Source organism: Tenrec ecaudatus, chromosome 16 (genome assembly GCF_050624435.1).
Source record: "Tenrec ecaudatus isolate mTenEca1 chromosome 16, mTenEca1.hap1, whole genome shotgun sequence".
Lineage (NCBI taxonomy): Eukaryota > Metazoa > Chordata > Mammalia > Afrosoricida > Tenrecidae > Tenrec > Tenrec ecaudatus.
In genome coordinates this window covers 105,551,023-105,693,324 of record NC_134545.1, presented here as the reverse complement: position 1 = coordinate 105,693,324, position 142,302 = coordinate 105,551,023, and the positions used below count along the sequence as shown (strand labels likewise).

Genomic DNA, 142,302 nt, shown 5'->3' with positions numbered 1-142,302 from the left:
CCACCCCCTTTCCTTTCTTCCCGACCTTCCCTTCTGACCTCCTTGTCTCTACCCCTCCCCTCTCCCCCGGTCCCCATCAGAGTCTTCCCAAGTATTTTCCTTGGTGTGAAAACCAATTTTTTTCTTCCTTTATAATAATGGTGTCATGAAATATTTACCTTTTCTTTTTAAAAAACATTTTATTGGGGGCGTGTACAACTCATCACAATCCATGGTATCAAGCACATTTGTACATTTGTTGCCATCATCATTCTCAAAGCATTTTATTTCTATTTGAGCTCTTGGTATCAGATCCTCATTTCCCCCTCCTTCCCCATCCCTCCCTCTCTCACGAACCCTTGATAATTTATAGATTATTATTATTTTGTCATGTCTTACACTGTCCGACCTTTATGAGACTAACTTTGCTGACCACACTGTCCTCCAAGTTTGAAGACGGTAACTCTTGACGGGAGTGGAAACTTGTCTTTCTCCCGAGGAGCAGCTGGTGGTTTCGAACTGCCAACCTTGCAGTTAGCAGCCCAACTCATAACCACCATGCCACCAGGGCTCCATCCTAGGTTGGAAGGCCCTCAGAGAAAACTGGCCACAACCATGGATGTGAGCCTCCCAACCGTCCAAAAGTGGTGCAGGACCGGGCAGTGTCTCATTGTGCTGTGCACGGAGCTGCCTGGAAGCGATGCTCACTCATGACCAGGAAGAACCCCATTGTTTCTGAAGCTCATTGACATCCAGTGTCACATACCCCCTCACAGCTGTGGCCTCGGGCGGGCGCTTTGCCTTGAAATCACCCCCATTTTACAGATCTCCAGTGCCTTCGAGTCAGTCGACTCTGACTCCTAGCAAGTCACTAGCACAGATTAGAACTTCTTCAGGGTTCTGGGCCTGTACAGTGTGGGAGTGAGCAGCTGGACCCCCCTCTCACAGAGCAGCTGATGTGCTTGAACCACCGACCCTGTGTGGTTAGCAGCCCAGTGCTAACCCTCAACACCAACAGAGTGCCTTGTGCTGGGCTCAGGGGGTAAATGGTTCAGCCACAGTTAGACTGCTGTCCCAGACTCAATGGGGTGTCCCCTGTGGAGCACTACTGCGGTGAGATGCCACGCACGAGGTCCCAATTCATAGCGACCACTTTCTACAGCAGGGAGCACTGCCCTGGGCCACGCTACCCTCAGTCTTGCTGTCTGAGTCCCTGATGGATCTTCCTGCTGCTTTCTGGGGACTGAGAAGGGAGGGGAGTCAGCAGGGGCCTATACTCCAGCCAGCTCGAAGATGGCATCCAGAGGTGCCCATCTTGCTGCTCTTCAGCAAGGTTTGTATCCGCTCTGGACGATTCTGAACCAAGCAAGTTTGCCGCTCCTAGTAAAAACACGTGTAATTACAGTGTGCAATCGTGTAAGAATCCCTGGAAGCTCTCCCGGCAGCCCCCTCCTCCAGAGGAAAGGTGGGGACTTCCCCCGAGGCAAACAGCACTCTTCTTCGCCCAACTCCCTGGTAATTAGGTCGCATTAAGGACGCAGTGTCCGTAAAATTGGATGATTTCAGAATAATGAAACTTTAAGCAGCCCCAAAGCCGAACTTTAACAATTAAAGATTTTCAGAGGATGATGCGGGTTGATTTCCTTCCAGGTTAAACTGAGTCGAATGCCATGGAAGGGTTGGGTTTGGGGCCGGAAGGAAGGCTGGGATCCCCCTTCTTGATCCGCTCTGTGTTGTGGGTAGGGCCCATGATGGGTTCCAGCTCCCAGAGAGGGAAGGGGCCAGGAGGACCGAGGTCTGGGTCCTCACATGTTTACAGGCCGTTGGACAATGCCAGTTGTCATGGGTCACGGGCTGAAACCGTCCCTGAGGGGCCCAGGAGACTTGCTCTCATCCATAAATTCCGGGGGGAGATGGGCTGTCTGCTTCCAGCAAGAATGACTGTCTCTGAAACCCCATAGAGGGTGGCTAGGAGTTGGACTAGACTTGATGGCGGTGGGTTTTATTAGCCCAGAGGTTGGTGGTTTGAACTCATCCAGCTGTGCTGCAGAAGAAAGGCCGGGTGATCGGCAGGTCTCTGGGACCGAGTTGCAGCCACGCTCTGTAACACGGGGAGTAGGCCTGAGTCTGAATGGGGTTTGGGTTTGGATTAGGGTTATGCCCTCTGGGGTCCCTTCTCAGGGTCCCTGGCTCTCTGGGAGTAGGTCATCCAAGGATGCCTGAGACTTGGAGAGGGAAGGAGAATTCTCTCTCTTCCTCCTGGATCAGCAGCATCCCTCATTTGTAAGGGCCTTTCCATATCCTGTTCCATGGGCACCTCCACCGGGAAGCCTTCCGAGAATTCCTCTCCCCCAGGAGCTGGTGTGTGACACTGGACTGACACAGGGCCTCTCAGTTAGCTGTGTGCCTGCCTGCGCCCTCTGAAGCCCAGGGAAGGGGTGTCCCTAAACTAGTGTCACCCAGGGAAGTAATTCATGGTGTCACGTGTCAGAGGAAAGCAGCCTCTAACAACCGAAGGGTCCGTAGGTGCAATTGTACGGCGATAACATGTAAAGATTATAGGAAAGTCATAGAAGATAAGAGAGAGCGTAAAAGAAAGGAGTCAGACACATTTTATGGTAGCAGGTTCACCTTAGCCCCTCTTGATGGCCCAAGTGGAGGTGGGAGAGGGGAGAGCGTCCTCACTAACTTGGGATATTTATAGGTAGCCATAAGACATGCACATTCAGTAGTTACATACGTCACAAGGTGGGTGGTAACTACAGTAAGGTCCCTGAGCTCGCAGGTTCGGAAACTTAACACCTGCATTGAGGGAAGGTGTGAGGGGAGCTGGGTGACACGGCGGAGGAGATAACAAAAAGGTGTCTGCTTCTATGGGGAGATTACATCACTTTAAGGCAGCACAGCTGTTAGGGGAGGATCTGTGGGAGCGATATTTAAAGCAGGATCATGTACTTGAACTTTAACTTACTCAAGAGGTGGTTTTCCTGCCCTGGAATACTAGCTTTCCAGATTCCCCCTGTGATAAGTTCAAGACGATAGTCTTCGCCACACTTCCCTCAGTGTCAGTTTCCCACAGTCAAGCCCGCCTCCACCCACCAAGCAGGGTCCAGAACCAAGACTCGAAGCCCTGCCCCCACCCGGCAGAGACCTGCCCACCAGCACCTTGGCCCTTCCCCTGCAATGCCACCGTGGACCCTGAGACCATGCTGGTGTCCCCCTATGATTGTGTGAGGTGGCCCACTCTGGGTCCCCCAGTCCCCTTACTGACACTGCTGTCTCAGAAGGAGCCCTTCACTTTGCCCGCCTCCCCTCCCCTCCCACCCCCCACCCCCGCCAACCGCCTCCTCTCAGTGTCTGCCATGGAGGACAGGCCTGCCAGCCACTTGCTCAGCAGTTCTCAACCTGTGGGTCATGACCCTTTGGGGGTCCAATGAGACTTTTTAAGGGGTTGCCCGATTCATAACAGTAGCAAAATGACAGTGATGAAGTAGCAACAAAAATAATCTTATGACTGGGGGTCACCACAGCATGAGGAGCTGTATTAAAGGGTCACGGCATGAGGAAGGCGGAGAAGCACTGGCCTTGCGAATGGACCCGAATGTGGACGTGTGTCACAGCCTGCACACCCCGGAGTGCTTCTTCTCTCTCACCTGAGATTCTGTGTAGGAGGAGTTCTCTACCACCCCCAGTCCCTGGGGCTTCCCAAACCACCCCTCCTATCCCTGTCCCCTGCTTGCCATGAGACCAGATGAACGGAATAGTGCCCAGCTGGAGAAAAGCATCATGTCTGGTGGAGTGGAGGGACAGCGAGAAAGAGGAAGGCCCTGGAGGAGATGGATGGACACCGTGGCTGCATCGATGGGCCCGGGAAGCGGGACAATGGTGAGATGGCACAGCACCTCACAGTGTTTTGTTCATTGTGCACGGAGTCACAGACAACTGAGCGTGTTGATCAAAGATTCCATAGGTGAATCCTGATCAAAAGGGGGGGAATGGTGCAGAATAGAATGGCAAAGCACCGTGGACGCAAGGCTTCCTGGAGCCATGGAAGCTGGGAGAGCCCCTGCAGCTATTGCCCTAAAATAACCTCTAAACTTGAAATTACACGTATCGCCCGAAGTCACCATAAAAGTCAACAACAGTTTAGTTTACTCAGTAACAAAAATACCTGCCTTGAGCACTGTGCTCTTTTAGGGACTATCTACTAGTGACTGGTACATAGCAGTCTTCTAAGATGCCACAGGCCTCTCCCAGTCCAGAGGAAGGAAGTTCAGACAGGCAAAAGCTACATGGGAACAATTAGTCCGGTGGAGGACTTGGGCCACACAAACCTGTCTCCACAGTCCTGAGACCACACGAACGAGCTGGTGCCACCTGCTCTGACAAGAAGCACCTGTGGACATCCTAGACGGAGCGGCTCATCGAGGACACCAGGTTTACTAGCCGGACAGAGACCCGTGGGGACGTCCCAGATGATGACCTTTACCCCTCAGGCCTGAACCGAACGCACCTCCGTGTCAGAGCCATCGGTGCTTCACGATCCAAAGGGCAGCATGTGCCCAAGGGCACAGGGAACAAGGAGAGGCAGGAAGCAAACGCACAGAGGCGGGTGAGCAGGGATCTGTTGGGGGCGTGGCAGGCAACGGCTGAGTGGAATCTGAATGTGTGTACAGATTGCTGAATATACATCTGAACTGCTCTGCCAACGTGCACCTAATTCACAATAAAAGTCAAAAAAAGACCAGCTACAATGGGATCAAGTTGACAAGAGCAACTCCAAAGGGGAGCTCAGAAGTGAGTTTGTGTTTAATTTGTGAATGAGGAAGAATGAGCCAGAAAAAGAGCATGAAAATGTTGCCCAACTGCAAGAAAAGCATCCAGGGACGGCACTGGACTCGGTGATCCGGTGTCTGCCCTTCTGTGAATATTCTCTGCCACAATAAAAAGTAAAGTTCTTTTTAAAAACATCCTGCCCATTAAAAGGCCCTGCCTAGGAAGGTTGGCATGGTTGGTCGAAGCTGGGACGGACTCCTGCTCTCTGGGGGCGGGGGGATGGGAGGGGGGAGGAGCCTGCTCAAGGAGACCATCTGGGACCAGGATGGGTCACGTCGAAGGAGCCCAGTCCAACTGTGGGCCTGCAGTCACGCCCGGGGACAGCCATCTGCATGCATGCTCGCAGCTACCAGCTTGGTATCGAGAAACAAACAGGGCGATTCTTTTTATCTGCGTAGCGATGATCCGGCATTCGATGACAAAACCTCACGAAATGACCTGTTCTGGAACCGGCCTCTGCAAGTCTGAGCTCGGGGTGATGCCAAGTTGGGGCTGGGACTGGTGGCTTCAGACGGGGCTTCCAGGCGCCTTGTCCAGCCTTGTAGTCCTTGGTTTGCCCAATTGGCTCATTCCTCTGTCTGCTTGCCTCTGTCAACCCATTTTTTAAAAATTTTAATTCTTATTTATAGACTGACCTTAATAAACTCCACTCAAGTAGTGCAGGTTTGTCACTGTCACGGATGAAAACATTATTAATGGCGGGCCGGCTCACCGGGTGACGCCTGCCCTTTCCAGTCCTCCGCAGCTGACCGCGTGCAGACTCAGCTGCAGGAGGCGGGTCGATGAGGTCGGGGTCAGCTGCCGTGCCATCAGTAACACCCTTTGCTGTCACTGCCGCCAGCCGGCTACTCCCCCAGGTGGAGGGGCAGGGAGGGGCTGGCGTTTCAGAGCCCCCCTGGAACCCACAGCAGTGGTCTTGGCCTGCTTATGTGAAAGAAAACAAAAAGACGGGGGACAGAAAACACAGAGGGACCCCCCGTATGGGCCAGGGGATGGGACTGGACTTGGCAGATGTGTGGGAAGGCACTGGGGTGTCCTTCACCTAACCCAACCAATGACCTTGAAATTAGCCAACTCCTGAAGAAGGATTCCAAGTCTGGTTCCTGGGGTCCCAGTCTGGGTTGACCCTCCTGGGGTCCATGCAAATGTACCCATTCTCCTTCCTTTGTACCCCAGAAGGAAAACTATGAATAGTCATGAGCAGAAACTAATGAGCCCAGCCTAGGATATGTTGATCCTGAGGCCGGCGGATCCATTTTTCATAACTTTGAATATTTCGTGGAGGAAGGGGTCACTCAGATGCAGGCGTGCTCAGGATCGACTGGGCAGAAGTGATGTCTGTTTTTTCACCGTGACATAAATAAAACGAAGGGCGTGCTCCTTAGAGGCCAGGATGGCAAGGCTTCGTCTCCCCTGCTTTGGGCAGGTTGTCAGGGGAGGCCAGGCCCTGGAGAAGGACATCATGTTTGGTCAAAAAGGAAGGGCCCGCCGGAGATGGATGGACACGGTGGCTGCAACCATGGGCTCAAACATAGCCATTGTGAGCATGGTGCAGAGTTTGCTTCTGCTGTGCACCTGACGACAAGTGAGGTGGGGAGCGGCCCAGGGCCCATGAACATCGGAATGTGGCCCAGGTCCAGGTTCCTTTGTCACTGTTAGGTGCCTTCGAGTCAGTTCCAGCAGCTCACAGTGACCACTGCCTGGTCCTCCCAGTTGTTCCCAGTATAAGCCCGCGTGGCGGCCACTGCCTCAATCCTTCTTGCTGAGGGCCTTTCTCCTTTTCCTTGGCCCTCTGCTGTACCGAGAAGGATGGCCTTCTCCAGGACGGGCCCTCCTTGATCGCGTGTGCAAAGTATGTCAGGCAGTGTCTCGCCAGCCTCGGTTCTGGGAGCATTCTGGCTGTCCTTCTGCCTAGGTGGCTTGAGACAACCGTAGGGTCCTCTTCCCAGATGAGCAGTGTATAATTTCATTGGCAGGCATGCCCTGGCGTCGTGGTTCCCCTTGTTAACCAAGATGATGGACATCCTAGAGATGCTGCCTTGGCGGGGTAGAAAAACACCGGGCCAGATGGTAAATCAATGCCGGCCCCTTGGCGGCAACAGCAGGCATTTCTGCCTTAAATCCTCGGTACATTTTTAACCCACCAAGTCCCCACCCCCCTGCCCCGCATCCCCCCACCCCATCCCCACCCCGGCTAGGAAATAGGCTGTGGGTTACTCTTGGCTGATGCAAGACTCACCAGCTTGAAATAGACACCTTGATTCCAAGCACTTAAAATAACGTGGGCGGTGATGCGACCAAATCTCTCGAGTATCGTGTATGTTTATAGCAGGAAGGGCCGGCCGTTCTGGGTGACACCTTCTGGCCACCAGCGGCACCCACAGCTTCACAGAGCGCAGGGCCACTTGGCGTGAGGCGCGTCTGCCCTCGACGTGTCCGCCACCCCCCCCCCAGCATGGGCAGTAAATCATGGGGCGTCCCCACGAACGTCTTCAGTTGTCGCAGGATGGTAATTTTGACAGCCAAATAGGCCACAAAACTGCATATGCTATGGGGTGACGCGCCATTTTAACTTCATTCCGGAGCGCGACTTTGCAGACATTGTTACCTGCGGGAGCAGGCAATAAACCAAGGGTGCCCGGGAATGTGTCACCGAGAGAACCTCCCTAAATTACGCCGGGAGGCGCAGATTAATCCATTTAATATATTCTGGGCCTGAGTGAGGTGCCTGCACCAGAACGGTGGCTCCTTCAGCAATATCATTCATGGCAATGAACTACAGCCGCACTGACAGCCTGGAAAAATGCCCCCACTTTTCAAACTGTACAAATGGTGGTTGGACACAGTAACTCAAAAGTGGACACTTCATTTCAAGTTTAGAGCTAGTGGCCCAGCCACAAACTATTACTCCATCTTCTTTATTTGTGGGCCAGGGTTTTGTACTCTTTAAGAATCAAATAAATACTGGTGTAATGGTTAGCAACTGCCAGTTCAACGAAAAATACTGCTAAATTCACCAATAAGTCTTTTTCCACACACACAAATTTATGCCCCGAGAACAGAGCCCATTCGCGCCACAGGGCCCGGGTAGTTTTTTAATGTAGAGGGAGACTGGCTTTAGTGATAAGAGTTTAAACCTGAAGTCCTTTTTCCTTTCTTCTGTCCCATACATCTAGCGCCCGGACGGAGAGAGGCAAAGGCTGGATTTGTGTAAGTGGCGGGGCCACGAAGCAGGGCCGTTTGCTGTGGGGCTGTGGGAGCCAGGTTGGACTCCTTCGTGCCTCGACTTGTCTCTGGAACGTTAATGGATGCCCCGGGTCTGCCATTGGTCCAGGCTGGGCACTCCCTGTTTACCCACAATGAGCCAAGCCGTAGCCACCGTGAACCCACTGTCGGTCTTGTCTCTGTCAATGAGGGTGTCTCCCATTCGCAGAGTGGTTTTATTTTTTAATTTAAAACCCCTCCAAACAGCTCTATTGTGATATAGCTCATCTACCATACAAGTCACCCATTTGAAGCGGACAGTTCACTGATTTTTTAGCCTATTCACAGTGACATGTGACTGTCATCGTAATCAATTTTTATCACCGAGAAAGAAATCCTATTCCATTAGCACTCCCACCCCTCCCCCTGCCACCAAAGGAAAATATATTTTGATTATTCATAACCCTTGGCAAAATAAACAAGGGTTTCTTACTGATATCGAGGATTCAGCCCGCCTTACAATAGGGTGCTGACTCAGAGGGAAGGCGACAGGCCCTGGTCCCTCTGCTTTGGCTCCTGCTGCCCCGAGATGACACACATGCAGGCCAGCACCCCAGCAGCCACCTTGTGACTCTGAGGACAGCCTGGGGCTGTAAGTCCGAGCTAAGAGCCACAGTGGAAGGACAGGCTGCCAGTGTGACACGTGCCTAAATGAAGAGCGAAAACACACAAAGAAATAAGTGGACAACCGACCTATCCAAGTAAATGAACATTTCTTTCAATATTCCATATGCAATATTAAAACACTGGATATTAAAATTTTTGAAATTAAATTGTATTATCAAATATTGTTATTTAAATAATATCTGTATTTAAATCACTCCCTTAGTTAAATAAAGACACTAACACCAATTGAAAGCTCAGGTCACAAATTTTTCTGGGGGTGGGCTATAAGTATGCCCAGGCTATTGGAGACATGTATAGTAAATTTAAAAAAAATTTTGTCTGAAATTCAAACTTGACCACCTTGCATGTGAGCAACTGGCAGTCCTGGTTGAGAACTGGTCTCTGTGTCTGTAGATTTATCACACGAGCTCTGAGCGGTTCACGTTTGGGCTTATTTCACATGAGAGAAAAGAAGCTTCTAATTTATTTAAACCAGATTAAATAATCCCAACCCTCTACCACCAGCAGTCAAATGAGATTCCTCACGGATAAAGTTTTCCTTAGCGGATCAGGAAGGAGCCCCGGTGGGTTTCTCCAACCCAGAGAAAGACGTGGCAGTCGGTCTCCGTAAAACCTACAGTCTTGGCACATTGAGGGATGGCTGTGGGTGAGCTGAAACAAGACGTGTAGGAATCTTTGCCTGCAAAACAGATGATCCACTCTGTACGCCATGACCCAATTCATAGACCTGAGTTTAAAAATGGAGTGTCTTGCAGCCTTGGAAAGGCGACGAACAGTGACATCACCGGGGGAGCCCAGGAGGTACAGATCACACAGGTGACATCAAACTCACTGTGGGGTGTGTGCACCGTGTGTGGTTCTTACTCGGTTTCGCTCCTTGGTCTCTCGATTCTAACACTGCCCAGAACGCATAGGCAAAAGCCAGGTTCCAGGTGGGTTTGTCTCTGAACAACTTGTGCAGAGACTGTTGAATGGAAACCTAAACACTGATCTTTAAATTCTCACCAAAGGCACAATTTAAACAAACAAACAGAGTTTACTAAGGATGGGGGCGTTGCGATGCTAGTGAGACTTGCTCAGGGTTATTTTTCAGGACTTGTCACTAAGTCTTGTCAAGTCTGCTAATAAATGCCCAAAGGGCATACCATTCTCCCATAAGCTTCAACCCAAAGCATGCTGCTTAGCAATGCAGGCAGCCATCCAGCTCCCCAAATTAGGTACTCAGAGCCACCCCACTTCAGTCAGGCTCAGCCCTAAAGTACTCCAAGCCACTTCCGTGGTTCAGCAAGCCCAACTTCCCAATTAAGTACCCAGAGGCACTTCACTCCACAAGCCAGCCTGCTGCACAAAAAGAGTCCAGTCAGTATCCCCCCACTTTCTTTCCAGACCTGTGCAGGGAGAGGTCCTGTGGTGGGAGGTGGAGCCATTGGCTACAAACGCCACAGTAAATAATTCACTGCCCCTGCCTAGAGTTTTCAGCAGAAATTGATCATTTACCATTTTTTTAAATAAAAGTATCCACGTCATTAGTTACAATAACAAAAATCTTTCACAAGCCTAGAATACATGCATCAATATCCAAACAAGACTCGGTAGTTTTTGATAATATAGATAAATAAATCATTTTATTTGGGGCTCTTACAGCTCTTGTAACAATCAATTGTACCAAGCGCATCAGTACATATGTTGCCTTCATCATTTTCAAAATATTTCCTTTCCGTTTGAGCCCTTGGTATCAGCTCCTCTTTTTCCCTCCCTCCCCCACCTTCACGGACCCTTGATAAATTATAAAGTATTATTATTTTCATATCTTACACTGACCACTGTCTCCCTTCAAGTCCACGTTGTTCGTTCACCCAAGGAGGGGGGCGAATTATATGTCATTGGAGTCGGTTCCCCGTTTCCCCCTACCCTCGTGGTATCGCTACTCCCATACTAGCTAGGTTTTGCCCTCACTAGTGTACTTTTTGAATCTTCTACTGAGCTCTGGTCCGAGCCATCATTGCGACCCCATCAAAATGGGCTTCAACTCACGCGGCTTCGGCTGCCAGTGCTATCAGCACCCACTGCTGTCGTCGTGCCGCCTTGGTGGTGTGTGTAGCGGCTCATGTTGTCACTGTCCTGGTGCTTAGGCACAACATTATGGCGATTGGGGCAAGATATGACAAAATAATAACATAAATTATCAAGGGTTCATGAGGGAGAGGAGAGTGAGGAGGGAGGGGAAAATGAGGAGCTGATGCCAGGGGCTTAAGTGGAGAGGAAATGTTTTGAGAATGATGAGGACGATGAATGTGCAAATGTGCTTTATGCAATTGATGTAGGTATGGATTGTGATAAGAGTTGTATGAGCCCCTAATAAAATGATTTTAAAAAACCAACTCCCGTAAGTGTGACTCTCCCCCTCCCCATCTCCTGTCCTTGCTTCTATAATTCTTACCCTCCCCTCTCCGGGTTCCCAAACTGCCCTGCCCTCCTCAAAGTCCTCAGAGTCTTATCTTTTGTTGTAAAATCCAAGTTTCTTTTTTTTCTTTTGCGACAGTATCATACAATATTTATCTTTCTAAGACTGACTACGTGTTCGAAGCACAGTGCTCTCTAGCCTTGTCCATGTCTTGCGGTGTTGAAGAGAGTTGCCACCGTCTTTTATGGATGCCTACTCTTTTGTAGTGTGAATATGCCAGAGTTTGTTCATCCGTGCCTCTACAGGTTGGCCTGGCTCCCTTGCACTGTCATTCCCAGGTGACCCAGGAGGAAGAAGACCCAGGCCAGAGAGAGACAGGGACCTGGGGAGGGGTGTTGATTTTGAACGAGGCCCTGAGGCAGGACAAGGTGTTTAGAAGAAGAAACCAGGAGCTGGTGATCCAGGTTGGAGAGAGAGCGAGGCAGCATCTAGCTGAGTTGACAGGTGCGCTCAGGTGGCCAGTTGGCAAAAGGGCTCAAATCCCTTGGGTGATGCTCAGTGGTGACAGGGATAGGAGCTAGGGTGGCCCCAGACAAGATGCTAGTGGCACTGTGGGCTAGGTGTTGGGCTGTCCACTGCAAGGTCAGAGTTTCAAATCCACCGGGAGAAAGATGAAGCTGCCGGCCCCCGTAGTGATGAAGAGTCTCGGAAACCCTGTCCGATGGAATTGACTCCATGCAGTGGGTTTGGGAGACTCCGGCACGGTCCCTACTCTGCTCCTCTTGGGGAGAAGGTCAGGACCAGGGAGCCTTCTGGCCCCCACAGGGTGGACAGAACACTGGAGCCAGGAGGCAAGCTTCCCCGGGCAGGAGAGGTGGTTGGCTGCCATGGTGTGTCTTGCCCCACCCCCACCCCCGGTATTTCCAGGTCCCCCGCCATGGCCACCCACTGCCTGCTCTGCAGAAACACTGCACCCGAGCCTCGAGTCAGAGCCCAGCTTCCTCGGCTCGAATGACTCCGAGCTGCAGATGCTCGCTGAGACATCATGCTCGGTCCCTCGGGCATCTGGGGGACTTCGAGAAGACCCGGCTGGAAGGTTCCTCCGCACACTGTACTCCACACACCGTCTAACTGATTGAGGGCAAAGGGCTGCCGGAGACCCCACCCCATAGGGTGGTGGCCACAGCTCTGCTGGAGCCCACTCCCTGGGGCCCCTGGCCCACCGGCGTCAGCAGTGACACTCCCTGTTCTGTGAGGGCCCTCCACACCACCTTGCCGCTCACTGTTTGGGGCATCCCGGCAGCCATCAGACCCCCAACGCCAGAGCACCATGCTGTGCCGTGCCACTCTGTGGGAATGAGGTGGGGCTCCGGGAGCCAGATAACCTTCAGGGGCAGCCCCTGGGGAGGGCTACCGGGCACAGGGAGGATCCACTTCCAGCCTTGTCTCTCTTTTCTTTCTCCTGGGATTCTGGCCAGAAGCCATCCCGGCAGCCCACAGCAGGGCAGGGGGGTAGTGGGGAGTACTTCTCCCGGTAAAGCGTGAAGCTGCCGGGACAGAGCTGGCTTGGGGTGCAGTCTCTTACCTTCGTCAGCGCAGCAGAGCCTGTGGACCCCAGTGAGAGTGGGGTCAGGGCTGCTGGGAAAGGCCCCCTGGAGAGATAGCCCTTGTCCTGGGCATTTGAGGACCTCAAGGACTGGTGGGTGGGCCCCTGATGGATGACGAAGGCACAGAAGACACACAGCACACAGCCTGCTCATTGGAGACACCATGCAGTCACACTCTACCCCGTCCTCCTTTCCGGGTTCCCTCACCCCAAACTCACCGACGATGTGCCGCTTCTGACTCACAGCGACCTTACAGGACAGGGTAGAAGCGCCCCTGTGGGTTTCAGAGGCTGTCGCTCTTTCAGGGAGCAGAGAGCCTCATCTTCTGGTGGCCAGCGGCTCTGGTGGATCCAAACTGCTGACCTAGCGGTTAGCAGCCCAACTGGGAAGGCTCTATGCCATCAGGGCTCTCGCATAGATGCAGCTCCCTGCCCGCCTCCTGGCGGGGGCATTACCCTTCGTGGACTCTGAAGTAAGCTGCGATTCCACCTTGAGGCACAATGAGGCTCGTATAAGACAGATGGCTGGGCTGCGGGCGCCTACGCTAATTCCCCAGCCAGTGGACCAGGAAATGACCCGCCATTTGCAGGGCAGATTCTCCCCGTCTTGCACACTGTCCCTCTGCCGAGGCGTCGGAGCAGGCGGCTGGCAGATCTGCTTCCCCGAAGGCCGCGGTCAGCGCTGATGGTAGGGGTCCTGGCACCCTCCCTTTGGTTCAGCCCCTATTGGGGATGGGGCCCAGGGGCTGTGAGGCTGCGGGAACAGAACAGCTCTGAACTCCTGGGATGGCGGTGAGGGCGCGATGCTGCCTGGTCTCCAGATACCGTGCCCTGTCAGGGGCCATGCCCGACTGCCTCTTTGACTCCCATCAACTCCTTTTTATGCAAACCTTGTCACCTCAAACCCTGGGACCTGGACCTTAGGGCCCTTTGTTTGGACTGTGCCCTTCCCAGGACTCAAAGTGGGAAAGCTGTCCCTCCCCAGAAGACACAGAGCTGTGGATCCTGGAGGAGGGAGCTCCAGGGGTGAATTTCATGTGTGTGTGTGTGTGTGTGTGTGTGTGTGTATGTGTGTGTGTGGGCGTGCACACGCGTGCTTGTGTGCATGCTGTGTGGGCACGATGATGTGCATGTATCTGCCCATGCATGGGAGATGTCTGTCATTGATGGCGCTGCGCTTCCCTGAGAAGCTTGTCTGCACTGTTGCCTGGGGGCCCCAACATGGCCCCTGGGCTACGCCAGGCCCTTGTCCTGAAGTGGGAAGCAAGCCCCTATGAAGGGATCTGTTTACATAGTCATGCCTCCCCGCCACGCCTTCCAAATGCAGGACGGCAGCTGGATTTGGAATCTGTTTTAAAATTATGAATCTGTTTTAAAATTTGTAAGTCTGGTCTGTAGTTGTACTTAGCATAAGGAATAATAATTAGCCCAGGCAAAGAAGGAATTAAGTTTACACGTGGGGTGTGTATACTGTTTAGTAGAAAGCTGTACGCTGGCTCACCCCTGGGCCATTCTTGTGCCTGATTTTCCCCACCTGGTCTGAGAGAGGCCCCTTTTGGCAACATTTTCCAAAGACTCCGTGCCTTTTCCCGAGGGCGCAGCCTAATCCACGGCCACGTCTGCCATTCTCTCCTGAGTGTCACCTGTGTCACCGCCTCCGCGCCCTCTTTCCTTCGAACCACCAGTGACCGGACTCTCCTTTGTAAGTGGTTCTGCATGGGACTCGAATGGTGCTCCAGCACCATTCCCAAGACTCAGATGTCCTGCCAATTGGGCACAACTTCACTGTGCAATCGATTTACCTGGAGTTTGCATTGCTTTGTTGGAAGGCCCGACAATTAGTGACAGTAATAGGGTGAGCCAAGGGAGACACTGGAGTTGGGCCAGAGGGGACTTTTGCACGGGCAGTTCTGTGTGCACTGTCAGCTCTGTCGCGGACACGCCATTCGGGTGACTCTGGCTTCAGCCAGGAGGCCGATGGCGAGAGGACGAGCAGGGCGTGTGGTGGTTCTCCGTAGGTAACCAGACCCTCCTCTCTGTAACGAGATGCAGTGGAGGCCACGTCCTTCCCCGATGCCATCTCGGCTGGTTCTTCCTCCCCCTCGGAGGGGACATGGGCCTCTGAAAAGAACCCTGTCAAGTCTACGTCGGGAGCTCTTAGCCAGGATAAGTTCAGCTCCAACTGGGACCTCCTTCAAGTGGGTTTTGCCTGGCAATCTTCTCATCCCTCAGTCATAGTCGAGGATTCCGTCTAAGACGACCCCCCCCCCCAATTTCCTCAGCACTCTAGGATGGGATGGAAAATATGTTGGGAAACCCATCTCATTGAACACCACGGTCTCAAGCAATAAATGTAATGAATAAAATGTGAGTGATCACTATTGCCAGGTATCATGGTAAACACTTCACAAATCTGACCTCACTAAAAGGAAACAGACGAATGACCTAGGAAGCAAAGCTATGGATAGAGGAATACGCATTGGGTGTCTGTATGTAAATACATTAATCCATATAAATAGAGGTATTGGCCGATGTGCATATATTTATATGGCAATACACTGAGCTAGTGGACGGGCTTTGGGCCTCTGCTCATACCCTCTCTCAATACAAGAACAATTTGTCCTAACAAATTAGCAATCTGAGATGCTCATGCTCCTGACACAATCACGGAAGACAAAATGGGTGCATAAGCAAATGTGGTGAAGAAGGCAGATGGTGCCTGGCTATTAAAAGATATAGCATCTAGGGTCTTAAAGACTTGAAGTAAAACAAGTGGCCATCCAACAGAGAAGCAGAAAGTCCACGTGGATGAAGCACACCAGCCTGTGAGATCATGAAATGTCATAGGGACCAGGTAACAGGCATCGGAAGACCCTTATAATCAAACAAACAAAACCATATGGTTAAGAACAAGGGAGATCAGAGCCCATCTAGACAATGGAGCATCCCCCACAGAGGGGTCACAGGGAAGGGATGAGTCCACAAGGGTGCAGTGAAACACTGATGAAACACACAACACTCCTCTTGTTCCTCGAGGCTTCCTCACCCCCCACCACCATGACCCCAGTCCTGCCTCTCACTTCGGACTGGACCAGAACATGTGCACAGGTGTAGATAAGCAATAAGAGCTCATGACACATGCAACCCAGGATCAGGAATGGGAAGAGAGATACCAGAGAGGAAGGGTGAAGGGAGTGGGAGGGGGAGGCGGGGAAGAAGGGGTAACCAATCACAATGATCTGCATGCAACCACACACAGCCCTACAGGGGAAAGGACAAAGGAAACCATGGGGGAAGGGAGACAGTGGTCGGTGTGAGATATGAAAATCGTAATAATTTATAATCTATCAAGGGGTCATGAGGGTGGTGGGGGAGGGAGGGGGGAAAAGAGGAGCTGATCCCAAGGGCTCAATAGAAAGTAACTGTCTAGAAAAGAATGATGGCAACATATGTATAAATATGTCTTATACAATTAATGTATGAATTGTAATAAGCATTGTAAGAACCCTTAATAAAATGAAAAGAAAAATAACGATCAGTAGTTGTTCAGATAAGAAAAACAGTCATGTGAATCAGCAAATTATATATGCCTACTTAAGCATTTCATTGTAACCTAAATAAACATTCATTTTCTAAAAAAAAAAATCTGACCTTATGTAATGCTCACGACATTTTTAGGGTTACCCCATTTTGCATTGGAGAGAATAAAGATCTGGGAAGGTCATAACTGTGTCTCCCACACAGAGAGAAGCGTAAAGCGTGAGCTCCGATTTGGATCCAGACAGGGTAACTCTAGATCTCACACTTGTAACTAAGAGCCCCCTTGGATGCTAATTTGATGATTCTCTCTCAAAGAGCAAACTCGCTGCTATCAAGTCGATTCTGAGTTATAGCGACCCTCTAGGACAGGGCAGAACTCCCCTGTGGGTTTCTGAGATAGTAATCTCTTTACAGAGTAGAAAGCCTCATTATTTTCCCAAGGAGTGGCTGGTGGTCTTGAACTGCTGATCTTGTGGTTAACAGTCCAGTGTGTAACCGCTACTCCACTAGGCCTCCCAACGATTCCCTGTGGCTTTGAATGGTGACAAGGAACAGAACTGAGACTTTGGAAGAGTTGCATAGCCAGGATCACCTAGCCACCCCCACCCCCACTCCCCCACCCCCCACCCCCACCCCCACCCAACGGCACTTACTCCGGTGAAAGGGAAGGCCAAGGAGCCCAAACAAGGTGTCCAGTACAGCCTCCCGAATCACTCTTGCTGTCTACCTTTGAGTCAATTTGGATACCTAGTGACTTTGTGGGACAGAACAGAACTGCCCCGTGGGGTTTCCCAGGCTGTAGCTTTATGGCCGCGATGGCCATGTCTTTTGTCCCATGGAATGGTTGGCGGGTCCCCCCACTGACTTACCGTTAGCAGCTGAGTGCTTAATCAAGGCGCCCCCAGGGCTCCATCCCAAACCGAGAGCAAAATGCAGTTAGTAGGAGTCTCGGAAGCCTTACCAAATATCCTTCCGGTTGCCTCAGAAAACCTATTGAGAACATTCTATGCAGAAGTCAAGAAAGTGGATTTTCAGAAAGGCCGCCCCAGAAAGGCCGCTCAAAGATGCCCGTCCCCCGCCCGCCCCCCCATCTACTAGCTCCTTTACAGCCACTGGAAAGTCACTTTTGGGGGGGCTCATTATCCCTCCAGAGCTTGTGCTGCTCATTTGCATATGAAAGAGGAAGTCCACAAAAGCCCTTTCTGATTTCCTAACACAGGGGTTCAAATCAGGGGCCATTATCACCCTATGGGAAGGCGGGAGTGGCATATGGATCCTTCTGGAGAAGGAGGTGAGCACCTTTTAAGAGAATTGTTTTAGTGCGTGCAGGAAATTAATCAGAGGGACGGGCTTTGTGGAGCGGGGAGCAAATCTAATCTGTCCTTTGTTCAAATTTGCCTGGCTCCAATTCTTAGCAATTGTAGACAACATGCTCTTTTGTTCGTGAGACACTTGTTACATGCATAATTAGAGACTGGCGGGGCTGTGTTTAAAGAAAAACTGGTTTCCACTGTAATGTGTGATCTTGATAACAGTATTTTCATCAAAGGTAGCAATTACATTCATTAAGCTGGGACTGGCGCAGCGGCAGGGAAATTAAGTGGAAAGTGAAAAAGCTCCCCTCCCCCCTTCTTTAGCTTTTTTTTTTATCTCCTTCGCTTTACAAGTCGGATTGCACCATGGTGAGCTGCTCCCGGGGACACATAGTGGGTATAAAAAAGTAAGTCCTCCTTAACCTTTCTGCAGACATCCTCGGGACAGGGCGGCCACTGGCGATGCACTTTTCAAATGAAAGGGCTTTATTCTGCATTCATTTCCTATGCCCATTTAAACGAGCTCAACATGACTAGGGTCTTTAAAGGATGCAGGGCTCTTTAGGGTTAATCCACTGTTCTTTTCACACACAAAGTGATAGTTGTGTGCTTTCAAACACACACACACACACACACACACACATACACAACAACAGACATTAATCAACCAGTTTAGGAGAGAAACAAAGCCAGTTGCTTATTTTTAATTAGCCCTTTATTTATTTAGGCTTCTTCAGAATTTAACTCTGAGGATGTTATCAGTGAAACCCACACATGGAAAAGAGTTGAAGAAGGGGAAAAAAAAGCCCCATAGGTTTTTGAACCTCAGTGCATCACTGTGAGAAAATGTTCTAGTACAGTGTGTGTGTGTGTGTGTGTGTGTGTGTGTGTGTGTGTCCGGGACACAGAGCAGAGCTGTCCCAGACAGTGCTCCAGCCCGCGCTCCTCCCGGGAGCAGGTTGCCAGACCTTCCTGGACTCTGCCTCCCATCCAACCAGACCCATTGCCGTTGAGGGGACCGTGCCTCATTCACTGTTCGTGGCAAACCCATCTAGGGTTTCTGAGGCCGTAAATCTTCTTATTTTTAAGAAGGTTACTTGTAGAATTAGTTGTTTGGGGTTCCCCCGCCCCACAAACCGATTCATTAGGAGCTGAAACAGACGTCGCATCGTCCCATGGGATGGTCACATCAAGCAGTCTCAGACAACTGCCACCACAATCAGGGTCAACACAGTCTCTTCTTTCTTGAGCTCCATGACATCAGCTCCCGTTTGCTCCCCACCTTCCTGCCCCTCCACCCCACGATACCTGCCAGAAACCCCGAGTCAGCTTGCTGCCGCCATGGCAGCAGTTCTCAACCTGTGGGTCACGACCCCTTCGCCTGGGGTCGCCTAAGACTATCAGAAAACACCTATTTCCGATGGTCTTAGGAACGGAGTCTCCAGGCGGGTCCGCCCACGTGCAGCTACGTACCCGGCGGGAAGACTGTGACCTTTGCTACACCATGCTTCCAGACACCATCTCACTATTTGTCATTCAAAAGAACGATTTCACAATATAGAATTACATCTTGTTTTTGTGATGACTCACTGTGCTTTCATGATGTTCAACCTGTAACCACGAAAATGCATCCTTCACATTATGATTCATCGCAGTAGCAAAATGATAGTGATGAGGTAGCAACGAAAACAATGTTATGGTTGGGGCTCACCACCGCACGAGGTGCTGTCTGAAAGGGTCCGGCCTCAGGAAGGCCGAGCAGCACTGCTCTAGGGGGTCACCAACCGTGGGTCTCATGAGGCCATCATCTTTAAGGGAAGCAGATTGTCTCATCTGTCATCATCCAAACCCCAACCCACTGCCAGAGAGCCGCTTCCGACGCATAGCAACCCCAGAGGACAGCAAAGCACTGTGTCCCAGGGCTCCGGAGGCTGGTGTCTGCCGGGGGAGCCAGCCTTGTTTCTCCAGCTGGTGGGTGTGAATGGTTAGCTGCCCAGTGCACAGCCCACACCTCTTGAGTCTAGTTTAACGATCTAAGCCCACAACAGTCACGTCAGTTTCATCGTACACAACCACAAAGGACACTATGGAAGTGCCCCGTAGGGTTGGCTGCAAACTTGATGAAAAGTAGCTCTGGTGAGGTGGAGGGTTGAGGGTTGGACTGTTAACCCAAGAGTTGGCAGTTCAACCCCACCAACAGCTCCTTTGTCGGCATGTACATTCCGGGGACCCCTACAGAGTAGTTACACTCTGCCCTGTAGGGTGGCTAGGAGTCAGCATGGAATAGTTGACAGTGGGGTTTGTTTTTTAGGGGGAGGTTGTTCATCTTTATGAAAGTAGCCTTCTACATCTTTCTCCTGGGAAGGAGCTGGTGAGTTAGAACTGCCAGGCTTCCAAGCGCTTAACCACTGTGCCACCAGGGGTTCTAGAGTGTCTATAGCTATGTACTGTACATGCTGTGTGTGTGTGAATGCTCCTAAGAAGAGGGGTTGGGGTGAGACTTTGTCTCACCTACTTTAGACAAATTATCAGGAGGGACCAGTCCCTGGAGAAGGACATCATTCCGCAAAGAGGCTCAGCCACAAAGAGGAAGACCCGCAGTCAGATGGCTCACCGTCGGGGCTGCAGCAGGGAGGACAGCCCGGTGGGCGGCGCCTCCTTCCGTTGTACATCAGGACGCAGTGAGTCGGCGTCAGTGCCACAGCTAAGGACAGCTCACACCAACGGGCTTCCAAAAGTTGGCGGGAGATTCCGTTATCTTTTAATTCCATTCTTTCCGTGGGCTTTTTGAAGCTCCCATGCAACTCCAGTTGTGCTCCACGGGGCTTCAATGGCTGAGTCTTGTGGACACGAACTGCCAGGCCATTCTCCGGGTAGCCCCGATAATCTTTATCCTTTCAGCTCCTAGCTGCGTGCGCCTCATTGTCAGCACCTCTGGGCTCGTGTGTGTGTGTGTGTGTGTGTGTGTGTGCGCCCACAAGGCAAACGATGACAAGTCCTGCTTTCGAGATGCCCTTGCCGTGCCCAAAGGGCTCAGTGACTCCAATTCCATTCAACAGAGCGCAGTGACAGCCAGCCAGACATTCAGACATTCCTGGACAGGAGCGGATGGAGACACGCCACCTCCGATCAGCACACTCCTGTCTGCCTATGTTTGACCTGAAAAGCTCCGTGAGACAATGAGACCCGCCCTGGAAAATCGATTGGTAGGGGGCGCGTTTCTCGTGATTGGACTCGCACAAGCTCTGCAGCAAGAATCGTTATCTGCAGATTGATTGACCCAAATGGCATGTGGATCAGCTGGAGGGGGGACGCCAAATGCTTGCCCAGGCACTGAGCTTCATGGCTGCGCAGCTGGCAGCAGCCATGGCCTGGAGGGCAGGCCCCTCACCAAGTGCACTGGCCATTTTACCCTTGGCTAAGGGGGGTAGCTCTCACTTAAGAGGGGGGGTTGGAACAGTTGGATTGATTCCGTGAACCAAGAATACTACACTAACTAGTTCCCGAGCGAGGGAGAAAGACCAGGCTTTCTCCGTCTATGAAGAGTTAGTCTCAGAAACTCAAAGGGCTGTCCCACCCTGGCCTATAGGACACAATGAGTTGGCATTCACTCAGTGGTAGCAGGTTTCAGGACTGCTGCAAAAAAAAGTACACTCGGGCCACTTCCTGAAGGTGCTGGGACTTCCAGAGGAACACGCCAATCAACCTTCGGAGAGGGTTCCTTAGAAGCAAGAGCAGCCATGCCTTTGGCATACTCACCCTCCATGTGTCCTTGGAAACAAATGGTGGCTGGAGAAGGGGTGAGCCGAGGGTCGGTGAGAACGAGGAACACCTGAGCTGGGCAGAACGGACTCGGCAGCCACACCGTGGATTCTAACATCCGCCCTCAGGCTGCACAGAGCAGTCGGCCTTGCACGGGGTGTGTGCCCGGTCTCTGGGGTGGAGCCCACTTGATAGCTCCCAGCAGTGTGAGAACCAGCTTCCGCACAGAAACCTGCATCAAGGTTTCTCCCCAGCTTTTGGTAGCCCCAGGCATCCTCGGAGGAGCCCTGGCAACAGAAATGGATTCGGAGTTGGGCTGCTAAGGGCCCAAAGTCAGCAGTTCCAACCCACCAGTTGCTCCCTGGAAGAAAGCTGAGGCTGCCCACTCTGTAAAGATTTACAGTCTCGGAAGCCCACAGGGGCAGTTCTACTCTGTCCTAGAAGGTCGCTACGAGTTGGAATTCACTTAATGGCAGTGAGGCGTTCTCTGCTTGTTGCTGCGGTGTGCCTATCCTCATTCATACGGTCAGCTTCCCTCCGTGTTTAGGTCTCTTCTCTTTTGTAAGGCACCTGTGTTAGTCTGGGTACTTTAGAGAAACAAATCCACAGAAACTCATGTATAAGAGAGTTTTATATAAAGGTTAAGTGCGCATCAAGAAAACATCCCAACCCAGTGCTGCCCAAGCCCACAAGTCCAATATTAACCCATTAACTCATAGGTCCAACACCAATCCACAAAGTCCCCCTCCATCTCACAAAACAGACACAATGATGCCGACTGCAGGAGGAAAGCCGAGTCAGTGAATGTGTAAGCATCTCAGCGCTGGCAGGGGTCTCCACGCGGCTGCTCCAGCATCCAGGGCTGCATCTGGGTAGGTCCATGTGGCTTCTCCTCAGGGATGTCTTGCAGGAAGTGAGCCTTGCCAGCTGAAGCAAGGAACTGGCTAAGGCAGCAACACCCTAGTCCGACCATCAGAAAGCAAGAGACCTGAGAACTAGAAAGGTGAGTCTCACCGAGCCATTTATCCCTCCGCCCTTCAATTAACCTCACGTGTGTTTATCAGCCAGGTTGGCACAATAAACTAACTAGCTCAGCACCCCTCAGAGTGGATCAGGACACACCCTGCTCTAGTATGACCTCTCACTAACTGGTAGGATCTTCAAAGATGACTTCTGAGTAAGGTCATGGTCAGAGGATTAGGGCTTCAGAATGTCTTCTGGTGGAAACACGATTCAACCTGTAGCCAACCCTGAGCGCCAAGCCAGGCAGCCTGGCATGAGGTCCTACGAGGTTAGAAGAATTGGAGTTCATCAAGGGACTCGGCAGCTGCAGGTTTATCCTGATGGGTAATGTATTTCGTTTAGTGACACGTCCAGGTGGACACTAGTACTGTCACCATCATTTCCATTTTGCAGTGAATAAAACAAAACTTGAGAGAGGCCAAGGTTCTTGCCTTGAATAGGAGCAGCTATTCAAACTCCAGGTGTCTGATATTGAAGCCCAGGCTCTTACTACCAGATCACGGGAGCAAAAGCCCTCCCTTTGCGGAGGCCTGGATTCCCTCCGTGTGGATCAGAGATCGCAGACGAACTTGTCTGACCGTCTACGCCTGTAAGGTTTTTCAGTGGCCCGTTCAGACTCTTGTTTGAGAAGCTAGTTGGACTTCTATGAAGCCCCCAGAACAGAGAAGATGATGGAGCCACAGACAGCTGAAGGCCCCAGGAGGTGACCGCAAGGACAAGGTGCTAAGGATGGGTTACAGACCACCAACGCAGGCAAGCAAGGACCTGACCTACTTTGAGTTTTCAGTGGTGACACACTTACTGAGCCCCGCTGTTTGGGGATATTTTCCCAAGAACCACTCCCCCCCCCCCCCCAATTATCCTCCAGCAAAGCCCTCTTTACTTCTAGATGGCAGGTCCCCTGGCAGCTCTTCAGTTCCATATGACAGCGTCCTGGTCACCTGTGGACATTTGACCGGTGCAGTTTAGTACTTAAGATCTAACGTCTTTTCATGTTCTGAGTCAAGTCCATGAGGGAGTTGCTCCCCCTGAACTCCAGCACTGGCCGGGCCTGCCCCGGGCTCCAGCAGCCTGCAGCAGGGGTGCGGGGAGGGAGGGGCCAGAGTGTGTGCTTCACATAGCTCCCCTCTGCTTGGCCCTTTCCTTCCGGCCTGGGCTGGTGGTGCTTTAGGGGATGGGGAGAGGAGGAGGGAGAGTCTGGCGGGTGCCCCTCTTTGCCTTTATTGTTCCAACAGGAGGGTTGGCAATAGCAGCCTAGCCATCGAGGAGACTGGGGTACTGGGGAGGCTCTTATAGGAGGGGCCCCTTTTGGACACCTCTGCCCTCAGCATACGTGGTTTCAGTAACCCCATGCAGCACGATTGGGCATGTGGGCACACGCAGGGCCCATCTTGTTTGGCCTTTGGGACCGGGTCTTGTTTTCAAACTCGGAGACAGTATGAACATAGCCAGAGGCATTGTTTATTTAAGGGTGATGTTATCACCCCCCAGATCAGTGGGGATTGGTATGCAAGTTAGTCTCGCCACACCTACAATGTGAGGTCAGAAGCAATTCCTGTAGCATCACCCTTTTTATTAGTTGATGATTGATAAATTGGTGATTGATGGAAGCAATGCGATCATAGAGAGTCCTCAATGGTACTCCAGCTTTGGCCCACAAGCATCGGGGGCTGCCTGGTCAACCTTCAAAGGTGTCACTTACAGGGAAACACTGCTTGGCCTGGGGTGGGACTGGGGGGGGGGGTCTCGACCATAGAAAACAGGCTGGAATCCCCCTCCAGCCTTAGGGAGGGAGCCCACAAAGTAAGGTGACCAAGTGGCATCGAACCAGGGGCCTCCAAAAGACGGAAGAGTGTTGCATAAATTCAGAAGGATGTAAGAGGGAGGGGTCTCATGAGAAAAACCAGCCAGCCAGCCAGTCAGCGAGCGAACCACAAGAGCACCTTCTTCTGGTGGCCATGGGCAAAGAAACCTGAGGAGTCCCCTTCACGAGAAGTCTCTGGAATATTCTGGCCCCGGTGTGGTAATGCCGCAATTTGTCCCACGAGTGGGAGATGCAGCAGGGTTTACTTGGACTCCAGTTCTCCCTAATCTGCACGATTAGTGCGAAATGAAGAGAATGTCCTGGCAGTTTTTAGTCTTCTGGAAATTGCCCTAGGAATTGCGATTGAGTCAAAATTTTAAACCAAAAAAGAAAGATGGAATGCGGTGGACCCGTGTAGAAGCTGAGGGCCCACTAAGGGTCTCTTGGGGGACGAGGGCCACACCCGAGAGTGACACATCTCACAAGACTAAGGCAGCTCATGATAGCGCCCATATGTCTGACATATTAAAACAAACAAACAGAAGACCAGCCACCTTGCCTCTCAATGTTGGTGCAGTTCAGTCAGAGTAGACCCCAAGAGCTCTTGGGCCTTGGACAAGGATAAGGGCTGGGTCAGAATGCCCTTCTTTGGGAAACACACTTCGAACCAGCGTAGCTGCAACCCATCAGCAAATCCTCAGTTCTTTGTCTGCTTGGAAAAATCAATTGGGTTGGCAAGATGGAGTATTCATGTGCAAAGGAACGACATACGTTAGACTGCTACAGGCCTCTGTTACATGACAGCGCAACGTGAAGCAAGGCCCAAAGAGGGGTCCGCCCAGCTGAGTCTACCCCTTCCAGCTTCCCCCATAGTTGAAAGGTACAGAGCAGTGGTTCTCAGCCTTCCTAGTGCCGCGACCCTTTCATACAGTTCCTTACGTTGTGGTGACCCCTCCAACCATAACATTATTTTCACTGCTACTTCATCACTGTCATTTTGCTACTGTTAGGAATCGGGCGGCCCCTGTGAAAGGGTCGTTTGACCCTCAAAGGGCCTGCGACCCACAGGTTGAGAACTGCTGGTATGGAGTCTGGCACATTGTTCACAAGAGCCCTGGCGTTCTTTGGCATCTGTTTGTCTCTCTACAAGGAAACATGATCAGATTTTAAACCATCTAAGGGGGCTTCCTGGGGAGCTCTGGGGGCGTAGCGCTGACATGCTGGGTGGCTAACCCTTCATGGAAATGGGCTCAGGGCCCCAGACCCCACGATTCTGGCTGGACGACCAGGCCTCAGGGGATTGGGGGCCAGAAGTCACAGGAAAGGGCTGCCCCATCCTTCCTAAGGACTTACTCTGTCTCAACACCAGTCCTAGGAATCCTAGATCTCTTTTGCCTCACCTCCTGCATCCCTGGACATCAGTGTCCTGCCTGGGGGCTTGGAAACGGAATGGCATACCCAGTGGCGAGGCCATTCTGGCAATGATCTTCCACATTTGAGGACTCCCTCCAAGTGACCCGTATGTAGCACAGAAGAGTCTATGAGCCAAGGTGACAGGGAACAGGAGCAGTACCATGACTACATCTGAACCCACATTTCCATTTGTCAAAAGCTGGCCACGGAAAGGAGGTGAAAGAAGCTACTAGGAAACAGGGACTTTGAAGAGGGGGGTCCAGCATCACAGGAGCTGGGAAGGATCCGCTTGGCTGTAACAGACCACCGACCGAAGCCTGGTACAACGAAGACTGAGGAGCGGGTTCGGGGTGGGGGAGGGGGAACGGGCTCTGTAGACAAGGTCACCACTGTCCCTTCTTTCTGAGCTGTCAAACAGCAACACCAAGTGGGCGGCCACACAGCTCTTGCGAGGGGCTGTTGTTTCTGAAGGATGGGACGAGGGTCAGTGGAGGACAGAGCCGCAGGGAGGGACAAGAACGAGTGAGCGAGCGAGGGATCGGCGGCTGGCCTCGCCTTCCTGAGGGCCTTTCCTGCTGTTTGTGGGACAGCCGGGCTCCGTGACCGGAAGTTCTCAGGAAACTACCTCGGCAGAGGCTGGCAAACTTTGCCAACAGGGCCAGAGAGTGACTGTCGGTGGGCCCAAACAGAGGATCTCAGGTGCCTATCGATGTAAGCCTTTAAACGTATACATGGAGGCTTAGGTCTTGGCTGTGAAATGCTCAAACCAAACAGAGGGTGGGCTGAATTTTTAACGGGATTTAAACCTGGCACCTGGTGGTGCTTCTATCGAAATGCAAGTGCTATGAATGGTTCCTTTTTCCCCTCGAAAGAAAGGTTTTCACCTTCAAGGGAATCTTCCACGGGAACCCCCTTGGGTCCAGCCCCATAACATCAGCTCACGCCAGCAAGCGCCTGTGTGCCTGCTTTCCTCGTGCAGCCCGGGCACGGCTCGCCTTTCCTGTGCTGTTGCTTTGTTTGTTTTTTGAGTGTTCCCTTAGAAACCCTCCCAACCCCACAGCCTTCCAGTACATTCTAACGCACGGGCTTCTGGGACTGACCATCTTTAAGGCAGGAGGCAACCTCAGCGTTCTCTCTTGAGTGGCCGATGGGTTTGAACCATTGACCTCATGGTTAGCAGCCTAATGCTTAACCCATAGCGCCACACCAGAAAGCGTCTACACCAAGACCTGCCTCTGTCCACCTGAACATACGACTCCTTAGAGTTGCATTGGAGATTTACACCGACAACGACCAATCTGGACGGGACCATTACCAAACACCCTGTAGGCACTACCAAGATGTCCTCATGCTTTCTGGTCATTCTTCCCACCCCAATGTGGCTCGCTTTCTTATAAAAAGTGTGTGTGTGTGTGTGTGTGTGTGTGTGTGCGTGTGCGCTCAGATCAGGCGTCAGGCGTGGCACACTGCATGTCCCAGGTGAAATTCTCAGGAGATGGGATTACTTGGGCATTCCCTTCCCACCTTCCAATACGCCTCCCACTCCTTTAACTGCAACTTCCTTATTGCCCTGCCTCAGGCTTTCTCCTGAGACACGTACGTCCATCCGCGCTGCACCTGTTAGCTCTGTTCTCAGCTAGCTCCTCTGTCTGAAGACCTGGAAGGCATCCCGGGAGAATAAATGGTAATAAAGGGTTATCTGGTGGCCATCAAAAGTGAGGTGCCAGCTAAGTCTACATGGAAGAAGGACACCAGCCCGTGTGAACCAAGGACTGGGAATAAGATACTCCAAATCTAAATGAGGGAATGGCATCAGGATTTAAATTGTGACACCTGGTTTGCAGAGGCGGCTATGGGCGACAGTGGAAGCCCAAAACCCATGAGCAGGGTCCACACATGGATTAAGCCTCTGGTGAATCCCTCTGAGCATCGGTGAGGGTTTTGAACAGCCCTGTTACGAGAGCACTGTACGTTCGATTATGGCAAACAGGTCAAAATGCGTGATCTTATCGCTTTATCTCCCTTCTGATCCATTTTAAAGCGGTTTACATTTTAAAAATGAAGGACAATAGACACGGATTAAGCCCCTGAAGACTCCCCTCTGGCCACAGGCTAGGGATGTGCATTGCCTTGCTAACCTGCAGAACGCAGTGCAAAGTGGATTGTCACAGATGCCGTTAAAATTTAGTACCTTATCATTAGCTCTTCCTTGTGACCTATTTAAATTTGTTCTAGTATTTAATATTTTCTGCTCTACTTTCTATTGAGGTTTTGTGTTACTTTGGTACTGTTTTTAAAAAAATGTTTTTTCGGTATATGAAACCCAGGATAGGCCAATCTAGAGACAGCAATGGGTTAATGGTTTCTTAGGGTACGGCAGGGGAGGTTGGGGGTAATGGGGAGCTAATAACGATGAGAGCAAGAATGAATGCTCTAAAATCTATTGTGGTTATGATTATACAGCTTCTCTTGAAGTGACTGAACTATTGAATTGTGCATTATGTGAATTGGATGCCAATAAAACTGTTGGGAATAAAAATACGGGTAGAAAAACAAAAAGTATGTGTGTTTATGGTCAAATTTTTATATTACAAAAAATAAAACCTGCCTAAAAAGGGGGGTGCTGGGTGATGGCTTTTCACTGCAAGACTCCTGAGTTGAGTAAGCTTTGAAAAGCCAGCAGAGCGGACATGGATCTGCATTAGCGAGATTCCTGAGGTGGAATCCGACGCCTCTCGCTCCTGAAGAAGAAGGGTATCTAACTTGCGCTCCCCTCTCAGTCTCCTCACCTGTGGAGCGGGGTAACATGAGTGACGTGTGTGAGAGCACAGCAGTTCCGCTGTCATTCTACTGAGTTTAGAGCAATGCTTCTGCACAGGGTTGACACGTGGATGCCCAGTGTCACCTGGGTAAGGTGAAGCCGCAGGACCCAGAACGTGCTAAGGGGCTTGGTGACATGTGGAACTGCCCCAGCTAGGGCAGCCCCGAGGGCCCCTTCTCTCCAAACTCACTGCCAGCCAGCTGATGTTGAGCCGTAACCGCCTTACAGAACAGAGCAGAACTGCCTTCGCGGGTTTCCAAGACTGAAAACTCTATGGGAGTAGAAAGCCTCGCCTTTCTCCCGGAGCAGCTGGTGGTTCAGCTCTTATTCCACACCACCCCCAGGGCGAGCGGGAACAGAGGAGACAGGCACTCAAGAAAGGCATGCCTGGAGCGAAGCTGGTCCCACTCCCCTGGCTGCTCGCTCAAGGCCCGTGGCACCTCAGACTCCGTGCAGACCGAGGGGAGCAGGATGTGCAATCTGGGTATCTGAGGTCGCAGAGGGAAGAACCGGGCGCACATTCAGCTGAGGCGTCCCACGCTTTAGCCATCAGGGCTACTGTTCGTTGGAAGTGCAATAATATACAATTTCCCAAAGTAATATTGTCCAAGACGGTTACGCACACCACTCGGAAAATACACCATGTTCCAACACATACAGATGTGCTCCAGGGAGACAGCCTCTCTGTCGAACAGCTGTTGGCCTTGCTACTTGAATACAAAGCGGCTGGTCAACATGCTCTTTAGCACTGAGAATGTCCACTCGGCTGCACCCACGTGAGGCCAGTTGTGGCACAGCCAGGCGTCCGTTTCACGTCTCTGCCTTGCAGGAGGATGACATCATTTTCCTACTTCTCTGTAAGGGGAACAGCAATTTTGTTCCAGCAGAGTCACAGAAAGCTCGGGTTAATTTAGCACTTTATTTTTGCTTTTTCCATAGTATATTGATTTTTGCAACACTAAATCCAGTGTAGTAGATACCAATGAAACACAACCTTCACTTTATGAAAGATCAGCAGATATACATCAGGGAGGCTAGAACTGGAGCGCTTACCAACCGACATCGTAATCATAAAACCCAAGACCCGCCCGGGAAGGATGCCCAAGGGTCTGGGTTTTTGGCAGGTGATTCATGCCATGTATTAATCATGACACTTCTAAAATGCTGATTCTTTATCAGACGAGTCTAAAACCACAACAGAGGAGGCCTCAATCAGGACAAGCAGGAGACTCGACCTTTACTGACGACCTTTGCTGACGTCACCGAGGAGGAGCACGGGCATGGAGTGGGCAGCGGCCGTATCTGAATTCTGGTCTTTGCCCCAGGTGGGTGGATCTTGGAGATGCACTGAAGCAAGAAGAGGTGGTTTGGATGGTTCCCTTTGGCCTCCCTGGATTTTAATGGCACTGTGATTGGGAAACTTTCGGCATGTCATACACTCCCCTCTCGTATGCTGGGACTTGGCATTTGGGTGGGACTCACTCTGCTCACATGAACACAGTCAAGGGGTCACTTTGGTGGGTGTGTAGCTTCCTGTGTCCCGAGCCTCCACGAGAGCACCTCCCTCAAATAAGCCCACGGTAAGGACAGGCTTCAGTTGAGCGGCTATGTCCTCACCAGCCACACACACGAAAGAGATGGTTTTAAAGACCCGAAGGATCATGGTTATGTGCAAAAAAAAAAAAAATGACCATGAAGGAACTGTAGGCAAAGCCCACCCCTGTTCTTTGACAAGAAGGTGAAACATCACACTTCACTAACAAGTCTGCCGAACACACCCGAGCTATAATGCACAGTCTCATTTCGGCAAAATAAGGAAAGTTTTCACATCCTTTGCAAATGTGCAGAAAACACACACAAAATGAGCACTCTTCCATGTGGCCCCAAGTCAGTACGAAGTAGAGACGGCCGGATGTCAGCCGGACGGCGCTCACACACGCTCACGGTCCCACACGAGGGGCTACAGTTTTTACGAGCGCGGGCTTCTGCCCGTCACCTGTCGTCCTACCTTTCACATCATCCAGACTGAAGACAGTCCTCTCCTTAGGCAGTGGTCTACACACCCCGCCCACCCAAGCCCCACTCCCCCTGCACAAACAAAAAATCCGGGTCCCCTCTCTCTCTGTTTTCAAAGACTGAACGACTTGCTGTCCAACTGGGAAGCCCAGTCTACTTTCTGCCTTGGGCTTCTAGGTCTAACTTTGTCTTTATTTCTTCCCAGTAGTCTAATGTCATCCTCATCTCGGCCTATTTACTCCATTTTGAAGCTAGCTGTTCTTGCCTTGTAGAAAAGAAGTCAGTCCGTACACACAAGAGGGCAACGCAAAACTTCTTGTCAAATGCCTGGGGTTCTTAGGGTACTTTGCCTCTAGCTTCCTTCCCACCAAGCAGGAGTGGTTATTTTAAGCAACCATGTGAGCCTGGAAATGTCTTTCCACCTTTTAGACCCAGCCTTTCTTTTCAGGAAACAAGAAACTGCTGCCAACCCAGAGGCCCAGCTCTCCGCTCCGAGGCTTGAGGTTCTGAAGACAATGGCGCTGCTGGTCCGCTCCCTGCCGAGCCTGACCTCTCTGGCCGCTGGATGCCAAGACAATAGATTTATTCCTGCCTTGCAGAACTGGTGTTTTTAGTTTTTAGACTGGACCTGCTTTTCCAAACCTCGTTTCTGACCCACTCCTCAGTAGGGCAGGGCATTCCCCTCTGGAGAACCACTGAATCAGAAGGTCAATGCAGAATTACAACTTACTATAAAGTTCAATAACTAATTTTCAAGAATGCGTATTCCATTTAAATATAGAAAGACATGATCCTGTTGAAAATGGTGCTGACGAGTGCGTGGACATTGCAAGTACTATGGCCCAGTCGGGCTGGCTTCATCCTGAGCAAGGAGCGCTGAGACCCGTTGTGACGGTGACCCGTGGACACGGTTACAAAATGGAACTTTGACACGGATCAGTTGCCAGTCACAAGCCACATGGTTTTCCTTTATGAAAAGTGGCTTTCTTCAATGATACCTTTTCCCCTCCCTAACTGTTCTTGGAGACTTAGAACCGGGTGTTTTGTTTTTTTCTAAATGAATTTTTGTCAGCTGTCTGGAAGAGACTCTTAGAAAAGACTCAGTGAAAATGACCTCTCATGGCAAACATGTCTTTCTGACGGGCCCCACGGAATGCAATCCTCACAGGTGTGTCAAAGAGCCGTTTCTAATCCTAGCAGTGTCTGTGAGCGCCCCAGTGCTGGTGGCCGCAGGCACTGCCGAACTTGGAGAGAAGCGCACTAGAGAACCCAGGCTGCTGCTCTGGGCTCCCACGACAACGCGGTGTCGTGTGCCTAAGAGACGAGAGACGGTGAGGGGGGCCGATCCATGGACCGCCACAAAGGTGGGCAGGGTTACGTCAATGCTAAGGAGGTGGCACTCCCAACCAGGCCTCGGCTCCCTGGCAGCAGGGAGGCGCCCAGTCCCGGGACGTCAGTATTCCGCATCGATGCGCTTGGCGATGGTGCTCAGCTGGATGTTGGAAGCCCCTTCGTATATTGTACCTTAACAAAAAGAAGTGGAAGAGACAGTGAGGAGCAGATCTGTCCAGAAGCGCCTGTACCAGGGACAGCCGTGTCAAGACTATCGCTGGGTTTGTTATTAACGTATTACTAAGCACAGCATTCGTTATCCCGAGCATGCCACTGTCCCACAAAGTAAATAAGAACGTGCTAATGAGAGTTTGTTGGGGAACCCTGGTGGCAGAGTGCGTTACTTGCAAAGTCAGCCGTTCGAAACCACCAGCCGCTCCAAGGAAGAAAGAGGCAGCTTTCTACTCCCATAAAGAGTCAACAGTCTCAGACACACACAGGGGCAGTTCTCTCCTGTCCTGGGTCGGAATAGAGGTGATGGCGGAGAGTTTGTGTGTAAATGAGAATTTGCGCCCCGTGGCTCCTCGGGAGAGCTAAGGCGTTCTGCCCCCTTATTCACCACCTTGGAAGCCTATGCAGGGTCCCTGTAAGTGTGCCTGTTGGCGTGCTCTATGGTGGCGGGCTGGATGTCGCTGGATGCTGGGCCCCTGGCACTTCAAGTAGCAGCAGGGTCCCCCGCTGGTGAACACGTGTCGGCGGCGCACCCAGGCTAAGACAGCCTAGGAAGCAGGAATGGGCAGTCCACTGCTGCCGGGTTAGCCTCTGAAAGTCGTATCAACAGCAGCACAACACTGTCTGGTACGGTACCAGAAATGGGCCCCCAAGGTTGGAAGGCACGTAAATTACGACAAAGTAGAGTCAGCCTTCACAGAGCGGATGGGGCAGTTTGGGGGACTCTAGTTTGCTGATGGGGCTCAACGCACAGTGAGAAGAGAGCTGTCAGCATCCAGTAAGAATCGGAATGTAGAAGGAAGCATGAATCTAGGAACGCTGTAAGTCCTTAACAAGGAAATGGAATGCAAAGCGATCGCTAGCCCAGCCATGGGTTCACTTCGTGATCCGTCTGCAAGTACCGCGCTGTCTTAGACAGGGTAACCGCTATCCACCGACAAACGGGGCCACTTACTACGGCGAGGGTGGTGGTTACACAATGTCATGTCAACTTGATAAAGACGTGTAGGGGTGGAGTCTAGCCTGTCCATCAGGACACAACCTGATGATGCCTCCTGATGGGCGTGGCCTTCTCAGGAGGATTCTGGGAACTCCCTCTCTCTGTGCCTTCATCTTCCTGCTGACCAAGGTTTGAGGAAACTTGCTGAGACCTGCTAGGAGTCCCTCCCTCTGCCTCACTTTCCTGCTGTTGAGACACTCGGAGAGCTTGAGGAGCCACATGGAGCCCTGTATCAGTGCTGAGATGCCTCCATCACCCCTGGATCCACAAGACCTGGCACCCACAGCCCTGTAATCCTCCTGCATTTTGAATCATTGCATGTGCCGTGTGAGTCTGAAGGAGGATTTGTGGACTAGTATTGGACTTGTAGACTAATATCGGAATTATGGATCTTGACTGGACGGGGATGTTTTCTTAATATACACTTACTCTTTAATCTAAAGCTCTTTCTTGTGTATGTGTGTGTGTGTGTGTGTGTGTGTGTGTGTGTGTGTGTGTGTCCTTGGATTTGCTTCTCGAGTCAATCCAGTCTAACACAACTATTATTCTAATTTACGCACAAACCACAAGAGCCAATGATAAAAGAAATGGGAGAACTCTACCAACTTCCTAAACTGGAAATCGATCAAACATGTAATTAAGATGAATCACTAATTATTAGCAATTGGAATGTGAAAGTTACATCCAAAGAGGAAGGATGCTTAGTTGGAAAATATGGCCTTGGTGACAGAACGGATGCTGGAGAATGCCTGACAGAATCTTGCACGTCCAGCCACTTCTTCACTGCAAACAGTTTGGGGTTTTCAGCAACGTTAGTGGTGACTGTACACATGGACCTCACCCAGTGAAGTACGCAGGCATCAAACTGACCACCCCTGTCTAAAGAGACAAGAGAGAGGCTTAGTATCATCAGCCAAAAGGCCAGAGACCGAAGGTGCAACAGACCATCAATTCTCAGATATGCAAGTTCAGACTGAAGTTACAGGAAGTTACAAGTCCAGAAGAGCCAACTCTGACTTTGAGAGTACCCCACCTGACTCTGAATTCCCAGGATCTCTCCAGAACAGATTTGACAGGGCGCACACCAATGACGGAAACCGGATGAGTTGAGAGGGCAGCGAGGGCAGGATATATTGAGAAAGCAAAGGTCGTCGAAAAGACGAGGAAGACGGAAGAAAGGGTATGTGCTGGACAGGGTTCTCTAGAGAGACAAACCAGATTGCTAGTAATTATATATAAATATATTTATAAAGATAGATATATAATACAAGAAATGAACCATTAAATTATATACAGATAGATAATACAAGAAATTAACAGTTAAATTATAAAGAAGTGAGACACTAGCAGTCCTTTAAGGCTTGAGGCCGCCAGTTGCCAGTCCCCTTCTGTAGAGAGAGCTGGGCTATATATACCCAGGCAGCAAACAGCAAGGCAGGTCCCCAACTGCCATCAACTGTCGGTCCCCAGCTCCAGAGATGAACATTCTAATCGTGTGGGCTTAAAGGGACCTCAACTTACAGCGACACAGTCCACAGGCTAGGCATCCCACAGGTAGTGTACCCCTTTAAACTGAGGCACAGAACAAGCAAGGCAAGGTTCACCGAGCCATTTATCCCTCTGCCCTTCAGTTAATCCTACTTGTGTTTATCGTCCAGGCTGGCACAATACACTATCGCAGGGCGGATGTCAGAAGAGACTCCGAGACTTGAGCACAGAGTTGCAAGAGCAAATGGAAGCAATGATGAAGGGAAGATGCTGAACAGGAAGTTCCACAGGGCAGCAGCTCGAGAAGACAAAGCGTTGAAAGGAAATATGCAAAGGTCTGGAGTTCCAAAGCCAAGAATGCAGGAGCGAGCTCAGCATGCCCATGCTGAGACCGGAGGAAAAACGTCAGCTTCCAAGTGCGATCTTGAAGGCGTCGTGGGCGAAACACTGAAGCCGCAAGGCGCATCAAAGCTGATGGAGGCCCAGAGTCACACACCCACCCATCTCAAGAGGTGGCATAAGAGCGAGGACCATGGTCCCAAAGGGAAGACTCAAAGCTACACAGAAAGCATTAGCGAAAATCAAGGCTCCAGGAATGGATGGATTCTCAACAGAATGCTTGAACCCACTGGTGCAGCTCTGGAAAGACTCACTCAGCTATGCCGGGAAATCCGGAGACAGCGTCCTGGCCAACTGACTGGAAGGGATCCATATTTGTGCCCATTCCAAAGAAAGGTGACCTAAAGACCTGTGGAAATTACTGGACAATATCATGAATGACACACACAAGTACATTTCTGCTGAAGGTAATTCAACCACATCAGAGAGCTGCCAGAAACTCAACCTCGACTCAGAAGAGGGCGTGGAACAATGGCTACGACTGCTGATGCCAAATGGATCTTGACTGAGAGCACAGAATCCTAGAACGATGTTTCCTGGTGTTTTGTTGGCCACGCAAAGGCATTCAACGGTGTCGAATCCTTACAAACCATGGATGACGTCGCCAAGAATGAGAATTCCAGAACAGTGTGCTCACGTGGAACAGGTACATGGACCAAGAGGCAGTCATTTGCACGGAACAAGGGATCACGAGGCAGGTGTGTGAACAGAACAGGGGAGTGAATACTGCATGCTTTAAACTCAGGAAAGGTGGATGTCTGACTGTGGCCTTTCACCGGACTTACTCAATCTGTGTGCCAGGCAAACAATCCTAGAAGCGCGACTCTATGAAGACGACTGCGGCATCAGGCTTGGAGGAAGGCTCATCAATAAACAACCTTCAATGTGCACAAGATTCCATCTTGCTTGCCAAAAGCAAAGAGGACTTGACGCACTTACTGATGAAGATGAAAGAATACAGTCTTCACAATGGATCGTAACTCAATGTCAAGAAGACAAACATCCTCACAACAGGACCAATGGATGCCATCATCAAAGAAGAAAACACTTAAGGTGGCATTTCATTTTACTTGGGCCCACAATGAAAAAGAGCTCAAGGAAGCCGTGGGCAAATAGTTGAAATTCAGTAACTGAATCGCACCGGGAGCATGTGCCGCACCAGACTGTGTACAGTCACCGAGCAAGGCGACTCAGCACGTGCACTTAGCCACGCGCAGAAACCGGTTCAGCAGCATCGGTTACCCGAGGCTTCGGCTCGGTTTTGCCTACAGGATAACCCATTGCCATTTGGCTCCTAGATTTCCAGAAGAGCTAAGGGTTCGGTTCCAGAACTATCAACACCGTTGTTTAGGAACTGATTACGGCCCAGCGAGGCTGCTCTGGCTTGAGGGTGGCGTTTCTGGCAGTGGGGACAAAGACTCGGCTTTCTGCTCCCATCAGGCCGGACAGTCTGGGAACCCACAGGGGCAGTTCTGCCCTGTCCTCCAGGGCCGCTCCGAGTCAGCACCGATTCCGTGGCAGTGTGTTTGGTTTGGTTTGGTTCTGTCCTCCAGGCGAGCCCTGGAACACTCGGGCTGTATGGGGCACCTTGATTCTGAATTCAGAACCCCGCTCCAGGACTAAGCCACAGCGCCCATCAAAAAGAGAAGCTCTGAGTGGGAATTAGAAAACGCAGGTAGTTGGTTTTATAGTAAAGGGCATATGGGGGCATTCAAACAGATGTTTGCAGAACTATAAACCCACATTTTTGAAGGAAGAATATGTGTGTGTGTGTGTGTGTGTGTGTGTGTGTGTGTGGAGCCTAGCCATTAGAAGAGAGCCAATACACATGTATTCAAAAGGTTAAGTTGCTTTTGCCTAGGTAGCCACAAAATAAAAGCCAAGAAGGTAACAGCCCGACTGACAGGGGTACAGACAACAATAACATAAAACAGAATGTGGGCGTGGGTTGGGGGTGGTGGTGAATCTATTTACCTATCTTGGCATCTCGGAAGTATTTTTCCACAGGGTAGTCTTTGGTGTAGCCGACTCCGCCCATCCATTCGATACATTTACTGGTGGTTAACCCGGCCACCTACCAAAAAGAAGCGCAGAGTCCATGGGAGAAGCCACGGCAGGAGCAGCTGTGAGATGTTTTTAGAGGCGGATTGACTGGCACTAGGAAGCCTTGTCTACTGTGTCCCATTCCCCTGACCCCGTTTTTAAAATATTCCATTAGTTCACAAAAGCCCTATGTTTTCAAGGTATATTGTTCAGCCTCATACGCCTGCTGACAAATTATCGTTTACTCAACAAATATTGACCAGATGCCTTCTTCTGCCCACAGGGTGTATAATGGTGGGCAGTGGGGGGGGGGCGGGGGTGTCTCTTGGCCCCGGTGGCCATTCGGAGACCCAGGCATTAAGCCAACAGTCACCAAGGTGACACAGGACACAGGGCAGAGAGAGTAGCTTGCCAGGGCAGCTGGCAGGACTTAGATGGGGAGAATTTGAATATCATGAGCCTCATTGTCTTCATATCATTTCCCACCCCGCCTTGAAGTCTTGGGTTTGATGCCAATTTCAAGCTGAAGTGCATGGTTTGGGGTTACATTGTTCCCCTCCAGTCCCCCCCTCCCCCCCCCCCTACCAAATTGTGAGTTTTAAATCCCAGCTTCTCTGCCTGGGGTTGGGATCGCATAGCCGTCTTCTCCATGTTAACAGAGGGTGGGTCTTGAGTCCAAACTCTCGATACAAAAGAGATTAAACGGGCAGGAGAGAGAAGCAGACCCGGGGAAGGTGGACAGCAGGCACCTGGCGATCTCCAAAGCCCCCGGAAAGGAGCTGCCGAGAGCTGCCGCACGCACAGGGAAAGCCTTCCCCTGGAGCGGGTACCCTCCGGCCCGCTTGTTAAAGACATCCCCTCCTTCCTTCACCCCCGCCCGCCCCCCCCCCCCCATCCCCGGTGGTCTTGTTGCAGCAGCCATGGAGGATGGAGACACTCACCCTGGGTTAACGCCGGCTACTCGACTTCACCTGGGCTACTGGCCCCCCACTTAAGACCCTGGGAAAACACCTGACACACAGAGCCAGAGCCACGCCCTACGACCGCTTTACCCTTGGTGAGAGAATCACCCGAGGAGCTGGGAAGTTCATGGGAATTTAACTTGGACGGCAAACTCTCAACCAACTCCCAATAACAATTCCACATCTGAAAAACAATCAGGCCCGTATTATGGATTTTTCATCGTTACCTCTGATGCATAGTACTTGGCCATAGATGCTTCTTTTATGAATGGCCTTCCAGCTTCTACAAGTCTGGCCGAGTTGTAGGTCAGCAACCTGGCAGCTTCCAGCTGGGTGGCCACATGAGCCACTTGGTGTTGGAGACCCTGTAATATTCGGGCCCAAGTGAGACCTGGGATTTCTGAAGAGCCAACCTCAAGAGTCCGGCTGGCCTGGCTATAGAACACAGAAACCTGCATGCTCTGAAATCTGCAATTGAACATGAAAGGTGACGCTACAGGCACCGTGAGAGCCTCTTTCCGTAGAACATTTCCAAAGTTCGTGCAATTCTTCACACTAGTCAAGATGGAAATAATTAATCAGCACCGTTGGGTTTTAAATTTGGCTGTTGTATTTAACCGTTATTCCCCAGCCCTTTTCCATGACCAGCACTGAACTTCAGCTAAACTTCAGCATGTCTGCTCTTCACTGACTTGAGCTGAGACAAACAGTGATGCTGCAGGGGGCTGGGAGGGACCCAGAGCTATCAGCTACAAAGTAATGAAGGAATATTTCACGCACTGATTTTTTCCCCCTTCAAGTGATATTATTAAAGTGGTTCTACTGCAATATCATGAACAGGAACCAATGCCTTTGAGATTATAGACAACAGAAGAATAACTTTTTAAAAGAGCACTCTATAGACCTGACTACCACCTTGAAATGTGAACGAGGTGAGAAGGCATCTGCTAAACATCAGTCCATGGAGCAATGAGAACGCAAACCCTGACTGTTGTCTTTTGTAACACTTTCTTGGAAATATAAGGCATAGCTGGCAGCTCTTTAAGTGGGAATGCGGCCATGGGATTTACACGTAGAAACGTGAATGGGTTCAGGTGTTTGCAGCTCATCTTCTCAGCAACAAAAGTGCATTGTGCGATGGTTTCTGCATGCACAGGGACGCCGGGGGCAGCCCTCGAGCTGTAGAACCAATCTCACGGCCTTTTCTGAGGCGTTCTCCGTCCCTTAACCCGGACTCACTGCTCCCTACGGCCCCTAGCTCGGCGGTTCTCAACAGGTGGGTCGCAACCCCTTTGTGGGCCAAATGAACCTTTCACAGGGGTCGCCTAAGACTATCGGAAAACATATTTCTGATGATGGTCATAGGAACCGAGACACCACCCCTCTATCTGTCTCCAGGCAGGTCCACCCACATGCAGATTCACCCACATATGAGTACCCAGCGTGAAGACTGTGACCCAGGCTACACCATGCTTCAAGATAAAATTTCATTTATTTGTCATTAGAAATAAATACTTCACAATATATAATTACATACTGTTTTTATGATGAATCACTATGTTTTCTTATGTTCAACTTGTAACAATGAAAATGCATTCTGCCTATCAGATATTTACATGATGGTTCATCACAGTAGCAAAATGACAGCTATGAAGTAGCAACGACAATAATTCTGTGGTTGGGGGTCCCCACCACATGAGGCGCTGTATGACAGGGTCGCAGCCTTAGGAAGGTTGAGAACCACTGTCCTTCCTCATCTGTGGTTCATGTCACTGTCAACTTGAGCCTGCACAGTTCAAAAAACAAGCACAATCCTCAAGGGACACCTTCAACCACACAAAACACAACTATAGGCAAACTGTTGCTTTGTGTTTAAAAACTCCAGGGAATATTGTTGCCTTAAGGCTAAAGATGATCTCAGGGCAACTCTTTCTGGGGCACCTCCAGCTTTCATAGTTCCACAAAGTGTAGCCTCCATGAGACTCTGAAATTTCTGAATGTTCCCCTCTGGATCGGCACTCCGCTACACACTGGTTCTGTGGTGGCCGGTCCTCTGGGCTGACAGCACAGGAGGCCGCTGCCCAGGAGGCAGTTAGCCACCATTCCATTGCCTCCTTCCCTCCCTCACCCGTTGTCCTGGGTGGACAGAGACCCGGATGACTACCGGAAAACTTTCAGGACCCTAGGCACTAAGCACCAAAGCACGAGGTAGACCACATGCCCAGAGCATGCCTGTGGGTCAACTGTTTTGTTCATATATTACCAAGAACCAACAAAAGAACAAATTAAAATTTAAAACAGAATACGTTATTTTTCAAAAAAGGAACTATTTCTCATGCTTGACAACCTGAAAATGTGTGGTGCACCTACTAAGGCAGGGAGGTGTCTCACTGGACAATACGTCAGCGTTCCCTGAGCTCATGATTCACAGCCCACAGGGGGAGGGGGGGGAGGATGGAAGTAATTGCAACATTGTGAGAGAAAAGTTAACAGGAGGAGCCTTATTAAGGCAATGACTGCTCAATGGTCTCTAAAAAAAGGGGGATAAACCGGAGAAAAAGTGTTTGCAACCCAACAGCATGTTTCCTGCGGACAAAGGGCTACGTCACACACACGCTGTAGGTTAGGAAACGTAACCATAAGCTTAGAATCCATCAGCCACTACCAAGTTTATGTGTCAAGCAAGTATTTGTCCCTGTGTGACTTGGTTTTTCACTTGATGACATCTTTTGAGGAAAAGAAATTTCGTAGTCACATTCACCCATCTTATCCTCTTTTAAGATTTTTTTTTGCATTTTAGGTACAAAGTTTTCCATGAGGCCCTAAAGTTTTGCTTCTTGCGGTACGTCTTTGACACGCCTGAAATCTATGTTCTGTGTCTGTCAGAAGGTAGAGAGCCACTTCCATTATTTCCACCAACCTGCAGGGTCACCGCTATCTGATCCCAGCTCCCTCTTCCCGCCCCTGTTCCTATTCCTGAGCACAGTCACTGTTCAGCGCTTGCTTTCTGCTTGCTCTGTGGGAGGCTGATGAATGGTGGCATGTGCAGTCAGCTCAATTTAACCCATGGGTGCCGCACACTTGTTGACCACAGTGACAGGCAGCAAGGCGACTGTGGCTCGGTCCCCCTCAAGCACTCTCGCCGTGGATCCCGTTTCCCCAAGGGCACTGTCTACACGGGCAGAGCCTGGCAGGAGCACACGCTCGCTGCTCGCTGAGTCGATGGGTGGAGCAGAGGCGGAGGACCAGAGACGAGACACAGATGACCAAGCGCCAGCCACCAAGCCACCACGCAGACGAAAACCATCCACTTTAGTAAAGACTTTGCCTAAATGTGTCAAGGTGATAGTGCTGCTTTTTTAAAGATCAAAGTTTAAAAAGTCTAAAAGTTACTCAGTACATGAAGCCCCAAGACCCAATGCACTGTCATCGAGTTGGGCGTCACGATGAGTCAGAGCCTGTCCAGGAGGAGATGGCCTCACCTTTCTTCTACGGAGCGGCTGGGGGATTTGAACCCCTGACCTTGCCCACAGCTAAGAATGTCTAACATGAAACTTTTCAGTGCACCTGGCCACCTCCTGTCCAGATGAGGAAGTGCCACTGAGACAGGAAGCCCCCGAGCGCCAGGCATCTTCCGAGTCGCGGCTGCTGCAGCAGGCTGGGGCTGCGTAATGGGAAGGAAACTCGCCACTCTGGCACCTCTCTAGCTACATGACCCGGTCTCAGCTTCCTGTGTGTGCAGCGGGCTGCAGCCCCAGGTGTGGTGGTGCTGGCCCAGCCACCAGGCGCAGTCCTTCTGGGCCTGGACCTGACTGGGCCTGCCCCTGGCCTTGCACCTTTCTGCTGGAGCGTGCCCGCGGGCGCCTCTCCAGGACACCTCGCCCTGCGACAGCGAAGCAGCGCAGTGTGATCGGAAACTGCTGCTCGAGGGAGGTCTCATTTCAGGCACCTAGTCTGGAATTTTAGGTGGTGTGCCGGAAGCATGGCCGCTGGACACCCCGACGCCAGTATTTCCCAAGATGCTCTCTGAGGGCATCTCATTTGCATGCGGTGTGGCGCCAGAGGGCGTCCTCTGAGGATTGCCACAGGGCCCTGGCCTGAAGCAAGGGTCACGACAGACGTTCCTCCTCACTGCGGGTGGTGAGAGCCGTCAATAGCCATGCGGTGAGCTGCTAACCCCAGGTCAGCTGTTCGAACCCACCAGCCATGCCCTGGGCGAGAGAGGAGGCTACCTGCTACCCCAAACCCTGAAGGGGACTTCGAGTGTGCACAGGGTCACTAGGCATCGGAAGTGACTCAGCGGCACTTGAGTTGTCTTGTTATTTTGCTTTTAGTTTAGTTTTAAAACAAACAAACAAACAGAGTGAGACTCTGTCTCACGTACTTTGGACATGTTATCAGAAGTGACCAGCCCCTGGAAAAGGGCATCGTGCTTGGTAGAGTAGAGGGGCCGTGAAAAAGTAGGTCCCTCCGGCTGACTAAGAGGCTGCAGCAGTGACCACTGGCTGGGACGGCGCAGGACCAGGCTGTGTCCCTCTGTTGGACAGAGGGTCGCCGGGAGCTGGAAGGGCGGCACCACACAAGAACCCGCGTTTGACCCAGACCCCGGGGCTCAGAAACCAGTAAAGAAAGGGCTCTCCTCTCTTCAGGTCATCCTGACTCCCACCCCAGCTGTCCTCGGGAACCATTTGGGTTTTCCTTGCGAAGGTCGGGGTGTTCACAAGTTCGGTTCCTGAGACCTCTTCCCTACCCCTCCTCTCACTGGCTCTACGGGTCGCTCTCCTCTGACCGGGAGTTGGGGAGCAGGACGCACCTGAAAATCAAATATCCTCCTGCCAAACTGCACCCGCTCTTTCATATACGGAACAGTGTAGTCAAAACATCCCTGAGCCAGTCCCAGCATCTGTGAGAAAAAACAGAAAAGAGGAGCCATCAGGAGCACGAAGGGTGGTACTTTGTGCTTTGATTACTCGAGCGGTGAGTGGTAACCCCCTTTTCTGGCAAATGGATTTGTTGAGCAGGAGAGACGTTGGGGGACTGAGAGGGTGAGGTGTGGGTTACGACGCCCTTCCCCCTCTGCGATGTACACCCAAGCCCCAAGCGACCAGGAGACGGGACTCCCCTCTACTCCATGCTTGCGCAGAGGGAAGGCTCCTGGGGTGGGGAGCTCGGGGAGCCTGGCCACTTTCTGGAAGCTTCTCCCTTTAAGCACTGGCTCTCCAGGCAAGAGGTGAGCCACAAAAGTTTAGCTCAGAAACTAGCTTCCAAGACAGTCGAGTTACCCCCTCCAGCCCTTGCACAGTCAAATGTGGAAGGTCACTGCTTAACCTTCTCGTTTCCTGCCCGTTTTGCATATGACCAGGATTAATAAGACCGGCAGTGAAAGGGCATCAGAACATAAAAGAGCGCTTCCCAGAATCGTCTGGGGGACTTCATAAAAACCATCAGCGCCTGCAGCTGAAGGACGGCCCCAGAACTGAGGGGTGGGGCGCGGGGCCCGAGCACCAGCATCTTGACACCTCCCTAGGTCACAGAGCTGTGCTGACAGGCAGCATCTCAGGCATCGCGTGGGGATATTCCTTCACTAGCCCGAAGCATGCGGCCGGACGTGGCAACAATTTCAGCCGAACTGTCTGACTGCTGCCCAATCTCAGATGGGTGAGTCATGCGTTGAGATCCTTTCTAAAACTTCACCATTATGCAGCTGTTAAATCACTATCCAATTATGCCAAACTGTCAGCTTTAGAGAAAGGAGGGGGAAAGTCAATAATCAAAGCTTGGGGGGGGGGAGGAAGGAAATGCCCCCCAACTTATCAATATTTCATTATGACAGTCATTCACATTTTCCCTGAGTCTTTATTTTGAGAGGCACCCTAGTGGCAGAGTGGTTTACATGTTGGGCTGCTCACGGCAAGGCCAGCAGATCGGAACCACCAGCCACTCCATGGGAGAGAGATGAGGCTCTCTGCTCCCATAAAGAGGCGCCGTCTCAGGGAACCCACAGAGGCAGCTCCATGGGGTCACGGTGAGTCGGAAGCAACTCAATGGCAGAGAGTTAGAGCGTTTTAGCTTCGAGGCTTTGAATTTTCTAGAGAACAGAATGCCATGTCAAAACCAAAGGGGACAAAAAACTCAAAGCAAAATCACACGCAATCGCAAAGGGATTATGACTATGAGATGCCGCCATCACACCCTTCCAATATCACACGCGGTAGTGACGCCAAGATTGGCTGTCCCCAGCCAGTCACCTCAGTAGAATGCCCGCAGTACAGACACTGAGATACCATGTTTTCTGACTGCGGGGCTCCCGGAGGGATGCTCCAGCACATTCTTCCACAAGGGCGCTTCCTAAAGTGTGTGGGGCGATGGGATTCAAAGTCGATGGGATTTTCCCACCAACTTTTCCAAGCCCGCTCGTGGATGTGCCTTCTTCTATCAACCCGGGCGTAAGTGCCTGACCTTAACGTTTAGTTTGGTTATGCGATAACGGCAGAGCGCTCTGCCGGGACATGTGTACCAGTCCTGTGTTGGGGACAATCCGATTAAAAACGACGTGGTGAAGCCTCGCTGGACAAAGGTGAAGGCCGGAGCAGACACGGCAGTGCTCTCGAATGACATGGTGTGGAGGCGCATGGCAACGCTGGCCTGGGTAGGGACGAAGGAGGCCAACATGCAGATGCGTTCATTCACCAGCTAACGGTCCCGACAGCTAATGCACGGAGCCCCTGCCCAGGTCTTCACGTGGGACACGGCCTCATGTGCAGCAAGCACAGCGGCTCCCTGTAGAAGGACAGAGCCCAGGGATGGGAGTGGCCTTGCTGCGGACAGAGAGCACGGTACAGTCGACGATGGCGGACGGTGTCAGGGCAAAACAGAACAGCTTCTATGTGAGCTCCCTTTTAAACCCATTGTAAAGTTGTTTCCGTCTTTACCATTTCCTGCTTCCTTGTCTCTCGAGGTTTTTCTGCTTTATCTAGTCGTTGTTGCTTTGGTCGTTTGCGTCTTGTTTGAGTTTCCCCTGTGGTTTTCTGTCTATGAAACACAGGACAGCTACATGTATAGAAAGCAACCAGGTCATCAACCGCCCAGGGCGCGGCAGGGGCGGAAGGGGGAGTGGGGAGCTGGCAACAACGGGCCCGCGAAGAACATGTTCTGAAAGAGATGGGGTGGTGACTGCACAACCCTTCTTAAGACGATTAAGTTGTAAATAGAAACGATCTTATTCACTTCTGAATCTAGAAGGTAACTGGCACCCCTTAATATCAAAGTGGAATACACATTATAAAGGGCAAATTTAGTTACAAAAACTGAAACTTAAAAAAACCCCTGAAATTAAATGATACCCACTTATCTATTTAATTCCCACTATTTTATTTAGTGGACCACATGGAATCAGCCTGGTTTTCATTCGCAAAACACGAAGTAACAGATATTTCATGATCTCTGGATTAGAGGCCCTTACTGCATGGAATATACACTATTTCTTCTTAATTTAAAACTCTTCTCAGGACGAATTTCATGCTTGGAAAAGTTGACGTTTGAAGGAGTGATACACTGGGTTTTATAACACGTCTTAGAAGTTCAATCCCGGTCCTGCATTAATGCTTTAACGTTCTCAGAGCAGAAAAATGTTATTGCGAAGCCACTGTTTGGTTCTCCGGACACGTGAAACTGACCCCATGGACTTGGGAAGAGATTACTAAGGGAAGCTAGTCGGTCACATTCCGTAAGGAGAGAGCGCCACCTTGTGCCCAGAGCGCGCACAGAGCTCGGCGCACTGCTTTTTTCCTGGGCTGTTTTAATGGGTTCCTTCCAGCTGTGCCCTCGGACTCACCTGTGCAGCGATCCCCACTCTGCCCTCATTGAGGCTCCCTATGGCGTACTTGTAGCCGTGGCCGACCTGTCCCAAGACACTGGTTTCTGGAACCTGAAAGGGGACAGGCGCAGTTAGTCCTCAACTTACCGTATACACTCAACTGTAAGCCGGGTTTTTTCAGCCCACTGTTTATGCTGAAAGAGCCCCCCAGTTTTTTTGTGGTAAAATTAGGTGCCTTGGCTTATACGCGAGTATATACGGTATTAATTCACGTTGGTGATACATTCTTAAAAGTACATCGGCTTCCAAAGTCGGGGGAGCATGGAATGGCAAGATAACGGACCACGCACAACTGTTCATGGTATGTTTAAACCAGTTAACTATCTAAGTGAATTATATGTCAATGCAACTTAAATTCTGTTACGTTAAAAAGACATTTCCCAAAAACCAAAACCAAAGATGATTATAGTATAAAATAGTTTTAAACAAACCCCTCCCAATCTTAGGACTTACAGAAAATATGTAAATACTTGCAAGGGGAGTAAATCTTCAGTTGAGATGGCTCACCCCCGTGTGTGTGTGTGAGTGTGTGAGTGTGTGTGTGAGTGTGTGTGTGAGTGAGTGTGTGTGTGAGTGTGTGTGTGAGAGTGTGTGTGTGTGTGTGTGAGTGTGAGTGTGTGAGTGTGTGTGTGTGAGTGTGTGTGTGTGTGTGAGTGTGTGTGTGAGTGTGTGTGTGTGAGTGTGTGTGTACAAGCACACATGCATGAGGAAAGGACTGAAGAAAGACTCTACAGAGCTTATTCATTATTTCAAAATACTGAGCCCCGGTCTGTTCATTAAATGCACTTAGCTCTGTAGCACGGGGAGCCTGGAGGGCCAGAGGCAGAGTGGGGTGAGGAGAGGATGCAGGCAACAAAGGCAGTCGGGGTGAGGAGACCCCACCCGATCCACTCCCACGCCCATGCCCATGCCCATGAGCCAGCACGTAGACCCATCCCTCCTATTGAGAGCAGACTTTCCCAGAGTGGGCCAGATGACCCCTGGGGGGCGATGGATGGATAGAGAGTGGGGAGGGTGGACTCAATGGCCCCCAATGAGAACACTTGACCCTGGATGATGGAATAGTGCACACAAGCTTCCCATTGCCAGGGGCTCTGGGGGTGCAGGCATAAGCAGAGTAATTCTGTTCCTGAAAAGGTCAAGTTTCATACCCTGGGACCCAGAGTTTCATGAGTGACCCACGAGCACTCCGGCCTTTCCGCCTAGTAAGAGACGTGCCTTTACCCAGTGGGGTGCAGCCCCTTTTCCCCACTCTTGCTGGACAACATTGCCACCTTGTGGCTTCTGGTGGACCGACGCCTCCCTTTCTCCTGGGGACCCCGTTGTGGTCACAAGCGGGGCTTATAAAGTCTAAAGGGGGATTACTTCTGGGCACCTGCTGAGCAGAGCTGCCCACCTTTGAGAAGACTGGATTTAGTCATAACCCACGAACCATATCCCCAGATCCAAATGCGTCCCATAGCGACCCTACAGGGCAGAGTAGAGCTTCCCAGGGCTGTCATCTTACAGAATGCCATGCCCGCCTCCCATGGAGCAGCAGGTGGGTCTGAACCGCCGACCTTTTACTTATCAGTTGAGTTCTTAATCCCTGTGCCCTATGGCACTGCTCAGGAATCCCACATAATTATCTCTGTGTATCTTTGAAGCCACTTGGTGTCCGGCCAGGCAGAGCTGGTTCACACCAGTCTTTCATGGACACGCTAAGACAGACGCTCACCTTCACATTCTCAAACGTTAACGGGCAAGTGGAGGAGGCACGGATTCCCATCTTGTTTTCGGGTCTCCCGATGTGCAAGCCTTCAGTGTCCCGGTCTACCAAGAAGCAGGTGATGCCTTTGTAGCCCTGAAAGGCAGGTTTACACTGCAATGACCACACGGGTTTCCACCCACCCTGCCCTCCACAGAGCTCAAAGCCAAACCAAACCAAAACACAGATGTCCGCAACAAGTCGGGGCGACCCAGAAGCGCAGTGTGCACATCGGAGACGAGTGACCAGTGGGGTCAGCGTCCCAAGTTGACCCCTGGACCGTGTCTTCTGCTTCTTCAGAAGTCAGCAGCAGAGAGTGGGGTGCTTCAAGTGCCCAAAGATACCATATTTTATGGCCCTGAGATGTCCCTGCCGGACTCTTACTTTCATTAAATATGCGAAAGCTCTAACAATGAAACACTGTGAGAGAAGACCGTGTCTTTGACATTTTCTATGATGTTTTCCAGCTGAGTAGAAAGAATTAGTCTTAAAAATGAAAAGTACAAAAAAGTTTCGGGGGGACTTGGGGTGGGGGGGTAAGGAAGTGGTGTTAACAAACACAGGGACAAGGTAACAACATGGGACCCAAAATGTAGAGAGGGGGTAGTGGCAGGCCTGGTGGGGAATGATCAAGGGTAAGGTTGCGTAGAGAAGAGGTATACTCTAGCCCAGGTGGTGCTGGGGATGGAGGTGGGTCCCATCTCCCCAGGCTTGCCACTCCTGCCTCATCCCCTTCCCACCACACCCCAGGCTCTGTGGAGTGCAGGTCGCCTTCTCCATCCAGGACCACCAGCAGAGCGGGGTCTCCCTGCCCAACCCTGTCCCCCAACCCATCCCTTTCCAACAACAACCAGCTCTAACGGACTCTGGTCTTGGGAGGCCAGGCTTCCCAGCGACTGAAGACTACTCTAAAGAGAAAAAAAGAAATTGAATAATAAAATCAGGAGTCAAAAAAAAAAAAAAAAGAGTACTTATGGCCTTCATTTTGGTAAGAGAGAGACCTGTAAAATTTCCCGTATCACACTGCCCTGGCGCTGATGCCACCTCACAGCGACCCTGTAGGACAGGGCAGACCCACCCTGTGGGTTCCGGGACGGTCACCCTCTAGGGGAGGAGAAAGCTTCGTCTTTCTCCCTCGAGGGGCTGGTGGTTTCAAACTGCTGTCCCTGTAGACTGCAGCCCATGTGTAACCACGATGCCGCCAGGGCTCCTGAGCCCACATATTTAGGAGTTGACTAATAAATGGTCTTCCACGCCATTAGTAATTGCACCAACACTATTTTAGAAGATTAATAAATAAGAGGGCAAAGAGATGCCAGTTTTTGTCTCCCAGGTTCCGTCCTGGAGTGAGCGAAGAACGTAAGAACGCAGCCTAAGAAGGACATGGCAGGAGACGGAGAGAGGAGAGAGAGGAAGGGGAGCGGGGCGGAGGCAACTTACAAGGGCAGGGTCAACATTGGCCATCACCAGGAAGAGACCCGCGTACTCGGCATTGCTGATCCACATCTTGGACCCGTTGATGACATAATAGTCTCCCTTCTTGTTGGCTTGGGTCTTCAAAGCAAACGAGTCACTGCCTGCTCCGGCCTCCGACAGGCAGAAGCTCCCCACCTGCGCATTGGAGGAGGTTGATAGCCTTTAAGCCCCGTCCAGCACACGGTCACCTGGGCCCAATGCGCTTTGGGAATCACACCTTCAGGGACATCTAAGAGCCTGTGCGCGCCTGCACGGGCAGCACCGAGTCCTCACCGTGCGCCCTCCTGTTTGTCTACGAGGACGGAATGCACCCTTGGACTCAGTTTACGCCATGCGAACAGGATGGCCTGGGGGCAAAGCCCTCAACAGGGGCACTGGAAAGTGCCCCTGTGACAAAGAGGAGGTCGGGGTTTAGTCTCTGCATTTCCAGACGGTAAATTGGGGGGGGGGGCGTCTCCAGTTGTAAGGCTGGGTGAAGCCCTGCTTGGTCAGCCAGCAGCGCTGCCATGGTCTGAGGGTCAGGGTCACCTCTGCCTCTCCTCGTAGAGGGCGTCAGGCCCACTCGAGCCACGCGTCCTGCTCACCTTTTCTGAAACCAGCTGGGGCAAGTAGGTGGCCTTCTGGGCTTCCGTCCCGTGCTTTTTGATCAGCGTGTTGATGATGGTGTTCTGGATGTCACACAGGACCGCCACCGACGCGTCCACTTTGGCCAGTTCCTCTATCACCAGGATGGACGAGAAAAACGACGCGCCCGTCCCTCCGTATTTTGTGTCAACTTCAATACCCATCAGCTAGGAGGGAACCCAGCCCACAGTTGTTACCAGTTATTTTGGCAGGGAGAAACTTCTTGAAAGAACAAGTTAAAAAACAAACCAGAGCCAAGCCCCGTCTGGCTCTGGAACTTCCACCTCCAGTTTTCACTTTGGGAAGGGCCGTTTGCGGGGTCATAAGGCACAAGAGCGGAGACTGTCTGTCTGAGGAGGGTCAAACGGCGTGCTGGGAACTATCATTGTTTCCTTTGGGATCTGAGTCTGGAACACAATGCTGCCAGGATAGCCAGGCAGGCTCCCGCTGTGACGAAACGTCTGATGTAATATAAACAGAGCCTCAGACCTTGCTTGCTACAAACTGCCAGCTGTCTGCTTAGAGACCGGAGACTATGCACGGGTCCTTCTTCACTGTGGCTGCTTGACGGCTCTCTAGGAGACACGGGAAGCTGAAGACAGTGACCTGCCCCTGGGGGGCCTATCCATCTCACTGGGCCGAACTTTCCCGGTCAGGCCCTTGCACCTTGGTACTTTCCAGCAGAGTCCTAATGGAACCGACCATTCCTTCTGAGTGAATGCGCCAGATGGTGACCAGTCAGGTTTGGCGGCTGGAGTCACACGAGACGAGGCATAGTTGCCCGGCCAACATGACCAAACCCTGGCCAAGGCTTTCCCACAATCCTGTGCCAGTCAGATGTTCTCTGACTACTTGCAAGTCAGGAGCAGGAAGCTGTGGCCGCCACCACCATCAGCTCCCATTTCACGCAAGCAATCAGAAAGAGAGTGTGGGCCCGTGTCTTCCTTGCCTCAAAGCTGCTCACAGATAGACAGACACACACACAGGGACCCTCCTTCCGCTGGGGCCTGGCGGTCACTTACATGTGGAAGGCAAGTCTAGCTCTTGGGGGGGTAGGCGGGTGCATAAGAGGGGTGGGAGGTACCGACTCAAATGCGAGGGAAGGAGAGATGGCGTTCTGTGAGGGCCTGGTGTGCCCCAAAAAGGAGACGCTAAATTCTCATCAGCCCCTGGGACCTTCTTGCTCCGCACAGTCATACTGTCTTCCTCAATGGGAAGTGCTATCTTTGTGCGAGCCACTAGGCAGGTGACGATGGAACTGGGAACAGAGGGAGTCAGGTGAGGCGGAGAGTACCTGGCCCAGCACTGCACAGCCAGACTCCCAGGGGAGGCTCAGTGTAGGCAAGAGCGGTTCAGGGAGCTGGGGAGCCCCTAGGGCACAGGCAGCGCCACGCCCTGTAGACAGCCCTGGTTACCACATGGAGGAGAGCGGTTTTCAAGTTGTCTACCTCGAGGTCACTGGGAGAAGCCTCGAGACTGCAAGGAGCGAAGGCGAAGTCTGGCTGCAGAGTGGACCCACTGATTCTGTTTTACATCCAGTCTGGGCCCTCAGTGGTTCCAGGTGCCCCGAGTTTCACAGCTACAAGGCATTTGGAAAGCGATCACTGTTACAGCTGCCATGGTGCCAGCTCTGGCTGGCAACGACCCTATGGGACAGGGCAGAACTGCCCGTGAGTTTCCAAGGCGGTGTGACGCTCTACAACAGTGGTTCTCAACCTGGGGGTCGAACGGCCCTTTCACAGGGGTCACCCGATTCATCACAGTAGCAAAATGACAGTGATGAAGTCACAACGAAAATCATTTTATGGTTGAGGGGGTCACCACCACATGAGGAGCTGTATTAAAGGGTCGCGGCATTAGCAAGCATAGAAAGCCTCATCCTTCTCCCGAGGAGCTGGCTGGTGATTTTGAACTGCTGACCTTGCGGTCAGCAGCCTCCCTGCTAACCACTACACCACCAGGGCTCCTTCCTGTGGGGTGGCTGTGAGTCAGAAATGATGCGATGCCATGGGTTTTGTTTGAGCCCCAGTCTGATGCTCCCGCAGCCCCTGGAGTCACTGTTGTCCTCCGCTGTCAGCGATACCACTATTGTTCGTGGTACCCAAAAAGTCCCTGTCTTTCCCTCGCCGAGCAGACCTGGTCCTCTTGCAGAGGACGGTAGACGGGGTTCGAGGCGAGGGCTCCAAGCAGCCAGGGTCTCTGTGCCGTCTGTCTGTTATCACTAGGAGCCTTCCGCTCAGCTCTCACTCACGGCAACCCCCAGTCCAACAGGACCAAGCACTGCCCGGTGGGTCCTGCGCCAGCCTCACCATGGGTGCAGCTGGGGGCCCACTGCAGCCATGGTGTCTCGCATGGCTCTGCTCCTCTTTCACTGCTGTTCCCAAGCCTAGCTAGCCCATGCCACGCCGATATGCCTTTCCAAGACCGAATTCAAAGGTAGCAGTCCTCCTTCAGGCCGCGTGAGTCACTGGCCAGCTTTGGCACAATGCCAGGTGAGCGGGGCGGGGCAACATCATTGCTGCTCGGACACTTTACAGAGAGAGGCCCCTTGCCGGGCAGCCCGTCGCACCTCCTGACTGCATCCCCCCAGGCACTGACCGTGCATCCCCTTTACAACTCTGATCCTTCCCTGGTTCTCCATGCTCCAGCGGGGAGGTTTTGTTTAGCTGAATGTTGGGGTGTCAGCGTACGGAGGGCTATGGCCTGCAGTGCTGTCCTGAGTGCTCAGAGGAGGGAAACAGACCTCACGGCAGAGCGGAGACTCGCGTGGTTCACAAAAGCTCTCTCGTTAGCTCAGCGGGGCAGGTTCCCTCTAAGCGGCCTGATGGCCGGGGCTTCCATCAGTGGGCACTTTGACTTCGGGAGCTTGAAACCTGGTACCCTGGCTAACGCAGACCTCAGTTATCATCGCTGCTGTTAAGAGGGCCATCCATACCCATAGGCACTCGGGTACAATATCTGCTGCCCTGTGCAGACTTATGAAGGGGTCTTGGCACCATGTTGTGTACTGTATGTAGCATGTTGAGCATGTACTGTGGCATGCTGAACATGTACTGTAGTATGTTAAGCATGTATTGGAGCATGTTGAGTGTGTATTATAGTATGTATTATAGTATGTATTATAGCATGTAATGAATGTAGCATTGTTCTTCAGAGAACAACTAGTCTATAAAAGAAATCCTTCTCTCCTACTTAAACATTTACTTACAAAACAGTATTTCTAATTAAAAAATTAATAATCATTATGTATCTCAATCTAAAAAAAAGAGATACTTTTGACAAGGAAATCCTGAGTTCAAAATGCCTTCCTCAGAATCCCTAATATTAAAACGTTACGCACATTTTGCCACTGGAATGTCCTTACAGAAGTGGGAGGTGGGAAGAGTTATGAAACACATACCCCTTGTTGAAAGAGTCCTTGTATCACTGACTTATCCATTGTTGAATTTTCATCCATTGTGGAAACCAAAGGAGCGATCTGCTGCTGGGCAAATTTTGTGACTGGAAAAGAAAGAAACGCTGCCGAGTGTCTGGGTTCAAGTGGCAGGGCCCCGGGAGAAAGGCGACAGCACCCCCAATCCTTCGCTGACAGGGCTGCACACCTCGACACACACGCATGTCATTCCGAGCCAAGTCGACCCTCTTCACTCTTTGTTCTAAACACAGAGAGAGACCGTTCTCCGCCCGACCCTGTGCAAGCCCTTGATGACATTAAAAATAAATAAATAACCGGCCATGGCGCCAACACTAGAGGAAGGACACAACGGGAAACCAAGACCCGACTCCTTCCCGCCAAAGGCAACTCGTTTTTCATGATCACAGGTATTTTGTCTAGAAAACAGGGAGACTGTACACGTCCCGCTCTATTACACACACATAGACAGTGTTTGTCTTTTTTCACACAAGCTGAGACATTCAAGTGCCCCCCCGCCCCCAGGCCCAGGAGACGCCGGTGACCTCTGCTCCTCCCGGCTGAGGGACGTGGTCAGACAGAACAGGGCCCCTCAAGCTGGACACTGCCGACACTGGGCTGTCCTGTGCATTGAGGCTGTCCGCTGGTCACCCTGATCTGGGTTGTGACAGCCAAACGATGTGTCTAGAAGTTGCCAAATATCTCCTAGAGCAAATGGCCCTCGCCACCCCGCCACCCCCAACTCCCAGTTGAGAACCACATTCTAAACCTTCCCAGCTTTGCTCTCTGGACTTGCTTTGGGGCCATCCGGAAGCCAGTCTGATGAAAGGAAAGGACGCGTGCAAGTGCCGGCACATTCCGGCCAGCCCGCTACCCGGTGCTGCGCGTGGCCCAGGAGGCAGCTGGCCCTGGCTGAAAATCCAGAGCACCTGGGCTTGCTCACCTTGGAGCGGCTTTTGCGTCTGAGGAGCAAGAGCTGTTTCCTCTGCTGACCATGTCTGTCCTGTCCTTGTCCTCTCTTCCGACTCAAGGTGCGGCTTAAACACCACGTGCTCTGTAAAGCCTAGGCGCGCCTCCCCAGCCCCAGTCCCCACCATCTCTGGATTTCCAGCAAAGTCAAGGCCCGCTCTTCTTGGCTCCCCAAAGCCTGACATAGGGCCTCCATCACCGTACTTTGAAACCATTTCCTTTACTTGACTGCCTCTCCCACTAGCCTTGCGTTCGCAAAGGCAGTGAGTTTTTATCTTGCCCGACGGTAAAGTCAGCCCTCCGTCCCTGTGAGACTGGGCCTGGAATCCGAGGAGAGCAAAGACAGTGGATTGAAGGTGGGAGGCTCAATTCTGAGATGGCCCCTGAGATTCCCAGTCCCTAGTGTACACACACCTTGTCCCCTTCCTTGAGTCAAACACGGAGCTATCCTGAGGGTCTTCCAGATCTGCTTAAGGACCCCAGCAGCTGGCGGGTAGAGCTGTTACCCGCCGTGGGCTTGTTTACCATCTCCTACTGGCAAACGGCCTGGGACGTGGGAGAGGAACTGGGTGGATGGGCGATTTCTTCACCACTGGCTTTGAAGATGGAGGGGCCAGGTGCCAAGGAGCGGAGTGAGGACGGGCCCGGGCTGGCAGCCACCAAGGCGGTGGGGACCTCCGTCCTCCAACAGCGGGGAGTCGAGGACCCAACTCTAACTTCTGAAGCTCTGAGCGAGAACCCCATCACACGCGCCTGGACCTCGGACTCGCGAATAGATGGGCGTTGCATTAAGCCACCAAGTCTGTGGCAATTTGTGACGCCACAACAGAAGGCAAATGCGCTTACCAATCCACATGCGCCAAGGCAATCCATCTGCTATCAAGCTGCCAATCTTGGTAACCAACAATAACAAGACAAAGCCACGGATGCCCAGCGATTCTGACCCACGGGGCCTTGGCAGGGCAGAGTGGAGCTGTCCCACAGGGACTCCAAGGCTGTAAATCTTTATGAAAGCAGACTGCCTCATCTTTCGCCCACGGGGTTCCTGGGGGAGAGGGGCTTGAGCAGCCCACCTTCCGGTTAGTGGCCAGGCCCCAGCCACTGAGCCCCCAGAGCTCCGCAGACTGGTGAAGTGGGACTGTCTGGTGCGGCTTTGCTCTCCACGGGCTTGAGCACTCACAGCCAGGGACCGGGTGGGGAGGTGCAGATAGGGTGCAGAGAGTTGGACGCGGGGACTGGGGGTTCTCCGATGCCATGGTCAGTACATGTGAGCTAGCTCAGAGGCAGGTACGGGGAACCCCTCAGCTATCCAGAGAGACTGTGTGAGATCCCTGCCAGAAAGAGCAGACGAGAGGCGTGTAGCTCCCAGACCAAGAGACAGAGCACAGGAGCAGGCCGAAATGACAGACAGGCCTCCATGTTTTCTGATCCTGCTTTAGGAAAACCTGATAACTTCCCGCATAAACCCCCTGGCATGGTTATGTAATTGCATGTCAACTTGAAGATGTACAAAAGCATAGGGGTGGTATCCCACCTGTCAATCAGGTCCTAGTCTGATGGCACCTCCTTGGGTTGAGGGGGAGGTGGCCTCTTGCAAGGGCGGCTCTGGGAGCCTCTCCCTCTGTGCCATGGGCCCTGAAGCTGCTGGAGCCCTGCCATGATTGCACTGACCTTGGATCCGCGTGACTCTGCACCCACCGGTGTTCTGCATCATTGCACGTGGCTGTGTGAGTCTGAAGAAGGCCTTAGGAACTAGTATTGGACTTAGGGACTTCAGCTGGACTGTGTTGGGATGATTTCTTGATTAACAATGACTTCTTGATACGGAACTATTTCTTACCCATATACGAGGGTCACAGATTTGTTTCTCTCCTCGACCCAGAATAACACTCCCGCCACCCCACCCCCACCCCCACCCCACTAGCTGCGAGTCTGTGTGGCAACACGACAGATCATGGGAGCCAGCAGAGAGGTAGCGTGCTGTGGGAGGCGAGGCTGTGTCAGGACAGGGAAAGGGAGCTTGGAGGGAGGAGCCCATCTGCCCTCTGCCTCAGAGGCCTCACCCCTGGGCCACTGGGGGCTAGATTCTCCTATCCCTGGTGCAGCTGAGTGGGGTCAGGCTCGGCTGCCCCGTCATGTCTTTACCACCTGCACCAGCCCCGCCCACACCCCTACACATACACATACATAAAACACACGCTGTGTGGAGCTTCAGGGGCACACAGCTTCTTCTTATTCCGGTTTCCTAGTCAGTCACGGCCACTTCCTGGATAGAGGCAACATTTACAGTCTCTCTGAAGCATTAGCTCGCTACTCTAAAAAACAAGGTGGGGACGGAGGACCTCCATGCTTCAGTAGGGAGTTCCCATGGTACAGTAGTTCAGTACTGGGCTGGTAACTGAAAGGTCACCGGTTCCAACCCACCAGCTGCTCCACCGGAGAAAAGCGAGGCAGGCAGTTGCCGTTGGTACAGAGTGGCGGTCTCGGAAACCCACAGGGGCAGTTCGACGCTGTCCCGCAGGAGCGCTGTGAGCTAGGAGTTGATGGCGGGGGTGAATGCATGCATTTCTGCTGCTACACGGCACAACACTGAGAGGATGCAGCAGAACTGCTAGCATGCTATTTCTGATGGGAAATGGGGAGCTGGGGTGCGGTGGGGGGCAGGAACGAACCAAAAGGCCAGTGAACACAAACACGTAGATACTCGTGCTTTAAAACAGATCAGTAGGGCTTCTTCTCACCACCCGGGAGCTCAGAGCTCTGAGCGGGAGACCGGAGGGAGCCCTGAGGGGAAGTCCGAGGTGGGAGTGGGCAGTTACTCACCGGTGCTCTTGATCATCAGCTCCTCTTCGGTGAAGGTTTGCAAGGGGGAGCCGGGCAGCCCGGGGCTCGCGGCGTGGTTGAGGGAGGCTTCCGACTGGGAGGATCTGAAGACCCTTGGAGGAACTTTCCATGATGACAGGCAGGTGGGGAGGTTTCTTGACAACTATGGGACCAGCCCGTGGTGGAGGCAGCACAGGGGGGACGGGGAAGGGGCGGAGAGAGAGAGAGAAGGGCATTTGAGGACCAGTGTCTTTGGGATCATTTTCAAAACCCATATTTGTTTCACTTCACCAAATAAGGGCACTTCATCTGAGACATCTGGAAATCCAACGGTCTTTTTTGTGCATAGGCACAAATGAGCATGTGTTTAACGTTATGTGCTATCTCCTGTAGCTAAGAGCTTTCTACATGGAAGCCACCACACCCAAGATTTGGGTTTGATTTGCATTTGGGAATTCAAGCACACAAGTCTCTCCAGGCATCTGTATGCACACGTGTTCCTCCCAAAGCCCGCCTCTGCGGCCAGTGGATGCTCCCGGCGAGTTCTCTCTGTGCCACACTGAGCTCATGGCTGCTGTGGCAGGAACACCACAAGGGAGGGGCTGCTTCTGGACAAACAGCAATTTAGTCTCTCAGGGCCTCTGAGGCTCCACCTCAAACGCACTGCCATCGAGTCGATGCTGACTCACAGCACCCCTAGAGGACAGGGTAGAACGAACGGCCCCCGTGGGCCTCTGAGACTGCCCCCTCTGCACGAGTAGCAAGCCCCGTCTTTCCACTAAGGAGCCTGGCGGTTTCAAACTGCCGACCTTGCAGATCACAGCCACCAGGCCTCCTTGTCTGAGGCTAGAAGTCCTGCCGTCGGGTCACCAGCTCTAGGGGAAGGCTTTCCTTCTCCAACGGCTCGATTCTTCTGGAAGGATATAGGATGACCAGGGGGGGCTTCCTCGGAAGTTTTAAGAAAATTGACCCGAGCACGTTGGGGCTGTGGCTTGCTGACCACAGAGGGTGACCCGGGGAGCGAGGCTGGAGCGACCAGCCCAGGCTGGCTGACCCACAACTCAAGGAGATCCACAACGTGAGAGAGCTGAGCACCTTCCGGCTGAAACGTCCTGGACCGAGGAGCTGCCTCTGGAGGTTTTCTGGCAGAGAGAGTTCAGTGACACTTGCCTGAACAGGCAAGTTGAGTGAGGGTCCAAGAGGGGAAGAGCCAGAGAGTCAAAGAGAGGCTGTTTGGTTTGTTTGAGAAGAGGCTGCTTGGATCAGAGAGATGTACCTTGAATCCTATCCAGTACTGACCTGTAACCTGCTACTTATTTAAGGTACTCCCTAATCCTGAGCCCGGTCTGGGAGTTCTGCATGGTTCCTGCACTGATTCCTCACTGCCCCCTCCCACACACCCCGCCCCCGAGGAGCAGAGGGTCATGGAGTGACAGCTAGTATCAAAACTGATCCAAAGACTGAAGGGTGGGGGCATGTATGACCTCTTCCTCACAGGGATGAGCCTGGGGTGCTGAACCTCCTCCTCCACCTCAGGAAGGTAATAGAGGTCAGACACCACCCCCATGCCACTTCTACACTGCCTTCGTGGGTTATATACTGGCTATTAACCACAAGGTCAGTGATTCAAAACCACCAGCAGCTGCTCAGTAATCCAAAGAGGCCATTCTTCTCTGCCCTATAGGGTTGCTATGAGTCAAAATTAACTTAATGGCAGTGAGTTTGGTTTGGGTTTAGTCTCAGTATTGCTACTGCCAAAGTATATGGCTATCTGACCCACGGCGAAGATTTTATACCTACAAGACTCACAGACAAACGGACTTTAAAAAGTCACACTACTGTCCTCGAGATGATTCTGACACACAGCTACCCTCTATGGCAGTGTCTCTCCTAACGTGGTTGAGGCAGTCCTGGAGGTGGGGGTGGGGGTGGGGGGTGGTAACCCAGGCATTTCTTTCTTTTTCTCTTTTTCCTTTTCTGAAAAGGGGATAGTAAGGCAAATAAGTTTGGGAACTTATGCAATGGGGCAAGGTGAAACTGCTCTACGGTTTTCCAAGACTGCAAATCCTTACTAGGCTCATCTTGCCTCTGTGGAGCAGCTGAGGGGTTTGAACCACTGACCCACGCAATAAGCAGGCCACGCCTGATCTGACCACACCACCTGGGCTCTTTAACAAGTAAGACGTGGTATTCACTCATCTGTTTGGATGGCTGACGGTACCTCTCTCGGCTTTCCTTCACCTTTTCTATGTCATCAAATCACTGTCCTTTCATGCCCCTCTTCATTCACAGAAATGAAAACAATTCGCATGGAGGAAGGTCAGGTGAGTCAGCTGCGTGGGGCAAGAGAGGCATGCTGTTTTGTTTTTTTGCCAAAATCTGGCACACTGAGATGGCTGCGTGAGCAGGTGCATTGTCATGGTGGCCAAACCAGTCCCCATCTGACACAAATCAGGCCTTTTTTTGTTGCACAGTGTGATCTCTAAGTAGAAAGGATCTCTAAGTAGAAAGCTTGATTAACAGTCTGACCTGGTGAAATGAACTCCAAATGCACTACAAGTTGACATATTCAACTGTCCATTGGGGAAGCTGATGGACATCCAGGTGAGGTTTCTCATTACCTGACATCTCACCTTTTTTGAAACGAGAAATCCATGACTATACTTGAGTTTTTTCCCATAGCACTGCCCTTGTAAGCTGTGTTCAACATCACAACAATTTCTGTGGCATTTTCTACAAGCAGTATACAAAATTTTACAATGGCACGCTGATCTCTTATTATTCGGCCATCCCAGAAAACGAGGTTAGAGCAAAATTGCTTTTACAAAAAACTTCACTGTGACCAGAGAGAACCTTCCCAGGTGATGCCACTGGGTGCACTAACTCAGAGAGGGTTGCCCAATGCTTGCACACCTAGCAGGAAAAATGAGTAGGACTCTTCATTGGTTTGCATAGACCTTTGCTCCATTTCATGGCATGGAGTAAGTTCAGGAGCCTCTGACGGAGCAGTGCTCTGGCACTGTTGAGGAGAGCCAGATTGTTCCCCATCAAAGAAAGAAGCTCCAAATAAGAAAGAGGGGAGATGGGGACGGCGGGGGGCGGGGAGGACGAGGGTTTGCGGCAATGCAGGAATGGAGTCAGAGGCATAAGTGTGTGAATAAAAAACATGAAAGAGAATGACCCTCTGGCCCAGAAATTCCATGTAGGTATATGCCTACAGGGGCAGTACCTTATGTAACACGGCTCCTCTAGACAGCAACCCCCACCAAGCGACCTTCCCCTGCCTGGGCCTGGTGAGAAGGTGGGGAAGACACTGATAGTCACCTGTGATAACTGGGAACAGGGTACATTGTGCATGCCATCCTGCTGGGTATGAAATGGGCCCTCTGAGAAGCAGGAGGGAGAGCATCTCACTACCAGCAAGAGCCAGGAGTGGAGCACACCCTCTGGACCCCGAGATCCCTGCACCTCCTGGATCCAGAGGAGCGCTGTGCCACCTGAGGAGCAGCATGAGTCGGGGCATGAGACAGAGTGGTGGGCTCCCGGGCCCACAGGGAAAGTAAAGCTGGATGCTTTGAGGCAGGAGGCTGGCTTGTGGCATGGGGTGCCTCTGGGCACTTAAATGGGGGTGCTAGGTTCACTGACTGAGCTTGAACTGAATGCCTTTGGGTTAAGTCTTATACAGAGTAGCATGCCCCTTGGGCATTTGCTGGCAGCCCTGAGAGAACTTTGTAACAAGTTGTGACTGAATCTCTGTATCCTGAGCATCTCTCACCTGCATCATATCCTGTTACCTTCCTTCATAAACCCTATAATCTCTGTGAGTAGCTGAAAAGTAATGAGTGCCGTGGGAGGTAGGGACATAATAGTGGAGAAAGGTATGTGTGATAGGACATTACACCAAGGGCCTGAAGACAGCAACGGAGCAGCTACTTGTACACCAGAGGTGGTGGCAGCATCACTCACGAGCTCAAAGAGGTGGAAGGAAACAAGCCAGGTGGCCCCTGACAGATGGATAATGTGTCACATAGACCATACAAGGGGAAAATGTTCTGCTACATGTTCTAACTCGGATGAACCTTGAAAACATTATGCTAAGTGACATATGCCAGACACAAAAGAGTAATTGTATGAGAGTGCTTCTTAGAGGCAAGGATACTAAGACTTCCTCTTACATGTTTTAGACATATTACCATCTCCTGGGAAGTGGCTGGTGGTTTCGAACTGCTCACCTTGAGGTTAGCAGCCCAACACATAACCATTATGCTACCAAGGCTCCCTTAAGCTCTAATACAACAATGGATCTAATCAATCTTAGCTCTGATGATGAATTTCTTAAGTTCAGCACTCTCTAACAGCTTTCCACAACCCAAAAGATAAATGCCAAAATCTCTTGAGGGTTGAGGGCTGGGTTATTTTTCTATAGCACTCTCCCCCACTTCCACTTCTAGAACCTGAACCCATTAGGCCTCAGTTCCCCCAAAGTGTCTCTATCTATTGATCCTCCTCCCTGTTCCCTGTGAACCTGGGCAGATGGCAGGCCTCATGGGATTGGGGCCAGAGCTCGGTGGTATGAAGTATCCGTGGGGTGGAGTGCAAATGGTTAACATTCTTGACTGCTGACAAAAGGGCTGGAGGGATGAGTTTACCCACTGGTGCCTCGGAAGAAAGCTCTGTCAATCGACTTCTCTGAAAGCCTACAGAGTCCAGCCTTCCTGCAGCATACTTGGGCTGCACAAGCAGAGCTGATGGCCACTGGTTTTTCCCCACCAGTTTTAAATAATGAGGTGACCCGGCTAGGGGTCTTAACGCTCCACGAAAACATACATTTCTTGAGTGCTAGGGGTGTTAAAAACAGCTGCCATGGAGGACTCACAGAAATCTCAGAAAGGGGTTCCGGGACTGAAAAAAAAATTTTTTTAAGGAGAAAGTTTATTATTTTTTTGGTTGATGGTTATTTGGACTGGAAATTTTTATGGGAGCCAAGTATCATTTTTGTCCCATCCCCACCCTGCCCCCTATTTCACCCCTCAAGAAGGAGCTGGTGGGTTTGAACCACTGGCCACGCTGTGGTTTATGCCCAGGGCTTAATCCAGTGGGTGTTTGAGTTATGGTTTTATTTGCCCCAGCACACAAAGCTCACGCCAAAGCCAACATTTGCCCAATGCTGACGACAGGGGTGCTGCAATCAACAGGGCACGATATGAACAGATGCAGTCATTGAATCTTTACAGCAATTCTCCGAGGTAGCTGCTAATCTCTCCAGGGTGCAAACGACAGGAAACCTGCCCAAAGGTACTCTCCCATGGGAAAGCAGAGGTGAGCATCCTATTGGCAGAACACATTCCTGAGCTACAAACAACAGTCAGCTCCCCTTCACTGATGCAAACCAGTTTCAAGAACAGGAAATGACTCTAACCCACATTAAAATGTGCAACAACAAAAAAATCCAAACAAAATAGGTGATCGCTCAAGGAAAAGGGGAGTGGTGGGGCACGAGGGTTGGGTTATTATCAGAGCAGTAGCCTGCCTATTTCCACCTGCCTGACTTTGGGCAAGTCACTAATCTTTTCAGCATCAGCTTCCGATTTGGAAAGTTCCAGACTGCTCTTTAAGGGGACTGTGAGAAGCAGTTATGAAGGGGCATGCCTGCCCCATAGCACAGGGCCAGTAAAAGAGGTAAATCGTGAATCTCAGGGACCTTTCCTTGCTAAGTCACTACTTGACAATTATAAAACAGTGAACCCAAAGTTACGGTTTATTGTCTCCAACAATATACCCATTCAACTCTAGTAATTTTCTTAATGCCCAAGCCTATAAAACAGTCAAATAAAATAATTATCTCTAATGTGAGACTAGGCACAGGCTGAGGCTGACAATGGAAATGTGAAAAGAAAAAACAACAGCAGGTGTGTGGGGGCTCCTGGGGAAAGTACACAGAGACAAGGGTGTAGCCCCAAGCAAGACAGTTCTGCAGAGCCCGCCCTCGGAGGAAGGGCTGAAAGTGGGTCCCAGTGCTTCATCTGATCACCGAGAACCTCCGCACCAGAGCTGTCAAAGAATCAACCGGTTTGGATACTCTCACAGAGCAGAATGATCGCGACTCACTTTTCAGTGACTTTCCGTGCAGGACAGAGCAGTCGGCCCCCAGAGGGTTCCGACGCTGCAAATCTCTCTGGAAGCCCTCTGCCTGCCACAGCCTTTTCCCACGAAAGCCAAGTTCTAGGGCCAAGGTTATCTCTGACGGGAAAAACTCCCAGGTCACAGACGTGAGATGCAAGGCAGAGGGAACGAATCCCCGTGCCAAGAGTCTTGGTGGCAAAGACGGTTTTAGCGGGACCGCTAAAAAAACGGTCGGCGGGCGCCCCTCCCCACCCACCCCCACCGCCGTGGCTGCAGGCGAGAAGGACCTGGCTCCCTGCTCTCCTAAAAATGTCGGCCTGAGAAACCTTTGGGGGCATTTCTGCCCTGTCCTATCGGATCGCTATGCGTTGGAATCGACTGCATGGCACGCGTCCACCACCCCTCCACCCACTGGGCACTCAGACCAATCCGAGGTCCCTTGCTAACTTTTCAGAGGTTGGGGGTGGGGTGGGGAGGTTACGGGGGAAATCCGTTCTCACAAAGGACTGCGCCTCCAGCAGCAATCGGTTCCCGAGGGCCGCGGGGCTGGTATGCAATAAACGGAGAACGTAGGTCTGGAACATCCCAAGCGACCTCCGGGTGAAATGTCGCAGACTCGCGAGGCTCCTGGCACCTGAAGGGCATTGATGACGCGGCTCTCTGGCTTTCCACCGAGGCCGGGGGCCGAGGCCCCGGCTGCGGTCTGAGACGCTTCTAGATCATCCCCACCAACTGCTGCCCCCAGCCCTCCGGACACAGCGGGGGCCGGTTCCGTCCGAGGCAGGAGGGTGGTGGGGAGGGCCAGGCGGGCAGGGCCCAGCGAGCCAGGCCCGACGGAGGGAGACGCGCGGGTCCCGGGCACGCAAGCCGGTCCCGTTAGGAGGACTCGCCGGGGCCGCCGCCGATGTGCCGGCGCCCAAGACCTCCACGGCGCGCGCACTCACCAGGCCGCTGCCTCGCAGCAGCCGGACCACAGCGCCTTCCATCTGCGCAGCAAGAAGGAGCCGCCGCCGCTCAGGCCCAAACAGCGCCCTCGAGCCACCCGGCGGCGACCTAGCCTGGGGGCAGGCAGAGTTTCGGCCCCGCCCACCGTGGACACGCCCCTCGCAGTCCCGCGGGCTCCGCCCCCCACGTCTACGGCACGCCGGGACACACCCAGGCCCCGCCCCCTCTTCGCCCTGAGCCCTCCTCACGCGAGACTTGGGTGAGGCAAGGAGGCGGGAAGGAAGTCAAGACTAAACAAATATGGCGGCGGTGACGAAGACGGCGGCTACGGGGACGGCAGCGGCGTTGAACCAGGCGGTGGGGGTTACTCGGTGCGAATGTCTGGAGGTGAGTAACGGGCTGCCGGCTCAGACGGCGGCATCCTGCTGCGCATGGCGGGTAAGAAGGAAGGGCGGGAGCCCTGAGCCGGCTTCGCCGCCAGCTGGCTGGCCCCGCCCGGGACCTCTGTCCCAGCGGAGGGGCGGGCGTGGTCATCAGTCACGGGGGGGCGAGGGAGGGAGTTTCACCCCCCAGGAGCCGCTCGGACCGCGCGCCGAGGCCTGCAGTCCCTGCACCCGGGAGGAAAGGGCGCCGGCGAGCTCCGGGATCGGCGCCGTCGGGCAGGGTCGGCGCTCCGGGCTGGGGTCTTGCCTCTGGCTCTGACACGTGGTTATGCGGGGGGATCCTAGGGCCTGGGGGCCAGCCAGGCGCGGTGCCCAGGTTTTCCGAAGCCGGTGGATGAAGGCGCTCTGGCGCGGCCCGGGGCTGCCGGTTGGGAGACCGATTTTTAGAAGCACCAGCCTTTTGCCCGTTGAAGCTGCCCTGAACCGTGCATCCACGATGTTAAGTATCGGGAGGCCTTCCTAGCCAAGAACTATTCTGGTTCGTAAGGGTTTAGACCTCAAACCAAACTCACTGCCATCGAGGCAATACTGACTCATACCGGAGTGGCAGCTGCCAACCCTGGCGTCTAGTAGTGCCCGATAACTAAACCCATCCGAAATGGCATGAAACTAAACACGGGCCATTTAGTGGCACCCGAAAGAAGAGTGGCAAACCGTGGAAGAAATAAAGACGCTTTACATCGTAAGGTCTGAGGAAACTTAAGAAGAAATTAGCTTGCTGCCATCGAGTAATGCTGACTCAGAGTGACACCCCCTCCCCACTCCCCAGTGGGTTTCCGAGACTGGAACTGTTTACGGGAGTAGAAAGTCCCGTCTTTCTCCTGCGGAGCTGCTGGCCATGCATATTGCAGCCCAACGTGTAACCACTCCACAGCCAGGGCTCTTTAAGAAGAAACAAAACCTTATTAAAACTGTTTTATTGCCCATAACAGGCAGTGTTTGGATTCCGTTTCATTGTGATTTGTGTCTTGGCATCAACATAGCTAGATAGAGATTGATAGATTCTTGGAAGATAATGCAAATAATTGAGATGTTTGACGTGTTTTCCTCCTAGGGCCTAGGGGATCCAGGGCTTCTCAAAACCTTGGATGTTTTGGATTGAAAGAAAGAAAAGTCTGATGTGTGTAATTGGATCTTGGTGGGTGTTTTGGTTTCCTTTGACCATGTTCCATCGCGGTTTTCTTTTGGGTTTCGAACATCTGGGGGTAGTAACTGCACTGATATCTGTGCCCGCCCGCTGCTCCTAGGGAGAAAGATGAGGCTGCCTGCTCCGGTGAAAGAGTGCATCATCTTCACAAACCCTGTACAGGCTAGGGTTTGTGAGTTGGAATTGACTGGCTGGTAGTGGGTAGAGCTGTTTAGCAGTACTAAGTCAGACCCTTTTATAAGTGCACTGTGAATAAAGGAACCTAATCATTAGAAATTAGAAAGATACTGAGAAGTCTTTCCAAGAATGTCATCCTGAGAAATCTGTCAGTAAAATGCCACAGTCACCCTCAAACTCACTGCCTGTTGAGTCGATTTCAAAGCAGAGCAATTCTCTTGGGCAGGGTAGAACTGCCTCTGTGGGTTCCCGAGACTGGCAGTCTTTGTGAGAGCAGAAAGCCTCATCTTTCTCCACCCCCCACCCCCCCATCCCCAGGGGTGGCAGCGGGCTGATGGCTTTGAACCGCTGACTTTGGGGTTAGCAGCCCACCATGTACTCAGGGCTCTTTGTAGTCACTAGTGTGTTTCATTTCTTGGTTCTCTAATTGGGAACTTTTTGCTGAAGTGAACCTGTGCTCTATTCTTTGATTTTCTGTCAGCTTGCTTAGTGTTGGATTAATGGTAACAGTTAAGACTGGCACTTGTTACTTTATTAGCGTGCTAGACCTGTACATGCTGATTAGGCTTCTGTTGTAAAGCAGGTAGTTTGTGGGGTTGGCTTCCTTGCAGACTCCTAGAAGGTTTTTCAGTTTTCCTTGAAATTCCCTGCATGGCCTTTGGGAGTCCCAGTGTAAATTCCCACTCTTCATCTGAACAGTGGTGGAGCCGCAGGAAAGAGGAGGAACTGACTTGGGTGAAAGGATTAGATGATGTAACTCTTTTCTTCCAACATACTTTTGTGTTTTGTAGTGTGGCTTCTATTTCTTAAAAATCTGCTTAGTGCCATGTTTGCCTGCAAAGGGTTTGTCTTTGGCCATTGACAATGTGTTGTAATTCCATGGGGAAGTCCACATTACCTTCCGCTATATACAGACTAGCCCACATTTGTCAGCATTCTTCATAGATAAGTCTGTGTCGCCGAGAGAGTCTTTCACTGACCTTATCACACACATTGAGCTACAGTCACTTTAGATCCATGGTCCTCAACCTTACTGATGCTGTGACACTTTAATACGGTTACTCCCTCCAACCATAAAATCATTTTCGTTGCTACTTCATAACTGTAATTTTGTTACTGTTATGAATCGGGCAGCCCCTGTGAAAGGGTCCTTCGACACACACACACACATACACCCCAAAGGGGTCGGGACCCACAAGTTGAGACCCGTGGCTATAGATGAATCCAGCACCACAAGTTGCTGCTGTTGAAGTCATCTCCATCTCATGGCGGCCCCTATGGTTCAGAGTAAAACTGTGCTGCTTGGGATTTTCAACAGCTGACCTGTCAAAAATAAACTGCCAAGACTTTCCTCCGAGGTGCTTCTGGGTAGATGCAAACCCTAACCTTAAAATAAGATGTTGTATAAGTAAATTAGTTGCTAAGTATGGTTAGTAACCCCTAAATTTATGTCTTTAAAACTGGTAGGTGAATAAAACATGTCCTACTATTCCTTAATCGTGTTGTTCTTAAAACTCTCTTTTAAAAACTCATGGCTATTGAGTCAGTGCCAACTCATAGTGACCATATAAGGCAGGGTAGAGCTTCCCCTGTGAGTTCTAAGACTATAACTCTTAACAGGAGTAGAAAGCCTCAACTTTCTCCTGAGGAGTAGCCAGTGGATTTGAACTGCCAACCTTGTGGTTAGCACAGCCCAACACATAACAACTGTGCCACCCGGTTTCCCTAAAAGTTACTTCTCATACAAATACAGTGTGCCTATAAGAATAGGTAGACTTTGAGAGTAAGGTGGGCTCTGCCCCCGTTGTTCCTTGAACGGCCTCTAGAGGTGTGGTTGACTTGTAGTAGGCATTAGACGATTGCTACTCTTTTCAGTTATTTGCTCCAGATTAAGCAGGTGTGTATGTAGACCATTTATCATCTAAGACCGAAGAAAGCTCAGAGCATTCCTACAAGAAGACAAGGGGAATAGGAGAAAAGCTTAGATTCACTGCATGAAACTAAAGAGGTTCTCATGTTCTTTTGGGCATCAAACTTATTTATCCCATACTCCTTTTCCTTGACTGACGTGGCCCTGGGCGTTTTTGTCAGAGCATTGTGCGGAGTTTACGTGGATAGTGTGGAAGAAGCTGTTGGCATAAAAGAAATCCATTCTAGCCAGTTTCTATCATGGCTTTGGATAAAGTTCATTCCAGCTTGACCCCTGCTGAAAATTTACACATCCACCCCAGAAACACTCATCAGAATCGACATTTTAACAAAAATCCCCAGGTGAGTCTTTCCTATACATTTGTTGACATGTACATTTTGATTCCATTTATCTGGGGACGTACAAATTCTCAGCATTGGTCAAACAGTAATGAACCAGTGGAAGCCCAGTCTCTCTGTGGGTAAACTCCTATGGATTCCATGCTAGATCCAGCCTGCCTTTAACTAGAGTAATCACACAAGGACCCAGGAATCCTGCTCTACCTAAAGAAAGACACTCTTCAGGTTAAGTTAACTCATGTTTTGACTAACAAGCGCCAAGGCATTGACTTATGGGTAGTAGGAAAGACCAAACCAAAATAACCAAACTCACTGCCATGGCGCCAATGCCAGCTCATAGGGACCCTTTGAGACAGGCTAGAACTGCCCCTGTGAGTTTTTAAGACTCTAACCCTCATCAGGAGTAGAAAGCCCTATCTCTCTCCCAAGAAGCAGCTGGTAGTTTCAAACTGCAGACCTGGGGGATCACAGCCCAATGTGTAACCACTACGCCACCAGGGCTCCTAGTAGGAAAGACATCATAAAACATATAGGATATAATATCCCCTAACCATGTCCTTCTTAAAATTCTCCCACAGCATATAAGACAGTCGAAAGCATTAGAAGTGACTGTCGAGTCCCTAAAGGAGATGACGGTACGTACGAGGGTATTCAAAAAGTTCGCGGGGAACTTTTAATCCAGTGTTTCCATGAACTTTTTAAAGGTTCCTCGCCTATTTGCCAACGTTTTTAATCTATCAGCCCCTTGGAGACTTGCCCAGATGCCAATTTGTAATGCCTTGGTTAAACGTTTAGTCGTGAGACTGATGACTGCTTCACTGAGGGCCAAAAGGTGATCTAGATGTAAACCCGGGCTTGCTTTCTACTCAAGTCTTCCGTTGCTTCAGATCACTGCTCCCTCTCCATGATTTCACTTCGAAATACTGACTTCAAGTGGACAAAGCTGTGACCTGAGCCAAAGATCTCACACAGCTTTGGGGGCCTTGCACTGGCATACACCTCAGCGGGGGGCCCTGCGTGGCAGGTCCATGGATTGAGAGAGTGGGTGGACGTCAGGTTGAGTGGGCACAGGCTCTTTAGTGATGAGCTACAGCCTGTCTCTGGTCGTCACCGACGCCTAGGGTCTGAGCTGTCGCAGTGTGCTTGAAGTCCTCGTTTCAGGACACTGCTTCCCGTACGTACTTCTCTGGCATCTGCTGTCTTTCCTGTCAGTCCCGCAGCACAAAATGATTGAAACGCAGTGCACAATTTATGGCTGGGAACACGGTGAAATTTATAATGTGACAACATGATAATAGCGAAGACTGTCAAAATATGCCAGCCGTCCTCTGTAATTAGGCTTCATTTGCGTGTTCTTAAAACTTCAGATACATGTATAAAAATAACATTTTATTCTGCTTCCTTGTTGGCCATCTTTTGCATTTCTTTCTGTATTGCCACATGTCCTGTACTTTAGCACGTTTTGTTTTCTAATGAAGATGTGCTTCCGTTTACCTTGTTGAGCCAGCCTTTCAAGAATATTCGTATATTTACCAGTAAAGGCGTATCCATTTTCTTAGTAACTGGTTGACAGGCTTTGATACTAAGTGGAAGTGACATGATTATGAGCTGGGCTGCAGTCCTCAAGGTCAGCAGTTCAGAACCACCAGCTGCTTCTCAGACAGGCCTTTCTAATCCCTTAGAGAGTGACAGTGCCTGGAACTCATGGGGGGTGGGGGGGGGCAGTTCTTCTCTGCCTTACAGGGTCACTGTAGGGTCGATATTGGCTCCATGGCAGAGACTTTGAGAGATGTAGTTTGGGATTACTTGAGTAATTATAGCTGTCATCATTAGAACACAGAAAATCTATAGGATCTTAGTGCACCTTTAAAACTAAAAAACATTTGCTAAATCATATTTTTAATCATCTTTCTCACTAAAACTGACTGACTCAGCACCCCATTCACCCCCACCCCCCAATGATTGAGCAAACTGTAAAGGACAAATAACCAGCAGAATTAACCGCAGGAACAATACAAATAGTAATGCGATGCGCAAGAAACCACAATGGTAAGTAAACAAGGTAAGGTGGGAGAAAGGAGTGAAGTGCATTTGTTCCACAGGTAGCATGATCCCCAAGGTTGAGAAAGGTGAGACTGAAGCAAGTAGCCTAAGGAGGTGGCCTAAAAGTAAAAGATGTGTTTGAAAGTTGCAGATTGAGGCACATGAGTTTATGAGATGACGTTATGGGCTAAAGAGCAGATCTATAAACTCAGTACTCTGTCCAACCCAGTTGATAAACTAGAGGAAAAATTGAGAGTGGGGAATTCCTTAATCCAAAATACAGCTTAATTCTTGCTGCCAAAAATTTTTTAGAAAAATACCATTATCTGAAAGCCTGCCATGCCGTACACACGTTGAGGTGCTTTACACATAAAACGTAAAGTCTCCCCGAAGTTAGCGATGCCTCATATGACCAAGTAGAAAACGAAGCCTCAGAGTTGCTGTTCAGTGGTAAATCCGACCTAATACTTGGTTATGTCAAGTTGACTAGAGAAACAAATCCAGCGACACTGATGTGTGTATGAAGACTTTGTACCGAGTTTTGAAGGAATTACATATCAACAGTCTTCTAGCCCCGAGCATCTCAAGTCTCTAAGCCCAGGAGTCATCCATAAGCCCCTTGTAAGACTCGAGCAGCCACATGCAGTGATCCAGAATGCCAAGTCATGGGGATTCAAGGTGGGGGGTGAGGGGAACAAAGGGCACCAGAGCCCCAGCAGGCAGGAAGGTGGAAAAGAGAGGTAGAGAGAGGGGGAGGTTCCCAGAGTGTTTCTTAAGAGAACACATCCCCAAGAAGGCACCATCAGACTGTGACCTTAACGACAAGCTGGATACCAGCCCTACACCTTTACACATGTTCAGGCTGACAATAACATCATCTAACGACCACACACCTACTAGAGCGCCGTGCTGCGCTTTCACCCAGAGGCTCACTTGCATTAACTTCAGTGTCAGGAAAGCAGGGGGAAGTGCTAGTAGTTCTAAAATTTAAAAACCTCTGAGGTTAATACTCTGATTATGCTCCAGACAAATTAACATGTGTCCAAGTAGACAGGTATACCACACCGAGAATTTCGAGCTTAGAAGGATTGGAAGTCAACTAATTTTGATACATATTTGTCTCATTAAATAGATTAAAAGTCAACATAAATGGTAGGAGGTAAATATAAAGTTTCTGTAATTTTCATTGAGGAAATAGAAATGTGTCGAATTGACTCACCCCGTAAACCTAGTGTTAGAATCGGGAAAGCTGTGCATCAGGGCTGTAGTGTCTCACCATGCTCATTTAATCTGTATTCTGAGAAAAGGATCTCAAAGCGGTCGGGTGAGGGCAAGCCTGGCATCAAGATGAGAGGGAGGCTCCTTGACGGCTTCTGATAGGCAGATGGGGCAGCACTAAGAGCACTTGCTGATGGACGTCATGGACTACAGCCTCTGGGCCAGACGTTGGCCATCCATAAAGAAGACGAACGCCCTCACATCCAGATGAAAAAGCAGCAGTCTGACGGGGAAAAGACTGAAATGGTTAAGGACGCCATCTTCCCCGGCTCCACAACCAAACACCCAGGGAAGCAGTAGGCAGTCGACAAGGACATACTGGTTTGGGTACATCTGCTGCAGAAGACTTCTTAAAGTGTCAAGGGGCAAAGATGTCACGGAGGATGAGGACTAAGGTGCACCTGGTCCAAACCATTGGCATTTCTCCTTGCTTCCGGCCTGCGAAAGACAGCAGTGAATAAGCAAGACCAGTGAGAAATTGGTGCATTGGAATTGTGTTGAACCAACAACACCGAGTGTGCCATGGCCTGTCAGGAAAAGAAACAATTCTACCTTGGAGGCAGTGCAACCAGGGTGCTCCTTAGAAGCGAGGGTGGCAAAGCTAAGTTTCACTTACTTTGAAAATGTTACCTGGAGGGACCAGTCTGGGAGGAGAAAGTGCTTGCTGAAGTGGAGAGCCTGTGAAAAAGCGGGCGGCTCTCCATAGGACGCACACTGCACACTGTGGCTGCAACAATGAGCTCGCACATAGAAGCACTTGAGAGGGTGCTGCAGGACTGGGAGGTGGGAGCCAGCCTGAAGGCATCTACAATAGCAACTGCAGAAAGGCTGGTCTGGTAGAGAGCTAAGCTGCTTGGACAGCCACATGGGTATCTCCTTGGGAAAAAGTATATTTAGACTCAACTCATACCATATACAAAGCTCAATTCCAACTAGATAACTAGTAATAAATAAGGTTGGGGCTTTTTTTGGTTGGTCGGTTGGTTGGTTTTAGGAGAAACAGGCTTTCCCCTTTTTTTAATTAATTAAAAAATAATTTTATTGGGGGCTCGTACAACTCTTATCACAATCCATCCTTCCATTCATTGTATCAAGCACAGTTGTACATTTATTGCCATCATCGTACTCAAAACATTTTCTTTCTACTTGAGCCCTTGGTATCAGCTCCTCATTTTTTTCTCCTTCCTCACAAACCCTTGATAATTTATAAATTATTATTATTTACATTGTCCGACATCTTCTTCCCTCCACCCTCCAGCTTTCCTATATAGGCACAAGACTAAGATCTAAGTTTGCCTTTTTGTTTCTGGTTAGGCTAAGCAACTAAGTGCTCTTTGTCTTTTTAAAATAGCCAGATCAAACTTAAAAGACAAGACAAGCCCATTCCTACTCATATTGGCTCTATCGCACTAGCCAGCCCGTAGGGTCTCCAAAGCAGACGGCCGTCCTCCCTGACGGATTGGTTGGTGGATTGCGGCTTCTGACCTTTGGATTCGCAGCCTCCAGGGCTCCTTGCAAAATCTAAACAGCTGTAGGTAAGGGAAGTGCCTTAGCTGCCCACTGTGGTCACAGACCTCAGAAAGGGCCCCGACATGGTCATGCATATTCACTGAATTCCCAGTGACTAGGGAACCTTAGAGTCCTGTCTTTGGGCCCTTGGACTGGTGAGAACATTCATGCATGGAGAGCCTGTGGCACAGCCGTGAAGGCAGTAGAAGCCTTGTGCTGGGATCCGTCCGGCCTCCTCTAATGACCTTCCCAAACTGTAAGTACAGATAGTGATCTCCATGGATTTTGTGAGTCGTCTAGACAGTTATCATCAAGCCCCCGGTGCCATTGAGCCAGGGGGGGCTGGGGGGACAGCTCCGGGTGGTGGGACAGCTCTGGCTGGTGGGACAGCTCTGGCTGGGGGGACAGCTCTGGCTGGTGGGACAGCTCCGGGTGGTGGGACAGCTCCGGGTGGCTCGCTGAGAGAAATGGGTTGAAGAAGGTTGGCATCCTTCTAGCTTGTGACCCAGACCCAAAGGATAAGAGAGAGAGAAAGAGACAGCCGGTCTGAAGTGTGGGCAGTTGTGCTGACGCCTCAGGCAGTGGCAGCTTCCCCATGACCTGCTTCCTGTCCCTAAGCGTGAATTGACTGAGCTTAGGATAGCAGGAGCTGCGGTCTGGTCCAACTCTGGGTGGTTAGGCTCAAACGCGAAAAGGCCACATGGGTGGCTGGTGTCAGAGCTAGGGAAGTGAAGACATGAGAAATTAGCCTCGTGTTGCCTGTTAGAAACCCAACAATTGGGGTGGGGGGTTCAGATGCTTACAGGCATCCTCCCTGAAGGCAATTGCTGCCAGACTGCTGTCTCCCCCCACCACAGGGGTGGGCCTGATCCCTGCTGCTGGCTGGCAGCCCCCCCCCTCAAACCGCACAACAGGATACATAAATAAAACCCTAAATCTAAGGGGAAATGGGTGTAATGGATTGCATTAAATATCAGAACGTCTGTTCATTGAAAATCACCTTCAGAAAGTGAAATGACAACCACAAAGTGTAAGAAGGTACTTAGATGTATGTGAGCTTCGAGAAAATTTGTGGGAAAATAGAGTGAAAAGAAAATGGTGTTTCCCATGAACTTTTTGAAACCCCTCCTGTCTAGTAAAGGACTCACACCAAAACATAATAAAGAACTCTTCCATATTAATAAGAAAAACAGCCCAGTATGAAATCCCCTGGGGGATTAAAAGGTACATAACATCTCCAATCTTTTAGAAGTACCAGTTAAAGCCAGTGTGACACCATACTGGTAAAACCCGCTCAAACTGGTCAAAAAGCAGAGCTCCGAGCGACATTGGTGGAGGGAGCGCAGGCCATGAGATCACTTGCATCTGAACGCTTTTCTGCCCCCTTAAGCATTTCTTAACATCCTCTAGACATTTGAATCCCAACTGATTTATTAAAAACTTACCTGGTTTTTCACCGTTTGCGTGTGTGCTCCTCAGTTCGCAGGGCTGGTTGAAAGGCGGAGGTCGGGCTCGGATGCTTGGCTTAGTGCCTTTCATAGTTTGTGTCACGGTTGGAATACATGTTGTCTCTTCCCAAGCAGTGTGGGGGAAAAAGTATGTCATGTTTCCCCAGGTGTAACGAACTGTAACCTTCAAACGGAAGCCAAGATGGGTGAAAAGAAACCCGAGCCTCTGGACTTCGTGAAAGACTTTCAGGAGTACCTGACTCAGCAGACCCATCACGTGAATATGATCTCTGGATCAGTCAGTGGGGACAAAGAAGCGGAGGCTCTTCAGGGAGGTACTTTCATCTTCATACGATTAAATCCTCCCTCTGTGAAAGTGTGCTCGTTTCCTGAAGACCACTGTCCAAGCACGCGGTCACTCCAGTGTTGCCCGCAGAGAGGCGTGCGGCCTTTCCTCCTCCTGCAAACACGGCAGAGCTTGGCTGGAGCAGTGAAGGGCTTCTCAGGGTCTGGGTGCATTATGGTCTTGGTGGAAGTTGGGCCTTCTCGAGTCCCTCCCCTGTCCAGATTCTGCCTGCCAGTACCAGCCATGGGGACTCAATCCAAAGGGAGTCAGGCGCCCCACTCCACCCCCAAATGGGGCCATCCAGGAACTCTCAGGGAGCTCCTTCCCCGGTGACGAAGGGCAGGCCACGACCTGCCTAGGAGGAGAGATGGGTCGAGGGCATGGGTGCCTCGTTCCGCTAGCAGAGACTAGGTCTGTTCCTGAACCTAGGTCCAAACTGAACCAAACTCACTACCACACGCCGCCTCTGACTTAGAGCCAGTCTGTCTAGTCTCTCAGAGACTGCCCATCTTTATGGAGCCTGAGAACCTCCACATTGTCCCGGAAAGTGACTGGTAGATTTACACCAACCTTGTGGTTAGCAGACCAGCACTTACCCCCAATCAGTGCCACCAGGGCCCCTAAGTCAGGAGTCAGCACTTGGAGTCCCATGAGCCACATCTGTCCTGCTGCTTGCTTATCTCACCTGCAAGCGAAGAACGGTTTTTCCATTTTGAAGTGGAGAGGAATCCCGTCGGGCACAGGAGCCCTACTCAGACTGCAGTGTTCGTCCGGAACACTCTGGTTTACAGATCTTCTAGAGCCGCTTTTGTGCCCCAGAAGCAGAGTTGAGTAGTGGAGCTCATGTGGCCAACAAAGCCTGAAGTGTACGATAGTTTGGCCCTTTTAGCATAGGCTGTTGCCCCTTCCCATCTCCTCCTCTCCCACCCTCCTCCCCCTCCCCCCATCCTAGGTGATCTGGGGCCTTGCTTCATTCAGTCACTCCTGGACCAGGCATCCCTTGGGGCCTTAGAAATGCAAGCTCTCCGGCCCTACCCTAAGCTGCTGAATCAGAATCTACCTTTTTAACAAGGTTCCCAAGTGATCACACATGAAAATCGGAGTTTTGCTGGCTTGGGAAGAAGATGAGAGGGAGTCACAAGCCATGTGTCTCTACAGGGCACAGGCCCTATTGCAGCAGTTCTCAGTCTGTGGGTTGAGAATGCGACCCCTTTCACAGGGGCTACCCGACTCATAACAGTAGCAAATTGCAGTTAGGAAGTAGCAGCGAAAATAATTTTATGGTGGAGGGGGGGTTGTCACCACAACATGAAGAGCTGTATTAAAGGGTGGCAGCATTAGGAAGGTTGAGAACCACTGCCCAATGGGGTGTCAGACTTGACAGGCTCAGTTGTCTTCCAGGGAGGGAAGAACAGACCATAGAACAAGAGCCCAGCAAGGCCATGTCCTGGGATGGAGCAGGAGCCGGCCCATGGAGCTAAGCAAAAACTAAACTGCCACCATCAAGTTGATTTCGACTCAGAGTGAGCTATAGAGCAGGATAGAACTGCACCCGCCCACCCACCCATGGTTTTCTAAGACTGTAGTTCTTTATGGAAGTAAAAAGCTTCATCTTTCCACGGAGGAGGACGGACTCCTGGGTTTTAACTGTTAACCTTCGGTTAGCAGCCCTACTCGTAACCACCACATCACCAGGCCTCCATGCAGCCCCGCTAGTGAAAATGTCTCCAACACCCTTGTGTGCACAGCCCTGGAGTCTTGAGTCAGAAGACCAGGATTCTGGTCCCCGCTGTCTCTGCTTTTGCTGAGTGTGAGCACCGTGCTTTGGGTGTTGACCTGTACAGAGAAGTAGGTGCATTACACAACAAGTGAGCAGGCAAACAAACTTCTTGAAACCCTCACAGTTTGTTATTCGAAGGAGGCAAATAGGGTAGTCTCCTGGATGAGGGGGGGAGGGGGGGGCTGGGCGGGGTTTAGGGTCCTGAGTGCAACCCCAAAGTGAGAACAGATCCTGCATCATGGGGTGGAACGTGAGTTGCTTTAGACTAAAACTAAGGTAATTTTTGGGAGAGTATGACTACTGTCCATTAGACCATTTGTAGGCGTGACTACAATGTGAACACCTGTGTGTAATTATATCCTCACTGTTCAGGTAAGTCTTCCCCCCACGTCCCCATCCCCCACCTGTCTCCTCACTTGCCCAATATAGTACCCTCTCTCCTTCAAAAGCATTTTTGAGGGCTGATACAATTATGTGCATTCTCAAAAACAAACCTAATGCTGCTTTTGTGTAAAATTAGCCCCAGTTCACAAGTCTTCGCTATTTTCTTTGAAAGTTAAATTTTGGATGGAGTGAATTATTCTCTGTGAAACATTTTCTACCCTCTAGACTGAAATGCTGCATTGGTTGATTTTGAGCTGCGTAATTTCTTTGACTGTACTTTGTTTATAGCTGGAACAGATGGTGATCAAAATGGATTGGATCACCCGTCTGAAGTTTCTCTGGACGAAAACTCAGGAATGTTAGTAGACGGGTTTGAAAGGACCTTTGATGGGAAGCTCAAGTGTCGGTACTGCAGCTACGCCAGCAAAGGGACAGCCCGGCTTATCGAGCACATTAGAATCCACACAGGTAAAGAAGAGCCTCGGGGGGAGGCATTTCTTGGGGGGTGGTTGGGAGAGGGCGCAGCCTGGCAGTTTCATCTTTTATAGAAGGTGCTCTGGTCAGTTAAAATTGAAGGCTGATAAAAGACTCAGATAAACATGGAAGGCACTCCGAGTGTACTTAACTTGCCTGACAGGCGCAGGTGGTAGGAAGTGGGGCCCTCCAGCGCTTCCCCTTCTTACAGCTCCTCTCTCCATAGCTGCTGCTTCTCGGGTTGGGCAGGTTAACGCTGGAAGCAGTGAGGAGAGCCAATGTTCTTGATCCTTAGTAGGTACGTTTCAATCTCAGGAGGGCCTGGAAAGGTTTCTCTACACACCTACTTGTTAACATATCAACTGATTGTCCGACATTTCCCATTTTGGATAATGGTACAAAACCCCAAAAACTTACTGTTCGTCTTGTTTGCACATTAATGATGTACACCTGGCAGTAACGAAGGCTGGGGTGTGAGGCAAGAGCAGGCATGGTTGTGATGGGTGAGGCTGTGAGTCAGTCAGAGTTGTGCAGAGATGAAATTGGCAGTGCTATAGCCACAACCCCATGTCTTGCTCTGATGTGTCCCAACCATGTCAATGGGGGGGTGGGGGGCTGGGGATCACTGCAGACTGCTGATCTACTCCCCAGGCCTCACCTTGACTTTTTCATCAGAGAAACCTTAACTACACCCATGAGCAGGCCATGTGTCCCTCCTGAGTGCTCCCGGCGCCCCTGTGCTCACTCACCCCAGCACTTCCCATGCTGTTGTGTTGCAGGGTCCGGAAGGTTTCTTGAGGCCAGGGATTATGCTGGGGTACTCTTTGTCCCGAGTCTAGTAGAACAGAGACACGGAGTAGGCACTGCACTTAATAAACGAGTGATGGCAACTCTTAGCTTAGTACAATCGTCAGCTAAAGCCAACTAAGCCCATATAGCAACTGAAGAAAGGAAGGTGGAGGTGAAACTGCCAATTTTGAAGGACGTGCTGTGTAACTCCAACGTAGACAGGGATAGACCTTTCTGATAAATTCATTGTGTGGGGAATATAGGAATAATACTGTTTTTCTTTTTCGTTAAGGCCATTAATAATTGTGTGTGTGTGTGTGTGTGTGTGTGTGTGTGCTGACTTGACTAAGATGGTGTATCCATAAATCTCAGCTTGCTCCCGATGAGAATCCGGATCCTGGCAGGCTTCTCTCTGGAGTGTGGTCATCTCTTGTGCTGAGGGTTGCCGTGATCATTTTGTGAATGCGTTGCAATTCTCCTGTGATTGCAGGAGAACGTTTAAATCCCTTTCTGAATCCAGGGGAAGGTTTCCATGCATGAACTACTCCCACCGTTTCTCTTCCCATTGTTTCTCTCTAAACAGGTGAGAAACCGCATAGGTGTCACTTATGTCCCTTCGCCTCTGCGTACGAGCGGCATCTCGAAGCCCACATGCGTTCCCACACTGGCGAAAAGCCGTACAAATGTGAATTATGTTCCTTCCGCTGCAGCGACCGGAGCAACCTCTCCCACCATCGGAGGCGCAAGCATAAAATGGTACCAATGAAAAGTACCAGGTCTTCCCTGAGCAGCAAGAAGATGTGGGGGGTTTTACAGAAGAAGACCGGCAACCTGAGCTATAGCAGAAGAGCCCTGGTCAACCTGAGCCCGCCGTCCATGGTGGTCCAGAAGCCCGACTATCTTAACGACTTCACCCACGAAATCCCACACCTTCAGACGGACGCCTATGAGAGCATGGTGAAAACCACACCCACGGGGGGCCTCCCAAGGGACCCCCAAGAACTCCTGGTTGACAACCCTTTAAATCAGCTCTCGACTCTAGCCGGACAGTTGTCCAGCCTGCCTCCTGAAAACCAAAACCCCGGCTCCCCCGATGTAGTGCCCTGCCCGGACGAAAAGCCTTTCATGATTCAGCAGCCCTCTGCCCAGGCCGTTGTTTCTGCCATGTCGGCAAGTATTCCTCAGAGCGCCTCGCCCACCAGCCCCGACCCTCGGCCGGGACCCGGTCAGAGGAACTACAGCCCAGTGGCAGGGCCCAGCAGTGAACCAAGTGCCCACACGAGTACTCCCAGCCTAGGAAACAGCCAGCCCAGCACGCCAGTCCCGACCCTGCCGGCCCAGGACCCCCAGCTTCTGCACCACTGCCAGCACTGTGACATGTATTTTGCCGACAATATACTGTACACTATTCACATGGGATGTCACGGATACGAAAACCCTTTTCAATGTAACATATGTGGTTGCAAATGTAAAAACAAGTATGACTTTGCCTGTCATTTTGCACGAGGTCAACATAACCAACACTGATTAACAATCACCCCACACCTGGGGTTGATTTGGGGGGAATTTTTTGTTAGTATGTTTTCGGTCATCCCCTTAACTACACCCAAGAGCAGGTAAGATGTCTGCTAATTTAAAGTTTATACATTTTAATTTATAGACTATAAATTTGACAGTGGAAACAAAATCCCCCACCCCATAAAAGTCTAGCCAGGGCCATCTGTGTGTTAGAGCAGCTAGCCGGCTGGGCGTCTGGTTTCCCCTTGGTTGGCCATAGGCGAATGAGAGTCCAGTCATGCTTATAGGAGGTATTCATGGAAATCGTCCCCTACATGGATAGTCCATGAAACTGAAACTGGTACAGGCTCGTGCGATTTCAGGGCAGGGGTTGCAGCTGGACATTCTTTCTGCCCTACTTCACAATGGGAGAACAGTTACTTTTCTTATAGAAAACCTGTTGCAATTTATCTCCGGGTGTGTATAGAGTAGGTGAGTTGCCTTGAGGTTTCTCTGAATTAGAATGCTATTTAATTCACATAATTTAAGTTGAAGCAATAGTTTCATTTCAACTGATAGGGGGATAGTAAATCATTTCCACAAGGGGAAATGTAAAACGAATTGATATTTTTTAAAAGTTATGGAAACATGAAGTTAAAGTTCTAAAGGAAAGTTCTTAAAAGAAATGAAACCCACAACTTGACATGGAAAATGTCATCCGTTTTCTAATATATCTGAAATATTGAGGTTTTAATTCTTAAAAGACGTTCCATTTCTAGCTAGATTTCATGCTGTTTCCATTGGCATCTTCTGATATTCCAGTTTATTTGATTTCAAACCAAACCCATATGAGACGGGCCCGAGAGAAAGGGTCATCTCGGGCGATGCTCGCTCTCACCCTGTGTGCTGGACCATGTCATTGCAGCCCTCCATCCGGGGTCAGGGCATCAGGTGAGGCGGTCATTCCGCCCATTCCTTTGATGACCAAAGAGGTACAACGGAGTGTCAGCCACCTTCCTGCCCTCGGGAAGGCCAGGCCTTGCACACAGATCTGGGATGCTTCCTTTGCTTGCCTTAGCTCCTGTCGATGCTCGTTTTATGGGTCCAGGGACATGGAGAAATGGATCTGAACAGGTGCTCACAGTGGATTCTGGTGTCCTCGTGAGAACCAGCCTCTAAGGTCAGTAGGGCTGTAGATTCCGATTGTAACGCTGCTTTGCCATTTACCCCCTTCATGGTGAAAACACTGCGGAGACTGATTGGAATGTCACCTCAGCAGGAAACCACACAGTGGGGTGAGATGGGTCTAAGATGCATTTACACGTGGATATCTGTTTACAGAAATGAGAGTTGTAATCTAGAGTCATTTTGAACAGGAGGTTTTATATTGTGTAATTAGCTTACTCTAAAGAATAGCTTGGTCAAACAATAAAAGACATTGTTACTAACTGTTGGCTTCTGTGGACTTGCAACATTTTTGTTCTTCATGTGATTCAAATCTTGTGCTACTAATTGGCTTGAGAAGGTTACCTAGACTATTAAGCTTTTATTAACCAAAAAGGGCCTCTACCCCCCCCCACTAAACGAAAGGAAAATGCTGATGGTATATGCCCACAAAAACCCCAAGTGCCACCCTAAGAGATCCTCTGCCCTCCCTCCGAACTAGGAAGCCATTACCAGGAGGTCTTGTGGCTGCAGCCAATCCCAACTTTTGTCATTTAAAGAGCAGTGCTGAGACTGTTTTCCCCCCAAACAACTGTAACAGACACTCTTCCTTGTCAAATCTGAGGCTTTGAGACTAAAGTGCCACAGTTCTGAGTCCCTCTGTTGCTGAAACCCATCACTGCCCGTTCCGTTTTACTGCCGCCGTCTCCAAGTGCCCCACGTGGCTCTACTCTTGGTTTATTGCCAGGAAGCAATCGGTTGCTGCCGTTTGAAAGCCTTGGAGATTTTTAACTTTTCCTTCTATTTTATTCTTCAAATAAGAGCGGTACCCCAGCAGAGCAAATGAAAATCTTCATTAAATGAAGTGTGAACCCCGCACTCTGGGCCAAAGAGTGACAAATACTTCCTAGCAACTAAAGTAGCTGTTCTGAAGGTGCATTTTAATTTACACGGGGACATCTTGCTTCGACTCCCAGTCGGAACCAGAACGTATGCTGATTTTCCTACGGCTTACAGAGCACAATCCGTATTCCAAAGTTGTCCGCGCTCGAAGCTACACTTCTAAATGCACTAAGTTTTGAAGCAAAACCTACCTTAGACAAATTTTTGGCATTGTATTTTTTAAAAGATTTGGAATTTTATTTACGTGGTTGTCAGTTAATTTCTGTACCTGAAAAAATGTTTGTATATCGTCCCTTAAATGCTGAATATGTTCTCGTTTTATTTTCAATCAAGTATTTTATAGAATGATTTGTGGGGAGCATTTAAACATGCACTATTTATAGAACTTTGCTGTTAACAGGCAATATTCTGAAACTAAATATTTATTTTTGTTCAGTGAACATAAGTTTAAAGTTGGTAGATAATTTATCTCCACTAATATTTTTTTAAGAAACTGTGAAAAGATTAACAGGGAATAATTTTATTTCAGATTTTGCTAACGTAGAGAAAGCTAGACTTACTTTAAAAAAAACAATTCCACTGGATGTTTTCCAGTGTTTCATTTTAGAAATGCATTTGCCACTCACAGAATTGTCTGACAAGGGGAATGTTACCAAAAAACGTTCAGAGATAAGCTTCATTTTAAGGTTTTTTTTTTCTTTTAAATTCATTTTAAGTTTTATGAAAATATTCATCAAAAGGATGTGTTACTTAAAAACTTAAAATTCCCTGCTAAGAGCTTTTTCATTAAATAGTCTTAGAGGGTATATGCTTTCTAGAACTTTTTTTTTTGGGGGGGGGGTTAATATGTACTTTGATGTAAAGAACATTTTGTATGCAAAACATAGAACTTGAGTTATGGTTATAAAATACATTATATTGTTTAGGGATTCCAGAACAAATTTAAATGCTGAAATAACTATATCTAGTATGTAGTTTATGTTGTAAAGCTTTGCTTTTGTAATATATAAATAAAAAGATAACCCTTTCTAATGACCTTGATTTTTCCTTTTTGAAAAGTAGGATCAATTCGTTTCTTAGTTAACATTCTGGAATGTAACTATTAATACAAGAAGAAGTATGGTTATCCTGGTTTGGATTTCTAGAATGCCTTATCTGGAAGATCTGTCCCCTGAGTTAAAAATAGCCCCATGCATACACATCTTCTGTGCCCTTTGCTGTTGTTGTCAAGGCGCTTTGAACGCTGGGTGTTTGCCCTGCCCTGCTATGGGGGTTCTGGCCACAAGTGGGAAGTGTGGCCCCTGTACCTAATTACCGGTGCCACATCAGCTGAAGTTCCCAAAGTAAAGTCTCTCTCATACTAGTCTTTGTAACTTCGAGTTACTGACTGACACTTGGTTAGAAATTCGGAATGTTTAATGCTGTGAAAAATACTTCCGTACAATCTTCTCTTTTTCACCATGAAAAAACGCGATGACATCTGCTGTGCTGGTTTGTTGGAAGCACAGATGTTTCTTACTGCTTCCTTGTCTCAGGTCTTCCAGAAGCTCTGCTCTGAGCTTGTTAAGTTCTTCTGCGAGAAGCTTCAAGTTGTAAGGAAGCACTAGTTCACCTAAAATTAAAAAGATAACAGATCATTTATCAACCTGATAACTGCAGACAAACCACTCTGTCTCTAAACAATCATCTCGATGGAGTTGGGTGGTGGTGGTGGTGGTAGTTGCTGTCTGGTCATGTTCTAGCATATTTAAGATGAAAACGTTACGGTTTCAGCTTTCCGATGACAAGTTAATGATAGACTTGTGTCAAACAAGATGAGCAGTAGAGTCATATCCAAACCACAATATACCTTTTGCTTCCTTCATGGTCTGAGAGAGAATTCTTCGGAGCGTCTGATCAACTTGATGAAGAACATTAGTTGAACAGATAATTCTGTCTGCTTCCTATGTGATAACACACGTTGTTATTGGAACATTTACGTAGTTTTGTCAAAGCAGTGGCTACAGTGTAGGTGATGCTCAGTAGGAGGCGTTTCTGCCCCAGTTCCTGCTCTCCAGGAGAAGGTCTAATGAAGCCGTGCTCGGTGTGAGCAGGCCTCCAGCTAGGCAGTGGGGTGCTGGGAAATGTTTAATAACCTGCCTGGAGGGAACAATAAACACCCTCTTTGTCCTGTGTGCCAATTTCTGAGGTGCAAAGGCTTCCACCCTGGGGCCCACTTCAAGTTACCAATGTGACACAGGATGGCTCCACCATTTCTGGAAATGTAACAGCTCTGGCGAGCTGGCCACCGAGGCACCACTGCGTCCAGCACAAGGCTGCACGCTGGTGAGATGCCAAGCCAGTAACAAAGCAGTGTTCTCGTGTCACGGGGTTCAGCACCACCCTGTTCAAGCCCTTCCTCCTGAAAGCCCTTCGTTTGCATTTTGAGAAGCCACACTGGCAGAGACCCACCTTCTGTCCCCAGTTGTCCTCAACATTTCGTACTGGGTTCTCCAAAGCAGTAAGTAAGAAATCAGCCACTTCTAGGCTATGTGAGAAAGTGGGAGAAAATTAAACCTTTCTGGTAGACGTTTTGTTTCCAAATAATTTGCATTTATGAATATTAATTCCAGAGGAGTCAAACTGCTATGATCCAGGTTCCTAATTTAAGAAAGTCCTTCAAAATTAACCCATTTGGAATTTACCTCTGACAAATCTACATTGAGAAGCACAGATGCAAAACAAATTCTCAGACCAAGAATTTCCCTCATTTAAAAAATAACCAATCCTCTAAGATTCGTACCAGTAAGCTTTGCAAAATCATTAAGAACTGATCTGTTGACCGGTAGCCTCCACTTAAAGGACAGGCTGTGTCTTTACAGGGTGGCCTCTGCTTATCAATAGATAAGATCCTCCGCTCTGTTGGGTCACAAAACAAAGGGTTTTAGTGGAATCCACTCATCCCTTTAACGAATAGCTACAATGTGTTTTATATGGAAAATATTGTGCAACTATGATGTGAAACTATCGGGCCAACCAAAGATCTGGCGAGCCACCTGCCCTCTCCAAGCGAGACAATGCAACGCAGGCAGAGACTACTTCAGTTGGTGATGAGTGTACTCAGTGACAGTGCAAGAAGTTCCGCTAGGTCGTGCTGGACTGGCCTGGGAAGTGTGCAAGAGTGAGTACGGAGCTGAGGGGCAGCACGTGCCAAAGGCCTGGCCTGGGAAGTGTGCAAGAGTGAGTACGGAGCTGAGGGGCAGCACGTGCCAAAGGCCGTGTGGCAGGAACAAGCTTTTCTGGTGCTCAGGCAACCATGAAGGTCACTGGCTGATAAAGCAGCAGGAGAGTGATGGGCTACAAGGTTGAAGGGGTGGGTTAGAGCACACAGGCCAAGACTGCCGCATTCAAGCTCAGCTAAGGAAACGGCACTTTCTTAATGTAGCTTCCTCTTCCACAAGAGAACTCTCCAAGGGCTGTGTGAATATGAACAGGCAGGTAAAGCATTCAGCACAGCGCCTGGCCCTGCAGAGGCACCTAGTGAATGGTGTTTAATTCTGATTGATACCTGGCTTCCGATGAGCATGCCGGACTCTGAATGATGAGGCTGTTGTGTTCCCAGGCATTTTTCTCAGGGTTGGGTTTTTCGATCTTTCTTAACATCAGGTGAATGATCCTGGGTGGCAGCGCCCTTGGCCTCTGGCCATTTCTCTGTAAACAGGTCTCAAGAGGACAGTCTATAAAGAGCTGGCAAAAGCCTAAGGAATCTGAAAACGGTTGAAAACCACACATTATTGGTGTGCTCTTTTTCCCAAATGTAAAAGACATACTTACTATACCAGTTACCCCAGCTGCCTCAAGGAAAGACATTTGTAATACTGTACAGCAATCTCTTAGTGTTACAGAAATCCGCATAAGCCTCCTGCTCCGATTGAGTGCTCACTGAAGGCAGTGGTGGTTTTGATGACGGTATGTGAAAAAAAACAACGCTCTAATTACATTTCCGGGCCAACTGGTAGACTTCATATCTCATGCTTTGATAATAAAAGTTGTCATCCAAAACCAAAACCAGCGATGTGGAAAAAGCCCTCTTGGTAAGGAGGTAGCAAGACTGGGCTTCCATCTCTGTGGGAGAGAGCAGATCTTGATCTCTGAAGCTGGAAACAAAGCGCTCCCACAGGGCTTCAGTTCTGTTGGGTGGGGCTGGCATCGCACAGGAGTTGATGACAGCCACCAAGAAGCAGTCCATGTATTTCAACAGTTCCTGGCGGAGCAGCTTCCATTGGGAAGGCTACAAAAGACCAACAATTTGCGATTTATACTGGACCCCAGACAGTGGGACAGTCACCTGAGCTCCTTCCACCCTTCCAGCATATGAAACCTCAGCCTCTCATAAAACCATTCTCGCTGCGGCTGTGGGAACCGCTCCACTCGCCTTGAACTTCAGTCCCATCGCAAACATTCATGAACACTCACTAGAGTTACCGTAATACGCACTTTTGCTTGTGGAACCGGCCACCCCCCCCCCCCCCCCAAAGGAGAACCAAGTGCATTGCCACCGAGTTGATTCCCATTCAAACTGACCCACCCCGGTGGGTCACGGCGCCGGGCACGCTTTACGAGTAGCGGTTTCCAACTGCAGCCCGACTCACTGCGCCACCACCGGGGCTCCTCGCAACGCTACGCTGGGTTTCTGTAAATCGTTACGGGCAGGGGGGCTGGGGTGGGTTTGAAGCAAGGACCTTGGGACCCAACCCAAACCACTGCCACTTGTCGACTCACAGCGACCCCTTAGGGCAGGGCAGAATGACTCAGTGGGTTTCTCAGACTGTAACTCTTCTGGAGCGGGGAGCCTAACTTTCCTAACGTCCCACACGCGGTCTGGCCTAGGGCACGGCCTAGGCCCCCGCCCCTCCACCGACCCCTGGCCGCGCGCTCGCCTCGTCGGGAAACGCCTCCGGCATGACGTCATCGTACGCGACGACGCCGACGGCCCAGCCCCGTTCCTGCCGCAGCCGCGGGCCCAGGGCCCGCGCGAAGGTGGACTTTCCGGCTGCAGGCAGGCCGCAGAGGACGCAGAGCGCGAGCTTCCGCTGCCCCTCGCTGTCCGGGCCTCTGGTCTCCTCTGCCGCCTTCATACTGCTCCCGGAGCGGGCGGCTGGGAGCGCTGCCCACGCCGGCCCGCCGCGCACGCGCACGCGCACAGCCCCCGCCGCCCACAGCCCGCGCACGCGCACCGCACGCGCACAGCCCCAGCCGCCCACAGCCCGCGCCCGCCCACAGCCCGCGCACGCGCACCGCACGCGCACAGCCCCCGCCGCCCACAGCCTGCGCACGCGCACAGCCTGCGCACGCGCACCGCACGCGCACAGCCCCCGCCGCTGCGCAGGGTGGTCCCGTGTCCCGTCGGAGCAAACGTCGCAGCACTGGGCTCCCTGGGAGTCGGGCCCTCGAGCCGGGAGGAGGGACCTCTGGGCTGGAAGCTGACGGCCCTACATTCATTTCCGTGACTCCTGTTGTAGTTAGGTGCCCTCGGTACCGACCCATAACGCCCGGGCATCCCCAAAGAGTCAGAGCGCCGACTTCGTCCTCAGTGGGAAACTGCGTTTTCTCTGGACGAGAGCCTCCGTTTCTGTGCCCTGAAACCCCGGGCTAAACAAATTTTGAGCTGTTAGAGGGTCATTGGAAGGTTAAGTACTGGAAACGTTCCGGAAATAAAGCCAGGATGCGAAACTGAGTATCATCCGAGCTCCTGGAATTCAAGGACAACCTGGGTTGGAATACGCGAGGACGTAAAGGGCCAGGGAAGAGCCACCTTCCATGAATTAGTACATGTCCACAAGTGGGTACTCAGAATGTGGGGAGCAAGGGGATAGAATCGGTTTTAGGCGTTTACAGTCTGGGAAACGCCCAGGCGCAGTTCTGGTCTGCCCTATATAGGGTCACTATTGCATCGGCATGGACTCGATGGCAGTTGAAAATGCGACCCATCACCGGACACTACACCTGTAACATTGACTGTGTTGCCCGTTCAAATAAATGACAGCCAGTATAATGGCTTGCAATTTCAAAGAGTCTTACTCCATTTTAGCCCGGAGTGGACATTGCAGTCCGTCTTTAAAGACAAAAACTCATTTGCCATTTTTCTAGGACTTAGTGCAGAAAGAAACACAGGAGGGAAACTTCATGTTTGTAAGTTGGAGATGTGTTCTGGTCTCATTCTCCTAAGTACAAGTCATTCCCCTGAATGTCCCCCCTTAAAGCCAATTTTGAAATGTATTGGTCTCCAGAGATTAACTATGGGTAATCAAAATTCTAAAACTGACCCCAGACACCGCTAGGGTGCCTCCTAGCCAACCTCACTAAACTGGGACTGGTGCTGGAAATTTTCCAAAGTGCCTCATCTTTTTTTCTTTCCACGGTCGAGTGGCCCCAGTACAATTTGGATAACAGGTCTAAATGGCCCAAATAAGGGACTTTTTATTTCAATATTTTAAACGATCTAAGTAACTTCTGCTCAAGGAACAAGAAATGGCATGAGGTCCCCTGTGTTCAGGCCTTTTTTTCCCCCCTCTGTGCTCCCGTCCCTCTCTCTGCAGTTCCTGTACCCGTTCCCAGGTTCTCTTAGCTCAGGAAAATTTTCCTTATCCTCCTGACCCGACCCCTTTGCCTCTCCTCACCTTTTCTGACCAGCCTGACCACCTTGCCTCCCCTCCTACTTGCCCCCCACTTCCCCCTCCCCGAACCGCTCCTCCACCTGCTGGCTCAGGTGAACCTGAGCCCCCCGCTCGCCTCTCCTGTCAGTAAACATCCAATCACAGAATCCCCTCTCCCTTGTCCTCTCTGGGAAGTGGCTGGGGCTGAGGGAGTGGTCCGTGTTCATGTCCCGTTTTCTCTTACTGATCTTTCTCAGATTGAAAAGCACTTAGGTTCCTGTTCTAGTGATCCCAACACCTATATTAAGGAGTTTCGATATTTAACTCAAGCTTATGATTTGTCCTGGCATGAGATTTTTGTCATCCTTTCCTCTACCCTAACCGCAGATGAAGGGGAGTGCGTTTTTCTCGCTGCTCAGCAGCATACCAACCAGGTTCATTTGACTGACCCTGACATGCCGGTTGGCACTGAGGCCGTCCCCAGGCAGGAGCCTGGTTGGGGTTATCAAATTGACACTGAAACAGGCAGGGACAGATGTGCTCACCACAACAAAATGCTTCAATACGTTTTAGCTGGACTTCAGGCAATTTCTCATAAGGCAATCAATTTTAACAAACTCAGAGAAATCACTCCAAAACCTGACAAGAATCCTTTTTAGGCAGTTTAACGGATGCTCTAACCCAATACACCGGCTTGGACCCAGCTTCCCCGGCTGGGGCTATGGTTATGGCCACCCATTTTATTACCCAGTCAGCCTCAGATATTAGAAAAAAAGCTTAAGAAAGCAGAGGATGGCCTCAAACCCAGGGCCTGAGATTTGGTAAACATGGCATTTAAGGCTTTTAATAGCCATGAGGAGCAGGCGGAGTAAGCCTGAGAGGCACGTCCCCCGACAGAAGGTCAATTTTCAAACCCAAACCTTGTAGCAGTCCTAAGGCCAATGACGGCTCCCCCAAGGCCCCAAAGGGGCAGCTTGGGATGGGGGTGTATGGGAACAACAACCACTGCCTGGTACCTGTTTCAAGTGCAGAGAAGGACACTGGTCACGGAAGTGCCCCAGCCCCACACCCCAACCCGACCTTGTCTGGTGTGTGGCCAGGATGGTCACTGGAAATCTGACCATGGAAAAGCGATGGACCCTCTGTGCCTCAGTCGGGGGGGGGGGGGAGAGGGCATCCTTCCAAAGTATGACCTGCCACTGGCTATGTAGGGGCTGGCCAAACACTGATGGAGCCCAGACTTGACCCCCATCACCCTTGCCGAACCTAGGGTAATGCTCAAGGTAGTGCCCAAGTCGATTTCCTTCTTAATAGACACAGGGGTTGCCTACTCTGTCCTACTCATATTCAGGGTTCAGCAGTCCTTCTTCTATCTCAGTCATAGGTGTTAATGGCAAACCTACCTGCCTCTGGTGTTCTGGCCCTTTGTTTTGCTCCCTGGATGGTACACCTTTTACTTACTCCTTCCTTATAATCCCTTCGTGCCTGGTCCCTCTGTTGGTAAAGGACATTTTAAATAAGCTCGGTGCCTCCTTACACCTCACCTCTAGTCTCACAGTACCTCTGCTCCTTCCCCTTCTTTCACAAGACCTGGAGGACCCAGCCCTCCAGGCCTCGTTGCTAACCGATGTTAACCCAATAGTGTGGGATACCACTACCCCAGTTATTGCTACTCACTGTTGCCCAGTTCTTATATACCTCAAGGACCCCACGCTTTTCCCATTTCGGCCTTAGTTCCCCGTTTCAGTAACACACCGCAAAGGCCTGCACCTCATTAACAAAGATGTTATCCCATATACCCAGTAGTATACACCCTTATACACCTTTGTCCCATATTCCCCCCTCCACTACCCATTTTTCTGTCCTCAATTTGAAGGATGCCTTTTTCACCATTCCCCTTCAGCTAGCTTGTCACCTTCATAACCAAATTAAAAAATATTGCGGCTGGTGGGCAGACACTTATGGTGGCTTCCTGTACTCCTCATGCAAAATGCACCTGGCACTAGACTGGAATAAAGAACTCAGCATTAATAGACAAGGCCTTTCTGTAGGGGAAACTTTTAGAATCAACATCCCGGACCCATGGGATCCAAGGTGGGCATCTGGGGTAGAAGGGAAATTGTATTCTTGGCGATGCAGTGCTAAGCCCTCGGGGACAATTCATATCCACCAGCAGTACATTAGAATTGCCCCCCAAAGGCCTCCGGGACTTACACGAACCGTCCCACGTCATTTTAGAAAGTGAGCAGTCCTTAAATGACCACTTGCCATCTAAAGAATACCCCGGGGCCTCATTGTCCCCTGACCCCTTTACCTGGCTGAAAGCAATACAGGAAGCTGCCACTCTTCTTAACATGCCGGCTTGACTAGTTTGTCTGACTGCTTTCTTTGTGCCTCACTGCAGCGTCCTTTATTAGCCGCTGTGCCCCTGACACACTTTACTCCCTCTGACTCGACCAAGGCGTGCCCCCCTCCTTTAAAGGAAATTCCCTTGTACGTTCCTCCCGACCCCAGTGATAATGGGACCCACCCCATTTGTTACCATACAACAGCCACAAGTTTTAGGTGCAATGCCACCCGCGGTATCACGGGTATCGCCAGGGCACCACCTGGCACGTTCTTTTGGTGCAATGGGACCCTCACTAAGTGTATCAATGGTTCCTCTCTTGCCCCTTGTATTCCAGTTACTGTAGTCCCCCAGCTCATGCTGTTTGGGCAAGCTGAGTTGGAAGATCTAGTATCCCCCTTCCCGGAACCACCTTGGCACGAAAAGAGAGCAGTCTTTTTGCCCATGATGCTCGGGGTGTCCTTGGCCTCATCCTTTGTAGTTGCAGGCCTGGGGAGCAGTGCTTTGGGCCCTAGTGTTGTTACAGCTCAAGATTCTGAAGATCGCCTGCACCTTGCAGTGGAGACCTCCTTGGGCTCCATAGCCTCGCTTCAATGACAGCTCACCTCAGGAGTGCCTGCCACCCTGCAGAACAGACGAGCACTAGACCTTCTTCCAGCTGAAAAGGGTGAAGCCTGCCTAGTTCTCCAAGAGGAATGCTGCTATTACATCAATGAATCTGGTCTGGTTGAGCAAAATGTGCAAACCCTAAACAAATTAGGCGAGAACCTCCGGCGGTATAAACAAACCACATGAAACTGCCTTTGGTGGTGGCAGTCACCACTAACGGCATGGGAATGCCCCTAGTGGGCCCTCTCGCTGTAATTTCTCTCATTTCTTTTAGCTCCCTGTTTCTTTACATTTCTACAAGGCCACCTTTGAGAGACGACCAATGTTGCATTTACTCTCCGCTGCCCAATGATCTACTGGTGGCTAACCAGGCCTATACCCCTCTTCACACCCTGCCAGCAGGAAGTAGCTAGGTTGAGCCCAGCGCCCATATTATCACCAGAAGGCCGGAATATAAGGCCAGCCACGGGTCAGGTCAGGGATGGTCAGAGGGTGAACACCCCCACCCTGCTGGGAAATGAAAACTTACCAGAGGCAATTCCCAGAAACAGACCAGGAACCATCTGTGGCTCAACAATGAACAGAACCTGATGCAGTTGACTATCTCTGAATCTGCATCTGGCAATGGCCGGATCCTACCGCACCGGTGTCAGGGGAGCCAGCCCCTAACAAATCACAGGCCCGGCAGGTGCAATTGTACAACTATGATGTATAAAGATTACAGTAAAGTCATAGAGAATAAAAGAGATAGGAGGGAGAATAAAATGAAGGAGTCAAGCACATTTCATAGTAGCATGCTCACCTCCTGGACGGCCATGATCTCAACAGCCAGGTCTGCGCACAGCACGGGCAGAGAGAGCAGGAGAGAGAGCTATTTATTTCTAACCAAAGCTACTTGTGGGCGTGCAAGCCCCTGATTACAGGTAATGAACTACTCACAGGAAGTAATGGGAAGGGAACGATCTAGGGGTGCATATGCAATAGGAAGAGACCAGATCAGGGGTACACATGTGCCAAGATGGGCGGATCCTAGATCCATGATGGCGGCCTAACCTTGATTGTCCTTCAGCTGGGGACTTGATTTATTCTAAGCTTTCAGGGGAAGCAATCCACTGTCCCTAACAGCAGGGAGTGGGCCCCACTTAAGGCAGGACAGACAGTAGGGTCTGCTTGCTCTGGATGGCTGATGTCTTCAGGGAGATAACTTGACCATCATTTACCATTAGTTACAAGCAGTGTCCTAGGCCTGACATATATTTAGTGGGCAGAAGCTGGGGGAAAGTCTTTTTGTATCCCACACAATGGGTAATTCCATCCAGAGCAGTCTGCTGGAAAACCCCCACTTGTGGGGGTAGGTCAGATGCATATAGACATACTCCCTGAGGGCAGTTAGTCACCAGGCTACAGGGTAGCCTTTGGTCCCTGCTGCTGGGGACAATGAACTATTTCTCCCTGAGGCTTGCCACCAGACCAAGCGTTCACACCCCACCAATAATGGTCTATATCAGTTGAACCAGGGAACAAGTCAGATGGGTTCTGTCACATCCAAAGTTAGGCTGCCATCCTGTATCTAAGACCTGCCCATCTTGCCACATGTATACCCCCAATTCCTCCTCTTCCTAGTACATGGATACCCCTGGATCATCCCTTCCATTACTGTATTCCCAATAGCACAGCCCCTTCCTGTGACGTGGGTCCTCACCTGTAATTAGGGGGCTTGCATGTCCCCAGAGAACCTAAAAACCTTGGCTAGCATTAAAGATTCTCTCTCCCTCCACGTAGACCACCAAGCAAGGATGAGGTGAGCATGCTACCATGAATTGTGTCTGACTCCATTTATTTCTATATTTCTCTTCTCTCATGCTTTCTATAACTACTATGATCTTTACTTATTATCGCTGTACGATTGCGCCTACTGGGCCCGTAATGATGTGTTAGGGGCTGGCTTCCCCTGACACCCACTCTAAGTTCACATACAAGTTTTTTCTTCTTAGCCTGGGTGTGATTTCGAGGGCCCCCAGCTGGGGGCCTGTGAATCTCGCCTGGGAGCTCGGGATGTTTCCTTCCCTGTCTCTGCTCGCCCCTCCCTCTTAGGAAGCCTGACTTCACTGGCCCTATTCTTGGACCTGTGAATTTCTCCCAGGAGTGCAGAATAAACTTCTTCTCTCTTGCTTGGCCTCAGTTTATCTTTGTGGCGAGCCTAATACCATCTATCCAGCAAAATTAGTCACCCATGACTTTCCCATCGCCCCTAAATCCAGTTCATTTACAAGTTTTGTTAGGTTTCTCTCTCCGGCCTAAATCTCACCCTCGGTTCTTGACTCCGCGTGAGAAAGATTTCACGCCGAAGCCGGGCTCGTGATCCAAGTGAATTTAATGAAAGTTCAAAGAAGCATCAGGTTTTACGCGGCACCCATAGGATTCCTCTGACCATGCGGCCTGGCAGAGACTGCTCCGGGACACGCAAGGATCTCTCCCCTCCCACGAAGACGACCAGACCACCCAAGCAAGACAAGACCCAGAGACCAAGAGAGCCTCTCCCTTCCGGTCCCTGCCTTTTCAAGGGTTCCCGGGGGAGGTGTGGTGAATGACCCCAGGACGATCCCATTGGCTGAATTGCAGCCACCTGGCCCAGGTGGGCTGCTCCAGGTGTAACGCCCATCCAAGCCCACCGGCGGGAAAATCCAGCTTTTGTCCTTTGCTGACTCTCCTGGGCATGCGTAAATGGACTTCCCAATTCCCTAGGCTAAGCTACCTAACAGTTTCATTTTACTTCCAAAATTTATACCCAACTTCTTTACCACATCCAGATTCCTAATTCCTTGAGATCTCTCCAACCAGTTGTTTAGAAATTCAGCATTTTGTAGGTTTTTGAGCTTCGTTGTTTATAGCTGCCATTGACTCGGTTCTGGCTCATAGTGACCCTGTGCACAACAGAATAAATACTGCCCTCCCCTGCCCTGTCCTGACAATTCAGCTTATGTTTGCGCCCATTGTTGCAGCCACTGTGTCCGTCCATCCATCTCCTCGAGGGCCTTCCTCTTTTCCGCTGCCCCTCCACTTTTCCGAGCATGTTGTCCTTCTCCAGGGACTGGTCTCTCCTGACAACATATACAAAATACGTAAGATGAAGTCTCACCATCCTTGCTTCTAAGGAGCGCTGTGGCCTTTACACCATGTAAACACCTCACTGGGGCTTTAGAACAGCTTCATGAAGTCCAATGCTTTAATGTTTCCGCAATGAAACATGGATATTTATCCTATAGAGTAAATAAATGAATAAAGACCATAAGAGGATCACTGTTCATTGATATGAACAAAATAAATTAGAAAATTATATATAAATGTCCATACAGATTCTCATAAGTATATGAAGGGCTTCTGACAATTCTTAGAAAAATGTAATTATATTTTTTTCCATAAACATTTGGAAGCTCTACTGTATGTAGAGAGAGAGAGGCTATACATTAATCTAGTTTTTATTTATAGGAAAAGCAATCAGTAAAACTACAAATATGCACATGTTCAAAAGCTCACTCATAAAAATGCATCTTATCTGTGAGGAGAAATTTCTAATATAGTTCTATTCATAATCCCTTTTGTGAGATACTGTAAATTCTAGCTTCTATGTCTATGGTTATCACCTCATTTTGGAGGGAGTTGTCTGTTAGGCTAGTGGACAGTATTAAGGTAGAGTCTGAGTCTCTACTTATTGGAGGGTTACCACCCTTAGTTTTCTTGGGTGCACGGTCTGCTGAAAGACAAAACCCACACATCCATCAAAGTCAATCCTGTGTATGTGTGCCATCTTGGAAGGTGGAAGAATCCCCTGGTCCATCAAGGAAGAAGAACCACCAGCAGATTATGCTTCAAATCCCACCTGAAGTGGTGGAGGGAACGGAAGCCGAGGCAAGGAGCCCCGGACACAGCGCAGAGGAGCAGCCCCAAGACCACGAGGCAAAGTAGCAAGTGGGCATACAGGGGCAGAGCCCAAGGGACCATGTCACAGGGTGAGGACCAACGGAAGAGATTTGGTTTCTGGCTAAGGAGAAGCATTGCTGTGGACCAAGACGCATCGTTACTAATCCTGACTTGTGGCAACCTGTTAACTTCCCTAGGAAAGTCCAATAATGTTCAGTGTTGTCTGTGAGTCCTGTGGGATCATTGCTGTCAGGGGAAGCCAGCCCCTAACACATCATTACAGGTCCAGGGGGCGCAATTGTACAGCGATAATAAGTAATTTCGAAGCCAGCAGAAAAGTAGAGTGCTGAAGGAGGAACAGTTGATACCAGAATAGGGTCAAGAAAAGCGGGGGTTGAGGCCTGTCTTCTCGTGGCAGTCAGCCTTGGGCCGGGGAGGAGTGTGAGTCTCTTGCTCCCTGTGTAGCCTGATGTCACATCCACTATGCCACCACCATCATCATCATCATCAGACCCGAGAGTGGATCAAGTGGGGTTGCTGTTAGATGCTGTTAGTCGGCTCTGCGTGTAGAGAACCGGCGTACAACAGAAGACTATGCAGTTCTGCGTCCTTTTTCCACTTGTTGTGATTGAGCCCGTTGTTGCAGCCTCTGTGTCAGTCCATCTGCTCTGAGGTCTTCCCCCGTGTTCCTTTCCCCAAGACGGGTTGGTCTGTCCTTTTAGCAACCCATAGTACTTTCAAAATTCTTCACTGGTCTTACAATTCAAACACATCGCTTCTTCTTCAGTCTGCCTTATTCGTTGTTCAACTTTCACATACACATGAGGCAACTGAAAGTGCCATGGCTTGGGGGAGGTGCACCTTAGTTCACAAAATGATCTTCCCTTTGCATTTATAGTTTGGGGATGAGCCAGGGCTTGGGCAGAGTATATAAGAAGAATTTGGGGTATGTTTCTCCAGTTGGCAGAGTTATTGGAGTTTCTTCTCATACAACCACTCTCTGGTGGACATACTATTCAAACTCTGGTTCCTCTAGGTTTTCCTAAAGAGTTTTAGCCACCCATATGGCACAATCTTGACCTGCCCTTGAACAAAAAGCCAGTTGTCATTGTTCTAGCTTTAGGAACTATGTCAGTTCTAAAAGATATCAATACCATCCACTATTTAACCATTTTTTTTCTCTTGGGTAATTAAGGCCTTCCTCCCTTTACAGTTGCTTTTTAAAATTCAGTGTAAGGTATTCCAACTTCTTCCATATGGATAAATATTTTTCCCTGCCCCATGTATTAAATAGTCAGTCTCTTCTTTCCATGCTGATCTGACATGTTGTTACATATGCATAGATTTTGTGCTGATTGCAGTATCAGTTTTGTTCCTGCCTGTCATAACACAGTCTTGATCACTATAACTTCATAAATTCTATATTAATAGAGCAAGTTAATTATTCAGAAGCCTCTTACATTTGTCACTTCACTCATATACTTCCATTAGAAAAACATCACTTTATGAGAACCTCTGTGAGATAAAATTGGAATGATATTGAACTTGTAACAAAATTCCAGTTCTAAAGTTTTATAAGTTTTTGTAGGGGCCTTAAAATTTTTTAGATATTACTTATTAGTGGTAGTAGTTTTCCCATTTTCCTATTCTTGTACAGATTTTTGTGTATTAATTTTCTATCTAGTCCCCTTGCTAGCTTTTGCTCTTGTTTCTACACAGTCAATTCTTTTGTGTGATGACTCTCATTCTCGTTGTGTCTGAGGTTTCCTGATTAGATTCATGTTATGAATTTTTAAGGCAGAAGTACAACACTAGTAATATATTCTTCTTACATGAGACAGTGGGTGTTGGTTTATCTCATTCCTGGTGATGTGAAGTTTAATCACTTGGTCGTGATATTGATCAGGTTTTCTCAATGTGATAAATGATTATTTATAATTAATATCCTGAAGGGAGATTTGTTGAGACTATAGAATTGTGTTTCTCAGGAAGTTTTTATCACTGCCATTCACTGAATCAGTTTTTGTGATGTCAAAAAGGTGATTTTGTTTACTGCCATAATTTCTTCTCCATTAGTTGTGATTCTACAAAAACAATTCCCTGTTCACTACTTAATCATCATGTGTTTACATCAGAATGGACTCATGATTTTATTCAGTAGGAGTAGGAATATGCATTTGCTTCTCAGATTGTCTCAAGGGTCCAAGGGGGTGGGGGGCTTATCAGGCTGAGGTCGTTTTGTCAGGTGCCCAACATTCTCTATTACCTTACTTGCTGGCACAGCAAGATGTTCTAGGCCCATTTTGTCCTTTCCTAATGCTCGCCTGGAAGACAGCCAGTTCTCTAAGCAGTCTTAGTTCCTCACCAGAGAGAATAGTGGTCTTTGTCTCAAATAGGGCATTGCTTAATACCGTTCACATTCACCAGCAATCCATTCACCTTTAATCCAAAGCCAACATCCCAGGGTTCGTTATACACATAACCCTTTCCACACTGGGCAATTTCCTCCCCTATCGCTGAACACCCTGACTCCCACGAGCTCAATCTCAGAATCCTTTGTCCCAACCCGAAGCATCAACACAATTCGTTTAACTCTTTAGTGCGTGAAGATATCAAGGACTGTATAATTCTTCTTGCTATGATTGAACTACTGAACTCTAAATGGAACTGTATGTCATTAAAACGGTTGAAATAAAAATGGGTGGTGAGGGTGCAGAAGTTAAATGCTAGGCGGCTAAAGGTCAGTTGGGAACCTCAACTCCTAGCTGCTCCACCAGAGAAAGAAAGAGCAGCCGCATTTTGCTTCCTTGGAATCCCTGTGGAGTGGGTCTATCCTGTCCCACCAAGCCACTCTAAGTGGGGACCACCTCAATGACAAAGGGGTTGGGTGAAGATAGATGGCCAAAATAATAAGTTCCTGGGTTACAAACATTAGACCTTTAACCAGTGCTTACTCTTCAATGCTATGTAACTCTGCCCTTCTTAGAAGACAATTGAAATAACCCCTCCAAACCAAACCACCAATGCTGACTCAAATAGTGATCCTCCTGTGGGTTTGGGGAGTAGAAAGCCTAGACTTTCTCCAGTGGAGCTGCTGGTGGTTTCAAACTGCTAACCATGCAGATGGCAGCCCAACTTGTAACCACGACACCACCAGGGTTTCCAAGGAATGCACCACAATTACCTTCCCTTGCTATCTACCCACAGCCATCCAGGGGCTTCTAACTCATAGTGACTCTGGGGTTTCGAGGCTGTAAATCTTTATGGGGACATGAAACTTCGAGGCTTTTCTTGCACTAAATTAAGGCTACTTAAGAACCTGTTCTGACTTACCTATATATTCAAGACACACTTTTGAGAATCTCATTAGGAGCATGGGGACTACCTGTAGGAACGTCATCTGACACCAGCAGACAGCTTCAAACACCATCATCTCTACTTGACTGCTGTGTGTGACAGGGACTGAAGAGGGACTTTTGCCTGCTAAAGGAATGAGACCCTGAGAGAAAAGGCCTGGTGAACACTGGGTGAGCATCCTGACAGAACTGTAGCCTGAGCTACACCTGAAATTTCCTGACACAAAGCTACAGCCAAGATAAAAAATTAAAAAATATATGCAGCCAACCCAAGGGCAGGTCTGAGCGAATTCATCAGAAAGCTGCTTGATCATCTGCAGAAGTGTGATCTCCTCCCACTTTGTCTCTTCAAAAAACGGGGCAGGCAGATGGGGCAATACCTGGTGACAGTGCTCGACTCCTGATGACGGCCTGTGAAACCCTGGCCCAGATGGATGGCAGCTCCAATAGCATTGTTACATTGTTACTGTGTCCCTAACTGCCCACCTTGCAAAAACAGCCAGACTGCAATGGAAAATCCCCAAAGTGCCCCTACCCCAGACCAGTACTATAAAACCCTCTACCTCCTGTGAAATTCCCCCAGCTCAGGATGCTCCTGTCCCTTTCTCTGTACTTCCCTCCCCTCTGCATGGCGCGACTTCTCTGGCCTCAACTAGGGACCTGTGAACTTTGCCTAGAAGTTCTGAAATAAACCTTCAAACTATTCTCTGCCTTTGCCTTCTTTCTTTCCGCCGCCAAATCTACGTACTACTGGCAGTCCTTCAAGTCTTGCTGCCTGTGCCTGGATAGCTTGAATCTCTCTACAGAGGACTACCTGGCGGCCCTCAAGACTTGAGGGACTGCCAGTGTCTCACAACTCTCTCACGGGGGTGAGTACTGTTTTATAATTTAACTGTTCATTTCTTGTGTTATATGTCTATCTTTATCAAATTATTTGCAATCTGGTTTTGTCTCTCTAGAGCCCTAACATAGTACTAGAAGCTTGAACACACACAGCCAACTCCTCGTGAAGGGGCATGGATACAATGGAGACCCAAAGCTCACCTGCAAGGTAATTGGTCAATCCCTCTGGAAGGGGCCACACAGAGGGATGAAAATTGAGGGTGTGGTATGGCACTGATGAACCAATAAATAACCTATAGTTCTTTAACACTTTCTTCCCTCACTATTATGTTTTTTGTTTCACCTTATTAAGCATGTAAGTATTGCATATGTTCATCTGTATATTTAAGATCAGTTGGTACAGAAAAGTCTAGATAACCCTGGAGAAACAGTAACAGGAGTAATGGTTCCCTGCGAGTATGGGAAGTGAGGGAGATAAGATGGGAATGGAAAGCATTGATGATTGTTTAACTCCTCATGTGACTGAATATATTGGATTGTGTAAGATATGTCAATAAAACTATTATTAAAAAAAGAAATAAACACTGAATTCTTAGTAAAACAAAAAGCAACAAACCAAACTCACTGCGCTCCTACCGAGTCTGTTCTGACTCACAGTGACCCTATAAAGGCAGGGTAGGTAGAACTGTGGGTTCACAGGAGCATAACTTTACTGGAATAGAAAGCCCCCTCGTTCTCTCGCAGGGCAGCTGGTGGTCTCGAACTGCTGACCTTGTGGTTAGCAGCGCAAACCACTGCGCAACCACGGGCAACGGTGGGGGTGGGGAACAACCTAAACTCGACAGCGTGGGAGGCAGCTGCAAAGTCACAGCGGGGCACCCACACTCCAGAGGGAAGCAGGAGCCTGGCGGGTCTGCAGGAAGTGCTTCAAGTTGCCTGACCATCTGACACTCGTTGAACGAAGTCGTCCCTCGCTGCCCTAACGTCAGCCCAGCAAGCGTCCTCCACTGGTTTGCTGTTCTAGCCAAGGACAACTTCCGTTGCACCCCGCGCAGGACTCAGCGTCAGGCGGAGTTCCACCACGCATGCTTGTAACCTGACCTTTCCCTCTCGTCCCCCACCCACGTCCGGAAGCCGCACGCCACGCGCATGCGCGCCCGTGGCAGCCGGAAGCCCGCTTTCACCCGTTCCCCCGCAGGCGTTTCCGGCGGCGAGGGGGCGTCTGAGCGGGGCGGCCCGGAAGCTGCTCGGCTTCCTGCCTTCAACTCCGCACTGGCGGAAACTGGGCACCAGAAAGGAGGTTCCGGGCCGGGCCGGGCTGGAGACGGCGGCATGGAGGCCGGGACCGAGGGCCCGGGGCTGACTTGCCGCCCGACTCTGGCCTCTTCCTGGGCTGCGCCGTGCGGGACGCTGGCCCAGAGTCTGCTTCTCAGCCGCGGTGCTCTCGGCGCCGGGGAGTTCGACTGGGAGCAGCTGCTGGCGCCGCCCGCTCCGGGGTGTGTCCGGCCGGCCGGGACGGGGGCTGCTGCGCCGGTGACAGCCGCGTCCCCGGGGACCGTGCGGGGGAGCGGGGACCCCGGGCCGGGAGCGGGGGTGGAGCTGGAGGCAGCTGTGCGCGGCCAGCGGGCGGGGGCGGAGATCGGGGTGTTCCGGGGTCAAGGTGGCCGGAAGGCGAGATTTGGGGTCCGGCGAGAAAGGACGGGCATCCAGGCAAGTCCGACTCAGCGTGCCGTTATTCAAAACCAGAACAACCGCAAACCAAGCTTACTGTTACAAGACAATCCTGACTCACAGCGACCTATCGTGCACAGGGAGCGTGTGAGCTCGGCGTGTGGGGAGCCCGGAAGGCAGGCCGCCTCAACGCTCGGAGTTTCTCGGTGTTTCCCTGCGCTGATCAGCATCTTAAGTTGACAGTCGGGAAAGTGCAACTGTAGAGAACCCCGTGAACTTAATTTTGTAAAAGATAAATACCCAAAACCAAATTCACCGCCATCAAGGCGATGCCGACTCATAGCAACCCTATAGGACAGAGGAGAACTGCCTGTGGATTTAGGAGACTGTTACCCGAGTAGAAAGTTCTCATGGTCTGTGGAGCGGCCGGCGGTTTGAACTGCAGACCTTGCTGATCCCAGCGCACCATTTGACTGTCCACCGTAGGCAGCCAGTCTATGTATTTAAATGGAGAGACAATTACAGGGAGTTGAGCAGAATGTGGACGGTCAAGGAAGACTATAAAGCATCAATTCCTTAGAAATTCTGCACTGAGAATTAGGTGGGCGGTTGGTAAGCTGCTTGGATTACAACTGTTGATGAACTCTCTTTCCCTATGATCTAAAACGTGGGTCAAGCTAGTGGTTATTATAGGTGCTGTTCAGTCTGTTTGGACTGATAGTGACTGTATAACAGACCAAGCTTCCTCTTCCGGAGACGCTGTGTGGAGGCATTCAAAATGGTTCAGCGTCTGACCTACCGGCGTAGGCTGTCCTACAACACAGCCTCTAACAAAACTAGACTGTCCCGAACCCCTGGTAACAGAATCGTGTACCTGTATACAAAGAAGGTTGGGAAAGCGCCAAAATCTGCATGTGGCGTGTGCCCGGGCCGACTTCGAGGGGTCCGTGCTGTGAGACCCAAAGTTCTCATGAGGTTGTCCAAAACCAAAAAACATGTCAGCAGGGCTTATGGTGGGTCCATGTGCGCTAAATGTGTCCGAGACAGGATCAAGCGTGCTTTCCTGATTGAGGAGCAGAAAATCATGGTGAAAGTGTTGAAGGCACAAGCACAGAATCAAAAGGCTAAATAAATACAAATGAAGCTTGTTTGAGTAATAAATGACTTGTTCTGTTAAAAAAAAAAACCCAGACTGAAACACTCTCTTCCCTGGTCCCACATGTTTTCTACATTTGAGCCTTAAAAAACAAACAAACTATTCAATGCTTTTACTGGGGCTCGTGCCTCTTATCACAATCCATATATCCATTCATGTGTCAGCACATTTGCACATATGCTGCCATCATCATTTTCAAAGCATTTACACCCTCCACTAGATCAGGTGTTAATCTCATCCCGTTCCTGCTTGTTAGCAGGTAATGCCCTCCAAATAGGGACAGCAGCTACAAGCAGATGAAATCCAAACTCAGTAAGGCTTTATGGCTGGAAGGGCCATATTCCTTGAGTATAACTGAGTGATTGTTGAGGTGAACTTGAGTGATGTCATCAGAGACCAGGGTAAAGGCAGTGAGCTGCACATCAAAGCCTTGGATTTTAGTTCGGCTCTTTTGCTGACTGGCTGAGTGGCCTTGGGCAAGTCTTTTTACCTCTTTGGTCTAACCTCATGTGTAAAATTTGGAGGATGAAGAAAATAAATCCGTGGAGTGTGTGTGTGTGTGTGTGTGTGTGTGCACGCGCGCTCTCAAATCCTTCCTGCAAATCTCATAGTCAGTCATGAGACCAACTTTTTTCTTTTACTGGCTACATCCCCATACCTGTGAACACCCCCCCCCCCCACACACACACACCACACCCTTCCCACGTCTACTTTCTCCATCCTCCCAAAACATGAAATGCCATTTGGTTGACACCCATTTTCTCATCATTTTCTCTTTGCAAGTTCGCAACTGAGTCAAGTACTGTTGCTATCTATCGCCTCCCCCTTCTCTTTTTCTTTCCTTCCCCCGCGCTGGGTATTCCTAGGATCCCTGGCTCGGTCTCCTCATCCTTCCGTGTACTCTCAATCCCATGCCTACGTAGGTAGACCAAAAACCAAACTCCATGCCTTCGAGTCGATGCCAGCTCATCGCTACCATGTGAGACAGGGAGACCTGCCCCTGTGGGTTTACCAAGAGTGTAACAGGAGTAGAAAACCTCGCCTTTACCAAGGAGCGGCTGGTGGTTTGGAACTGCTGACCTTGCAGATCACTGCCCAAGGCAAAACCACTATGCCACCAAGGCTCTGCTCAGAAGGTAGATATCCAGAAAATATGTAGCACACATCTGTACACCAACAGCGTGTCTACAGCTTCATTCTTCATAGCAGAATCTGGGAACCAGCTAGGCCAATGTTTCCCAAAGTGGATCTGGCAGACACTGGAATGACGGGGAAATGGCACCCAAAACAGATACCTCCACTTTATCCTGGGCTACAGGGTGATAACACAAAAGTTTTTAATTGCCAGGGGACATGGAGTAATTTTTTTCCCCTTAAAAGTGCAGGAGTGGGGAGGGTGGGGGCTGAAAAGGCCTGTATTGATATAGTTTAATAGTGTGTAGCATTGACAACTAACAAATTCGTTCTCCACACCGGAAGCTGCATCTCCTGAAAGAAACGAGTGCAGGCTGTATGCTTCTGGCTGTAAGGTAACAAAAGTGCCAATGTTGTCTTTCCAGAGCCCGAGGGGAGGCCCCTCCCGGGCATTGGAAATGGTCTGGTCTCTGGCCAGTTGACACACAAGCTTGGGGGTGGAAGCAGTTCACTGCACAGCGAGGAAAAGATGAAAGTGAGGTTTTGGGGCTGGAGCCTCCGAGAGGAGAGAGTGAGAGCCCTCCTTGGGGCTCACTGCCCAAGTCCAGGCGGCTCGAAGAGGTCTGGGCGAAAGTGAGAGACCGCGAGTCATAGGCAGGGATAGCGGCAATTATACAGTCCCAGCCACCGCTACCAGGATTCCTGGTGACACCGAGAAGCCCCTGGCTGGCTGACAGGTTGGCGTCCCAACACATGGGGCTTCTCTGGAGCTGGCAAACCTGATGCCGAGGGAGGGAGCGTGGACGCTTGTGCTCAGGGATGAAGCTCAGAAGGGGAGGAGGAGGAGGTGGGGAGAGAGGAAGTGGCCTTCCCTGGTGAAGATTGAAATCGACCACGAGACCAAAAACTGCATGAACTATTGCTCCGTAAATTTTCACCCAAATTTACAGGAGAAAAGCTCGGTTTTAAAATCATGGATGAGAAAGCCACGTGGGGCCCTTCTACTCTGTTACCCACCCCTACCTCAGGGCAGGGGAGCAATGCTTTGGGCCCAGATCCACTCAAGGGCCCCCAACAACATAGGCTTTGCCAAAGTGGGTACCTGGGCTCGCCCCCCAACTTGCCCTCGCTCATTTCAGCTTCACCAACAGCCGGTTCATGCAGAACTCTTCACAGATGAGAAAGCCAGGGCTTGGACAGGCACCATACACACAGGAAGCCAGGGCTCACCAGCCCGTTGAGCCTGCCTGATGATGGGGAGCGGGGCCAGCAAGGGGCAATGACGCTGAGTCAGAACAGCCCTGTAGGGCAGGGTCAAACTGCTGCTGGGAGGTTCGGAGACTGTTAATCGAACCCCTAACTTTGCCGTCAGCAACCCCAGGCTTAACCACTAGACCACCAGGCTCCCTTGTGCACAGAGAGGCACACCATCTATGGAAACATCTCAGTGAGGGGAAGAGACCACAAGCAGCCATCCCTCATAGTTCCAACTCACACACAAAGCCGACTTACCCCACCCCACCCGCCCCCAGTCCCTGCTATGCTGTTCCGGATACATGCGGGTCGCATAGCGTCCTATCCCTTCGCATAACCCAGGGTACAGGAGGGAGGCATGACTGCATAGGGCACGCGTTTTTTCCTCTCTCTCGAACCATGGAGTGTGTGTGTGTGTGTGTGTGTGCGCGCGCGCGCGCGCTCTCAAATCCTTCCTGCGAATCTCACAGTCAGTTATGAGACCTATTTTTTTAAAATGACTTTCTTAGCAAGCAGATTTCAAACTTACAATATTTTATCCTAAGGTATTGTTTTAGGTTAACATACAGCTGGGCTTCAAAATATTTCAATTCCATTTTCCCACGAATTTTTGGAACTCCCCTCATATAGTCTTAGCCTCTAAAATGGTTTAAGTAAGTGATTGATTCATTCAGTAAATATTTGCCTGTCAATGGATGCCACACCCCATAGTAAGAATGAGTCGTTCAAAATAATGCCCCCCCACCCCACCCCCACACTTTTAATATTTTAGTGTGAGTTAGGAGAGACAAAGAATAGACAGACTGAATGAATAAAACATGGAATATCTGATGGTGAGACATGCTATGTTAAAGGCGAAACTGAGGAACAGGGAGGAAGATGGACATAACTGACAGGAAACGGGAGAGCAGAAACAGAAATAGCTTTGTGTGTGTGGAGGGGGTGGTGGTGGTGGAGTTGACTCCCAGATGAGGTTCTGTGACCTAGGCCAGCAGGTTAGGGAAGTGTACCCAGCAGCTGGGGGTGAGGGTTTTTAAAGGGGTAGTGAGGAATGCAGGGCAATTAGCATATGGGGTCCAGAAACCAGGAGAATGGCTTGTGGCCTCCTTGCTGTGGCTTTCTCTGTGGCAGGAACATCTGGTGGCCTTTGGGATGTGCAGGGAAGTACCTGCAGGGCCCGGACCTGCTTCAGCTTCATCCAAACGGGGGCTGCCTAGTTCAGACCCGCCCCAAACAGTCTGAATTGTCTAGAGAAACAAAACCAGCCACACCCATCTGGGTACAAGAAATAATTTTATATCAAGAAGTCGTCCCTGCCCAGTCCAATGTGAGTCCCCAAGTCTGATGGTAGCCAGGACCCTCGTCAGAGCCACAGAGCTGCAGAAAAGCGAAGCAGGGAGACACAAGCTGGTGGGTACAGTCTGTGGATCCAGGTTGGTAGAAACAAGGCAGTGCACTGACAGCTCTGTCAGGTGGCCCCGTGAGGCTGTCTCCGGAGGCATACACAGTCTCCGTGAAGTCCCGGTGAGGAAGAAGGCGAGGGGTTGGAGAGGGAGGGAGAAGTTCCCAGTTTCTCCCCTATAAATAGGCCACATCCCTAAGGAAGCATCATCACCTTGTGACTTGACTGACACATGGAAATGGGAAAGAAATTGCTTTTCATAAAGATAGGCAACGACCCGTGTGATTGCTGTGAGTTGGAGTCAGCTGGCAGGCAGTTGGTGTCTGGTTGGTAATTTTTCCTTCGCATTTCTATTATTGATTTGGTAGTATAATTACTTTGTAAGCATAATACTGTATAGTTCCACATGGTCAAAGGATTTTGACTTCAGATTTTCACGATTTTCCATTTAGTCATTCACTCATGCAGCAAGTATTATATTAACCGCCTTTGAAATGAACAAGGAACAAGGGTGGGAGGGTTGGGGAGAGAGGGGAAAAAGAGGAGCTGATACCAAGGACTCAAGTAGAAAGAAAATGTTTTTAAAAGGATGATGGCAACATATGTACAAATGTGCTTGACACTATGGATGTATGGATTGTTATAAGAGCTGTAAGAGTCCCCAATAAAATCAATGCTGAATTAAAAGTAATGAAATATACCAGGAACTGATTTATGCACTCTGGGGGACAAAAAATGACCAATTAGCCTACAGCCTGCCTTTTAGGATCTCTACCACCTCCTTGGGGACATTAACACATGTGATCAGCAGAGGTTCCTGACGGAAGTGGCCTTCTAGGTGGACCTTCGAAGGAGAGTGGTGGGATTTGGAAGTAAATTGGGAGGAGGCCATTCTGAATAAGCTCTTCAGAGCTGGGAGGAATTGGTTGTAACCAGGAGGGAGAAAGTTCATGTTGCTGGGAACAAAGGCAAAGTCTAAGAGTCCATTGGGACTAGATTATAACTTGGCACCATCTTTTTAAAATGTACAAATGTCTTTGAGCTAAATTTAAGAACTGTAACCCACTGTTAGGAGTGTAAGGTGACCCAGAAGTAAATGTGAGTCAGAAGAAAGTGGGAGTACTGGAGAGAGCCCAGCTACACAGTTACTTCTTTCCCCCAACGAGGGGTACCAAGAGCCTGAAATTGTACCGTCACCTGATACTGGCCTGAGACACAAAGACGGTGGACTTGGCAGCTCACTGACCAGTTGTATTCCAGAGAACGGGGTGTCAGGATGCTGCTGTGTGTCAGAAACTGAAACCAAGGCCATAGAGAATTTGGGACAGCAGAAAAGAAGTTTAATTTGGGGCATGCTTAAGTTTGGACATGACTACAAAGGGGGTGCCCCCCTCAAACCAGAGAAGCTCCTCTAGGCAGAGTTTTCATAGCAAGCATTTTTCCCACTAGCCAAGCATTGAGCAACTTGCTCTGAGTTAGTGCACCCAGTGGCATGGCCTGAGAAGGTCCTCTGGTCACAGTGAATTTTTTCATAAAAGCAGTTTTGCTCAAACCTCATTTTTTGTTTTTAAAAATAATTTCATTGGGGGCTTGTACAGCTCTTATCCCAATCCAGACATACAGTAGAACCCCAGTACTCGACCCAGTCAGTACTTGACATAATTGGATTTCAACACGAAATGTTGAGAAAATTTTGCATCGGAGCTCAAACGAAACATCAGAATCCAACCTGATGCACGTGATTTTTGTAAACAAAAGCAGTTTGTGTTCCAGTCACTTGGCATTGTTAGTGCGCATTGTTTAAACCTTTCAGCTGTGTTCCTGTTGGGAAATCAGCCCCTAACACATCACGGGTCAGGTAGGCACAATTTTACAGCAATAATAAGTACAGATTGTAGTAAAGTCATAGAGTGAGAGATAGAAGAGAGATTGAAATAATGGAGTCAGACACATTTCATGGTAGCAATGCTCACCTCAGCCTCACTCAGTGGTCCACATGGAGAGAGAGTGAGATTTATTGCTAACCAAAGCTTTTTTATTCTCTGGGGACATGCAAGCCCCCTAATTACAGGTAAAGACATACATCGCAGGAAAGGGTTGTTGTATAGGTAATACAGTAATGGGAGGGGGGTGATCTAGGGGTATCTACATAATAGGAAGAGGAGGGGTTTGGGGTATACATGTGACGAGGGGTTGGGGGTATCATGTGACAAGATGAGCGGATCCTAGATTCAGGATGGCAGCTTAACTTTGGATGTCAGTGAGCCTGTTTGACCTGTTCTCTGGCTCACTATAGAAACCATATCAGTAGGATGTAAACCCACCTACAGGAACCAAGCTAATGGTCACAAGCCTTTAGGCAGAAGTAGCCCTTTGTCCTTAACAGCAGGGAGCGGGGCCTACCTGTGGTGGGCCCAGACAGTAGTCTGGCAACTGACTGCCTTCGGGAGGATGTCTCTAAGCATCTGACCTCCCACCATATGCTGGCAAAAAGCCTCCGATGTTTGGGATGTCTTTGGGTGAGACAAAGCTAGGGAAAAGTCTCTTTATAATCCCACATGTTCCAAGCATTTTGCTATACTTTTCTTAGATTTTTTTCTTAGTTGTTTTTTAAAAATCATTTTACTGGGGGCTCATACAGCTTATCACAATCCATATATACATCCAATGTGTCAAGCACATTTGTACATTTGTTGCCATCATTCTCAAAACATTTTCTTTCTACTTGAGTTCTTGGTATCAGCTCATTTCCCCCCTCCTTCCCCGCCCCCCTCCCTCATGAACCTTTGATAATTTATAAATTATTTTGTCATGTCTTATATTGACTAATGTCTCCCTTCACCCATTTTTCTGTTGTCCATGCCCCAGGGAGGCGGTTATATTTAGGTCCTTGTAATCAGTTCTGCCTTTTTAACCCACCTTAACTCCACCCTCCCAGTATTGCCACTCTAACCACTGGTCCTGAGGAGTTCATCTGTCTTGGATTCCCTGTGTTTCCAGTTCCTATTTGTACCAGTGTACATCCCCTAGTCTAGCAGGATTTATAAGCTAGAATTGGGATCATGATAGTGGTGGGCAAGAAGCATTAAAGAACTAGTGGAAATTTGTATGTTTAATTGTTGCTACACTGAATGCTGACTGGCTTGTCTCCTCCCCAAGGCCCTTCTGTCAGGGGATATCCAGTTGCCTACAGATGAACTTTGGGTCCCCACTATGCACTCCCCCTCATTCACAATGATAAGATTTTTTGTTCTTTGATGCCTGATACCTGATCCCATTGACACCTCATGATCACAGGCTGGTGTGCTTTTTCCATGTGGGCTTTGTTGCTTCTCAGCTAGATGATCGCTTGTTTATCTTCAAGCCTTTAAGACCCCAGATGCTATATCTTTTGATAGCCAGGCACCATCAGCTTTCTTCACCACATTTGCTTATGCATCTGCTTTGTCTTCAGCAATTGTGTCCGGAGGTGAGCATCACGGAATGCCAGTTTAATAGAACAAAGTGTTCTTGCATTAACAAACCTCGTTTTGTTTTGTTTTTTTACGATGGCCAATTTAAGAAACCAATGTGCTCCTGTGAAATTTTGTTTCCTTCTTGGGAAAAATGCCACAGAAACTGTTGGTATGTTGAACACAGCTTACAAGGACAGTGCTATGGGAAAAACTCAAGTGTATGAGAGGTTTTCTCATTTCAAAAAAGGTGAAAAAGTCGATTGATAACAAACCTTGTTCTGGATGTCCATCAACTTTCCCAATGGATGAAAATGTCAGCAAAATCTATGCATTTGTGCTCAAAGACCGATGACGATAGACTATTGAAGAGATGGGGAAGTTATCTGGACTATCTTGGAGCTGAATTCAGTGAATTTTAATTGAAGATCTGGGATTGAAAAGTGTTGCAGTGGAACTCAGGGAAGATGGTCATGGAGTGACACATACCAGAGGAACTGCAGAATCCAGCCCAGGAGAGTTTTTTAGAGGGAAACTCAACACTGCTGGAACACAGAAGGAGCATCATAAAGATAAGTAGGCACAGACCCACTGGGTTTTGAGGGGCTGGGGACTTTGGGCTTACCTCAATGGAGGCTGGTTGGGGTTTGACCTTGGCCCCACCACTGTCTCTGCCAGAGCAGGGACCATTTGGAGCCTGTAGGGTGGCTTGGTCTTAACACAGCCACAGCTTGCCACTGCCGCCTTGGAGCAGGGACTAAACCCTTGCAGTTCCACTGATGGGGATCGCCACTCAGCTACATTGTTGCTTTGTTTCCATATCCTCACTATATCCACCCCCTACCCTGCCCCCTACAGGCTCATCGGACTTGATTTTTAACTTTTTCCCCTCATCTTTGCCTCTTTCTTGGTCTCTCACACTCTACTGCTAACCTCCAGACCACTTCCCTTAGCCTAGGGCATTTATGCCTGTGCCACACTCAGCTAGGTGAGCTCCACCCTGGGTAGCTAGCCCGAGACTTGGCAAAGGCCCTGCTGACCCCCACCAGGGGATACTCTGCTCAACTTCTTACTGGGGAATTCCTGCCTGTGTGCCTGGGGGTATAAGGTAGCTCAGCCAACACTCCTCAACAAAAGCTGCTGCAGGAGCCTCTGCCCAACCTCCACAACACCAAAGCAGGCAACCCTTGTGGGTCACTCCCCTGAGAGGGAAGCCACAGGAGGATAAAGTGGTAGGTTAATTCCGTAGTGAAATAAGCTATAGGCAGTTCGAAGAAGCACTCCTATAAGTCTCCCAGAGAGAGGCAGTGCTTTTCGACTCCCTGGAAAATGGCACTGGCTCATCTAAAGCAACACAACGCAAACAGCCATCAGCCCCAGCGACCTCAACAAAAAAACCGGGAGAAACAAAAGGCAATGCCAAAAGATGTCCTGAACATAATGACATGCACAGAGGAAGCAAACATTGAGCTGCCACAGAAAGAAACTTTCAGAATGCTAGTTGGAGTCATCAAGGATATGAGGGAAACAATACAGAAAAAGGATAAAATGATAGAAGAGGTAAAAGCCATAAATCAAAGAGAAATAGAGGAGCTTAGAGAGGAGATAACAAAAACCAGTAGCACATTCACAGACCCCGAGAAGCGACTAGGGGAATCAGAGAACTGCATCAGTGACTTGGAGGACAGCCAAGCAGACTTTAACAAATGCGAACAAAAAATCTAATAAGATCATCAGAGAAGCTGAAGAAAACTTAAGAGCTATGTCTGATGTTATGAAGTGGAACAACATTACAATTACTGGCTTACCGGAGGAAGTCATCTGCAACAATAGTGAGAGAATTCTTGGAGGAAAGCTTCCCCAGCTTAGTGAATGAAAACCAGGCAACCATTCAGGAGGCTGAAAGAACCCCAGCAAGATTACATCCCAAGAAGAAGTCACCAAGGCACATAATAGTTAAATTATCCAACTTTGAGGAAAAGGAGAAAATCATGAGAGCAGCTAGGGAAAAACAAGCAATCACATATAAAGGTTCCCAAATAAGAATATGCTCACACCTATCAGCAGAAACTATGAAGAAGAGGAGAGAGTGGAGTAACATATTCAAAAAATTGAAGGAAAACAATGCAAGCCCCAAAATACTCTACCCAACCAAATTATTGATCATATAGATGGAGAAGTAAGAGTCTCCCAAGACAAGGAAAAACAAAGAATATGTTAGAAGACACCAAGCCCTACAGAGATCCTTACCGACCCAATATGGGCAGAAGAACAACACTCATCAAGCATAAATAAGAGACCGCCACATAGAACAATCTCACTAAGAGGGCAACAAAGAGACAACAGACCCCAAGATAGCATTGGCTTAAGAATGGAAAGAAGTCAAGAATGATACACACATGCACAACACACTAATGAGAAAGGAAAGTAGGAAAACTCTCCACACAAAAGGTATACGATGACATCACAGAGTCCGCAGATGGAAATAGTAACCCTGAATATCAATGGTCTGAACTCAGGCATTAAAAGACTGAGACTAGCAAACTGGCTTAGAAAACACAACTGCTGCCTACAGGAGACACATCTCAAGGCTACAGACAAAAATAGGCTGAGAATCAAAGGCTGGAGAAGGTCATACCAAGCAAACAGCAATACAAAAAGAGCAGGGGTTGCAATCCTAATCTCAGATAAAATTGACCTCAAAGTGCAAATCATAAAAAGAGATAAGGAGGGACACTATATAATGCTCAAGGGAATGGTAGGCGAAGAACCACTAAGCATTCTAAACATATATTCCCCGAATGAGAGACCGGCTGAATACAACAACCAAACACTCCAAAAGATTAAAAAAGAAACCACAGACTCGACAATTATAGTGGGCGACTTCAACACACCACTCTCTGAGAAAGATAGATCACAGGGAAAGAAACTCAACAAGGAGGCTAGAGAGCTAAACACTACAATTAGACAATTTGACCTGATAGATATTTACAGAGCTTTTCATCCAAATACAAAAAATTTCACATTATTTTCAAGTCCATATGGCACATATTCTAAGATAGACAACATGCTGGGGCATATGGCAAATCTACATAAATTTAAGCACATTGAAATAAGTCCTACTAATAGCAAAAGAAAAATTATAAGAATCAGGGCTGAGATCCAGGAGAGGGAAAATAAGAAAACTATGGAAAAAACTAATATCGCTAAAAGTTGGTTCTTTGAAAAGATAAACAGAATCGATAGACCATTGGCAAACCTGACCAAAGAAAGGAGGGAACAAATCTCAATAGAAAGAATAAGGGATGAAAGAGGGGTCATTACAACAGACCCTAATGAAGTCAAAAGGATAGTTACACAGTACTATGAAGGATTGTATTCCAATGAATTCAACAATTTGGAAGACACGGACAAATTCTTGGAAAAACAATCCCTCCCTAGACTATCCTCGGTGGACGTCAAGAATCTCAACAGACCCATAGCAATAGAAGAAATAGAAAAGGTTATCAAGGGAGTACCAACAAAAATTCCCCTGGACTAGAGGGCTGCACTGGAGAATTCTGCCAAGCATTTAGGGAAGAACTAACACCAATCCTATACAAACACTTCCAGAACATAGAAAAAGATGGCAAATTCCTGAACTCCTTCTATGAAGCTAGTATAACTCTGATACCAAAACCAGGCAAGGATCCCACAAGAATTGAGAACTACAGACCAATATCCCTAATAAACATCGATACAAAAAATCCTTAACAAAATACTAGCCAACAGAATACAAAAGTATATGAAACAAATAATTCACCATGACCAAGTGGGATTCATACCAGGGATGCAGGGAAGGTTCAACATATGAAAGACCATTAGAATTATTCATCATATTGACGTGAAAAACTATAAGAACCACACAATTATATCAATAGATGCAGAAAAAGCATTCGACAACATTTAACATCAATTCCTGTTTAAGACACTTGAGAAGATAGGAATGGAAGGACAATACAAACTATATTTGAAAAACCAAGAGCCAACATGGTAATCAATGGAGAAAAGACTAACACAATCCCACTGAAAAAGGGGACCAGACAAGGATTTCCCTTGTCCCCACTCTTGTTTAATATCATGCTGGAGGTTTTAACTAACAGCATAAGGCAAAGAAGAGACATCAAACGTATTCGTCTGGGGAAGGAAGAGGTGAAACTATCGTTATTTGCAGATGATATGATTTTATATATGGAAAAATCCCAAAAGTTCCACAAGGGGAGTACTGGAAGCAATAGCGGAGTTTGGCAAAGTTGCAGGATACAAGATTAACAAACAAAAGTCCATCGGACTGTTATATACATCAAATAAGACCACAAAAGAGGAGCTCAGAACGGTGGTATCCTTCACAATAGCCAAACATAAATTGAAATATCTAGGGATATACCTGACTAAAAGAACAAAAGATCTATATAGGGAAAACTACAGAACACTATTGTAAGAAACCAAGAGTGACCTCAACAAATGAAAGAATATTGCATGCTCGTGGATTGGAAGACTCAATATAGTCAAGATGTCAGTTTTGCCAAAGGCACTCTATAAGTTTAATGCAATCCTGATACAATTATCCTCATCTTTCTTCAAAGAAATGGAAAAACTGATTACCAACTTCATATGGAGAGGGGGCAAGCCCAGAATTAGCAGAGAACTTCTCAAGAAGAAGGACACCATGGGAGGGCTTGCTTTACCTGACTTTGGCACATACTATATGGCCACGGTTGTCAAAACTGCATGGTATTGGTACAATAACAGATACTCAGACTAATAGAAAAAAACTGAAAATTCAGGAATAAAATCATCAGCATACAGACAACTGATCTTTGATAAGGGCCCCAGAAATATCAAATGGGAAGCAGATATCCTCTTTAACAAGTGGTGCTGGAAAAATGGATATTTACCTGCAGAAAAATGAAGCAAGACCCTTATCTCACTCCATGCACAAGAATAAACTCAAGGTGGATCACCGACCTTGAAATTAAACCCCCAAATATTAGGGCCATTAATGAGGGAATTGGGACCAACTTGAGAACTTTGGCACAGGGAGTAGATAGGCTATCTGAAATAGGGAAGGACACAAACACAGAGGAGGCACAAATTGACAAATGGGATATCCTGAAGATAAATAACCTGTGTACATCAAAAGAATTAACCAAGAGAGTAATAAGAGAGTCCACAGACTGAGCAGACACATCAGACAAAGGCCTTATTACTAAAATCTACAATACTCTGCTAGCTTCCAAAAAGAAAAAGAAAAGACGAATTGCCCACTTGAGAGGTGGGCAAAGAAGTTGAACAGAAGTTTCACAGGGGCAGAAATTTGAATGACCAACAAACATATGAGAAAATGTTCCCGATCTTTAGCCATAAGAGAAATGCAAATTAAAACAACAATGAGGTACCACCTAACACTCTCAAAGGTAGCCCAATTCAAAAAATCAGAAAGCAACAAGTGTTGGAGGGGCTGTGGGGAGACAGGAACTCTCATCCACTGCTGGTGGACTTGTAAGTACGTACAGCCACTATGGAAATCGATCTAGCGAGATCTAAAACAGATGGAAATTGAGTTACCATATGACCCAGCAATCCCCCTACTGGGCATATACCCCAAAGAGGCAAGAAACAAACCAAGACCATTCCTCTGTGCTCCAATGTTCATTGTGGCACAGTTCACAATTGCAAGGAGTTGGAAGCAACCCAAATTTCCATCAACTGACGATTTGATTAAAAAACTGTGGTATATACATACAATGGAGTATTACACATCACTAAAAAGCAGTGATGAACGTATGAAGCACATAGCGACATGGGAAGAACTGGAGGAAATCATGCTAAGTGAAGTAAGTCAGGCACAAAAGGACTAGTACAACAGGAGCATTGAAAAATAAATGCAAAAGACGCATAGGGAAAAAGCTACTGTATACAAACATTCTTGGGGTGAGAACCGTGTAGTATGGCAGGGACCAGATCAAATCCAGGGATGCACATAGTAGACAACTGGGGAGGAGGTGGGGGAAAAGGATGAAAATAAGGAAGAAATGGGTAGGGGGGCATGGGGTGTTAACCCACCCAAGGGGAGGGTATTGTTTATATCTCCACAGGGAAAGAGGGACCAGACTTCAACCCAGTGACCCAAGGTATGAATGCAGCATTCTGATATGGAGTCGGGAACCAGTGGAGAGGTCTGGGGGGGCTGGCCCCAGTACCAAATACCAAGTAGATGACTGCCCCTCCCCCTAGAAGAATTTATTTCAAAGGACGGCGTTGAATCTGCAGCTCCAGGAGAGGGACATATCTGATTGGAGCACACGGGAGCAGACGAAGGGGGAGGAGGAGAGAGTGGAGCACATCCTAGCCCACCAGGCCTTGAGGACGATGACCCTAATTAGAGCAGGAAGTCCACAGAGAGGACCACATGGCCAACCCCACTATGAGACATGACGTACCTCACTTACCCATGGCCCTGTGAGGGACAGCACCGGAGACACAGTGTGGGAATTGCGCCTGACCTGATCCCACCACATCGAGGCAAAGCACTTGGGGAGTGCAGTGGAACATCAGGGGAATGGAGTGGCAAGGTCCCTAGGGAATGCTGAAGGAGGACTTTGGGGCCAGGGCCAACAAATGATCTTGAACTAACTACAAGCTTTTCTTTCTTGTTGTGTTTTGTTTTGTTCTTTGTCAGTGGTTTGTTGTTATTGTTTTGTTGTATATTGTTGCTTGGTTTTGCTCTGTCTTGTTTTTGTGCATGTTATTATCTCCACAGGTCTGTCTAAATAAGATAGGCTGGATGAACAATCTGGAGGAAAAACAACAGGACTGACAGTGCCCGGGGGTAGGGTGGGGGGCGGATGGGATAGGGGGAGGTGGAGGTTAAGAAAGTGGTGTTAACAAACCTAGGGATAAGGGAACAACAAGTGATCCAAATTGTGGTGAGGTGGATGTGGGAAGTCTGGTAGGGCATGATCAAGGGTAATGTAACGAAGAAGTATTGCTCAAACCCATGTGGGGATGGAGCATGATAGTGGGACAGGAGGAAAGTCAAGGGAAATAGAGGAAAGAGCTGGGAGGTAAAGGGCATTTATAGAGGTTTAGACAAAGACATGTACATATGCAAATATATATATATATATATATGAATGTACAGATGTGCTTTGCACAACTGATATATGTATGGATTGTGATAAGAGTTATATGAGCCCCTAATAAAATGTTTTTTTTTTAAAAGATAAAAAGAAAAGTGTCGCTGTGAAATTTGTGCCTCAGGCTCTGACTGACCAGGAAAATGAGCATCGAGTGGAAACATGCCTTGCTTTGATAGAACAGCTCCTAAGTGACCCAGACTTTCCCCCCCAAGGTCATTACTGGTGATGAGACATGGTGCCATTCTTAGTATCCCGAAACAAAGCATCAATCAAGCTAGTGGAAGACCCATCATCACCATACCCCCAAAAAACCTTGTCAAGTGAAATCAAAGATCAAGATGATGCTGATTTGTTTTTGCTTTTTATTTATTTTTGATGTGGGGGGTTGGGGATAGTTAATTTGGAGTTCTTTCTACCAGGTCAGACTGTTAATCAAGGTTTCTATTTAGAGGTTCTGAAAAGATTGTTTAACTGTGCAATAAAAAAGCCCTGAATTGTGGCCGACGGGGGATTGGTGGCCGACGGGGGATTGGTGGCCGACCGACGGGGGATTGGTGGCTGACGGGGGATTGGTGGCCGACGGGGGATTGGTGGCCGACGGGGGATTGGTGGCCGACGGGAGATTGGTTTGGCCACTACGACAATGCACCTGCTCATACAGCCAACCTAATGAGCAAGTTTTGGGCACGAAACAGCATGCCTTCTCTTGCCCCAGGCACCTTACTCACTTGACCTTGCTCTGTGGGACTGCTTTTTGTTTCTGCGAATAAAGAGGGACATGAAAGGACAGCAATTTGAAGATGTAGAAGAGGTGAAGAAAAAAAACAAGGGAGGTGCTGTCAGCCAATCAAACAGATAAGTTTGAAAACTGTTTCCAAGAACAGAATCGCAGATTTGACCATGAAGGTAATAAGGTTGTTTCTAAAAAAAATTTCAATAAAAAACTTTGAAAAAAAATCAATTTTAATACTCTCTCATACACATTATCTGGAAAGATCTTTTTAGCATTTAAAAACACACAGGTTTGGAGGAGGTTGAGTGAGGTTGTTGGGGAACCTGAATTCAAGCTCTGAAATGGTGAAATGCCATGTTTTATCTTGGCAGGTAAGTTGATTGTGGCAAGGGTGAATCTCCTCATGTAGAAAATTGAAAGCCTAACACTACTAAGGTCACAGAACGAATGTGAACTTAAAGGAAACAAAGTGGGCATCACCCCAAAACCAAACTCACTGCCATGGGTTTAGTCCTGACTCACAGTGACCAAATAGGACTGGGTAGGATTGTCCCTGTGAGTTTCTCAGGCTGTCACTTTTTTTTCCCACTTATGATTCATAGTATCCCTAGGTGGAGTTTCTGACTCTTTCAAAATCTTTTTTCCCCAACATTTTTATTGGCACGTAACTTAGACATCATATATTTAATAGTTCAATCCTTCAATCATAGCACAAAGAATTATACAATGATTACCACATCAATTTCAGAACATCCATCCCCCATGGTTAAATCACGTTCAACATGAGTTGTGCAGTCACCATCAGTTCTAGTGCCCCCTCCCCCTTCCAACCTTCATAGTTTACTCCCCAAATCCCCTTTCACCCTATCACCCACCCCACGCCTCCATCCTCTTTAAATTACCATCAGTCGTTACCAGTTATCTCTATGCATCCATTCCTCCTGTGCGTCACAAACAGGGAAACCCAACAGAAACCATAAAATACAACATTGAAATAAGATGGTAAGGATAAAATAATAGTAATATAAAGATAAAACTACAATGAGTAAGAAAAAAGATCCCCATCGATATTTAAAAAGCCGGGGAAGAAATTTTTGTCATGGAACAAGTGAGAGATACTTGCACCTAGACAAACATTCAGGTCAGGTCTATAGGGAGGCCTTCTGGCCAGGTATCAAGTTATGTCTAGTATAATCAAGATTACAATGGTCTCTGCCTGGTAGCAAGCTTCTTTGGGACTCTTCTGTGGCTAGAGGGGATTTGCCAGAGGCTTCGTCCGACTAGATGTTCTGCCGATGGGTTTAGGGCTCCCACTGTCCTCCACAGCCTGCCACAAATGGGATGTTCCTAATTTTAGCTCTGATACTTTTCCTTTCACCACATTCAAATTTTGTAATCATGAGATTTAGATCACACAAGCCGGTGTTAACCCAACACGCAACTACTATACTTCAGGGCATGGTGAATGTAATGAACGTCCCCGAATTGTTCACTTAGAATTGGTTAAAGTGGCAAATGTTTGATATATATTTCACCTTAATAAATGAACTTTTAAGAAAGGAAATAGTACAAATGCAGAGCTCCTTGTGCAGCTTACACTACCGATGTACTTTATGCTTATGGGAGCCATGAACAGAACTCCAAGAATCGATGACCAGGGGTGCCATGAAAAGAAGAGTCCAACAAGGGAGAGATCTGCTTGTCTCCCCCATGACATTTCCCCTCACCACCCCAGGAAGGTCCCCCTTGGTCTTCTTGCGCTCTTATAATCCATCCCCAGAGGGCAACAAGGATGCTCTCAAAGGAGAGTTCCAGTCGTGTCCCTCCCACTTAGCATGAATCCAGCTTTCCCTTCTTGACTTGCTTCCTCAGCCTCACCTGTCATGTCCTGGGCACCTGGATGCAGACAGCCTGATGTGTGTATTCTTCATGTACCCATGTTTGTTCCTACCCCAGGACCTTGGCATTTGGCAGACACCTTCACATGGCTGGCTTTTCCCTGTAAGTCAGATTCCTGGGGGCCTTCGACCTTCCCCAACCACCTCATTCACAGTAGCCTTTCCCTTCCCCCGTGTCTCGTAGGTTCTCCCTCTGATGACCTGTGGGTTACTTTTAAAAACACGTCACAACTATTGAGCAGCAACCATGTGTGCTAGGATCTCCTGATAAGACTCAATGGAACGGCTCTGTTTTCAATAACGTCACCTGTTTGCTGTGCGAGAGATAAGAGGCTTGGCAGCACCATTCTGAAGCACTCTGCTGCAGACTGAAGATCAGCAGATCCAACTCCCCCGTGGGTCTTCAGGGGAAAGGGCCTGGGCCTGGGCCTGGTGAGCTGCGTGCATGAAGCTGGCAGAGCAGGAAAGTCAGTAGGAGCAGCTCCACTGTGCTACAGGCTGACCTGACGCATGATCCACTCGACAACATTCAACCCATGCTAGAAAGACTTTTGCTTTTCTCAGAACATTCAAAGGCGGAGCAAGGACACGCCCTTCTCTCCAAGGTGAGCCAGAATCTAAAAGGAAAAAATACCTCTAGCTACATTGAGGGCGTATTGTTCGGTGCTGTCAAGATGATACTGGCCCATAGCAACCCTATGTGCAACTGAACGAAACTCTGCCAGTGGCATTTGGGTCCATTGCTGTGTGTGCGGTGTCAGTCCATCTTGTTGTGTGTCTTCCTCTTTTTTTCATGGACCCTCCTGTACTTTACCAAGCGTGGTTCTTTCTTCAGGGCCCGGTCCCTCCTGATCACGTGTGAACAGGACTTGAGAAAGACTACAGACTGACTGCATTTCTCCCTAGATAGCTTGTTCATCCTTCTGGAAGTCCAGTCTAATGTAGCATTCTTCACTTGTCCATCATCCAAAGGCAGCGACTCTCCTCCGTCCTTCCTTCTCAGGTTCACCTTGTGCGTGCGTTTGAGATGACTGAAAATGCCACAGCTCCAGTCAGGCACACCTTAGTCCTGACAGTGAAGTCTTGGCTTTTCAACACTTCAAAGAGGTCTTTTTGCAGCAGGTTTGTCCACCGCAATAAGTCCTTTGCTCTCTGGAGCGCCACTTCCATGAGCGTTGATTGTAGATCTGTTAGGTTGTCCCTCCCATGCCTGCAAAGGCCACCATAGAGGAAGTTGGGAAGAAATCAGGCAGCCATTAGACACCTATGAAGACCCCAAACAGCATGTTTGTACTCAAGCCCCCAAGCCAGGTGGGAGGTACACCTGGGTGGACCAAACTAGGCCTAGGCTCATGACATCACCCAGGTAGGCCTAACTCAGCCAATGGGTCAACCAGTACCATCAACCACACCTTTCCCCAGCCAGGGAGGGGTCTGGAAGAAAGACAGGGTGCACACTCTAGGATTTTCTCTTACCCTGGTCAGAGGCAGGTGCAGGGGGATGCTCTCCCTCCCCCGCATGGGTGCACATGTATCTGCTCCAGGCTTACTTGGGGCCCACATCCTCTTGAGTCACAAGCTCTCTGCCTCTAGGGTTTTGGGGCTTGTGGCCTCCTGGGATCCTGTCCAAGATCCACACATGGGTGCCCTTTTCCACGTGGTTGTTCGGGTTTGAGACCGCAACACCTGAAACTTGTCCTGTCCTTCATAAACCCCCTTGGATGACAAAACGGGCTTCGGTGTGAATTCTTTCATCGTGGGAGACCAAGAACTGAGGTATTACCGACTCCAGAAACCTAACAGATCTGAGTAAAACAAAATCCTCCAACACGTGATCAAGGTTGCCTCCCTTTATCCTGATGCTGCTCACCGAGTATTTTTGTTTTCCGTAGATTGAGGTGTAATCCCGAGCGATTTTACGGATTTTTATCAGTGAGAACTTCAAGTGCTCTTGGCTCCGGAGGAAGGGGTATCATCTACACACAGCAGGTTGTTAGAGAGACTTCCGCCCACCCTGATGCCGTGTCTTCCTCCACACAGTTCAACTTCTGGGACGTTTTGCTCAGCGTACAGATTGAACAAGCATGGGAAAAGCATACAAACCCAGATGCACACCGTTCCTGGTCAGAAATCAAGCAGTATTCCCTGCTTGTACGCCTCAAAGAACTGCTTCTTGGTCTAGTACAGATCCCAAAGAGCAAACTCGCTGTTGGCAAAGTAACTTGCACTGTCAGTGGTCCTATGCGGGTTCCCAGCCCATCAATTTTCATCCTGGGCATCAGCCTACAGCTCATCTGGTCTTCGGTCAAATCTATTCTGTAAATTCTAACAGCTGACACAGCCACGAGGGGCTCGTTTTACTCGTTGAAAATGGCACACACAGATCTAAACAGCAGTCAGCTCTAAGGATTATAAACTCCGGGGTTGCCTCCATGAAAGAGTAGTTGCAAAAGATGTGCCAAGGTTCACAGGAGTGGCTTCCTAAGTGCTGAGGGTCCAGGAGGGATAGAATTTAGTTCTAAGGAAATCGCCGATAATTGTGACTTGTGTGTACACGTTCTATCACCACAAAGTACGACGACGACCTCCTTCGTGGGAATAGTAAGGTATGCCAATGCCCATTTAATAAGCAGGTTAGCATTTACATTTTTTCGGTAGGAAAAAGGACAATAAAATAAAATTTCTGGCTCCAGACTGGGGTGGCCTGGCTTTCAGTCATATTTCTGCCACTTACTAGGAGTGTTACCATGACCAGGTGACATAGGCTTGATCTCGTCAACTTAACTTGGGGATAGTAACCTACTTCACAAAGGAGTGCTGAGGATCCAATGAGAGAATGCCGAAGCCTGACTCATGGTCATGGCCCCAGAAGTCCCAGTGATTTGTTGGTACTTTGTGACGAGTAACATGGACTCGTTTCCCTCGTTTAGAATTGCATCCCCTTTGGAGAGCCGCTCCAGTCTGTGCTGGGACATCCCGGTTACAGGCAGGTGTTTGGACTGCAGTCTGCGGGAGGTCTGAACAACTCATCTGCCACCCCTTTCCCTTTGCGAACTGGCTTGGCGTCTGCAAGAGGGGCAGAAGACGCGCAAGCTCGCCCTGCTCAGAAAAGCCAGGCCAACAGTGCGGGGAGCCCTCGAGAGCCCGGCAAGAGTGACAGTGTACCTCAGAGCCATGTGCTTCGTGAGGAGGAGCTTCAGAGTCTGGTCGCCTCCTTCTTCCCAAAGAGAGCAAGTGGCCGCTCGGACGTGCCCAGCTCCGGGGTGCTGCCTCTCCTCCAGGATGTGTGCGCTCAGGTGAACCATCTCCGGGCGGGGCACAGGCCCGATGGGCAGGAGAAGCTCTGCGTGGCTGGGGCCAAGTAAGTATGTGTGTGCAGACGGCCGTGGTCTAGACGGCAGGTGGGAGAATCCACCGAAGAGAAGCAGGTGGGCCTGAATGAGCGCTTCGTGAACATCTGCTTCTGGAAAGACTTCTAGGATAATTTACATTTTACCGTTAACATACTTTCCAAGAATATGTATTCTTCAGAATCAGTGGATTGTTTTCAAATGAAATCGGTGTTTTGCTTTTGATTTTCAGAGTAGAAGAGTAACTCCTCTGCTCCTATTTTGAAAAGACTCTTTCTAAAATACGGAATTGATGGAGAGAGCCTGTGGACCGCCTGGGTGAGGGACCGTGCCAACCCCAGCGACAGTGAGAGAGTAAGATTGCTTTACAGGTGGACTTGCTGCCAGATCCCTGCTCCCCGTCCACGAGGATGCCCCTGAGGTAGTGTGATTCTACAGAAAGGCTTACAAATGGAGACCGATCAGCACTCAACATGTACAGTTTACTACAGATATTTAGTGTGAAGCCCAGCCCCGCAAACCTTTAGAGAAAGTAAGTATCTAATGCCCTTTGCACCCTCCGTTTACAAGTTACCTCTGCCCATTTTTACTGCTCGTTGTTCTAGATCTAATATTGTTCAATAAGAGTTAACAAGATAGGATCATAAGCTATTTTTACTGGCAATATTTTTTATTCCTGAAGAAAATGTATATGTAGCTATGTTGTGTTTTCAACTTCATAAGGATTTCTAATGAAGTCCATTAATTTGTATTCTATATGTATCCGACTGGAGTACTTTTATTTCTACAAAGACACCATGTTATTGCTTTAGATTATGAAACAATGCAGAGAGGCTTGGGATATTTGCTTTTTCTAGCTGGGTGTTGTATTGGACAGGGTTCTCTAGAGAGACAAACCAGATTGCTAGTATTTATATATAAATATATTTATAAAGATAGATATATAATTCAAGAAAAAAACCGTTAAATAATATACAGATAGATAATACAAGAAATTAACAGTTAAATTATAAAGCAATGAGACACTAGCAGTCCTTCAAGGTTTGAGAGCTGCCAGGTGCTAGTCCCCTTCTGTAGAGAGAGCTGGGCTATATATACCCAGGCAGCAAACAGCAAGGCAGGTCCCCAACTGTCATCAACTGTCAGTCCCCAGCTCCAGAGATGAACATTCCAATTGTGTGGGCTTAAAGGGACCTCAACTTTCAGAGACACAGTCCACAGGCTAGGCATCCCACAGGTAGTGTACCCCTTTAAACTGAGGCACAGAACAACCAAGGCGAGGCTCACCGAGCCATTTATCCCTCTGCCCTTCAGTTAATCCTACTTGTGCTTATTGGCCAGGCTGGCACAATAAACTATAGCAGGTATTTTTTCTAGACTTAAGTCTTGGAGCCTGTCCTCCGGATCACCAGTTGACATTCTGGGTTGCTTAGTGCTGATCAATAACAGGACATGATGTTTGGCGGGTGTAAGGCTCATTCTTGCTGGTGTTGTTAATGTTTTCATGTAACTTTTCCCATTGCACTGTATCAGCAGACGGAGAAGTAGACATCCGAATTTGCCTCTTCCTTGTGGGATCACAATTCAGGATGTGGCAGTAGCAGAACGTGGTCTTGCTTTCCTGTTACTGAGAAAACTTAAGGCTGGCTCACCTCTCTCATGATGGCACAGGCGGTGCTTTCCAGGGCCGTGCCCTGGATGGTTTGCATGTGAAACACCAGGCTCAGCACTGAGGGATTCAAGCACGTAATCAGGGAAGTTGCAGTTCTCTGTGGCTGCTTAATTTTCAGAAATGGTAGCTATTGAGAGTCATTTCAAAGATCCTTTATGTACATGAGGGTTTACCTCTCACAAATGGAATTTTTTTCAAAGCTATGTATTTAGGGTTTTTTTGTTTTTACAAAACAACCTTATCACCTTGAAAGTACTCTCCATGACAATACATTTGTCAAACCTGTGATTCCATTCTTGGAAACATTTTTCAAGCTCATCTATTTGGATGGCTGACAGCACCCCCCTCCTTTTTGTTCTTCACCTCGTCTACAGCGCCAAATCGCTGTGCTGTCATGTCCCTCTTCATTCGCAGAAACAAAAAGAAGTCACATGGAGCAAGGTCAGGGGAGTCAGGTGTGTGGGGCAAGAGAAGCATGCTGGGGTTTTTTGGGGCCCAAATCTGGAGCACTGCGATGGCTGCAGGAGCAGGTGCACTGTCATGGTGGCCAAACCAGTTCCCATCTGCCACAAATCAGGCCTTATTTGTCGCAATCTTTTCAGAACCTCTAAATAAAAAGCTTGACTAACAGTCTAACTTGGTGGAAGGAACTCCAAATGCACTATCCCCGTCACATCACAAAAACAAATGAGCATTGGTTTTATTTAGGGGACCCCCTGGAAATAAACGCATCCACTCTGGAAAGGATGTCTCTCCAACATACTCCAAGGATTCCTTTTCAACTACTCTTTGCTCAAAATGTTCTACTTTTTATGGAAGGGGATAGTTTGATGCTCAGTCAGTGTTTGGGCGAGTAGAGCTCTCTAAGGTGAGGGTTAGTTGGTAGCACTTTGTTCATCTTCCTCACACTCCAAAGTGGACACGACATCCAAACACCTGGTGTCCAGTCACCTGAGCCTTTTGTATGTTACTGTTTCTAATTTGTACAGGGCACCCAGCACACAGCGCCCTGTGGCGGCATTTCTTTGGGCATGCAGGGACAAGGGGTCCCCCTTAAAGTGGGACCCTTTGTCCAAAGGTTCTGAGGCTCTGGGTGGTCTTGATTGCTCTTTGACTTGTATAATGCCTCACTCTGACCTTCACTGCAATGGCTACCTCCAGGGCGCGGACCGGAGATGGAGACAGCTGGTCCCCCAATAACAGACTGATACTGACGCTCTTCTGCTGATACTCGATGCTGAAAGCCTGTACCTGGGACGGAAGTTCACGTGATTTGAGAAAGCAATGCCTGGCAATGAGGAAATTTGTGAGCTTGGTGATTTCCCCACCTCGCGCATGGATTCTGTGCGTGTCGACTGTGCCATCACAGTGCGGAGGAAGTGCTGTTATGGAACATCCGAGTGTGCTTTAGTTTATGCTTAAAATTCAAAGGCAAAACGTCTTTCCGGTGGTGGCCCAGGCTCCCCAGTGTGAGGATAACAACTTGTGGGGTTCAAACATCACAGTCAAGAAGTTCTGCGGGGTCATTTATTAATGGTTCTCATATCCCATAGTTGTCCATTAAGACGTGTTTGACCAGCAGGGAAATAGTGTCCTCTTTTTTAAACAGGAAGGGGATCCTTTATAGTATGAATGATATTTTTGACAGCTATTATTTAATATTAAAAAATTATTTTTGGGGGGCTCACACGACTCTTATCACAATGGATATTATTTTTATAAAGAACATAATTCACCAATTCCCAACTAATATCTATAGATGCCTCCTGGTGGTAAGCCTTCATATACATCACTGCATTGCATGTTTTCATTTTGTTTGAGTGGAGGTGGGGAAGGAAAGGGGTCCTGGATTTTGGGTCCTGGAATCATAATCCTCCCTGTCTTGTGCAAATAATCCTGAAAGTCGGGGTTCATGGGACTTTCTAATCTGGGATCGTTTTCACCTTGAAAAAGAAACCCTTGGAGACCATTTGCATTTCACCGAGGCTTATTCCAACATGAGCTGCCACTCTCCATCCAATCGTAACCAAATACGTGGGTCTCCCCAAATCAGTGAGCACAGAGCCAGCACGTGGGCGTTCCCCCCCACCTGTGGGATTAAGTCTAGTCACACCGTGAGCGAGCACTGCCAAACCACTGAGTATCCTGTCCCAGCCAAGTTGACACAAAACCTAAATATCACACATAGCAAATCAAGCACTGCCTGATTTAGGACTGAATATGCAGACGAAACAATACACAGAGCCGAGTGATGGCAGGTATGCTGGCCACTTCCTCTAAAAATGCCCACATTAGTTTTGCACACTAGACACACGTCCTGGCTGCACCACCTTGTTCAACCAACCAGAAACGGTCAACATAGTTTTTCAAGTGGTTCATTGTGATGTCACCATCAGTCGGCCCTCTTCTGAGCCAATAATTTTCATCCTTAGTAAAAAGCTTTCTACACCAGGCACCATCGCTCATTCAGCTATTTATTTACCACAGCAAGGGGTGGATGCGGAATTTGGAACTAACTGTTCGATGTGTCTCGCTCTGAACGGTTTCAGCATGAGCCACACCGGGACAGTGACTTGTACCTTCGCAGTTATGTCCCAAAGTAAGCATGCCCCAAATTAAACTTCTCTTCTGCTATCCCAGATGCTTTAAATTATTGAGGAGGATAAATCATTGATATGGAAGCAAATTAGATGTTGAGTCACTTGGGAATGTCATCATTTTTACTGCAGCCTTTCTCCAGAAGAAAAATTCTTTCAAATCTATTTTACATCAGGGCGGTGGAGGAAGGGGGCACTGCTTTGCCAAGACCTACGAGTAACCATTGGCAGCGAGCCTACCATCCAGAACCTCTTTCCTCCCCTCTTCCTTTCCCTGTCTATTTTTATTTCCCCCTTTCTCGGGTTCACTTGCACATGAGATGGTATTAAATCCTCTTTGGTATTTACAATCCAAGTGTCTCTTCTTTGTGTCACGTGTGCTGAACGTGTCATCGGGAGGGACCGGTTCTTGGGGAAGGGCATCACGCGTGGTCAAGCCGAGAGAGAAAAAGGTGGATTGGGAACAGCGACGGTGGGTTCAGACAGAGGGACAAGTATGAGCTTCCTTTGTGCACAAGGCTGCAAGGACTCAGAACGGACTTGACAGCACTTAATAACGGTGACTCAAGGTTAAGCAAACCTATTATCCCCCAGTGCCCCTTCCTCCCCATCACCACTTTCTTATTTCTAAACATTGTCCTGTTCCCTGGAGCTCTTGGCATCAATCTTGCCCTGGGTCTAGGAGGTTCTCAGCACAGGAACACTGGGTTCTCGATCCCCGGTTATTTCCTGGCAGTCCTCAGGCCTTCCTTGGTCCTCTCCTTTCTTGTAAGACAAAGAGATGTTGAACAACCCCCAGGGGGGAATCCCCTTTTATCATAGCAGGGCTGCGACCTGAGTGAAGGTGTGGTGTCCCACTCTAGTCCCCTTACACTGATTGGCTGACCATGCCAGGTCATGGGGATGATGACGTCGTTATGTACCTGCTAAATCACACCATCCCCTAACTTCAAAACCACTGAGGCTTATGGCCAACTCAGCACACATGTTAGGGGGACACAGTTCAATCATGGCATCAGGAGAGGTTCGGTCATTTTCCCCAGGCACCGCTGGGCTGAGAGATGCTGGAAGAAGACAAGCTCCTTCCCCTAGAAGTGATATCAAAGACCTTCCCTTAGCGCTGACATCATGAATTCTGGCTTCCCGCCCCCAAATCTGAGAAAGAACTTTAGTACAGCCATTCCCGAGGCGTTTCTTTGATAGCAGTGGTGCTGGGTAACGACGACGCCCGGCCTCAGTTCTCTGGCCTGTAAAACGGAGATGATGGTGTACTTCTTACTCGTTTGTGAGTTCTACAGCACAGCCCCCATGGGTTCTGAGCATCTGACTTACCCTTTAATAGCGTGTGAATTGTCCCTCACTTTGAAATGACTGAGCCAGGTCCTACCGGCAACGATGGCTTTGTCACGATCACCTTCGCTTGCTGTGATGCTCGCTGGTCATTACTGAAAAGGTGCGCAGCCTTTTCTAGCTGGAGAGGAAGGAGAGACCCGAGCTGAACGCACCTGTTCTGACTTACCTACAAACTTGACTTGGAGCACACTTAGGAAGGGGTCTCATTTGTGATCGAAAGCTTACCTGTGTGCTGAAGCACCACAGACCCTCCCAGGATTGTCCAGTAAATGTTAGGGGTTACATTCCCCCCCCCATGACCCCTATGCTACCCTGGCCACACAGTGGGTTATGCATTGCGCTCACAACTGGAAAAGGTTCCTCATTGGAAACCACCAGTTTCTCTGAGGGAGAAAGACGAGACTCTCTCCTCCCATAGAGAGTCTCAGAAACCCACAGGGGGCAGCTCTACCCTGTCCTAAAGGGTCGCTGTGGGTCACCATTGATTCAATGGCTGTTAGCTTGGTGTTTTTTTGGAGCCCACTCCCCTCTGCTTCAGGTCTCTCTCCCTCTCTCTTGGAACATAGGCAGCGCCAGATGGCAGCGGGGATTGCGAGTTTGGCTACTAACTAGTGAAGGTCAGTTGTTGGAAACCACCGCTGTTCAGAGGGAGAAACATGAGGCTGTGATGATTTGCAGTCTCAGAAACCCACAGCGGCAGTTCTGCTCTGTCCCATGGGGTCCCTGTGGCTCTTGTTCCCTTGGGGGCCTAGACCAATTTTATTGGGCTGGCCTGGCCTGGGGCTCTCCAACTGTGGCCTACAGTCTGGCAGCAGCAGCCCCTGGCATCGGTAGGCCCCGCGGCCCCATCCACACCTGCTGAACCAGGTGATGCCTTGCTGTGGCTGTAAGGGCGGAGGGGCTGGGTTCAAGGATGGTGTGTGGGCAGGGCTGAGGGGGGACTTTTCTGGGCTCCGGATCTTGAGGCAGGGTGGGGTGGGGTGGTGGGGGTTGGGTACTTGAGAGGGTTCATGGGGAGTTCTGTGTAGCCGAGAGGATTCATCCCTCCCCGCCCCCTTTCCTCAAGCTTGGCTCATGGCGGCCCAATCAGAGCACTGTAACAGCACTTCAGAATCTGTAACTGTTCCCACATGTGAAGGTGAGTGTTAAGCTGGGGTGCTTGCATGTCAGTGGGTGCAGATGGGTGGCGGACGCAGCAGACGTCAGGGCCAGTGACCAGGAGGACCCTGCGTTGCGGCTGATGGGGACGCGGAGTCCAGATGCCCCTCAACATCCTCGTGATGCGGATCAGGAAACTTGAAGCCTGGGGACCTGTCCCTGGCTGTTTCTACATACTCTCTCGGGTGGAGTCACTGGACGAGGGTGACCACCAGTCTCCAGAGGAAGAGCCAGCTGGGATGGGACAGCAGTGGCTGAACATGGAAACAGCCCAAGGGCCATGGAAATTGCCTCTGGATTGAAGCCATACTGGGCCTCCAGCAGCGTCCGCCATCTGTCTGTACCCACTGACATGGAAGCACCCTAGCTTAACACTCACCTTCACACGTGGGAACCGTTACAGCGTCACCAGGAGATGTGACAGCTGCCTGTCTACCTGCACGGGAGAGCCCAGCCGGCACCTGTCCCCTTTTCAACCCCAATAAGTGTGGTGGAAGCGCCAGCCCTCAGCTACTCTGGGCTTGGCTCTGGTGCTCAGAACCTCCCATGGCCACTGGCTCTCCCATTACCTAACTGGCCCAGACTGGCTTGATCTTGTTGAACTGCAGATTGACTCAGGATGCTGCTAACCATAAGGTCAGCTGTTTGAAACCACCAGCTACTCCGAGGGAGAAAGGTGAGGCTTTCTGCTCCACTGAAGAGTTAGGTGTGTACATACGAAAATACATTAATTCATAAAAGAGGTATTGGCATATGGACATATATTTAATATGGCAATACACTGAGGTGGTGGATGGCCTTTGGGCCTCTGCTCAAGCTCTGCCTCGTTGCAAGAGCGCTTTGTTCTAACAACCTGGCATTCTGTGATGCTCACCCTCCCAGCATGATCGCTAAAGACAAAATGGGTGCACAAGCACACATGGTGAAGAAAGTGGATGGTGCCTGGCTATCAAAAGATACAGTGTCTGGGGTCTTAAAAAGGCTTGAAGTCAAAGAAGCATCCTTCTAGCAGAGAAGCAGCCAGCCCACATGAAAGAGGCACACCAGGATGTGCCATCGTGAGGTGTTGACGGGATCCGGTAACAGGCACCAGAAGACTCCAAACAAACAAAAGCATTGTTGAGAAGGAGGGGGGGGGGTCACAGCAGAGACCCAGAACCCATCTGTAGACAATGGGACATCCCGTCACAGAAGGGTTAGAAGGAAGGGATGAGTCAACCAGGGCGCAGTACAGCACCAATGAAACACACAATATTCCTCTGGTTCCTTGAGGCTTCCTCACCCCCCACTATCATGACCCCAGTCCTGCCTTTCACTTCGGGCTAGACTGGAGAAGGTTCACAGTCACAGAGAAGAGATGAGCTCATGACACATGGAATCCAGGAACAGGAATGGGAGTAGCAATATCAGGAGTGTAGGAGGAAGGTGGGGAGAGGAAGGGAGGAAGGGTGAACCAATGCAATGATCAACACATGACCACACCCCCCACCCCAGGGGGATGGCCAGAAACCATGGGGGAGGGGAGAGAGCAGTCAGTGTAAGATATGAAGACAATAATAATTTATACTTTATTAAGGGATCACAAGGGTGGGGGGAGGGGAAAAAGAGGAGCTGATACCAAGGGTTCAAACAGAAAGTAAATGTTTAAAAAATAATGATGGTAACATATACACAAATATGCTTGATACAATTGATATATGGATTGTTATAAGAGCTGTAAGAGCCCCAATAAAATGATCTTAAAAAAAATGGTCCCAGAAACCCACAGGGGCAATTCTCCCCTGTCCCACAGGGGCTCTATGAGTCAGAATGGACTGGCTGGCAGTGAGTTTGGCTTTGGGTTGAGGTGGGAGATGCTTTCTCTGCAGGGGGTGGGAGGAGACTGAGTAGTTCGGGTGGAGCCCTACTTTCTCCAGCATTCCCCGGCTTCCCCCTGGGCTGGATGGGCCACCTCAGAGCTGCTCCCTGCTGGCCCACGAGGCCTCGATGTGTTCCAGCAGTCTCCAGATGGTCCCCATCGGTCTCCCAGAGACCCCCTTTCTCTGTCTCCACGCCCTTGGCTGGTGCCCCACTGACCAGGCTTTGCAAGTCACATATACACTTTCTGGGTTGCCCCCCTCCCTCGGGCGCCAGGGCGTTCCTGTCTGTAGGCAGGGCTATGAATGAACTGCATGCGCTTTCCTGCCTCTCGGGCATCTAAAAATGGGCTTCTCACTTCCTGCCCCCACAGCACCAAGTGACAGGGTGTCCAGGCATTTAACTCAGCCCACGGACAGAGCCGTCCCAGGCTGGGCACTGTGAACTGAAGACTTGGGCACACGGATTGGGCGCCGGCCTTGTAGGCACTCAGATGAGTATTCCGGACCTCAGAAACCTGGCTGCGGTCAGCTCCCTGAGGACAGGCCCCTCCCCGGCTGGCTCCCCGTCTCCTGCCCATGAAGCCATGGCTCTGGGGGATGAGTCTGTAGGGTTGTAGAGCTTTGCTAAACTTCCTGTCTCTTTTCTCTTGGCCCCACCCCAAGGAGCCCTGGTGGTATCATGGGCTATGCGCTGAGCTGTTCACAGATTAAACCCACATGGGAGAGAGAGGAGGCTTTCTACTCCTGTGAAGAGTTACCATCTCAGAACCCCATAGGGGCAGTTCCACCCTGCCCTGGAGGGCCGCTAGGAGTTAGGATCAGCTGGCTGGCTGGCTCTGAGTTTGAGTTTTTTCCCACAGCTGGCGTGAAGCACAATACCATCTTCGTTTGGTCTCCTAATGGTCCTGCTGCTTCGGCCCTACAACCTGGAGTCCCCCTACAGGTGGGCAGTCAGTCCCCACCTTTCTATGCCAGCGGGGGCGGGCCCTTCACTAAAACATACCAGAGGAGTGTTTCCGCATCGCACATTTATACAAAAGAACTCAACTCTAAGGCTGCCTAGGACATCCTGTTAACACTATGGAACTTGACTAATGAAGCATTCTAAGAAAGAACTATTATTGCTCCTGGAACTTGCATGTGCCCGGCCCCCGCGCCCAGGTCAGAGTCCCTCGTTTGAGTCACAGAAGCAGGGTGGGAGGGGCTCGTAGGCCTCATATGCGGCGTACATGTTGCATTCCTCACAGAGCTGGATGGTGGCAGAAGTAATCGGGGAGACAGGCTTGGTCTGGATGTCCTCGTTGCTGCGGCTCTTCTCCTTCCAGGGCAGGGCTGCACAGGCCTTTGAACCGACTCTTGGGAAAACACATGCATATGGTGTCAGATTCCCCCCCTCTCCCTCCCTCAGTCTCTTTGTTACAGTGTCCAGGGGGAGCTGGGGAATTTAGGACTGGAGTCAATCAAACATGTGACACCAGCCCTAGATCCAAGCTCTCTGGGCCTGCCCTGAAACCCTTAGGGACACTTCTATCCTGTCCTGTAGGGTCCCGATGGATCAGAAACAACTGCATGGCAGTGAGTTTGGTTTGGGCGAAGTAAGCAAAGCATTGCTGACTCACCAGGCCAGCAGGCTGAGGGCAGTCCCTTCATGAGCTCACAATCCCAAGCTAGAACAGCACAGAGCCAAGATTCCAACTGACCTGCCTTTCCCGTCTCAAACCCACTAAGCTGGTCTTGACTTCACCCAGAGAGGCAGAGAGCGCCTGGTGGGTGGGTGGGTGGCGGGTGGCTGTGCCCATGTGCAGGGGTTCTTATAATACAGCGTGCTAGCGCATGGACTCACTTCTTTATCCTGCTCACTTTGAAGTAAAGATTGAGCACAATGCCTGTTAGTATCAGGGCCACGACCAGTAGGCAGCCACCAATGACGATCGTGATGGCCGTTGCGTGGTCAACCATCATACCCTCTCAGACCGAGCCCAGCAGGCAGTGTCCCCAGCCGAGGGAGCTGTAGAAGCAAAGCAGGACACTTGCTGGGGCAGCCGCTCCAGCTCGCGGCGAGCCCCCAATTGCTGAGAGCAGCACTACTCCAGGAGGCTCTCCATGGCTTATTAAAATGATTTTTTTTTTACTGCGAATTGGGTGAAGGTGTACAGAGAAGACCAGAGTGTCACATCCGAGAAGTCACACACATTCTGCTTCAACTCATCAGAAGTAGATGGGTTGTAGGTCATCCTTTAAGACTACCTTTTAAGGCCCCTCCGTGAGTGAGCCTGAACCTCCAACTTCCCCACCGGCAGCCGAGCGTGTTATTCCACCCAGGGGCTCCCAACACACCCACATCCACTTAGCACCCTCAGCACCAGGCTTTCTATGGAGCAAGGATGAAGCCCCAATGGTGAAGCTTGGGATGCGATGGGGGTGAATCTCCCAAGGATTCCCTAGCAGTCTAAACTGGCCCATGGCTAGGGCTCATGGTTCACAGACTATCCCAGGCCAAGCCATGGGGACTCTCTCCACTGTGTGTCTGTAAGTCAGATTCGTAGTGAGCCGGTCCAGGTGCACACGATTCTGAGTTAGCCGTACTTTGAGCAAGAAAAGGTGCCGGTGGCGCCGAGGGTTAGGTGTTAGGCAGTTAACGGACACTTTAGTGGTTCAAATCCACCAGTTTCAAACCCTCTGGAAAAAGATGAGGCTTTCAACTCCCCCAAAGATCTGCCGGGAGATTTGCCTAGATTGCCAGATTTACCAGGAGAGACCAGTCTCTGGAGAAGGACATTGTGCTTGGTGAAGTAGGGGGGCAGCGAAAAAGACCACCCTGGACAAGATGGATGGACACGGTGGCTGCAACAATGGGCTCAGACAACAATGGTGAAGGTGGCACAGCACCGTGTGGTGTGTCACTCCGTTGTATGTCACTCCGTTGAACACGGGCTCGCTATGAGTCGGAACCGGCTTGATGGGACCTCACAGCCACAGAGACTTCAGCTTCAGAGAGCCAGAGAGCTAGCGTTGCCATGGATTTGACTCAATGGCCCTGAAAGTTTAGTGCAAAAACAGGAGCCCTAGTAGAGCTGCAGGTTGGGTGTTGGGCTACTCATTGCAAGATTGGTGGTTCAAACCCACCAATTGTGCCTTGCCCGAAAGATGAGGTTGGAATGATGAAAGGAGTGACCTTGTTCAACTGTTAGGCTTGAGATACTGACAATGTGCCAACCCATTTTGCATGTTTTAAGAGGAGGGGGCAAATAATAACATTTCCATCTGACAACTGGGTCATACCATTTCAGGGAATCAGGAGATTTATGGGTGCTTCAAGTGAAATCCCTTCCTCAGGCTGAGCCAGGGAGAGTGATCTGTCAGACCAGGTATCCAGGAGCCTCTTCATTCTGTCTTTGTCATTGACCCCTTCGTTGACCACTTTTCCTCTGAAATCCAAAATTCATCTGGGAAGCAGATGTCCTTTAATCTGACACTCTGACCCTGGGCACGTGGGCCAAAAGAGAAAACTATGCCATTGAATGCTAAGCCTGCCTGCCCCAGCTGACCAGTCCAGAGCCAGTTGAAGGCCAACTGCACAAAAGGACTAACATAGACTTCCCGGAATAGGCTATCTCATCAGGGATTGCTCAAATCCATAATTTGGGGAAGAAAGTTCTAATTCTACCTGGTAGGAATAATTCAGCTCCCAGGTGGAAGAAGATCCCTGTGGGAAGTGCAGTCCTCTGCCAGCGCTGGGAGGATGGACATCTGAGAGCCAGACTCCCATTCTCATACCTGTCAGGACACAGGCTGTGTGACATCAACTCTCAGGACACCAGGCTCCCCCACAGCATTCTGAATTCTGTGCCATGTTCACCCCCCCATGGAAACAATGACAATTTTGAACCACTTTCAGACAAGTCTGGTGTCAGGTTTTATTTTCCCCGACAGTGACTTTCAGCATCAGACTGCCAAGCACAAGTAGGTTTTTTATTTCAGTGTGAAAAATAAGAGGGAGAGGCAGTAATGGGGGTGTGTGGAGGCCCCATCCCACAACAATCTCACTGCCTTTGAGTTGATTCTGACCATGTATCTCTTCAAGGCAGGGGTAGGTCTGCCCCTGTGGGCTTCTGAGGCTCTACTCTTTATAGGGGCAGAAAGCCTCATGTTTCTCCTATGGAGTGCTTAAGTGGGTTTGAACTGCCAACCTTTCAGTTAGCTGGCCAATGAATAACTCGCTACACAGCACCTAAAAAGCCTCTCTTGTTTAAAAGTTGGAGGAACCCTGGCGGTGTCCCTAGGCTGTTTTAGGCTGAGTTTTTATGAAAAGCAAAACCAGCGGCACTCAGATATGTTTAAGAAGGAATTTTATATCAAGAACAAATTAGATCTCAAGGAAGCAGTCCAATGGAAGTCCATGGGTCAGATGTTGGCTGGACCCCACTGGACTCGAGCAGCTGCTGCAGCAGGTTGATGAAGCGGGAAGCGAGGAGCTCACAGACCGGTGGATGCAGAGGCCCATAGCTCTAAAGGAACATGGCAGGTGGCCCACAGCTCCCAAGCTCTCTGAACCTCTGGCCCCAGATGTGAGGCACTGGGCCCAGACAAGGAGGAAAGACAGGAGCCAGAGAGAGAGAGGAGAAAAGTTCTCCCCAGCTTCTCTCGCAGGCCACACGCCTAGGAGACCGTCTTAGGCTGTGGCTGGATTGATAGGCTGAGTACCACCCCTACCTTCCCAGAGGTAACAAGTTGACACAAAATCTAACTATCACACAGTCAATCTGCGGTAACTGTTCCTAAGGGGTTTATCTGTCCTGGGTTCCGTGTGTCGAGAGCTCTGTACCAGTGTACATGCTCTGGTCTAGCCAGGTTTGTAAGGCAGACTGGGGTCATGATAGTGGGGCAGCGGGTGGGGAACATTCAAGAACTAGAGGAATGTTGTGTGTTTCGTTGGTGCTCTACTGCACCCTGACTGGCTCATCTCTTCCTTGTGACCCTTCTGTGAGGGGATGTCCAATTGTCTACACATGGGTCTTGGGTCTTCACTCCAGCCCCCGTCATTCACATCAATATGATTGTTTGTTATGGGTCTTCTGATGCCTGTTACCTGATCCCATTGACACCTCATGATCACACAGGCTGGTGTGCTGCTTCCCTGCTAGGTGACTGCTTGTTTATCTTCAATCCTTAAGACCCCAGACACTCTATCTTTGAATAGCTGGGCACCCTCAACTTTCTTCACCACACTTGCTTGTGCACCCATTTTGTCTTCAGCAATTGTGTCGGCAGGTGGGTTTCACAGAATGCCATGTTATTAGAACAAAGTGTTCTTGTGTTGAGAGAGGACTTGAGTCGAGGCCCAATATCCATCTGCTACCTTAATACTTACCACATAAATAGACCTATATCTCTATCAATATATTTACTTATGTATGTGCCAGTATTTAGACCTCTATAAATGTCCTTTGCCTCTGTTTCTTTTTACTTTCCTCCTGTCCCGCTATCATGTTGGACCTTCATTTGGCTACAATGCACTTGCTCAACCCCCACCAAGGCATCCTACACCCTCCTCACCATTGATTTTAGATCACTTGTTGTTCCCTTGTCCCTGGGTTTGTTGGTTGCCCCCTCCCCTCTCCCATGTCCTCCCGGACCCTTAGTTCCTATGGTTTTCTCCTCGGGATTGTTCATCCTGCTTATCTAATATAGATAGACATCCTTTTTTTCTTTTAAAGCCTATAAATAGTTCCAGGTCTGACCCTTAAGAATGTTTTGCGATCGAGTCTGATGAGGTACCCACCCTTGCCCCTGAAGTCTGTTTTTGGGATTCCTCAGAGACTTCATTACTTTGCCCCCCTTGCTGCTCTGTTACGCTCCCTCCGTGTTTCACCCCAGTCGTTAGGGGTGTGGGGGGGGGAGGAGTGGAGGATGGAGGGATCAGACTGGACATATTTCCCGCACCAGGTCTCTAGTGCCGTCCCCTGTAGCCCAGCCTGTCTTTTCTCTGGGAGGCACCACCGCCTTCTCACACTTAGGAACACGAGCCCAGCCTGTCAGGCCCACCTGGGGCCCCCTTAAACAGTGAGCACACCAAGAAGAAACACAAGCAGGCAAACCCAAACCCCAAATAAGCGTGGCATTAAATTGGCAGGGAAAAGGGATACTTATCTGTAGCCTGGTCTGCACTGGACAATTGTCACTCTGCACGTGTCTGTGAATGACCACAGAGGGTCACCAGCGCTGACTGGGGGACTGGCAGAGGCAGTGGCAAACACTGAATCCTCACCTAATGAGGATGGACTTGTGCACCTGGTCTGAGCATGCTGAGTCCGGATGAAAGTGAAGTCAGGGGACAAGGCAGAGGGGTGGCGATTCTCGGTGAGTGAGTGGATTAGGAGGGTTGCTTTCCTTTGTCTCTACTGTCTTGGTTTCCCTCTACCCCTTCTCACCTCACTGTATATGCTATTTATGAGTAAAAGTTGCACATAGAAGTTATTGGTGTGTGAAATGAGGAGACCCTGGTGGGAAAGGCATCAGGCATCCACCAGAGATAAAAGAGCAAAGTGTTCTTTTAGGAGTGGAGTGGATTATTAATTCAAGTCAGTTTCCATTGTGACATACTTGTGGTTTATTTAAATTTTTTTCAGGGTGGTAGGGGGCGTGGGGAGAAGGATACAAAATTAAGTTAAAACTTCTTTTCAGAGTCCAGAGTGCGAACCATTACATGACGGAACTAAAACTTCTTTTCAAAAACCATCTTCATTCACAAAAACTCTTCTGTTATGAATTTTATAAAGGATAATCATTACTGTGTTTCTGCCCAGCCACTCTAAGTGGGAGACCAATTCCTCATGGTTTACTTTGCATCAAGGAGCCCGGGTGGAGCAGTGGGTGAAATATTGGGCAGCTCACCCAAAGGTCAGCAGTTCAAATCCACCAGTCGACCCAAGGGAGACTGATGTGGCAGTCCGATTCCTTCAAGATGCCAGCCTGGGCCACCCTGTGGAGCAGGTCAACTGTGTCCTTTAGTTACCGGGCATTGGCAAGCACTCAAGGACAGCGAGCTTTACTCTGCCACACAGCTTTCTACTCCTGCAAACAGTTACAGTCTCAGAAATTCAACAGGGCCAGTTCTACCCTGTCCTGCAGAGTTGCTATTAATTGGTCTGGAGTCTACAGCAGTGAGATGATGATGACGCAGGATTGGAACCATTTCTTCCCAGCTGAGAATTTGCATTCCCACCCCTGTTGGACTGGGTCAGAATCCAGTTTAACAACTCCCCCCTCCCCCCTCCCCCCAGGTAGTTCTCCTGTTCACAAGAGACTCGCCTGGGGACTTGGTTTCAATACAGATTCTGATCCGGGTACAGATTACTAGGCGGGGGAGGGGGGGGGAAGAATGCCAATTCTCCACAGGTCGGTTGAACCAGAATGAACAGGGTGGAATCCCTGGTGGGGTGCAGGCTAAACCCACTGCCACTCAGTGACCCTAAGTAGGGTTTTTTGAGGCTGGGAATCGTTACGTGCACCGAGAGACTCATCCCTAGCCCAGGGGGAGGCTGGTGGGCTCGAATGACTGACCTCACGGACAGCAGCCCAACTATGCCACCAGAGGGCTTACAAAAAGTTCATGGAAAAATCCCTTATCTTTTCAACTACATTTCCCATGAACTTTCGGAAGTCCTCTCATACAGGTGGAGAAGTGATTTGAAAAGAATTTGTTTTTGAGAAAGACTTTATAGAAACTTTGTAAAGACTTTCACTTGTTTTAGCAAATATGGGAGATAACTGAGAAGTAATAATTTCAGTCAAGCAATTACATGTCCAAAAATCACTTTCTACAAACTGTGGGTTCCATTGACCTAGATTATACACACATCAGGAGCCTTAGTGGCCCAGTGGGAATTGGGTTCAAGTCCACCAGCTGCTTCAAGGGAGAAAGAGGAGGCTCTGTTCTCGTGGAAACGTACTCTCAGAAGCCCTACCCCAGAGCTCACTGGGAGTTGGAGCTGACTCAGTGGCAAGGGGTTGGGTTTGGTCTAAGTTACACACACAAAAGGGGGGAAACCTGGGGGTGTAGTGGACTGAGCATCGGGTGCTAATGGAGAGGCCAGCAGTTGGGACCAGTTGCTTCATGGGAGAAAGATGAGGCAGTTTGCTCCTGTAAAGACTTAGTCTCGGGAACCCCATGGAGCTCGTCTGTTCTGCCCAATGGGGTCTCTATCCACCAGCCTGGACGTGGTGGCAGAGGATGCACGTCGTGGCTGGTCGCTGTGTGCGTTCTGACACGTAGTGACCCTACGCACAACAGAAGGAAACACTCATGCTGCAGACCCTGGGTCAGTCCGTCTATCTCAGGGAGGGCCTTCCTGTCTTTGGCCGACCTTCTACTTTACCAAGCATGGCGTCCTTCCTCGGACACTGGTCTCTCCTGACAACCTGTCCAAAGCACATGAGACAAAGTCTCACCATGCTCACTGCCAAGGGACACACCTGTCTTCCAAGTGACACCCTTGCACTTGCACACTTTAAACAAGTTTCATCTGCCCAATGCGATACGTTGATTTCCACAAACACACTGGGGGTTTAAAAGGCTTGTGCAAAAAAAAAAAAAGGTATTGAAAGATAATGAATTTTTCCCGTGCACTTAAAAAAATCATTTTATTGGGGGCTCTTACAGCTTATAACATTCCATGCACAAATTGTATCAAGCAATTTGTACATATGTTGCCATCATTTTCAAAACATTTAATATTTGAACCCTTGGTGTCAGCTCCACTTTTTTCCTTCCCTCCCTCTCCTCCTCATGACCACTTGATAAACTGGAAGTGATCGTTGTTTTCCTATCTTACACCGACTACTATCTCCCTGCACCCAGGCTTTGGCGGTTCATCCCACCTGAGGGTGATGTGTCCATCACTGAGATCTGTTTCTTCTTCCTCCACCCTTCTGGCTTTGCTACTCCCATTTCTGTTCCTGAGGGGTTTATCTGACCTGGGGTCTGTGTGTCGTGAGCTCTTTGTGAACATGCTCGGGTCTAGCCAGAACTGGGGTCATTAAAAGAGGGGGGTATGGGGGGGTGGGGGGTGAGTGGCATAGTTGAAGAAACCTTAAAGAGCCAGAAGAACATTGTGTTTCATCAGTGCTATACTTCTCCCTGGCTGGCTCATCCCTTCCTTGGGACTCTTCTGTGAGGGATGTCCTATTGTCTATAGATGGGTTTGGGGTCTCTGCTCTGACCCAACTTGTTCTCAACAATGGTTTTTTTGTGCATGTTTTGGGTCTTCTGGTGCCTGTTACCTGATTCCATCAACACCTCATGTTCACACAGGTTGACATGCTTCTTCCATTTGGGCTTGTTGCTTCTCTGCTAGATGGCTGCTTGTTTAGCTTCGAGCCTTTAAGATCCCAGACGTTATATCTGTTAAGAGCCAGGCATCATCAGCTTTCTTAGCCATGTTTATTTGTGCACCCATTTTCAGTCACCATGCTGGCAGGGTGAGCATCGCAGCATGCCAGGTGGCTAGAACAAAGTGTTCTTGCATTGAGGGAGGGCTTGGGCAGAGGCCCAAAGTCCGTCCACTTCCTCAATGTATTGCCATGTAAATATATGTACGTAGGTCAATATCTCTATTTTTATGAAACTCCCACGAACTTTTAAAAGCCCTTTTGTGAGTATATATGTGAGCGTACGCAGGTGTGTGTTTATATATAACATTGAAACCTAACCAAGTCGATTTATATCCACACCAACCCTGTATCGGGTTTGTGAGGCTAACCTTTTACAGGAAGCGAGCCCCAGCCTTCTCCCGAGGAGCGGCTGGTGGGTTTGAACCGCCAACCTTGCAGTTAGCTGTCCAACACTAAGCCAAAAGAGCCACCAGGGCTCCTAGATGAACAATGCACTTTAAGTTTTTTTCCCTCTGAAAAAAAAAAATGACAAAATAGATCAGGAATGAAGAGTTCAAGCAAATTGTCTCTAGTGTACATGTAATTCATTCTGACGGATTACGGAATCCACATTAACCATTAAAAAAAACCACAGTTGATTCTACTCCACACGCAGTTATTGCGAGGCACTGTGTCAACCCTGTGAAGAAACCAGGACCTGCAGAAGCAGCAGCCCGGGAGCGAGAGGCTTCAGCCTTCAGTGCGCAGGCGGCAATGCTGCCTCGTGGTTACAGCGTGAGGACTAAAACAGGAAGGGTGGTGCGGTCCTTCCTCGGCTGGTGGGTCTCAACAGCCAACCTCGGGGTGAGCGGCCAGTGCTTACCCAACCGCGCCACCAGAGGCTCCTTTAGGCAACTAGGTGGTGGCGGGGAATAAGTTTAACTCGAGTAGTTTTCAGAACACACGCATTTATTTTCTAATTATACAGAGTTATAACTTCAGAAACTTGTTACCCTGAGAGAAGTGCCATCTCCTTGCTTTGCATGCCCCGAGTCTCACCGTCTCACTGGGAACATACCTGTCCTAGCACAAAGCAGGAGCGACTTTCTTCTTTGGTCTGAGGGAGGGCGCCAGGTGACCCAGACCACTTCTGCTCTTTACACCCACCCCCCAGCCAGCGTGATCACCCTAACAGGGCAGGAAGGGGCCGGCCCCGACGTCCCCCTTTCCAGCTACTGCCACGATGGGACGGGACAAACGATTCTAACTGTACACCTGCCAGATGCCTCATCTCATTATCCGTCCATCAGAGACAAACGACACAAATGTAAGGTGGGGCCACACTCAAAGGCTCCGTGTTCCTAAGAGCAGTCCTACCCAAACCAGAAACATCAAACACCATAAGCACTCTTGTACATACGCATGAAGCCACGAAGGACTTTGCAGAAATGCATTTACATATGCAGAACACACTAATGACCAGCAACCGGAGGCCTTCAGTGTTAAAGCATTTCAGTAACACCTAAGGGCACACACACGCTTTCACCTGGAAGAGCGAAAATCGTGGCTGGCAAACATTGTGTCTGGCCCAATCACACTCACTGTTCACACACAGGACTGGGTTTAGTCACGAGAGCAGTGAAAACACTGAGGTCAGTTCAGGCAGGACAGCGATCCATCAAGGATATCAGGTACTTGCCACGGGCCGTCCTAGAAACCTGCTTGGATAAGCCTTTGGTGTCCGCGTTCGTACGGTCATAAACACTGCCGTGTACACAGTGCACACTCATCGTTCTCCATTCGACAGTTTTTCTCCAGAGTCACCCTGCCTCAGGGGCATC

General features: G+C 49.6%; 5 protein-coding genes across 6 annotated transcripts in view; 2 read left to right on the top strand and 3 right to left on the bottom strand.

Moving 5' to 3' along the window:
- Positions 1–29,297: 29,297 nt before the first annotated feature.
- Positions 29,298–63,998, bottom strand: ACADSB (acyl-CoA dehydrogenase short/branched chain). 2 transcript variants are annotated; one of them, XM_075535110.1, is made up of 12 exons: positions 63,858–63,998; positions 56,791–56,953; positions 52,987–53,087; positions 49,547–49,753; positions 48,927–49,097; positions 47,457–47,582; positions 45,698–45,790; positions 42,677–42,766; positions 38,091–38,228; positions 37,487–37,543; positions 36,833–36,932; positions 29,298–31,932 (listed from the first exon to the last, which is right to left on the bottom strand). In XM_075535110.1, exons 1-12 carry the CDS (start codon positions 63,897–63,899, stop codon positions 31,862–31,864), a joined length of 1,359 nt encoding a protein of 452 aa, XP_075391225.1. In that variant the 5' UTR covers positions 63,900–63,998; the 3' UTR covers positions 29,298–31,861. The 2 variants fall into 2 exon arrangements, with proteins under 2 accessions (XP_075391225.1, XP_075391226.1); XM_075535111.1 differs by lacking the exon at positions 37,487–37,543.
- Positions 63,999–64,096: 98 nt separating this feature from the next.
- IKZF5 (IKAROS family zinc finger 5) lies at positions 64,097–82,478 on the top strand. The gene is made up of 4 exons (XM_075535112.1): positions 64,097–64,245; positions 74,339–74,506; positions 76,970–77,149; positions 78,528–82,478. The coding sequence occupies exons 1-4, from the start codon at positions 64,236–64,238 to the stop codon at positions 79,469–79,471; spliced, it is 1,302 nt and encodes a 433-aa protein (XP_075391227.1). The 5' UTR covers positions 64,097–64,235; the 3' UTR covers positions 79,472–82,478.
- A 338-nt stretch (positions 82,479–82,816) lies between these two features.
- PSTK (phosphoseryl-tRNA kinase) lies at positions 82,817–86,697 on the bottom strand. Its single transcript, XM_075535113.1, has 6 exons — positions 86,428–86,697; positions 85,487–85,778; positions 85,056–85,254; positions 83,960–84,035; positions 83,358–83,451; positions 82,817–83,120 (listed from the first exon to the last, which is right to left on the bottom strand). The coding sequence occupies exons 1-6, from the start codon at positions 86,623–86,625 to the stop codon at positions 82,924–82,926; spliced, it is 1,056 nt and encodes a 351-aa protein (XP_075391228.1). The 5' UTR covers positions 86,626–86,697; the 3' UTR covers positions 82,817–82,923.
- A 14,946-nt stretch (positions 86,698–101,643) lies between these two features.
- On the top strand, positions 101,644–102,023 carry LOC142429104 (large ribosomal subunit protein eL34-like). Its single transcript, XM_075534090.1, has one exon. The coding sequence runs from the start codon at positions 101,669–101,671 to the stop codon at positions 102,020–102,022; it is 354 nt and encodes a 117-aa protein (XP_075390205.1). The 5' UTR covers positions 101,644–101,668; the 3' UTR covers position 102,023.
- Positions 102,024–137,723: 35,700 nt separating this feature from the next.
- C16H10orf88 (chromosome 16 C10orf88 homolog) overlaps positions 137,724–142,302 on the bottom strand; it is a 14,365-nt gene continuing 9,786 nt past the window's right edge. The window contains exon 6 of the mRNA XM_075533330.1: positions 137,724–142,302. This exon is cut by the window's right edge and continues 180 nt beyond it. Within this exon, the coding sequence (XP_075389445.1) occupies positions 142,248–142,302 (55 nt within the window). The 3' untranslated portion in view covers positions 137,724–142,247.

What these genes read in the sequence shown, in the direction of transcription:
- ACADSB (XM_075535110.1), bottom strand. Translation starts at nt 63,899, where the DNA reads ATGGAAGGCGCTGTGGTCCGGCTGCTGCGAGGCAGCGGCCTG. An exon ending in TGCTGCGAGGCAGCGGCCTG is followed by an intron (nt 56,954 to 63,857) that starts GTGAGTGCGCGC and finishes CTGGTCCCATAG; the next exon opens with TTGTCAAGAAACCTCCCCAC. An exon ending in CCAATGTTGACCCTGCCCTT is followed by an intron (nt 47,583 to 48,926) that starts GTAAGTTGCCTC and finishes CCTGCCTTTCAG; the next exon opens with GGCTACAAAGGCATCACCTG.
- IKZF5 (XM_075535112.1), top strand. An exon ending in AGCGGAGGCTCTTCAGGGAG is followed by an intron (nt 74,507 to 76,969) that starts GTACTTTCATCT and finishes CTTTGTTTATAG; the next exon opens with CTGGAACAGATGGTGATCAA. An exon ending in GCACATTAGAATCCACACAG is followed by an intron (nt 77,150 to 78,527) that starts GTAAAGAAGAGC and finishes CTCTCTAAACAG; the next exon opens with GTGAGAAACCGCATAGGTGT.
- PSTK (XM_075535113.1), bottom strand. Translation starts at nt 86,625, where the DNA reads ATGAAGGCGGCAGAGGAGACCAGAGGCCCGGACAGCGAGGGGCAGCGG. An exon ending in CGGAGGCGTTTCCCGACGAG is followed by an intron (nt 85,779 to 86,427) that starts GCGAGCGCGCGG and finishes GGTCTTTTGTAG; the next exon opens with CCTTCCCAATGGAAGCTGCT. An exon ending in GCATGCTCATCGGAAGCCAG is followed by an intron (nt 84,036 to 85,055) that starts GTATCAATCAGA and finishes TTTCTCACATAG; the next exon opens with CCTAGAAGTGGCTGATTTCT.
- LOC142429104 (XM_075534090.1), top strand. Translation starts at nt 101,669, where the DNA reads ATGGTTCAGCGTCTGACCTACCGGCGTAGGCTGTCCTACAACACAGCC.